General features: G+C 35.9%; 4 protein-coding genes and 1 long non-coding RNA gene across 8 annotated transcripts; 1 reads left to right on the forward strand and 4 right to left on the reverse strand.

The window, feature by feature from the left end:
- Positions 1 to 507: 507 nt before the first annotated feature.
- On the reverse strand, positions 508 to 11,284 carry LOC123544982 (transmembrane protein 179B-like). 3 transcript variants are annotated; one of them, XM_045331177.2, is made up of 6 exons: positions 10,933 to 11,284; positions 8,755 to 8,906; positions 7,291 to 7,484; positions 5,847 to 5,984; positions 5,139 to 5,217; positions 508 to 999 (listed from the first exon to the last, which is right to left on the reverse strand). In XM_045331177.2, the coding sequence occupies exons 2-6, from the start codon at positions 8,842 to 8,844 to the stop codon at positions 892 to 894; spliced, it is 609 nt and encodes a 202-aa protein (XP_045187112.1). In that variant the 5' UTR covers positions 8,845 to 8,906; positions 10,933 to 11,284; the 3' UTR covers positions 508 to 891. The 3 variants fall into 3 exon arrangements, with proteins under 3 accessions (XP_045187112.1, XP_053395765.1, XP_045187113.1); XM_053539790.1 differs by lacking the exon at positions 10,933 to 11,284 and adding an exon at positions 9,328 to 9,459; XM_045331178.2 differs by lacking the exon at positions 10,933 to 11,284 and adding an exon at positions 9,299 to 9,435.
- A 6,423-nt stretch (positions 11,285 to 17,707) lies between these two features.
- Positions 17,708 to 33,397, reverse strand: LOC123545790 (transmembrane protein 179-like). The gene is made up of 5 exons (XM_045332096.2): positions 32,730 to 33,397; positions 28,766 to 28,965; positions 27,180 to 27,314; positions 22,589 to 22,682; positions 17,708 to 18,928 (listed from the first exon to the last, which is right to left on the reverse strand). The coding sequence occupies exons 1-5, from the start codon at positions 32,817 to 32,819 to the stop codon at positions 18,782 to 18,784; spliced, it is 666 nt and encodes a 221-aa protein (XP_045188031.2). The 5' UTR covers positions 32,820 to 33,397; the 3' UTR covers positions 17,708 to 18,781.
- Positions 33,398 to 51,727: 18,330 nt separating this feature from the next.
- On the reverse strand, positions 51,728 to 72,281 carry LOC123544981 (transmembrane protein 179-like). Its single transcript, XM_045331176.2, has 5 exons — positions 72,123 to 72,281; positions 68,740 to 68,939; positions 67,945 to 68,079; positions 66,592 to 66,685; positions 51,728 to 56,280 (listed from the first exon to the last, which is right to left on the reverse strand). The coding sequence occupies exons 1-5, from the start codon at positions 72,210 to 72,212 to the stop codon at positions 56,134 to 56,136; spliced, it is 666 nt and encodes a 221-aa protein (XP_045187111.2). The 5' UTR covers positions 72,213 to 72,281; the 3' UTR covers positions 51,728 to 56,133.
- A 6,259-nt stretch (positions 72,282 to 78,540) lies between these two features.
- Positions 78,541 to 81,629, forward strand: LOC128555954 (uncharacterized). The gene is made up of 3 exons (XR_008370385.1): positions 78,541 to 79,743; positions 79,971 to 80,076; positions 80,612 to 81,629. It is a non-coding gene; the product is annotated as an uncharacterized LOC128555954 (long non-coding RNA).
- Positions 81,630 to 93,621: 11,992 nt separating this feature from the next.
- On the reverse strand, positions 93,622 to 140,746 carry LOC123544980 (transmembrane protein 179-like). 2 transcript variants are annotated; one of them, XM_045331174.2, is made up of 5 exons: positions 140,593 to 140,746; positions 125,099 to 125,298; positions 120,457 to 120,588; positions 112,769 to 112,862; positions 93,622 to 105,530 (listed from the first exon to the last, which is right to left on the reverse strand). In XM_045331174.2, exons 1-5 carry the CDS (start codon positions 140,689 to 140,691, stop codon positions 105,363 to 105,365), a joined length of 693 nt encoding a protein of 230 aa, XP_045187109.1. In that variant the 5' UTR covers positions 140,692 to 140,746; the 3' UTR covers positions 93,622 to 105,362. The 2 variants fall into 2 exon arrangements, with proteins under 2 accessions (XP_045187109.1, XP_045187110.1); XM_045331175.2 differs by lacking the exon at positions 140,593 to 140,746 and adding an exon at positions 127,670 to 127,797.
- Between the last annotated feature and the right edge of the window lie 3,433 nt (positions 140,747 to 144,179).

Consider the following 144,179-nt stretch of genomic DNA (forward strand, 5'->3'; position numbering starts at 1 on the left):
GCTTTGGAACGGTCAGTGGCAAAAATACCATTCGGGAGCTTAAACTGGTTTATGGTGCGCACCCAACCTAACTAACTCGCCATTTCCTACTTACTAATATCTTAAACATTTTAAAATGAAGCCTACAATTAGCCCAGTATCTTACAAATAGCACATAACTACATAGCAAAATTTCATCACAACCAATTTACTGCTACAACCCATTTTTCAAACGTCACAAAATACACGTAAAAGTTGTGTTATTAGAAAGTCAGTGAATGCGGAGGAGCAAATTTGATTTTATTCTAAAATTGGTTAAATGTCACCAATATATTAATCATTCATTTTCGATAGGGCATAACGCTGTTTATTAGTAAAAAATGAGTATTTTAGGGTATTTCTGTGACTTTTCAAAAAAAGGTTGAAGTCGTGAAATGAGTAAATTTGTATGATGAAATAATTTGATTCTGTTGAAAGTAAATTATGTTTTAAACAGCATATTGCTGTTATCAAAAAAATTACTTCGAGTCATTTTATTATATCATTATATATTGTTATATTATTTCAGGTGTTTGATAAATAACAAATGGTGGGTTACCTGTCTAGCTCAATATATCAACATAGTATAACGTTGTACTACAGCTGTTCTGAAAGTTACATATGCCTCAAAACTTTGCTATAACAGGTCGGAATCATGTGCAAGATACATCAATATATACGTCTGTTTTTAACCCTTTAAAATGATATCAAATACAGGCAGTATTATAACTATCAAAATGTTCCGATTATGAAAACAGAATAATGATGTATTCTTACACGTCCGTAAATGTGTGAATCTACAATGTTACATATAGGAATAAAATATACACAAAAAGAGTGCGTTGAAAGGAATGTCATATCAGCGGAGATGATTTAGCTACTCCCTGTACTTTTCTGCTTTAGTTGACGATTTCGAAAAAATCTTAGAACACTGATTCCAGTCTGAATCAGATAGATAAAAAATCCAATCCAGGCACCGGCCTGAAATAGATAAATATGTTTTATATCAAAATTGTATTAAGTAATAGTAAATAATTACGAAATGTAAAGGAATTCAGTGGCGGAAAAAAGACAGAGAAGCTCTTTAATAAAATAGCCAAGGCATAAAAAGATGATTTAACGAAACTGACAACTTATTTTAAATTAACTGACTTTACTTAATGGAAAACACAAAACATTTTATAATCAAATGTTTGCTAAAAACAGCTGAGAAGAAAACTAATTAATAGTCGTACGCCGACTGCATATTGCAAACCAAACAACTTATACTTTTCTAGACTAACACGATCAGTTTACCCTAACACATTGCAAATCTCGTTGTAATATCTAATGAAATAAAAAAAAATCGCAGAAAAGCTTTGTTATAGTTGAATTTGTTTCAAAAAGATAAGTGAAATTTCGGAAACGAAATAAGACAAGAGGGCCATGATGGCCCTATATCGCTCACCCAAGTTTAATTGTTTGCTTGAACAAATTTCTTTGCTAAAGCTTCCAAAAAAAAAAGTGAGGTCATGGTAAATATTCTTCAAGATAAGTACTGAAATCTGTCAAAAATTATACAAATATCTTTGCTGTAGCTTCAAAACAAGAAAGTAGGTCAGTAAAAAACTGTACATGCCATTCAAATCTCAAGGCTGTATCGTAAAAAACAAGAAAGTAAGTAGGTCAAGCTCACAGTCAAGACTTAGTGACCTCTAATTACTTGAGGTCATCAGGTAATTATAATTCAACAATCTAGGAAATATGATCAGACAATGTTTGAAGTATTTTTTCCTATATAATTCATATACAAGTGACCCCCGGGGCGGGGCCTCTTTTCACCCTAGGGGAATAATTTGAACAATCTTGTTAGAGAACCACTAGGCAATGCTACATACCAAATATCAAAGGCTTAAGCCATGAACTTTCAGACAAGAAGATTTTATAATTTCTTTTCCAATATAAGTCTATGTGAAACTTGGGGCCCCCGGGGCAGGGCCTCTTTTCACCAAAGGGGCATAATTTGAACAACTATGGTAGAAGACCATTAGGCAATGCAACATACTAAATATCAAAAGCCTAGACCTTGCAGTTTCAGGCAAGAAATTTTTTAATTTTTCTCCTATTTAAGTCTATGTAAAACTTGGGACCCCCTAGGTGGGGTCTCTTTTCACCTCAGGGACATAATTTGAATAATCTTGGTAAAGGACCACTAGGTAATGCAACATACCAAACATCAAAAGCCTAGGCCTTGTAGTTTCAGAAGAAAAGATTTTTTTTCCTATATAAGTCTATGTAAAACTTGGTACCCCGAGGCCAGGCCTCTTTTCACCCCAGGGACATAATTTGAAGAAAAAAAGTTGAGGACCACAAGGCAATGCTACATACCAAATATCAAAGGCCTAGGTTTTGTGGTTTCAGACAAGAAGACTTTTAAAGGTTTTCCCTATATAAGTCTATGTAAAACTTGGGACCCCCGGGGTGGGGCCTCTTTTCACCCCAGGGTTTAAAATAGAACAATTTTGGTAGAGGACCATACGACAATGCTACATACCAAATATCAAAGGCCTAGGTCTTGTGGTTTCAGACAAGAAGATTTTAAAAGTTTTTTTCCTAAACAAGTCTATGTAAAACTTGAGACACCCGGGGCCAGGCCTCTTTTCACACCAGGGACATAATTTCTACAATTCTTTATAAGTCTATATAAAATTGCGACCGCTGGGGCGGGGCCTCTTTTCACCCCAGTGTAATAATTTGAACAATCTTGGTAGAGGACCACTAGGCAATGCTACATCCCAATTATATAAAGGCCTCTGTCTTATGGTTTAAGAAAAATTAATTAAAAAATTTTCCTATATAAGTCTATGTAAAGCTTGAGACCCCCGGGGCGGGATCACTTTTCATCCAAGAGGAGGAACACTAAATGATGTCACATACCAAATATCAAAGTCCTATGCCCTGTGTTTTTTTACAAGAAGATTTTCAAAGTTTTTTCCCTATATAAGTCGATATATACCATGTGACCCCGGGGCGGGGCCATATTTGACCCTAGGGGAATAATTTGAACAATCTTGGTAGATGACCACTAGATAATGTTACATACAAAATATCAAAGCCCTATCCCCAGTGGTTTTGGATAAGAAGATTTTCAATTTTTTCCCGATATAAATCTATGTATACTATGTGATAAACGCCCCCCCCCCCCCCACACACACCTCCCGCGCCCCCCCCCCCCCCCCCCCACCCCCCGGCGGGGCCATATTTGATCCTAGGGTGATATTTTGAACAAATTTTGTAAAGGACCATTAGATGATGCCACTACCAAGTAACAAAGCCCTAGCTACTGTGGTTTTGGACAAGAAGATTTTTACAGTTTTTCCTTTCGGTTGCCATGGCAACAAGAGTTCTGTATGGAATTCATTTCTTTGACTAATTTTCAATGAGGATCATGCAAGGAACATCCCTGTGAAGTTTCATCAAAATTGGACAGGTGGTTTAGGCTGGGAGGTGACAGACGCCTGACAATCACTGACCACAAAAGCTCACCCTTGAGCACTCCATGCTCAGGTTAGAGTTGCCCAGTTCTAAACTAAGGCGAGCATAAATATAATTCAAACATCAGCATGGACAAATTCTGTTTCGTCAATAGTTGTGTCTGTACCATCTCTCAATTAAAACTTTAGTGAAAAAAAAATGGCACAGAAAATATTTATGACCATTTATTTATATCTATCGCGCTAATATACTTGTGACTCAGAAAAGGAACATGTGTTATATAAGCTGATAAAAATCTTATTAATTAATACTAGTAAAAGGTCAATGGCCTTAATAAAAAGTTCAGAATAAAAGTATCTCATTCATGTGAAGTTTAACTTAGATTCTTCGAGACACGATGTGTTTGAGACGGACGGACGTACGGACGGACGGACGAACGAACTAAAGTACGGACACTATGATTACTATATTTCTCCCGTTACAGGCAAACTTTTCAAGCCCTTTGCCAGAATCAGTACAGTAGAAATTGTTGACAATGCTTGACTGCGCTATAATAATTGCTCAAAAGACAAAGCCGCAAACCTTGCAAAACTAACTAAACATTTAAGCGATCAATTTCAGATATAGATCTGAACTAAATGCGAAAATTAGAGTTGTGAGATACGAGTAAGTTCCAAAAATGAAAGAAAGATTTGAAGTCCTATTACTCAAATGAAGTCACCTGGAACAATGAAATGCACAGCTTCGCCTCAGACAAAAAGACTAATAATGTTATTAAAAGGGAAAAACTGTACAGATCGTTTAAATGGGTCAACCGTGTTGTTGCACTTCTAAAATAGACAGGCCCGGTTTATAGGTTGGCCAGGGCTACGGATATGTATTGTATTTTGCCATCGAAATATTTCTATAAAATGCTTCTTCCCTGGCCATGCAAAGAGCTATAAAATTATTTATACTTATTTGGTCCATGTTTACAAACACGTTTTTTTTTTATTTTATGGACAGTAGTATAAACCTGTGTATGAATTTCCAGTTGAATTGGTATTTATGTTGACAAAATAGTTGAAAATACCAAAGTTATCATGCAATAAGTCCACAACAATTGAATAAAGCAAGAACAAGTAACATATCAACACTTTTACCCGGACTTCATGTGTATAATTATACATTCTAAATGTGCGCATTGTTATTTGAACCTTGGATTTTCGGTAAGCTCAGTATATTTTGGTTCCCCCGACAAATACGTACCTTTTAAGGGGGAGTGGGTGGAGATGGGACCCATCATGGGCCCATGAATAGAAAACAAACATGATATAATTGCAACGTAGGAGAAGTTGCCTAATGTTTATTAAAATGTCGTAATTCTGCTAATGTTGCCTAGAACACCAAACAATCTGATAAAGATCTGATCAAAAGGCCTCTGGTTCATGCCACGTTTACAGAAAATCCGATGTAAACTTGAAGTTGCTTGGAAAGGCAATGTGAGACAGGCAGGTGAAAAACTTGTCTCCTCTCTGTCAGGACTAGAGGTTGTGATTGAAACTCAAGTCTGTCCTCATTACGAAATTCAACTTCTGATGATAGCTTTTGGCAGATGCAATAATAATTCCTACACCAAGAAGTTGAGAAAAAATGTAGTTGTTTACCTGAGAAAGTGAAGAGAGTCCAACAAACCCTCCAGTGTCTGTTTTATTGTTGAAAGTTTGATGTTCTAACAGAGCACAACTGCAATAAAACACATAAAGGTAAGGATAAAAAAACAAATATTGCAGGCTTCTTCATCATAAAAAACTATTTTTTCGCTAATATATGCCTTTAAAATTATTAATGAAGTTGACTATAAATGAAAATAAATAAGTGTTTTATACAAAAGTTGAAAACAATTCAAAAGCATAATAAGAAATGATATACAGTTAATTGACCTTTTACTAAACTTAAGTTTTCGGTTAAGTGATTTGGTTTTATTTGGTCGGCTTATGGTTACATCGCCTACGCCCTATCACATTTGATTTGCATGTTAAAATATATTTTTCTCCATGTAAGAAAAATTAAACAATAACGTCAATTTCTTTACAATAAACAAGTAGTAAATCCTGACTTACATAACGAAGAACGAAGAAAAAAATGTTTTTAATTCATAATTAAGTTATGGCTCATTTTCCAGTTCACTGAGCTTTTGTAGTAGTAGTGCAAAAGTTATGTGTAGGTTCCAGTGGACGTTCCTTATTTGGTATCATGCGGATCCCGGTATCATGGTATGATTATGTGGGACAATTTTTTGCAGTTGGGTTAAGTATGGAATTCAAGCGTCACTTTCAGCAAACCAGTGAAGCCGTTAAGTTCAATCTGCATACCTTTTGATGAGATCTGAAAGATCCTTGACACTTTCACAGAATATGTTAAATCCATGAGAGAGAACACATGCTGTAACCAGCGCGATGATAGTAAGAACTGCATTCAGTGGAATAAAAGGCAATGTCCACATTCTTCTTCTGCAAGTATTGAACAAGATAATACAGAGGTTTATATGTTTCACCATACTAAAAATCCTTCTAGCTGTGATATGAAAACTTTTCTCTTAACGAGCACACGTAAATATTGTTACTTTCTATGTTTTATGACGCCAATATTTTTCGGTGATTAACAACATTACGTATTCCACTCAGATAGGAATGATAACGAAAACTTTCATTTAAAGGCTGAACATAGAATTTAACTGATCTTGGTCGAATATGTTGTCAGTCAGCTTAAATTTGATAATTCAAAGTACTGACAACTATTTTCTTCAATCTCACATGCTTTTATTGACTCAAGTTCCAACTTGGGTTCAAGCCCCACTGGGGTCACAACCATGACTCAGAACTGGATTTTCCAGGAAGCGGACTCGAGAATAGTTCCAATAAGCTTGAGGCTTTCATTACAATCGAGTTAAAATTAGTATAAACTAACTTGGGTCAAATTACGTACATTATCACTAGATGGCAGTGCCCGTTAGGTTATACCATTGTAGCGAGACAAACGTGCTATGTTACAAACATTTTGTAAAAATTGACTCGTAGATGAATCAATGCATTTTAACATGCGAAATAGTCATGTATCAACGTTTCTTTTTACATGGAACGTAGCCTCGTTCTTGAACTTAATAAAAAACAAAGATTTACCAAATATCACAACTATTGTTTCAATATGATCAACTTCCGAAAGTGAACTTTATTATAATAAGACAAACATCCTGCGTGGGTTTCTTGCAGACCTGGTAAGCAATATGGCCTCTGCAGATTTAACAAGTACTTTCCAGTATTTGATTTAGTGGCCTAGTTTTTAACCACAGATGACCAAAGCATGCCTTTGATTTGAAAAAGACAAAACTTCCGAACTGCGTTTCATAAAGCTCATGTAGAGAATAATCTGACCTCTAAAATGTAAACAATTTTTATATGATCTTTTGTCTAAATTTTTTTAACCAATAATGACACAGTTTCGTTCTAGACCAAGACTGCATAAAGACAAACATTCTAACCAAGTCCAAGTTTCATGTTTAAATTAAGGTAGAAAATCTGGCCTCTGGAATGATAACATAGGTATTTCTATTATTTGACCTGTTAACCTAGTTTTTACCAAGTTTGAAGTCTGATATAGAATTTATAAAGACATACAAATGTAATTTTGATTAGTTTTCCTCAATGTAACGTCTGAAGTTTCATCTCAATTAATTTAGATATTTATTACTATGTACTGTGTTCATGAAGTCTGACTAATTTAGAGAGGTAACATCACATTTATTTGTAGTTTACATACCCAACATCTTCGTCACTTCTGGACCGCAGTGCAAAATATCCAAAACAAAGTCCGGCTAATAGTCCAACAATTATCATACCAAACACACTAAAATAGATGGGAAATTCACAGTTGGAAGAAGCACTTCCCGTAATGTAGATTTTCCCTGAATGGTGAACATCTGCATACAAGATGCATTCTCCATCAAAACTGGACTAAAAGAAAAAAGAAAACAAAGGCTATTACTGGAAAAAATGCACATTTCATTGACTCCTTTGAAACCAGTCTGCTATTACATGTATACTCCTAATGACAGTGCTTTAAAGATTTAGGAACACCACAATAATTACAACAAAATGATTTCTTGGTCAATGATCGCCAAAACGGGCGTGGTTTATTTATTTCATTTTTGACAGGAGGAATTCGTGATGATTATCTTATACTTTTATGTTGAAGCGTTAGCAAAACTACAAACAAAATTTCAGATATAAAGGCAGTTAACTCTTATGACACTGGATGGTATGGTATGTAGCCTATGGCATGTGGATACTCAATTGATTTACTCAACATGCGCGGATCCAGCCAATTTTCTCAAATAGGATGGGAGCGGGTGGGGGTGGGGAGAGGAACCGACTAAACCCTTACTATATCAATTAAGTGTCTTTATACACTAAATAATTGGATGTGTTTGATGTGATTTTTGTCGATGTTAGCCATTTACAAGTACAGGGTTGTCAATAAAGTTTTGTTGAACAGGCTGAAATAGAAAAGTAGCCGACCAACTCGAGGGGTGGGAGGCGGGGGGGGGAGGGGTGGAGAGGTGGAGAGGGTGGGAGGTGGGGGGCATAATCTCCCACCCCAAGGAAAGTTTTAAAATTCGGCGCTTCATTTCCTGCATTCTGGGGCATTTTAGGAGCATTTAAAAACACCTTTTCCACTGCAATTGTATATGCAATATACCCTTATTTTCACATTTTTAAGAGCTCACCTGTTAAATTTGGGAAAAATAATAAAATTAAATTTTCTTAAAGGTAAACTTCTTTGTTTCTTTGAGATAATTAACATAAATATGAATTACGTCGGGGTCATATGTAGCAGCAGCCACATACACTTTGAATGCGGTCCTAATGTTGCCTTTTCGAAAAACCATTCTCTTCTTTCCTGATTTTTTTCAGGATTTTCCAGGGGGAGTCAGGACCCCTCTCCTCTCTGGACCCTCGTATGCTCCGATTTTGGAACACCACGATATTTACTACAAAATGAATCACCAATACGGGCATGGTTTATTTATTTTTTGACAGGAGGAATTCGTGAAGATGATCTTATAACTTTCTGATGAAGCGTCAGCAAAACTACAAACAAAACTTCAGATATAAAAGGAAGTTAACTCTTATGACACTGGAATTTTTTATTTAAGTTTAAACATTTTCTTTCAAACCAGAAGCAGATGGTATGGTATGTAGCCTATGACATGTGGATACTCACCCGATTTATTCCAACTGGAATGCACACCAAAAATCCAAGGATGAAAATGCAAAAGTACAGCAACGCTTGCAGAAGTATCAACCAGTTCATTGCTAAGGTTATCGGGAACTTATTCTATTTATGGTTCAACTTTTCACATCAGGCAGGCATTTCTGAAACACGAAATATTCAAAACTTTATAACAGGAACAGAGGATGGTCCTACCAGTACAGTTTCATTATTGCAATTTTCTTATATTTCATCAGCTTCACTAGGACAATCTAATAATGGCACCAAAATTATAAAATATATAAATCTGATATAATATAATATTGTAATAGTCAGTGTAGCTGACACTGGTAAATAAGTGTACAATCACAAAATAACTAGGTGAGGAACTATTTCAGACCAAACCAAACATGTACCATGCATAAATCATCTTAATAGACCAGTAACTAAAGTGTGAATTGGTACACAAATGACAAAGACATGAATTCCGTCAAGATTTGTTATGATCGCGGAAATGCGTTACAATTGCAAATTATGTTTCAACAAACAAACTTACGGCAGCTATTCATAGTCATAGATATTTACCATCATCAACAGAGTTCATGCCAGTAACAATCTCGTTCAATAATGTTGACAAACGTATAAACTCTGGATTGCTTACATTTACTCGTCAAACCACAGGAGCCTGAAATTCTATCTATAATGCTCCAAAATGGCTAAATATAAAAATGACCCCTCCTATATGTATATAAAAAAGATTCTTTTTTATATATAAAGGAGGGGTCATTTTTATATTTAGCCATTTTGGAGCATTATAGATAGAATTTCAGGCTCCTGTGGTCAAACTTTTGACGGAAGCTAGTTCCTTCCATGCCAGACGCTGTGAGAAATTACCAACAAGCAGCATAACTACCGTTAGTAAATAATATGAAATTAGGTGCTACCTAAAGGCAGAGCTCCCTTGAAAAATCACAAGTGCCCCTTAAAAATTAAAGGAGGGTGTTGGAATTGTCTGGAATTATGGATTCGTTTAGGAAGTTTATGTTCTATTTAAATTAGATCTATTAAAATTATAAGTATTGATTAATGATAATTCATGATTTCTGAATGTATGTTTAAGACTGCATCAAATTTAATTCTTGACATGTGAAATACTCGAAAGATATTCTGTATATGATTAAAAGAAAGTTGATATAGATTAACATCTGCACCAAAAGAAAAAAACGTATTTGAATAATTTCTGTTTTAAAACGTACTGCATCAACAATTTTACATAAATTATTATCATACTGGAAACCAGTCACCAATAATAACTCCTTCGAATTGAAAAGTTTCAAACCTAACAGAATCTCATTAGGACAATAGCCTAAAGTTAATAGAAATTAGAATTTACGTAATCCTGGAAATGACTATTGTAATTCTTTTAAATGTCATTATTGTCAAATTTTGGTTCTTTCTGAAAGGAAGTATGATTGTGTCCAGCTTTCAGTCAAAAACACTGCTATAATAGACGCCTGGTATGGGAAATTTACAATCATTTACATGACTATACAAAGCTTGTTTTAAACCCAAAAGACTAGCATTTTTTAAAAATTAATGATCAGAATTTTACCTAGAGAAAAACAGTGTTTGCCGAAATTCAATGCCTGTATATTTTGATCCTAAAGTTGTTTTTTTTTGAAGTTATGTCTACTGACTACTGCACAGGCACTACATTGGAACCTGACATCAAAAGTAAACACTTGCTGAATTTCACAATGACGTAATAATACATAAAAAAATTGAAATAAAAAAGGAATAAAAAAAAAAAATCTGGTCCAGGTGAGGTTCGAACTCACGACCTCTGGTTTACAATGCGAACAAAAAAAAAAGAGACCTACCTACCCTATTTTTGAGCATGTTACCGGAAACAAACAATGCTTTTAGGCCTTAGCAGTTTTTCATTGGCTTACGGTTGAATATTATTTGTAATGCCTTTTAATACATTGATTGAACGGGCGATATATGTATATTATGATGTATATGATGGTTATTGTATGTGTATATATGATATGTGATTTAAATCGAAGATTTTCAAATAAAGATTAAAATCCGAAAATCTAAAGCTGAAATAATTTAAGCTTAGTATTTTAGTTTACACTTGTTAAAAGTTAGCGGTTTAGATGTATTATAAAGGAAGTAATGACCTACCTTAGTTTTCCTTAGACAAAATATTTTCCTATTTAATAAACACCGTCAGTGACATACCTAACTATAAAGTCATTCACATGTGAACATTTACAAACGTAACAATCATTTAGCGCGTATTATTATTGTGACGATTGTCTCAATTTACCATCCTGCCAATTCGGTTCTGACAGTGATTTGACTTTATCCAAATGTAGTAGAAAAATCCGATAATAGATGTATGCTAGTTCCGTGTAAGTTCCGATAGGTACAGCATAAATTCAATAATCTTTGTTCTAAAGCGAATCGTTTACAAAAAAAGAAAGAACAAGAGCTGTCGGAATCTTGACAGATACCACCGTGTCCAACGTATACATCGCATTTACGGCGAGTACGCTAAATACATGGTATATTGTACGTTCCGTTACCGGTATTTCCTGTTGATTTTGTCAACATCCTGCATGATGAGGTAAGAAAATACTTATTTTCATTGAAGTTCAACGTGTTTAAGGAAGCGATATACAGTCAAGCCTGTCTATAAAGACCACCTTGGGAGAGCCAAAATGTGGTCTTTTTTGGGAGGTGGTCTTTATTCACAGGTTAAAATACACTGTAAATGTTAAAATTGGAAACAAAACATATGGTCTTTAGAGCCAGGTGGTCTCTGTTCAGAGGTGGTCTTTAACACAGGTTTGACTGTATTCAGTACGAGCGACAGATCATTCACGCTTCCCGTGGTAACGTGGTTTTGTTCGAACAAACTGACATGTGGAGTCAGTTTCGAACTCGGACATTCACTTTCAAGCTCGCTCTGTGTCTCTCAAAACCATTCTATTGATTTTTCCCCTGTTTAACGAGAGTGTAGTATAACAAATTACTAATATACATACATTTCATGGCATAAATTGATGATATAGGGGCGCTATATGCCAAAGCAAGTGTTGTACGTCCAATCAAACGGGGCGTCTTTAGAAATACGTCATGTAAAAAGACTGTTTCATTTTATAGTTATTGTATTTCATTCGCATATATCTTTTACTTTTTTACGGTTTGAAAGTTAACAACCAGTCACAGAATTACATTATGTAGTAATAGACATATTAAGTATTGCGTTATGTAACATTTACTCGTATTGACTAGGCCATGTTTATTTTTTTTTTATTTTTATTTTTTTGGATAAAATATGAAGAAAAAGTACGTATACTGATATGCAAATATTATATATAAACTTGTATGTATGTAACGACTGAATGTATATCTAGAAGTTACTGAAACAGAATAATGTTCTGTTCTGATCTGTTCTGTTCTGCTGAGATCGGTAAGTCAAGCAACAAAACGGGTATAACCTTCCCTTAAGATTAATAAAAAGGACTTTCGCAACGTCAACACAATATAAAAACCTAAAAGTATCTCTCTTCAAAATTGTTTTAACAAATTAAGAAAAAAGGAAAACCACAGAAAACCATTGTAGACAATTTTCTATATTTAATGTTTATATCTTAAACGAAACTATTTTAGTGATATATTTGATTTCAGGCAAGTAGCTAGGACTTTGTCACAGTATAGTAGACAGAGGCGGTTTGGTTATCCTCCCCGGTAATTTGTTACAGTGATGAGGTTAACTGGTGCAATTAGTGTTAATTTAAAATCGAGGCAGGCAACTACAATCTTGTTTTTTTTTACATAGAGTGTTATCAAACATATTTTATTAGATTTATCATGTAGAATATGTAGGAAATTTACATGTAGGGCAATGTGCCAGTTTTTACAAATGATCTTTTTTTTAGAACTTTCAACGGGACTATGCCTTTACGCTTTCAGCACTGTTTACATGCGCAAGATTTGTACCCCACTCAAATTTTGCTACTACGATACAATAGGGTTATTATAAGAGTAGCTCGATCTAGGATGCTGTATTCGGCTCGAGTGGATTTTTGCCAGATCGGATCTCACAAGGCGCCCAAGCGCCGATTGTGATCCAACTTTGCAAAATCCACGAGAGCCGAATACCAAATCCCAGATCTAGCTACTGTTATAATAACCCGTTTATTATATACCTCCACCTTTTTGTCTGTTTTTTTTTTGTATTGAGCGAAAACAGTCTTATTTCAACCGTCTCTGCGCCACGAAACAAACGATGCTCTATTTGATAGTGACGTCCACTGAACCATGGCGTTATTTTGGAACGAAACAGGATGAACCGGGTCATATACCTATTATCTTAATTTATTGATTTACATATCGATTATCAATATGATGTTAAAATATACCTAAAATTGGATATAACTTGCATGTTGTACCACAGAAAAGTGGTCTCAATTTTTCCTTACAGCCACTAATAAAAAAAGTTACAACATAAGCTATTTATAGTAACAACAAAGGGAAGTAATTCTAAAAACAAGTGTGCCTCATAGTGTCGAACATTGGTGATAAGTTACATCAAAATCCTTCCATGCATGAAGAAGAAATGCTCCGGACAAAGTCATTCTTGAATTTGACCTTTGACCTCTAAGTGTGACCATGACCTTAGAGCTAAGGACCTGGTTCTTGCGCATGACATTCCGTCTCATAGTGGTGAACATTTTTGCCAAGTAATATTAAAATCCCTTTAAGGATTGTTAAGTTAAAGACTGGACAGGAAAAAAGCCCTTTTGGCCTTTTACTTCCAAGTGTGACCTTGACCGTTCAGCTATGGGCCTGGGTATTACGCATGACACGTTGTCTCATCCAGGGAATGTTTGTGTCAGCTGATATTTAAATCCTGTTTTTCATGACAAAGTTATAGACCGGACAAGAAAAAAAAAGACTTTTGTTCTCCAAGTGTGTGACCTTGACCTTTAAGCTAGGGTTCTGGGTGTTGCACACGACACCTCATCTCATCATGCGGAACATTTATGCCAAGTAATATTGTAATCCCTTGATGGATGACAGAGTTATTGACCGGACAGGAAAAAAACTCTGTTGACCTTTGACCTTCAATTGTGACCTTGACCTTTGAGCCAGGGGTCCGGGTCTTGCACATGACAGGTCGTCTCATCATGGGGAACATTTATGCCAAGCAATATCGTAATCCCTTGAGGGATGAAAGAGTTAATGACCGGACAGGGAAAAAACCCTATTGACCTCTGACCTCCAACTGTGACCTTGACCTTTGAACTAGGGGTCCGGATTTTGCGAATGACACGTCGTCTTATCATGGGAAATATTTGTGCCAAGTAATATTAAAATCCCTTAATGAATGACAGAGTTATTGACCGAGCACGAAACAGACCCTGTTCATGCAAATTAAACATTTGACTGCCAAGTGTGATCTTGACTTTGGTATATTTGCGCCAAGTAATATTAAAATCCCTTCATGGATGGCAGAGTTATGGACCGGTCAGGAAAAGAGCCCTGTTGACTTTAGACCTCAAATTGTGACCTTGACCTTTAAGCTAGTGTTTTGCGCATGACACGTCGTCTCATCATGGGGAACATTTATACCAAGTAATATTAAAATCCCTTCATAGATGACAGAGGTATGGACCGGACATGAAATTGCGGACGGACGGAATGACGGACGGAAAAGCGCAATCCAATAGTCCCCGAAACTGGTTTTCAACCAGTAGGGGACTAATAAAAATCAGACATGAAAGTCACAACTATATCGCTTACCTGAGTAGAGTTGCTTACTTGAACAAATTTCTTAGCTAAAGCTTTAAGAACAAGAAAATTAGGAGGGTTGGTCAAGGTAAAATTTATGCAAGATTACTTTAGAAATCTGTAAAAGAGTATTACAGGTGGTCCAAATCCGTTTGCTGTAGCTTAAAAACAAGAAAGTAGGCCAGTAGGTCACATTGATGGTCACTGAAAGTCTGTTTAAAGATCGGCATACAAAACTATACTGTCATCAAAATTTTAAAGCTTTATCTTAACAAAACAAGAAAGTAGGTCAGTAGGTCACATTCAAGGTCGCTGAAAATCAGTTTTAAAATTGGTGTGCAAAACTGTTCATGTCATCCTAATTTCAAGGCTATATTTTAAAACACCAGAAAGTAGGTCATTAGGTCACATGATCAGATAATTTTTGAAGTATTTTTTCCTATATAACTCATATAAAAACTGTGTGACCTTCGGGGCGGAGCCACTTTTCAACCCAGAGGCATAATTTCAACAATCTTGTTAGAGAGCCACTAGGCAATGTAATATACTGAATATCAAAAGCGTAGGCCTTTAACTTTCAGTCAAGAAGATTTTTTTAAAGTTTTTTCCTATGTAAGTCTATGTAAAACTTGGGACCCCGAGGGCAGGGCATCTTTTTACTCCAGAGGCATGATTTGAACAATCTTGGTAAAGAAACAATAGGCAATGCAACATACCAAAAATCAAAAGCTTAGGTCTATCGGTTACAGATAAGAAAATTTTTATTTTTTTTCCTATACAAGTCTATGTAAAATTTGGGACCCCAGGGCGGGGCCTTTTTTCCCCCCAGGGGCATAATTTGAACAATCTTGGTAGAGAACCACAAGGTTATGCTACATACCAAACATCAAAGGCCTAGGTCTTGTGGCTTCAGACAAGAAGATTTTTATTTTTATCCTATTTAAGACTATGTAAAACTTGAGATCCTCGGGGCATAATTTCACTCTTTTCACCCCATGGGCATAATTTGAACAATTTGGTAGGGAAATAAAAGGCAATACTACATATCAAATATCAAAGGCCTAGGTCTTTTGGTTTCAGACAAGAAGACTTTTGAAGTTTTTTCCTTTATAAATCTATGTAAAAACTGGGACCCCCAGGACGGGGCCTTTTTCACCCCAGGGGCATAATCAGAACAATCTTTATGAAGGATCATTAGATGATGTCACATGCCAAATATTGAGGCTTTACGCCTTTAGGTTTTGGACAAGAAGATTTTCAAAGTTTTCCCTATATAAGTCTATGTAAACAATGTGACCGCCAGGGCGGGGCCATATTTGACCAAAGGGGAATAATTTGAACAACATTGGTAGAGTACCACTAGATTATGTTACCAGATATCAGATATAAGAGCCCTATGACCTCCTGTGGTTTTGGACAAAAAGATTTGTAAAGTTTTTCCTTTTGGTTGCCATGGCAACCAGAGTTCTATATGGAATTCAATTCTTTGATTAATTTTTAAAGAAGACCATCCAAGAAACATCGCTGTGAAGTTTCATCGATATTGGCTTGATGGTTACGAGGATATGTTGTTTAAAGGAAAGTGTGGACGGACGGACGAACGGACGCCGGACGGTGAGCGATTACAATAGCACACCCTGAGCCTTTGGCTCAGATAAGCTAAAATGCGACACAGTGCAAAAACAATGTTAACTTTAAGACTTATCAAGTTAATGCAGTTATTAAACATTACCATTACGGGTCCACTATCTTAATATAACAGTTGAAAACGGGTGTTTAAACAAAAATCTCTTACATCTAACTCTCCCTTCCCTCTCCCCACCCTCCCCTCCTGAAAAGCACTTTTTACAATATTACTTTCAGCATTCGTCAGAATGTTTCTTAAACTGCTAAAACCACAAACAAACAAACTGCCATATCGAATAATATTATAGTTTCTATTGTAAGTGTAAACATTACTTCTGTAGCAAAATACACAGACACTTGGGGGTCAGCACCCCCCCCCCCCCCCCCCCCCCCCACCCCGCCAACCTTCAGTCAATATATTTTCGTCTTTTAAAACAAACTAACTGAGCACATGTTTCGATCATACAACAACTTCTGTTACCATTTCAACATGTTTAAAAAATCTACAATATCCTACCATTTATAGAATATTGGAGTTTGTTCTTTTTTAACAGTTTTTCTGAGCATTGATAGAATATGGGAGTTTTCTAGTTTTGTAGTTCATAAAAGGAGATTGCCTACTTTAATATATTTTCTGATATATTCTATTATATATAATGTTTAGAGTAAATATATGGCTATGATTTTGTCTGCATTTGACCGTATTCATATTTAAGGTATTGGACCCTTAATAGTAATATTGAAAAAATAGCATTTGCTTGGCATATTCTTAAAGTTGACTACGTTTCGCAATGTGTTGCAAATTTTAAACAAACTTTTTGTAAATTTTGTATAATTTATGGTATTTCCCCAAGCTCAAGTAGAGACGAATTTCAATGTGATGGCCACTATCTAAAACGTTAGCAGAGAATTCATTACAGCATTAATTTTGATAAAAGAAACATCTAACTATTGTTAAACAATTATTTAACACAAAATTTAACTGTAAATATCATTTTTTTAGGGTGCCTCAAGTAAACAGATTTAATGAGACAGAATTCTAACTCCAACATTGAAAAAGTAAGGTCGAATCCTGTGGGTCTGTTTTGAATTTGCTCGCTTCATTCAAAAATAACCTTGGGGCAGAAGTAAAACCTACCTGCATTTCTTTCACAATATGTAGTCTACAGAATGAAGGCAAAATAGAGAACTTTTACTGTATGTAACTCAGTATTTTTAAAGATGTCTAACGCTACACATCCTGATTCAGAGATAAATTCATTTTGAACAGCAAGAAATCGCTTATAAAATGAAAATTTTCCACTTTTGTACAATGCATCCATAATAAGTCTTGAAAGAAGTAAAAGTTTACTAGGAAAAAGGAAAATATGGAAAAAAGATTTGGTCCCAGTGGGGCTTGAACCTTTGAACCTACGCCCCCCCCCCCCCCCCCCCCTCCCCAACTTCTGAAAATTGCAGTCAAAGTAGGTTTATGGTAGGAATTGAATACTCTTCAAAAAGGAAGTACTCTATTACGGGTCCAATACCTTAGGTAGCAGTTGGTAGTTTCCAGCCACAGATTCGAATTGGCCAGGGTCAAAATCTGTCATTAGAGATAAAACCTTGAAGTGAAGGCTGTTTTGATGTTTGAAATATTTGTTGATGTGAGTTTGTGATTAACAAGTTTAAGAATGGTATGTTGCAGAAATTCTGGCAGATGCGAATGTAAGCTTGATGGCATCATTTTCATATAACTGCTTGAAATGCGTATATACCACTATTAGCATTGAGCGTCTCGTGAACTGTCAAATGTCATATAGGCCTCACACAGTTGAAAATAGTGAAAAAAGTAATCGGTTGAGAGGTATCTTTGTCCAGCTCTGCAAGTAATACTTGAAACTGAGTACAGAATGCAAGTGGCCATTTGGCTCTATCATTTCCCCTAACATTTTAAGGCCATTTGGAGATATGGCCAATTTGGGTTGAAATGTCATGTATTTTCGCGGGCTGAAATTATCTTTCAGGTGGCTTGTGGATTTAAAAATCTATGCTTTGTATGAAGTTTACTATGTATTTTATTTCTTCTTCAAGTAAGATGTAAACCGGTATCTTTTTCTCGATTTCGTAAAAGCTTTAATCGAAATAATTAAATTAATGATATGAAACATTTACAATCACAAAGTAACAGGAGCACAAACAAACTCTATACAAAACATCTATAATTCTTGTTTTATGAAGTACACACTGTAATCACGGCATCTCAGTGAGTTTTAAAGTCGCGAACCTAAAAGCTATGTACGTAGTGTTGGAACAACTATAACCGACACAAAACCAGACCATGTATAGATGGCACTATATGCTCTAAAACCCATTCACAATGTTTAATTCCTCCCGATTTGATACATCTTGTACTGATGTTTTAACATTTCGAAAGTACATCAAATAATGTTACATGTAGCTGATTTCGATTTCGACGTAAAGCATTTTTACATTATAGTGCCTACGGTACTAATTTCAATTATTACAAATCTGATATTTCAGTTAGTCACCAAATGTCAGAATAATTACGCCCATGATAATACAAGACGATCAAATAGATCAAATGTTGTAAAATGAATTGGCTTAATCAAGCCGTTGATTCAGTTTCTGCAATTTTACTCCTATCCGTGCCGACATCTGTACTTTCACTTCTTTGCCGTCTGTTTCTTACAAATCGAAGAATGCTCAGACCCATCTGTGCCAGAAATAGCAGCAAACATGACCAGGATGCAATCTGAAAATAATATCTATATCTGATATTTCAAATAGGAATTATTTAACAAGACAATGTAAGATTCATTGTACAATGATACACGGATCCAAATACGGTACCTTGATTCCCGGCAAACAGTGAAGCGTAAAAATCTTTTCTGGAAAGATGCACTGCGAAACTTTGAGCTTTTGTCAGTTATCATTAATATAGTCTATATGTTGCGTCAACGCTTTGCAGTTGAACAAATATAACAATTTCGAAATCAAGTGTCTAACGCGTCACTCTGCGCGCTCATGAAAGTCAGAGTTGAATGTTAGCAGCGACGCCTATGGCACGCCAATTGTCCAATGATTACGCGAACCCAGGTTCACGGTCGAAAAACTAGGATTTACGATCGATAAACTACGTTTTTCGAATGTAAAACAAGGTTTTCGAATACTAACCTATATTTTCGAGCGAAAACATAAGATAAGGGGCGTAAACCATAGTTTATGCTCGTGAACCCAGGTTTACGTTCGATAACCTAGGTTTCCCGATTTAACTATGGATTTCGGTCGTTATCCTGAGTTCACAAGCGTGAACCTATATTTAAGGGCGTAAACCTGGGTTCATGAACTTTGGTTTATGATCATGAATGTGGTCACGCTCATGAACATAGGATAACGACCGAAAATTATAGTTTTGTTCGGGAAACCTAGTTTATCGAGCGTAGACCTAGGTTCACGTTTGTAAACTGTGGTTCACGGTCGTAAACATAGGTTCTCGCTCGTAAACATAGGTTCACGCCTGTAAACTATGGTCCATGGCAAGCCAGTTATCCAATAATTACGTTTTTGCTCGAAAAACTAGGATTATCGAATACTAACCTATATTTTCGAGAACATAGGATAACGGGCGTAAACTTTAGTTTACGCTCTTGAATCCATGTTTACGTTCGATAAACTAGGTTTTTCGATTGAGCAAGAACCTATGTTTACGGGCGTGAACTTGGAAACTGTGGGGAAATAATAGTTTTCTATTATGAGTAATTTCAAAGGTAGAGCATAAAAAACTATGGCGTTATAATCTATGTAAAAACGGCATACTTTATAAAATATTGCTGCAAGTGTTATTGACCCTGTCATTTGATACGATGGAGACAATGAGTAACTTCAAAGCTAGAACGAATGTTCACGAAATGTTGTCGAAAAAAAAGCAAATTCAGTGAATTATATCCCCCGTCGGATAGGTTGCTTAGTGAATGAGGGGTCTACATTTTTAAAGATACTTAATTTCCAGATATACACAAGTTTATACAAAGGGATCTTGCCACAGTTTGTTCTTTTTGTCCTATTTTTCTTTTTACAAAATCAACAAGAAAACTACCGTACAGTGATCTATATTTGTACTAGGTTTCATGAAGATCCATCAATGGGTTACTTTGTTTTGTGGGAATTGATGAATTTTAGAACAAATAAAGGGCAATAACACTAAATTAGCTGAGGAGATCCTCGTAAAAGATGTGCATGCACCACCGCTCTATTGTGATCTATATTTGTATTAAATTTCATGAAGACTCAAGGGATTACTTTGTTATGTAGGAATTTATAGATTGTTAAATAATGAAAGGGCATAACTCTAAATTTGATGGAGGGATCCAGACGAAACTGCGAATGCAACACCACGCGATAGTGATAACTTTCATGGAGACCCATCAAATGGTTACATAGATAATAAATATGTGAGCAAATGTCATGTGCTAATTAACAATTATTACAGTTTGGTGATTCTAGCTAAAATATATTTTGAATTGTAAGCATTTTCATTTTTTAACAAATTAATTAGAAAATTCTGTTTGTACTGTGTCAAGGGGGGATAATACTATATGTAAACAAAGGTAAAGTGCTAATTAATAATATTATGCGGTTCGGTGATCCTAGCTTAAATACTTTTTGAATTATCAGCATTTTAAATCTCAAACGGACTGAAACACGTTCGCACGGATGGACGAACGAACAGCCAGAAGGACAACGCCAAAACAATATTCCTCCTCCTTCGGCGGGGGATTACGACGTGTTATTCAGTGAAATATTGGACCAAGAGTTACGGACTTGATTAGGGTATTCTTGATGACAAGTTTGACGCAAATACATAAAACAATTTCAAAATGATTGAAACCAAGAGAGGAGACAGGAGTTTGACAATATCGATACTAGATAGTGATACAGGACACACATGTAGGGAAACTAGAACTAAAGTGATTGATACCCCTTGATGCGGATAATGATGTTGTCAAATAGAGACAGATCGAAAGAGCACCGAAAAAATAGAGCATCGTAAAATTAAGTAGAATTTCTATGTATAAAAAGGACATAATTCATGAAATATTTCTGCCAGAGCAATACACATTGTAACATGCTGGTGATGATATTGAACATTTTGTTTCAAGTTTGAATCAAATCCAGTTGATTATAACTGATTTAAAGGGAAAGTGCATCAAAACTTTCACCTTAAAGTCAAACTACAATGAGGGGCAAGATCCATGTAATAATTATTTGAGCCGGAGTTATAAACCTTGTATCATGTGATGTCGGTGATGGTACATGCCAGTATTACGCATGTGTGTTTAAATCAAATCCATAGAGTGCAAGTGCACCAAAATCTCAGTTAAATGGGTCATAATTGGTATTAATAAAATTTTGGGGCAAAAATTATCGAACTTATGTCCGTCGTATGCTGTGGGTGATGATATGGAACAGTTATCAAAGTTTGAATCAAATCCATTCAATTGTAACAGATATATAGAGTGAAAGTGCAGAAAAACTTTAACCATGGTGCAAGCTTAGGGCGTTGCGGACGTAGGGGAAAGTAGGCTAATTTCCGTATGAACCGCGCCATGAGAAAACCGACATAGTGCTTTTGCGACAAACATGGATCCAGACCAGCCTGCGCATCCGCGCAGTCTAGTCAGGATCCATATTATTCGCTAACGGTTTCTCTAATAGGCTTTGAAAACGAACGTGGAGTCTGAGTATATGTAGTCACATATATGCATGTATGTTGAATATGCATAATACTCATTTCTCGTACAGCACATTTTAGCTTAGAAATGCGCGTTTTTTCCCTGTTTATGATTATGTTTATCATAGCACATATAGGGGATGGACATGTACATGTATAATAGTTGGCGCTAATAGACTTGCTATAGAACCTAGTTACTACAGCAGTAGTTAGCAAGGCTGTGTATAGTCCTGCACCTATGAATACTAACTTGGTGTATTTTACCAGGACAATAGATTTGAACTTTGGTATGGTCCTGTACGCCGTAATTTTGTATGTTGCCATGAAATAGGTTTTACAAACCGATGTATGAGATTTTTAACCCTGCAATAGTTATTAAAGACCCTCAAAAGAAGACCTGTATTCTTTTGTGTTTCAATCACTGTATTTATACATGAATTGTATGGGAAAATGGAGAAATACAACTGTCTACTTTGTTTCTATAGTTACAAATTGACAGTGATATTTAGGAGACATAGGCAAGATCTAGTGAATATTTTATTGAAATAATGCGTCAGTATAGGCATAATACTTTAAGATACACTTGAGCTATGTTTTGAAACTTTGAAATATACTAAAAATATTGTCTAAATGCTTCTGCCTACACTTGTTACACCAGTATTAATTAAAGGTGTAATTTACCTGTGCAACAGCTAGTAATGTGGTGTATGGTCCAGCGTTGAATTTCTCACCTGTAGAAGGATTTGACCACTCGTCGTTTGCAAACTGACCGCAGCTGAAATATCAACAGAGTCTGGTATGACCTAAATGTGAATTACTTATACACACGGCGATCTAGTAGAGTAATCACCACTTATTTTATTTCAAATCAACATATATGGGTCTATAAAACACTTTAGCATTCTGTTTAAGCTTGTCAATATTGCTGTTATCAGTAAATATGATCATTCTGACCAGCACAAAATGCCAACAGGAAGTTTGTCTCGGAACGGCTCGAACCTGCATAGTTAAATAAGAGAATACCTTGAAAATGTAAACAAATACTAGTATTTTTATACAGCAATCTATCTTTTAACGGAATAGTGTTAAGTACGCAACAGATTAAAACTATAGTTACACTAGATACTAAAGTATAGCTGAAATCCTCCCTTGGCAGATTACAAACCTTTTCAAAAATTTCTTAACGACGATTGCTTTATTTGTTTTTCAGCCTCTTTTCGTTTTACATGTTATTGCAATTTAGAGACTTAAATTTCAATTTATTTTTATTTTGTTGGTATAACATCGCCCGACACAATTGTACGTCATATGGCGACTTTCCAGCTTTGACAGTGGAGGAAGACCCTAGGTGCCCCTTCGTGCACTATTTCGTCACGAGCGTGCACCTGAATAGAACCACCGACCTTCCGTAAGCCAGCTGGATGGCTTCCTCACGTGAGAAATCCAACGCCCCGAGTGAGGCTCGAACCCACATCGATGAGGGGCAAGCGACCTTAACCACTTGGCCACAGTGATCCCTAAATTTCAAGGAAAGACAGTCATTGTTGAGGAAATAACTCTATAATATTTCAAAGTACAATGTATCAGTTTTGTGCCTGAGGTTTGAAGATATATTTTTAGTGAAAAATCAGTAGTTGCGACACGTTTGTTTCCATATAAATAACTTGGCTTGTAAAATAAATGCAGTAAATGTGTTACATTTTTTTTTTCAAATAGGGCGAAGTTAAAAAAATCTTATGTGTGGCATTGGTCTGCTGATGCGTCAAGTCTGGTGTGCTGTATGTTGTGTGCTTGTCACCTTCCCCTTTCAGCCTCCACCGCTGGCTAGCCTTCTGATGAACAAGCAGCCGAGTGCGTAAGTCTTCCCTGCCTGTACATAGCGTCTCTGCAGGCAAGCCCTTTTGCAGTGCCCCCCAGTTGGCGCCACACGGTAACTGAGCACCTTGCGGCCTCAGGCTAAACTGCAGGGGACTCGGAGGAGGTCTGCCCCTAGACATGTGGCATGCCAGGCCCACCGGTGTGTAGACACGCCCTGATGCCAATGAACACACCCCAGCTATGGGACAAATAGCTCCTGTGTTCCAAAGATAGAGTTTTAACTCGGATCTAAGGGTGAGGTAACCCCGAAAGAAACCTAGAGAGTTGAAGACAGAGGTGCTGGGCCATTGGCACTCTCTTAACGAACCACAGCACCATGCAATATCGCTGACTACACAGCCATCCGGTATTCAACAATGTAGTGCTGAATCTCTGAGGTCCCTCCAGGGGGATTAAGTGCTGGGCTCTGAGCCTCGACAGAGTCCACCCACAGCTACTAGGGGTCCCTCCTTCAATCCACAACATGCAAAGAGAAGAAGGAAGAACATACGAAGGCGAAGGTGAAGAACCAGTCCGCTGATGCATTGGAATGCGGAGGATGTCTTCAACAAGAAAGCTGAACTTGAGCATATCCTCCATGAGAAAGACATCAATGTCTGTTGCATTCAGCAAACTCACCTACAGCCAGAGAAATCCTTCAAAGTCAGAGGATACCAGTGTTTTCGCTGTGCCAGAAATTGGAAGCACAGAGGAAGAGCTGGAGAAACAAAACAGCCTTGCTCAACCTAGAGCGAGATGGCCGAAAGCTATGGAGATTGACGTGACAGCTGAACGATGAAGAAACAGGAAGAGACTCAGTAACTTTGGAAGAGAATGGTGAACTGTTGACGGGTAAACAACTCTAACTACAAAGATGTTTCCAGGGAACGGCAAAGGGAAGCCCGAAGAGAAAAACGGGAAAGGCAGACATGCCAAGTGACACCAGAATGCATGAAGCAGAGTCTTAAACTGCATGAGTTACAGACATCTCTTAGGTAGTTGAAGACAAAGAAGTCTCCTGGACCAGATGGAGTCACAAATGAAATGCTGACCCATCTAGGCACTGCAGCAATTTGCAAACTCCTGGAAATTTTCAACTACAGCTGGACACAAGGACTGCTTCCACAGAAATAGTAAGAGGCAGTCATGATCCCCATCCACAAGAAAGGGAAGGATCCAAAGAAGGCTGCAAGCTTTAGCCCAATCAGACTAACCAGGTGTGTTGGATAGACCATGGAGAGGATTTGAATGCACGCCTGAAGTGGTACATGGAGACTAACAACCTATTTGCAACGCAACAAGCTGGCTTCAGACAATTCCGCTCCACTGAGGACCAGCCCACTTATCTATCGCAAGAGATAGAGGACGCCTTCCAAGAGCAGAAAGTCGTGCTTACAGCATGAATTGATCTGCAGTGAGCGTTTGACAAAGTCTGGACTGATGGACTCCTCGTCAAACTGATGAGGACTGGAGTAGGAGGTCACATGCTGAGGTGGATTAAGTCATACCTCCATAATAGGATAGCAAGAGTCAGTTTAGAACACGCCAGCAGTAGGAAGTTCCTGTTGCGTCATGGTGTCCCACAAGGCGGAGTCTTATCCCCTACACTTTTCTTGCTTTTCATCCATGATCTGGTGTCTGAACTACCGGAAGGAGTTAAGGCTGCACTCTACGCTGACGACCTGGTGTTATAGTGTAAGGAAGAACATGCACTACAGCCAAATACAGGATGTAAGAAGTCATCAACAAGCTTTCAGCTTGGGCTCAAGATTGGTGTGTATCAATTAATACAGAAAAATCGTCCACCACATTTATTCTCCCTGTCGAGAAAGCAGAGGGCGGGTAAAATCAAAATGTGAAATACTTCGCTGATTGAAGCAGACGAGGCAAAATATCTTGGAGTGACCTTTGACAAAAGGCTAACCTGGAAGCCCCACACAAGTCGAGCAGAAGGGAAGGCCCGAAGGAAGCTTGCCATGATGCGCAAACTTGCTGGAACAACGTGGGGAGTAAAAGAGCAAATACTCAAAACAGCGTATCAGGGAACAGTGAGACCCCATGTAGAGTATAGCTCAACTGCCTGGTCCACTACTGCCAAAACTAACCAACAGGCTTTAGACAAGGTTCAGAACCAAGCAGTGCGGATCATAAAAAGGTGCTACAAAGTCTACACCAATCTCCCTCATGGAGAAGCTAACAGGCACATAGCCGTTACAAGACAGGAGACATGCAAAGGTCCTGCTTAAAACTGAGCTGAACATACCAACGACTCCCCTAGGTAGTGAATATATTAAAAACCCACTAGCGAATGGTCTGTCCTCAGTGACTGTTAGACTTGCTGTTCCTCTTCTTGACCGCGGGAAGCAAGAGGATGAAGGCATTCAGAAGAACCTCACACTTGCTATGATCAATGAATAATATCCTCCGGAATCATGGACTCATGTCTATACAGATGGATCAGCCACATGCACCGTCAAAGATGGAGGAGCAGGAGTTTTCATTCAATACCCATCTGGCAAGAGAAAAACACTACATGCAGCCACAGGAAAACCCTGCAGCAATTACAAGGCAGAGACTGAAGCACTCATGAAGGCCGTCTCAATCGTTGGAGACTCCGCAGAAGAAAGCTCCCCAGGCGTCTTTCTCAAAGATGCACTGCCAGCTCTGATCAACAATAATGCTCCGCAGCTAGCCAGGAGAATGCAAAGCCTGAGTATAATCTGCAAAGTAGCACTTGAGTGGATTCCATCCCATTGTGGACTTGCAGGCAATGAAGAGGCAGACAAACTGGCTAAGCTAGGAGCTCAGTCAGAACAACCAACAGAACATGTGAGCTACAAGGAGAAAGTCACCAACATCGAGGCACTAACGAGGCCAAGGATGGAGGAAAATGCTTTTCATCTCCTTGATCGGTCTGAACAAGTGATGATGGTCAGGCTCCGCTCAGGGCACAACAAGCTCAATGCTCACATGTACAAGAAATACAGACTGGCATCATCGCCAACTTGTCCATATGGTGAGGAAGATCAGACTGCGGAGCATATACTTCAGAGATGTAAAAGGAATGACCAGGAGCAAGCTGCGACTTGGCCGATAGATACCCCAATCCGCCAGAAACTGTATGGAGGCAATGAGGATGTACGACAAACCACTAGATTCATCGAGGCTACTGGTCTGACAGTGTAGTCGCGAACGAGAAGAAGAAAAAAATTTATGAGGACTTTATTTGACTTTGATGAAATTCTTAATTGTCAAAAGGGAATGTCAAAATTGAACATAGAAAATGTTAAGTGCTGCATTAAAAGTATCAATTTTGTTAAGTGTAGAGATCGCGGTATCGTACGTCTTTCCTGGCGTTTTATAATTTAATTTTAATGTAAAAAAAATTGTAAGACTTTAGAAAGGGTCAATTTACCTTTTCACCCAGTCCTTTTCTTTGAGGCGGTTACAGAACTGTAGGAAGCCAACAGACAATATACAGGACACTATCAGAGTGACGAAAGCGTGTACACCGTTCAACAGTATGTATGGCATTACCCACATCTGATACCTGTTGCATAACAACGTGGTATGAGTAAATGATGGAACATTATGAAAATGTCTGCAATTTCATACGGGTTTCCGAGAAGACCTAATTGTAAATATAACATTCATTCGGGTTTTTAAGGAAGTCTTATTGTAAATATTTTACCTTGAAACAATTTCAAATGCAACGTAGCAGCAATGTTTACTTTGTAGAATTAATCAGGCAACATTAACTGCCTGTTGTGTTGGAGGAACAAAGTTCGAATCGGAACACGTGCGGGCTGCGATTCCAATACTTCTAATAATATTATGTCCAGAACATATTCTAATTTTATACACTTATGTTTCTTTCTTTTCTCCTCGATCAGATTGTCCGGACTAACACGGAATTTTTATATATCAAAACAGATTCCCTAGCCGATATTTTTAATTTCTCATACTGCTATAAAATCAAATGGCATTAATTCCATCGCCTTTAATGTGTCCGATCCACAATTAAGCAAGTTCTATAAAACTGTGCCATTAAAATTTATCAAATATTAATGCAGGTAAGCTCATACAATTTTGATATCATTTGAAAGTGTATTGTCTACTGAAAATATACATTAAATTACAAAAATATTTACAGAATTTTTGCTTTTACTTTATAATTTTCAATGATAATTCAACAAAAATACAGTAATTTCAGTGTAAATTTTATCATTTCGAAGTCAAAAACATGACTGTAGTGATTCGTGCATATTATTTATGGCCATCTAAATTCTTGTTCTGCAGATACAACTCTTCCCTAAGATACAAAAAAAAAAAAAAAAAAAAAAAAAGCAACAACCCAAAACATGGGGTCGCCAGGCATCCAAATTTTACGTATTTGTCGATAAGACACCTTAAGTAATTTCATCCCTGTTTCTCCAATATACTAGTGTTTCAATGTAGTAAAAACATTTGCAAATTTTAGTATTGCGGATACAGTATAACTTCTTACACTTGTTAATTGCAAATCCGAACTTGTTTTATACTTTAATTCAATCATCTCTTTGTATATTGACGATATTTATTTTCATTTCCAAAATAGAAAAGTCCTATTGTTCGATTTGATAACAGCATTAATAAAGATGCTAAATATAATACTATATACATCAGATATAAAACAAATGTATGTCGGGGTATTTAGAATTTTATGACTTCATTTTTATCTGTAAAAGGTGTAATTTTGAATATTTTAGACAGTCTTATGTCAAAATATGTTTCTTAATTTAATAATTATTAGTTCTTGTTGAATGTGTCATATTTCATAATGATATCTGACTTTTTCAAATGTTTGAAGTCCTTTCAATAATTACGCAAATATTTGACCTGATGTCTAGGCAAGTGTACAGAATCACACCAAACAGTGACATTTCATAAGAATCCGCGACATATCCATAATCCGAATGAACACCCAATTTTGGGTCATTAGAAAATAGTCACGCAACAAACCCTATTTCAGGAGTCCTCATCGACTTAAATGTTGCAAAGGCATAAAAGATTCCTAATCCAAAACCATAGAATATCATCCCAAACACACTGTAGTAGATAGGGAAGTTACAGTTCACAGAATGGCTGCTGTACATCTGAGAGTGGTAGTTGTCTTTCCATTTCACGTCGGCGTATAATATACAACGCCCACGAAAATTCCACTGAAAACAGATAAACATTTGAAATTGGATATATCGTTTAAAGTAAACAAGAACATCGCCAGCGGGTGCAAACGCCCGTCTGTAAGTGCTTGACATAAGGAAATATGAAAGGAAAGAATTATGGTTGATGACATTCTAGCACATCTAGTGATGACACGAATGATGTTGTAATATTCCAAAGCTACAGTATTCAAGAAAAGTGAATCTAAACAAAGAACTACCAGTTTTCTAAGTTAAAAAAATATCCCAAATTCTGACAAAATGCAAACGAAAGTTATGGTTTTTGATCTAGTACTAACGTAGTGATAATAAACAAGTATCCATGGTTTCTTAATTAATTCATGAAAAGTGGACCTAAACAAAGATTTTAATCAACAAATTCTAATTTTCTAAATATATAAAGGGTCATAATTCTAACAAAATGGAAATCAGAGTTATGGTTCTTGACCAACATACTCATCTAATGATAATAACTAACTTTACAAAAGTTCAAAGCTATCTTCTATAGTATTAAGTCAAGTGGACCTAAACTAGAATGTTAACCAAGAAATTCTATTTTCTATGTACAAAGAGGGCCATAATTCTCATAAAATGAAAGCAAAAATTATGACTTTAGGCCTAGTGATGATGAACAAGTCTGCAAGGCTTCAGGGCTGTAGCTCTTATAGCATTAACGAAAAGTGGACTGAAACAAACATTGTTCCGTACAAAATTGGACAGAATTTTGACAAAATGCAAGTGAGAGATATGGTTCTTGGCATACTTACCCAGTTACAAAGTTCTTACAGTGTTCAGAAAAATGGGACCTAAACAAAAATCTTAACCAACACCAGCGCCGACGATCAAGTGACGACAATATCACGTTATCATGTTATTTTTTTTTCTCGAAAAATCAAACGAGCTTTAAAACGCCAATTGAAGATAAGCCTCTCTATAGGTAATCCATCTGGGGACATGATACCACGATAAAAGAAGTTGTTTGCACTTGCAGGTGTGTAACAAGGGTAGTACTTTATGTAAACACGAGAAATGGAAAAAATCGACTTGATGCCGACGAATGTTTCGGCTTTGTACGTTTTGTATGGTTTTAACGGCTGACGTGAGTCTGTCAGTTCGGCAATTTCTATATATTGCGAAGAACATATAAAGACGGTCAGCAACTAGGACATCTAGACCTTAAAAACATTCTTGGTACAGTTGTCCTTGAAAACAAAACGATTTATTGTGTAGCATTATGGATAGAAAATTACAATATAGATAAGGATTTAAAAATGAATAACGAAAATTAGTCGAAAAAAGGGATTTCGTCTTTACATAGTTCAGAAAGACAGACTGAAAACATGCCACATAGTAAAGAAACGAAAATCTCCAGATTCTTGGACTATGAGGAAAACAAACTGCTGGTTTGGATAATGCCTAACATATTATAGAGATCTACTAGTGTAAGACAACCTACTTTGCCAAATTTGAATAAACTATATAGGTCCCAGCCAGCATTCTATATCGGCCCGATATCAAACCGACGCCGTTGTCTATAACGGCCCAATATCGGCTTCAATTTCGGCTGCAAATAGGACTGATGTCAGCCCGACGTCGGCAGACGGTATCGGGCCAACATCATAATGACATTGGTCCGATATTGGCAAACGATATTTGGCCAACATCAAAATGGTATCGGCCCGATATTGACAGATCATATCGTGGTCGCGAAATAATGTGACACGCAGTGCTTTATCAAAGTTTTCTTAAAATATACACTTTATAAATTCTTAGAGTAATTTTCTTGAGAACTGATGTGTCTCGCATCATGTGTATGATGCTTATTAGGTTTTATTGTTATAATAGTTTTCACAACTATATACTGCATGTTTTATATAGGTACGTAAGCTTTCTGTATATTCTTAACACTATTAAAATTGTTCAATTAGAATCTTAAACATATCTATATTTTCAATTTTTTGTAAATATAAATATTTCTATGGCGGCATTTTACATAAAAACAAAAATGCATCTTAATTATTACCTCCCTTTGTTACATATAAAATTATGATAAATACCATCTACATATTTTGTTTGGAACCTAGTTTGATTAAATTCTTGCATACATCATATCTGCTTAATAAATTAGCATATATAAACAATTAGATTACTTTTTCACGTTTACCAATAATATTTTGAAAAAATATAGTTATATTGGAGAATCCAATATCAGCCCGATGTCAATCCGACGTACGAAATAGTTACACTGATTGATGTCGATCTACCGATTTCAATATTTTGCGGCACTACAACTGCCCGACGTCGGCCCTATATCGGCACATTTTGCCGACACTCCGACATTATACCTATATCGGGCCGATAAAGTTATGCTGGCTGGGGTACAATTTCAAGGTCATTTTTACATAGAATGTGTTAAAGAGATATTTTAGGAGTGTGTAGTATCTTAAACCAATACTTTATAATATTATAATGAAAAACTGTACTAATTTAAATGTATACTTATTCACTGGGTTGTAGGTTTACAATTAAGATCCGTTATATCATTAATATGAAAATGATTAGTGGTATAATAAAATGAATTGGTAAACCACAAAATGAATTTGTTATATCCATAAATGATTTAATGTCATGAAATATGCTTATAAGGTTAAAACCGCAAAATGCATTTAAAAATATAACAGTATGATTTTAAAATGTATCTGAATATCATTTTATCAGAGAAATCTTACAATGAACCCTCCCAAACCATATATAGTCCAATGTCTGTTTGCTGAGCGGCCCTTATTTAAGGTATTTCTTTTAATATTAACTCATGTATTGTGGATTATTATTCTCACTACACTAAGGCTAAGACTGTGTACAACATAGATGTTGATGTATATTTCTGACACCAGGACAGCTTAGAACATGATATTATCACTTAAGCTATATTTTAATTATATAAAAACGCAAAAAGAGAATATCCAATTTGTGTTTAAATGTGTGAGGTAATTTGATCCTTCTGTTAGCTAAAACCTTGTAAGCACAAGTATGGTACTCAATTTAAACTTCCCCGGCACCACAATATCAACGACGTACCTTTAGGGTAAGACATATTCTATGTAGCATAACTTGGTTGAGAATTAGCTTTAAGCATTTCATTTAGTACGACCGTGGGTCGGACATATTCTATTAGCTATTTCATATTTAGTACGACTTACAGTCAGACTAATTTGAAAATGTCAGGCCCAGGGTCGTACTAAAATGGCTGCTGTATTTGAGAGTTATACTTATCCGGATATTGTCTTGAAGCTAACTGGAAAATAAACGAACCAGGATCATACTATTTCAAATAGTGTGATCCTAGGGTCGTGCTTATTCGAACTGTCTTAAAGCTAAATGGATATACCTTAATTCAGCCTCGTGCTAATTCGATTTAGTATGGTCCTAGGATCATACTAATGAAAATATGTCTGACCCTGGGTCGTACTAAATGAAATAACTGAAAGCTTATTCCCACCAGGATCAAACTTCATGAAACATATACGACCCTGGGTTGTACTAAATAGAATTCCTAAAGGTACGTCATAGCTAGAGATCTGTTCTTACCTCCTAAAGACAAGGTGATCAATTTCTGGTTAGGTATTTCTGTATACGTCTATAGAAAGAGCATTGAAACTTGAGGGTATTCGATTAAAGTTTGTACAAGGAAATAACAAACTGAGTGCATATTTCTCCATTATTACCATCAAAGTCAAGATTAATAAAAACACAATAGAATTTACCCTGTTCACCCCTACCGGGATTGAGACAATAAATCCAGTGATAGATATACAAAAGTATAAAATAGCCTGAGCTAAAACATGCACGTCCATCTTTAAAGTTCCTGTTTGACTTCTGTAGTGTATATTGTAAATTGTTCAACCGTTAAATCTCATATAAAATCTCAGTCACACTACACCATAGAGCGTTAACGAACGTCCAACGTATATCACAACTTTCAATCCGTTCGTGTCCGTTTGCATGCGTTTCTTTTCCATTTCTCATGCGGTGCCTGCGCTTCTTGTCCGGCGATGTTCGTTCCATCCGGTGGAAGGTTTTGGGCATGTTCAAAATTTGGAACGTACACCAACGTACAAAGTTGTCCGTTAGATGTACGGTAGCAATACGCTGGAATGCGTTTTGATCGTTACTCGTGCGTTCCCTATTCTGTATTTGTCCGGTTCGCATCCGTTCTTGTCCGCTTGACCCGATTCACGGCTGGACTACTACCGGACATGCAACGGATGTAACGTATGTTCAACGGACGATAACTGGCAAGAACGTTTTGTCAGTTTCTCATGCGCTGCGCTTACGTTTTACGCGGTACAAGTCCGTTACTAGTACGGTGATATCCGTGAATTGAATATGTGCGTTAATCTTGCTGTCATTGTGCGTTTTATGCGCCCCATCCACCGATCGCGATAGCACCGAGCAGCAACGGGGAATGCCTTTCGTCACCGGATAACTTTCTGCCGCAATTTTTCTATACGTTTGGCGTCCGTTAACGCTATACGGAGTAGTGTGAGTGACACATAAACCGTAAACATTTTGTTTATGCGTTTACGTTTCGAGGTCACTGTTTTGAACGGTCTGTTATTCAGGTATTCTTTAATTCATTAAAGCAGAAAAAAAATCTGCAACGCCTAAATTAGTTGTATTTTATGGGTGTTAGCTCAATATCCGTCAGAATTGCAGTTTTAGAAGTGTTTAGAACACGTGTGAGCGATTATATAAAATGAAATGATATCGAAAAGATATTGGGCAATAATTTAATATTAGTTTTAGTAATCAATGAACAGAGATAAAATGTAAGTGTATCGTATTAAAGCGACACAACCCATAGAATATATCAGCAAGATTAAATACAACAATTATGTAAGTTTGAATCAAATCCATTTATTAAAGGCACTGGCCTCCAGATCGGCTAAAAATATTTTTTCTCTCCAATGGATGTTTTGTCATATTTTGAACATTAGAATATGAGTTTTTGTGTTTAAAATATCATAAAAATTCCGAATCAAGAAAAAAAGATGTCCGCGTCGGGAATCGAACCCCGGACCACCTCGCCAATAAAACATTTACCCGTAGCGTTATAGCAGAATTAGTGGAATATGACTTCAATATAGATATTTATAATGTAGACAGTTTACCTGGAGTAAAGCGTTACAAACGCTTTTCGATTTTCATCGTAAAAAAGTACTAAAGAACAGCAAACTCTCATGTGTTTCCGTAACATATAGTTTGTCAGTAATTAAATTTAAAGTTTAAAAGCCTTCTTAACAAATATAGCATTTATTTCCAGATATATAAAAAATATTTATGTAACGATCTGGAGGCCAGTCCCTTTAAGCATAGAAATAAAATATAGTTGTGAAATAAAACTGCAAAAAGGGGATATGAATAATGAAATATTTGTGTCAGAGCTACGGACATATGGTGTGGGCGATGATGTTGAAGAACTATATAAGCTTTAATCAAATCCATTTAGTATAGTCCATCTTAATCGACCTGGCGGGTCAGAGTATCGCGACGGTCAACTGCATTATTGTGCATGATATGTAGTATATTCGGCGACCTTATTTCTTATTCACTAGCCATCTAACTTACATCTAACCGCTGTAATTCTGCCTATTTTGCTCGTTTAATGAAATTACCATTATTTGCCTAAGTCATAGATTAACTCCGCTCCGGCAGGTAAAAAAACGCACTATAATAACAAAAAAGTATGTTGAACTGAATGGCATTCTACATAAAAATGGGCATACTTCATTAAATATTGGTGCGAGAGTTAAGACCCTTGTGTCATATAGCGGAATCACGATTATTCAGATTAGTAGTAACAGAGACAGAGTGAAAGTGCATCAAAACTTTGACCTGAAATTTTAAATAAAGAAGCCGGAAAATCCATGACATACAATATTTGTACAAAAATTACAGCTCTTTTGTCATATGATGTTGGTGATGATGTGGAAATATCATTTTTGGTTTGAACTAAATCCATTCTGAATCATGAAAGATATAGTGAAAATTCATCAAATATAAAATAAAATTCTAATTAAAAAGGGGCATAATTTATGAAAAATTGATAAAAAGCTCGGCACGTTTGGATCGATTTTTTTTCTTCAATGTAGAATTTGATTAAACTCTGGTTTTTCAAACCCCCAGATTATACCTAGAAAATTCAGCAAATAAAAAGATAGACTGATCTGAAAAATGTGGACCTCACGCAATATTTCAAAATGAGAGTATATGGGAAAATCATAGCTTTCATAACATTTATGTAAACATAAATTTTTCTGTAATGTAGATTTTGATGAAACTTTTCTCAGTTGTAAATAAACACATGGCCTATTATACGGTGAAATAAAATTCATAGGTCATTGTGCTTACTTTTGAGATTTTTGACTATGATAAAAGTGAACTGGACATTTTACGCTAATATTTAGACATAATTTTAAATTATTTAACGTGTCATATGTTTTAGTATCATATTTTAACTTTTGAAATATAGAAATAGTGCCATTGTAATAAATGTACTCATGGATTGCCATTAATTCATAAAATGATCTCATTTCAGAACGCCGAATCTAGGCTTTATTCTACGTTTTCCGGATAAATGATGTTACGCCATCACTTCCGGTTTATCAAACGTGCAAAACTACCTTAAAACCGTCATTAAATATGGATGATAAAATCCATCACGTAATAAAAAAAGAAACTCTGGAATTTCAGTAAAATTAACCTGAATATTCTAAATAAAAAAGGGGACATAATATATGAAATATTCGTGCGAGAGTTAGCCTAATATGATGCAGATAATGATGTGGAACTATTTTAAATCTGAATTGCACTCGGTTATCAGTAACAGAAATACAGAGAAAGTGGATCAAAACTTCAGTTTGAAATTATAAATAAAAAAGAAGGATAACTCATGAAATAATGGTGCAAAACTTATGGCTATTGTGTTATATAATGTTGATGAGAATACGTTTTGTAATTATTTTAAGTCTGAATCAAATCCTTTCTGTTTTCATCAGGTAGAGACAAAGCATAGTGCAGGTCAGTAAATGCATGCTTGCATCAACAGCTGGCAACACCTAGTGCAGGTCTGTGAATGTATGCTATGCATCAGGATCTAGCAACACCTAACGTATACTATATTCGAGATGCAGGCAACGCACTAGACGTTGCCAGTTCCTGATGCAAGCATACATTCACTGACCTGCATTTGGCGTTGCTTGCACCTGATGTATAGTATACATTAGGCGTTGCCAGCTCCTGGTCCATAGCATATAATCACAGACCTGCACTTGGCGTTGCCTGCACCTGATGTATAGTATACATTAGGCGTTGCCAGCTCCTGGTGCTAGCATACATTCACTGACCTGCACTAGGCGTTAGCTGCACCTGATGTATAGTATACATTAGGCGTTGCCAGCTCCTGATGCATAGAACACATTCACAGAACTACACTAGGCGTTGCCAGTTCCTGATGCAAGCATATATGAACATATTTCAATATTCTATATTACGACTTCCCCTTTTTAATGCTATCATATAATCAATGGAATTATTTGGCTTTTTATCGTGTGACTGGGTATATCAGATGGTTTATATTTTGCTGATACATGATGAAACACAATAAAAATTGATTTGTTTATAATTCAAAGCAACATAAATTCAAAACAAAATTAGGGTACACCATATTATATTCGTCCTTAAAATTTAACACTGTAATATCAGTCTTCAGCCTGTCTGTACATAATAAATAAGTTATGAGTTATTTTCCGGATACTTTTCGAACACCCCTCGTAAACTGTAATTTAAGTTCCTGTATTATTATACCAAATAAAATTGATAATGACTTGTTATACATGATTTTCATAAAAGTTGAACCTATTTAACCATTTCAAAACCTAAACAGTGAACTTTGTGTTTTGTAATTCAGTAATAAATTCGTTCTTTGTTCACATTGATGACATTAAAATCAAATTATATTTGAAGTAAGAAAATTATAACAGTCATTGGGGAATTTGAAAATAACAAATATTTTAAACAGAAACTTTCAGGCTGTTCTTTCGTTATTCTTTTGCGATTATTTTATACACAGATAAAGGTACGCTGCTTTGCTCTTTTCTGCTACTTTGCTGTTCTCTAGAATTTGTATTTCGTGACAAGAACATTTTAACAAGAGGGCCATGATGGCCCTATATCGCTCACCTGTTATCATTGCACTTGCAGACAAGAAGGTCCTCAGAAATAATATCTAAGTCCAAAGGACAGGAACAACAAAGCGAAGAAATTTAACCAAAAAGAATAAAAAAATTCTTACAAGGTATAGGTATGTCAAAATACACCTAAAAATTGGACGTACCATCCATGTTGTACCACAGAAAAGAGTTCTCAGTTTTTCCCTATGGCCAATAATAAAAAAGTTACTAAAAATAAGCTATTTATAGTAACGTAAAAGGGAAGTAATAAAAAAAAATATTGTAAGTGAACAAAAGAAGGATCTGCCAAATAAATCTGTTGACATAAATGAAATTTCAGATCAGTATCTTCATTAGTTATGGAGATATACCCATTTTAATTTGAAATAAAGGGAGGTAATTTGACATAAAATCAGTTCATAGTTATCTACCCTGATTGTCTCAGTCCAACTAATAACAATGATTAAATAAGTCCTGTAAGTACTTACTGATATAAATCCATTTCGATTACAATCAGGGGAGGTTATCAGATATAAAATAACTCTGGAACCTACGATTGGATCTGATTTGTCATGGAATCAAAGATTTATTGTTGTTGAAGATATTTTGGAAGCTTGTATCAAAAAACCATAAATGAAGTCTCTATATGGCTGCAAAAGCCAAAATAGCCAATTTTGGACCTTTAAGGGGCCATAACCCAGGAACCCATGATGGAATCTGGCCAGCTGAAGAAAGGAAGTAAGATCTTGTGGTGATACAAGTTGTGTGCAACTTTGGTTAAAATCAAATCATAAATGAAGCTGCTATTGTGCAGAAAAGGTCAAAATAGCTAGTTTTGGCCCTTTCAGGGGCCATAACTCTGGAACCCATTATGGGATCTGGCCGGTTCAAGAAAGGAACCAAGATCTTATGGTGACACAAGTTTTGTGCAAGTTTGATTAAATTCAAATCATAAATGAAGCTGCTATTGTGCAGACAATGTCAAAATAGCTAATTTTGGCCCTTTCAGGGGCCATCACTCTGGAACCCATAATGGAATCTGGCCAGTTCAAGAAAGAAACCGAGATCTTATGGTGATACAAGTTTTGTGCAAGTTCGGTTAAAATCAAATCATAAATGAAGCTGCTATTGTGCAGACAAGGTCAAAATAGCCAATTCTGGCCTTTTCAGGGGCCATAACTCAAGAATCCATAATGGAATCAGGCCAGTTCAAGAAAGGAACCAAGATCTTATGGTGATACAAGTTGTGTGCCAGTTTGGTAAAAATCAAATCATAAACTCAGCTGCTATTGTGCAGACAAGGTCAAAATAGCTAATTTTGGCCCTTTCAGGGACCATAACTCTGGAACCCATAATGGAATCTGGCCAGTTCAAGAAAGGAACCGAGATCTTATGGTGATACAAGTTGTGTGCAAGTTTGGTTAAAATAAATTCGTAAATGAAACCACTATCGTGCAGACAAGAAATTGTTGACGGACGCACGGACGGACGGACTGGCGACGGACGACGGACGAAGGGTGATCACAAAAGCTCACCTTGTCACTATGTGACAGGTGAGCTAAAAACAACAATCAACGAAATTTAATATTCATGAACCTTTAATATGGGTGATAAGGATATGAAACTACTCGGGTATTGATATACAAAGATCAAAAAGTCGATGAAGAGAATGAAATGGGTACATGTGATCCATAAACAGAAAATGCATTGCAAAAATTCCCAATGTATTGAATACCAATATAAAACACAAATATGCCTGCGGGCAGAATGTCGAGCCCGCCAGCTGTCAAGTAAGTGTGACCTTGACCTTAGACCTAGGGACATGGCTCTTGCGCATGACAATCCGTCTTATAACGGTGAAGATTCATGCCAAGTTACATCAAAATCCCACCATGCATGAAGAAGAAATGCTCCGGACAAACTTCTGTTTGATCTTTGAACTCCAACTGTGACCTTGACATTTGAGATAGGAACATGGGGTTTGCGCATAACAAACCTTCTCATTGAGGTAAACATTCATGCGAAATATAAACAAGATTGGTCCATGCATGTAAAAGTTATGCTCAGGACAAAATCGGACGGATGCATGCAACACGCACATACACTGAACCGCCAGAAAGCAAATAGTGCCATATACATTAACACAGTGTCCTTTCAGGCCTCTAAATTTGATCTTTTGAGCAGATAGGCTCATACATGAAGTATTTATTTTCCTAATTCCTGAATGATACATGACAGAAAAAGGTTTTTTTCTTTCTTCACATATAGACCATCAACTATGTTCTATCAGACCCAAAATACCATCAGGCCATTATCCTATAGACTCCCACTTCAGGGAATCAAGTATCTATAATGAAAACAATACTATATGACCCCCATTCTCAGTCATTCTGTTCTTTGTTTTTTTATGACACTTACCTACCCAGTGTCCCAGGATTTAATTAAGTAGAATTTAGTGATCAGTATTTGGCCTGTCAAGTAATTAACAACTTCTAGACATGGATCACAAGTGGAGGACTGAAACTGAAAAAAACTGAAACTCTTTTATTTGATTAAACGCCTATTTTTACGTAAACATATTCAATGGCGTTTTAGAAACACATGTTACATTACGTCTAAAAATTAAGACATTTTAAAGATGTATGAATTAACTATTTATTAAGTATTAAACAAAAGATATGGCATCAGATAAGATTAATAAAATATTAGAATATTAAAATACAGGACCTAAGACTACAAACAATGGACACACTATGATAAAATGATATTCATCTTCTTTCATCCCTGTTCTGACAAAATATGCAGTAATGCAGATTTCTAGCTGTTCTAATTCTAGCGTAACGACCTGTTTTAATTGCTAATTTATGCGAGGATAGTCTTAACTTAGTTAAAGCACGCCTGTATTTAAACGGTAATTGATCTAAACATTTTTCAAATACAAAACTAGTTTTAAAATTTTTGTACATATCTAATGTTCCACATTCGTTCATACGCTGGCACACATTCTGCTTAAAAGTTCCTAATACATGTTCTTTAAAGGCTAGGTTGAATTTATCTAAGTCAACCAACGTTGGATTATTCCATACGTAGGAAAAGCCAAAATTGTCTAAAAGACATTTCACCTGATAAGCCGAATTCTTTCTATTAGTTTTATTTAAAGGTTAAATTCATACAATTTAACTTATAATATATTTGAAGATGAAACAATTTTACCCAGTACTTGATTATTCGTACATATCTATTTATATATAACGGATATCGCCCTAGTTTTCTATATAAGCCTACATGGCTAGTCCATGTTTTAACATTCAGTAAAGCTTTGCAGAACCTAAGGTGAATACGTTCGATTTTCCAAACTCCCAGATTTCACAACCATAAATTAAGAGTAGAACCAACAAAAACATCAAAATAACTGACATATAACACTGGGTTTTAAACTTAAACCTTTAATATTATTCATTAAAACCTTTAAAGCTTTAAGCCCTTTACCAGCCAAGGTTTATTATTTAATACAAAAGTACCTGTGTAATTAACAAGAGCACCGCCTTGCGGGTGCTGACGCTCATCTGATGTTTTTTGTATAATAGAAATATTGTCCTACCCATGATTTTCTAAGTCTAAAAAGGGTCATCATTCTTGCAAAAAGCAGGATAGAGTTATGTTTCTTGATGTACAGTGTCCGCTTACGATGGTGAAAAACTGCTGCAAGTTTTAAAACGAAAACTTTGATAGTTTATGAGAAAAGCTGACTTAAACATAATACTCAACCAAGAAAACTGATTTTCTAAGTCCAAAAGGGGCCATAAATCTTGCAAAAAGCAGGATGGAGTTATGTTTCTTGCTGTACAGGGTCAACTTATGATGGTGAACAAGTATTGTAAGTTTCAAAGCAATAGCTTTGATAATTTAGGAGAAAAGCTGACCTAAACATAAAACTTAACCAGGCAACGCCGACGCCGACGCCGATCAAGTGATGACAATAACTCATCATTTTTTTGTTCAGAAAATCAGATGAGCTAAAAACTACCCCAAGTTAATTAAAATTATCAACAATATCCAGTTCCTGATTGTTTTAATACCACTTTTTATTACTTTTGACCGGACCTTGCTTTCAGAAAACCATAATCTTTGTCTTAAGACTATTTACTTCAAGTCCCCATTGTTACAGTATATACTTAAAAGATCTAGACTATTTTGTAAATCGACCACAGTATCTCCTAGAATAACCATGTCATCTGCAAACAACATAAGTATAAATATGATACCATCTACGCGTAAGCCATTGTCCAGGTTTAGCCAAAGACCATTTAAATATACAGAGTCAAATGCTCTTTTCATATCTACTATACAGGTTATATAGCAATACTTTGGTCAAAAATGTGCTTCCGTGGTGTAGTCGAAGGAAGTCTCTAATAAACAGATCCTAATTTTTCTATTTTTCGCGCAAATGCGCATAAACCGGGGGCCAAATGGGTATTATTTCACTGGTGGAATGGATTTTACATAAAATAAAACACTTATTTTGGAGTTGTCATACTATTGAACACCCCTTTTTTCGTTTTCTTGAAGCAAATGTATGGATATCTTGTAGAAAATAGGTCTATAACGGAGTAAAAATCTAGAAACCGTATCAAAATTGATCTGAAGTAGCTGAATTTTATATGAATAAAAGAACAATTTCTTTTATTGGTATATAGCCTACAACAATACAAACGATTTTTTTCGTTTAAAATCTTCTGTATAATAGCATTTAACACAAATGCAGTATCAACAGTGGAATGACCCTTGCGAAACCCAAACTGCGCATCGCTTCATTTTCTACCCAGTTGCTTACTAGCTTATTTAAAATTCCAGTGAATATTTTTGATAAACAATTTACAAGCGGTACGCCTCTGTAATTCTAAACATTGCAGGGATCGTTCATTTTAAATATAGGCACAACTATTCCCCTGGACCACTCCACAGGAAAATGTCCAGAATTCAATACAGCATTAATTATATCAATTAAATGCGATGAAAGTATATCAAAACACTCTATGAAGTATTCATTAATTAGATTATCATTACCATGAGCTTTACTTCTTTCCAACCTTTTAATAACATATTGAACTTTAATACAGTAATTTTAATTATCTAATTCCTCAAAGCTACAAGCACTGTCTTCGAAATTATTTTCCGGACGTAAGTGCTCAGCTTCATTATTAACAACATTTTGTATATCATTTTGTAAGCCTGAAAAATATTTATAAAAAATCATCTACAGAGATGGAACTATTTCATTTCTTGTTGTTTTTGCGGAACAGTCTCAAACAAGAGCTGTCTCTAATGGTGACAGATGCCACCGCAGCGCCTTGACCTTTGACTTGGTGACTACAAAGTCAGTGGGGTTCGTGTACTCAATAAGTACTATCGGCATGTGAAGTTTGAAGGTCCTGGGTGCAGTGGTTCGCGAGTAAAGTGCCGAAAGAACGGACGGACAATTGAAAACTAATATGCCTCCCTTCGGGGGCATAAAAATCCTTTGGTTTTGAATGACGTAATTTTTCGAACTTTTTTCTCTCTTGGCTACAGGTTTATAAATCATTTTCAGTCTAAGCATATTTAACCTATTTTCATCTGTTTTGATTCTATTAAATAATGTAAGAGCATCAAAACATACACATTCAGCTTGACGGCAGTCGTTATCAAACCATTCAGCCTTTTTGCTTATTTTATTATCAACCAGTGATTTAGCTGGATCAACAGTAGTTACCTTACAAAATAGTGGCTTTGCAGCATCATTCATTACCTCTGCAAATCGTTCAATACAGCAATTTATGGTTTCACTGATATTATTTCTATTACGTTCATTAACAACATTATTTAAAATCGGCAATCTTCCGATTAGATTTCTCCTACAGGCAGCTTTGTTATCATCTGACCATTTAATAGTCGTTTTTTTCATAAGGCGATTTTTCAGCTTAATTACATAAAATGGTAAATGACAATGCACATTGATCTGACAATTCACATAATGGTTCGACATTGAAGTTATCAATGCAATAAAAGTGTTGATCATTTAATAGCAAATAATCTAAAGTATGCTGTTTTGTTTTTTCTCTCCTGGTGAAGACATAAACAGGACTGGATGAGGTTTCCTGACAACCAGTCAGATTAAGAAAGGGGGAAGCTGAATGTTTTAAACGACAAGACAGTAAAGGAGTTTTGGAACAATATAAAATACTAATTTCTCCCCAATGTTTATCAATTTACAGTATGATATTAGAGAGACACAATGCAACATAGACTTTTAGGCTTTTTGTCTTCATGTCGTTGAGACATATCTTAAGGTCATATGGCGACGCATAAGGCTTTTGATGTTGGTACCAATCCAGGCACTACTTGAGGCATGGACCGGCACCAACCTTCAACTAGCCAACTGGATTCCTTTCTCAAATGATATAATTCTTTAGTATCGAGTGGTAAGAGCTTCACAGTCAAAAATCTACACCATACCGTGGACTTATTTTGTTTCATATGGCTATTGTTATTATAATGTCATGCTGGTAAAACTTGAACAAGATCAGGGATAGAAGCATTAGGAATAAAAACTTCTGTGAATGAATTTTGGGTGAAAATAACATATTAAATGATCAGTGTTTTTAGTTTCTGTATAAACACAGGGAAGCGGAAAAGAACACAGACTTTTTACAGCAAACTTAAATACTCAAAAGCCTTTTGAAGGAAATCAATCCATCCCTTAAGATTAAAAGAAAATTATTAATAGATGAATCATTTAGAATAACTTATCTAATACCAGTTTATAACAATTCATCCGAAATTAGTACTTCAGAGAAAGCAATAGCTTTCAGCCTGACCAGTGACAAACAAATTTTCTATATTTTAGTGTAGCTGACTTAATAAACAAATAAATGTAAGTGTAAGGGTGAACAAAATATTGATACAGTCTAATGAAGCAGACTTTCATTCTGTCACTAATTTGACACAGAGATGAATTTACCACACAAAGAACATATCAAATTAATCATCAGATTTACAAAGGTGAACGTCCTTTAAGTATGATGTTTGGCAAGACATTATATATATATATATTATTTTCTAGATTTACCAGTAGTCTGAAGAAAAAAATATAAATAAGACATGACGGCATCCCTCGTTACAATATATACAACCTTGTCATAAAAGCTTGGACATGATTTTTAAAGGTTTAAAGGGAGAGAATGTTGACAGATGACAGTTACTGAACTTGGCTCATGGAACTCCAGTACAATTTAACTACAAACATAACAGTGTGCAGTAAGATAACAAAACTAAACCAAAAGCTGCCATAACCGACCATGCCTATCTTTGAATTGTCAAACTGAAATATGAAATGTGAGCTTAATATAAGCTATAATAGCTGCTAGATGTAAGAATTATAATGTTCGGACAGAGTAAGAAAAAATCAATCAGTTATATATCAGACAAATCTAAGCAAGATAAGAATTGAAAGTTAACATTGTGGGAATGGCTGCATATGTCGATGTTGAAATAACTTGTAGCCCGACATAATTGTTGTTGTTGTATCTTTTGCGGTTTTTGTTTTGGTTCTTTTGTTGTTTGTTTTGTTTTTGTTATGAGTTTATAAGATATCCTTGTATCATTTTATGTATGAAACAAAGAGCAAGCAGAGGGTTAGCAGTTAATTTTTGAATCGCGGAAGTTAATTGTTATCACTTCCCTACCGTTTATTTTTATTATTATTAGCGTTCATGTTTCGGCGAACCCGGGTTCTTAATTTTTGCGTAAAAGTCTAGAGGCGGCACCGTTCTTTCATATTTAATACTTCGGTTCGTTCATATCACCGGATTTTATTTCAAGCTTAAGTTGAAAATGACAGCGATTTAGTGGCTATTCCGAGTCCGCCACAGTAAGAAGCTATATCTTGCCACCACAGTACGAATCTGTCCCTTTGATCAGTAACCAGCTTGGGATCCGTTGCTTTTTTACAAGTCCATTTTATATGTTTCCAATAATCTGGGTAAAACATATCTCTTAATTCCTAATGCATAAATAACAAGCCTTTCATTATTTGTTTCTTTTATAACGTTTTTCTTCTACATCTGGTTTTATATCCACTCATCTCGTAAACTCTGGTCAGCCAATGACCTCCGGTCCGAAAAACATTCCATTAGACTCTTTGAATTCTGCCTAATATTTATACTCATATACACACCAGACTTATCATCGGAGATAAATTTGCTAGTTTTTTTTTCCATAAAGGCATCACCCTGGAGCCCCTCTAAGACATGTTTTGATATATGCGTACTTCATTGAATGTCAAAGTACTTACTACTAAAATATAATCATGAGTCACCTCGATACACAACATATCAAATCAGACCACATCGTTATTACATAAAAACTGCTGGTAATTTACGACGATTGATGTGTCAGAAAGGTGTTTAAACGCATGTCTTTTTCAATGTTAGTTAGAATATTTTTTACAAATTCCTAGTAAACGAAAACAAATAAACCATTGTTCGCAATCCGGATATTCTACATAAAACCCCCAAAATACAATGTCCTGGTTCACACGATCATCAACGATGAAGATAGTTGCGGTTTTCCACAAAAGGGCAAGACAAGACAAGAAAAAACAATTTTATTGCACATCATTTAGGCTTAAGAGCCCATCATGACATAAATGTTACGTAATACAAGACATACAGCAAACAGTGGTGAACTTCACAATAATTTTAATAGTTACTGCTACAAAATTATATAACATGAAGACAAACGACAGAGTATACAAAATCAGAACCAAAACACACACACACAAACAAACAAACAAACAAACAAACAAACACGGAGAAAGTCATCTTTTTCACAAGTTTACAAGAGTTGTACTACTTGAAATAGATCTATACAAATCAAAAAAAAAGAAACATAATAAATGCTGAAATATGTAGCTTCAAATACAGAAGCAACAAGAGCTCGTCGAATACAAAATGCCCTCCCCCCTTGATGCATTCAGTAACTGCACAAGGAACAGAAGTTATTTGGTCACTGTGCACGGGACTTTTGACGTACTGACCTCAAATCAATAATTATGGGTCATTTACCAATCATAGGTTATTTCTGTATCAAATGTGGTCTTAAACCAAAGCATTCTCTAGTTATTTGGCCAAAAAAAGTTCTACTGTTCTGTGTGACCTTAACCTTTAACCTACTGACCCCGAAATTGATAAGGGTCATCGGCCAGTCATGGTCAACTTCCCTATTAAGTTTCATGATCCTAGGCCAAAGATTTCTCAAGTTATCGGACGGACACGGTTTAACTGTTCTTGGCCACTGTGACCTTGACCTTTGACCTACTGACCTCAAAATCAATACAGGTCATATGCTGGCCATGACCAACCTACTGACCTCAAAATTAATAGAGGTCATCTGCTGGCCATGACCTCTCTATCACGTTTCCAGATCCTCAGCCAAAGCGTTCTTCAGTTATCGTCCAGAAACATTTTAACTGTTTGGGTTACTGTGACCTTGACCTTTGACCTACTGACCTCAAAATTAATAGAGGTCATCTGCTGGCCATGACCTCTCTATCACGTTTCCAGATCCTCAGCCAAAGCGTTCTTAAGTTATCGTCCAGAAACATTTTAACTGTTTGGGTTACTGTGACCTTGACCTTTGTCCTACTGAACGCAAAATCAATAAGGGTCATCTGCTTGTCATGACAAGCCTCCCTATAGCTATTAACCTTCATGATCCTAGACCCAAGCATTCTTGAGTTATCATCTGGAAACCGTGTAACTGTTCCGGGTCACTGGGACCTTGATCTTTGACCTATTTACCTCATAACCAATAGGGGTTATCTGCTGGTCATATACAACATCCTTATAAACTTTCATGATCGTAGGTCCAAGCCTTCTTGAGTTATCATTTGGAAACCATTTCACTGTTCCGGGTCACTGTGACTTGACCTAAGAGCTACTGACCTCAAAATCAGTAGGGGTCATTTGCTGGTCATGATCAATCTCCCTATGAACTTTCATGATCCCAGAATAAAGCGTTCTCGAGTTATCATCCGGAAACGACTGGTCTACGGACCGACCGACCGACATCTGCAAAACAATGTACTCCTCCTTCTTCGGAGGGTGTGTGTGGGTGGGGGGGGGACCTGAAAGAACACGCACATTTCACTACAACCATAACATAAAACATAGGAATATAAAGTATTACAAAGTAGACTGCCTAAGTTTAAATGCATTAAATATAAATATTCCTAAAGGTTGTACTATTTTTTTTTAAATTCAAAAGTTCTATAAATTTAAACATATTTGGTCTAATCCAGTATTTTCTTGGTATATATTGTTTTCTTTAATCGTTATACAAATGATGTATCAGAAAAGTTTTTAAACGCATGTTTTATTTTGTTTTCTTTTCAATGCTAGTTGGAATATTACTTTTTACAAATTCTTAGTAAACAAAAAACCAGTAAATCCAGATATTCTTTATAAAAAAAAAACAAAATACAATGTACTGGTTCACACGACTATCAACGATAAAGATAGTTGCGATTTTCCGGGATTTTCCAAAAAAAAAGGGCAAGGGAACAACCTTTGGCTGGGGCGCTTCAAGTATTTTAGTGACATTCTCCTTTTTCAAAATATCTCGTTGTTGCAAATAAAATGTTTATGAGTCAACCTAAGACAGTGAACGTGACGTGACCATTTTAAAGTGGAGTTTACACTGGTGTGAACAAATGCACATTAGTTACATACACCAGATTTAATTTTGTTTATATTCTACAAACCCTTCTGCAATGTTGTGAATTATGTCGAATTCCTGTACCCCCCGCCCCCCTCCACCTCCTCCTCCTTCCATCAAAAATGGAAAGAAATAGTTAAGATAATACGTTTTAATTTCATATCATATCGGGGGACTGCTTAAAGGTTTGATATGCTTTATCTGCATGTTTATATTTCCTTTTAATTACTTTATAATCGTCAGTCACTGTTTCATTTCTTTGCAGGGAAATTAGACATGAGTTTTTTATCCTTTATTTTCATTTTTTATAATTGAAAATGTGATATGTGATCTCCCCTCTCCCCCGCCCTTAGTGTTATAAAATACATACCGTGAATAAATGAGCCGCACCATGCGAAAACCAACATTTGCGACATGCTGTTCTCTTTCAAAGCCTATTGCAATTAGAGAAACCGTAAGCGAACCGCATAGATCCTGACCAGACTGCACGGATGCGCAGGCTGGTCTGGATCCATGCTGGTCGCAAATGCACTATGTTGGACTTCCCATGGTGCGGCTCAGTCATTTTACTTCGTACTATGACTTTCTGTCTATTATGCAGTTCCGACCATTCTGCAGCTGCTTTAAGTCAATGAAGTGGAAATGAGTAGTGTTCCCGACGGTCCTAAATAAAACCTGGTGCAAAAAGAACAGTCACGATAGAAAACAGGTCTTGGTTTTTTTATCAGCTATGGATATTCTCAATAATGTTTTGTACAAGAGTAGAACAGAATACTTTTTTTATTCCTTTGACAATAAAAGAAAATTACATAAACATAATTACATGACCTTTGAATCACCAACCCAGGCCATGCAATCTGTACATCGTTTGATCGCAATTGACCTAAATACCAAGTTTAAAGTCATTATTAAAATGTTTATATCTCCTTTTTTTTACTTTCACACACTAAAATATATTGAAAGCTAACCTTGGGAGCTTTCATCCATCTACTATGGACTTCATCAGCCAACTGATCTTCTTTTCATTGACTGGGGATTAAGATTAACATCACCCGAGGATGTGAGTAATGTTAATGCTGTGTCCCATATGTGCTGTAATTGAAAACGGCCCCGTCCCTGTTCAGCGCCGGCTTGTATGCTCTGATGAACACCGCCTCCTTGATCCCCCCCACCCCTTTCAAACCACGAGGGTTCCCTGTCAAGAATACGCACGGATTCCAAGAGACAGCGTGACCTGGCTGTCTTGGTGTATGTGGCGTGATAGACTACTAGAACTAGGTCGTCTATGTTTCATGAATCTTGCTCTCAGTGTTCATTCCGTTTCACTTATGTAGTCCTTGTTTCATTGAATCTTTTCATGTCCTTCACATTTTATATGGTAAATTGGGCCACTAATTTCTTGTTTACTTGTTTTATCCTTTGGTTTTACAAGGATTTGCCTAAGAGTAGGCATAGGAAAAAGAGATCAATATAATTGCACCTTTACTAATCCTACCAGGTGTTCTGTATTACAAAAGTGCTTCTATTGTGACATTTTGATACAAGCAAAACTGTATTATTTGCACTATAAAATGCTTACTGGTATTTCATTTTATTATCGGCTTGTTAAAAGTTAATTTTTACCATAAGTAAGTTGACAGAATCATAGAAACCAGTGGTTCAGGGGTAAATCAAACACATATTAATAAATCCTGAAAGATTTTGTTGTGCAAAAATGTATAATATTGTGTTTTAAACCGTTTTCGTTTTTACTCTATTGTGTAATTGCAAGGGAAGTAAACTAATAAATACCTCTGCTTTAAAGTACTAGCCCAAGGCAAGAGTTGACATTCTTTGTAGATCACAACTTTGAATTAAATATTAAAATTTCTGTTATTGATATTAGCAAAACTATCATACATTGCACATTTGTGAAATCATTTTTGTTAATTTCAAGGACTTGGAAATCAATTTATAGACTTTATTTAATGTATTTCTATCAATGAAAATGTTAGGGTCTATCTCTACTAAGAGTGCGCAGTGGTTTAAAACACACATTTATCTTGTGTTTATTGAAAATTCTCCTCGGATGTTAACTCTTTCCTTTCATGTATGGGAGGATGACGCTTCCATTGGAAACTGTGCTATCCGATGCTCTCCTACTTTGGTCTTTCCTCTTCAACCGATCTTTCTTAATTTTGTTAATTGCCCATCTCCGGTAATTGCACACATTTAGGGCTTTGTTCACACGTTTTATTTCAGCCCTTAGATCTCTAGGATCTGAGGTCATCACTTCCTATCTTTGGTGTAAAGTTCTTATAACTCCAAGTTTGTGTTTTTCTGGGTGCACTGAGTTAAAATCCAGATATTGATAACTATGTGTTGGTTTCCGAAATACTGTTGTTGGGCCGTTTCCAGTTACCGCACTTATGGAACACAGCATTAACATTACTCACACCCGAGAGTGGTGTTAATCTTAATCCCCAGTCAATGTAAAGAAAGTCAGCTGGCTGATGAAGTCCATAGTAGATGGGTGGAAGCTCTAAAGGTTAGCTTTCAATACATTTTTATGTGTGGAAGTAAAACGATATAAACATTTTGATAATGACTGAAACCACACAGTTGAATTTTCGTTCAAATAAGTTTAAAGTCAGTTGAATGGTTATTAGGTTATGCTCCTGAAAGTATTTTCCAAACTGGGCGTATGGAAATTGATAAGATGAAAAAAAACACATAAAAGCTGTACTCCTGTAATAAAAAGCTTTAAACTTAAATCATTTATGGGGAACTTACATAACAAAGAAAGATGACGAATTGAAAAGGGCAGATAAAGAAAACGCGGATACTAAATGACTTGCTTTTCATGGAATTACACGCCGCAACACGTGTATCATTGAAAGTTCCATGTGCACCGCCGTTTGAAAACATCTGCGGATATCTCTAAATTGCTTGTTGTACTTTTAGCATGTGTAAGTGTTGAGTTCTGCTCCACCCGGGGCTAAAGGTCGTGGACGGAAGCATGCATTTTTACTACCGTCCATGAATAGGCTCAATTAAACTGAGCTTGCAACATTTTCGTTTTTGTCGTGCTGAGCGACCTGTTTTTGTTGAGTTTCCACTTTTTCTATTTTCTTGCACTTTACGGCAAAGGTTACTTCAGATTTCTCAAATAGTGAAGCAAATTTCGATGAGGAATTCTCTAAAAATAGCACATAATTTTTCCCAATAAAGTCTTAAACCGCTTAGACCATTAAACACTTAAAAGTCTTATGGGCCAGATAATTGCCATCCTTACATTTAGAAGAAGTGTGCAGAGGAAGTTTACAAATATGCGTATAACCCTTTAATTGAAACACTTCGCAAAACTGTAGGTAGTGGCATTGTTCCATCAAACTGGAATCAGGCATATTACTTGTAAGAACGGTATTATTTCTTACCCAGGGAATTACAGATCTGTATCACTGTCAGAATAATTTGTATATCTAATATATTGATAACGTAACACATAAGCACAGATAGTGTTTGACTCCCTTTTCATATTATCTTTGCTATAATTACTGTTGAATTACTGTTAATAATAGACTTTGGGTCATTTCCGACTAATTTGGGTTAATTAGGTTGATAGCTGGATCCCAGCGTCACACATGTCATATACGAAAGTTAAAGGGAACCAGGTATTCGATAGAGCAAGTACTCGTTGTAAAACGTTATGTTTAAATTTGGACCAATCAAAAACGAGTTCTAAAAATAGCACGTCTGCTGGGGCATAAATAGGTAAATGGATGACAGAGAGCTCATTCTTCTCCGAGCTCCCCGGTACGTGCACGTCGTGGAGAGGGCACATATGGCGCTAACTGGGTCATGTATATTGTCTGTATATTGTCGACCTAGATAGCGTCACATGACTAAATCCGGGGAGTGTGGCCGTAAAGAGGGAACAGCAATCATCCGGAATGCATCCTGCCGATGTGTACAACATATTCGTCGATGGTCTACATGGTGAGCCGCGCCACGACTTGAGAACCAGAGGAGTTTGCATCCAACTGGGACTTGACCTCAATACTCGGACTTTGATGATGATTTACGTGATTTTTAACCTTTTTACATGGTGCTGGACACCAAATCTTCAAATCTTCAAAGATGCTGAGGCAGACTGACAATGCTGGCAAATTTGGTTTATACTCTGGTGGCAGTACTTGTACTGTTTAACAAGTCCAGAAGCCTGTCGACTGCACTGGGACTCGAACGTTTCTAAGTCTTCAGCTGGTTCATAGGCGAGGATAGACACCAACACTCCGGGACCTCGGTAGTGGCACATAAAGGGAAGATGGCGGGACATATGGACGATCGCCAGGACATGCTCGACGGGCGTTCATGTACCCCGATCCGCGCCCCGGTCTCGAGGGCTTGGTGAGTTGGAGTCTACCAACTCTATGCCGGATTACCATCTCTGAGGATATGGCACTAAAGACGGCTGATGATGTGGACGACCGAGGCCTACTATAGATCACAACGGCGGGATGCAGACCGGATGACCAGACGTTTTGTATAGCAGCAAATGGAGGGCAGAATTGTAGAAAGAAAATCACACAGACACAAAATAACAACGCAGATTCAACATAACAACGCAGTATCAACATAACAACACAGTTTCAACATAACAACGCAGTTTCAACATAACTACGTAGACACTAACATAAGAAGAAAACATAATTGTAGTCCACATAATTGCGATGATTAATTAACGGGAGCGAAGAAAACACGAAGACGAAGGAGGAGGGAATACTAATTGGAGTACCAGTCGCCCATATGGTATCAACCGGTGGCGACTATAAATAAACTCAACACACACACAGAGAGCTCATTCGGTATCCAGCGGTAGAAGAAGACACATCGAGGATTCAACTAATAATTAACCCCAGTACCTTGAGAAGGAGACTATTGCAGTTACCCTGTCAGGGCGGATAAATTATTAAAAAGAAGACTTTGGAAGTTCTTAGACTAAAGAAGAGTAGCAGAATTTCTATAAGGTTTCGAGCTATAGGGCCAGCGCATAGGAATTTTACCTTTAGGGTAGTTGAATGCTATATACGATAGCATATATAGGCTGAGCATCGGGAAGCTGAGATTGGTAATCTACTAAGATAGTAGGAGAGTTCCAGCTTATAGACGGTTCAGCATTATTGGCGAAGTACAGCCAAGGCATCGGGGATAATACCTACATGGTAGTTGAATGCTTCATGTGATAGCATATAGGCGCTGAGCATCCAGGGGTCAGGGCAATTATATAGAGTTTAAGAGGACAGAGGCCGAGCATCTATGCGATAGGACTCGTATGTTGTTGATTCAAAGACATTGTCTGACGGGAACTTCAACAAAAAGACCAGTCAAGTATAGAGTCTCCAGCCTATAGGAATTTGAGTTGATTGAAAATTGTTAGTTTGAAACATTTAGTGATTTGCCTGATCCCTGAAATTGTCGAGCTTATAATTAAAGTCATTTACGAATCATTGGTACACGAATCATTTAGGCAAGGTAGCCAGAGGAAAATTCTATATACAAGAAATTTGGTCTCACCAGCTGTACGTTTTAACAAAGGACATTCTACATCGTTTGTCAGCTAGTCTAAGACATAGTCACCTTAGCGATTGGACCCAAACCATTGTTCAAGATACTAAAGGCGTAGGCACTTCCCTGAGTCATATAACCAGTATCCTGACAATCACTTACTTCAGTTGTTTAGTAATTGTAAACGTCTTGGGAAGGCATTGCAAATCATTTAAACATGTATAACCTATTATCCAAGTAACATGGTTTTAGAAAAAATTGAAGCACTATTTTATAATTATCTAGAATGCTAGAGGATATGACTGAAGTACTAAAATAATGGGAGAGGTTGATAAATACATCTGGACTTTCATAAAGCCTTTGACAGTGTTCCCTAAAATAGACTTCATTGATTTCAACTCATTTACATTTGAAGATTGAATATGCTAAGGGACATGGCAATGTTGCATTTTCCAATACTGTTCATGAACAGACTCAATTAAGCCGAGTCTGCAATTTTCACTGTTTGCGTTGTTCTCGGTGCTTCCGAGGGATCTACTTTCCAGATTTTAATTTCTTCACTAAGTTGAAAGATACGGATGAGGAATAAATAATTTAAGTTTGAAAGTACTCTGATTCTGTGGCTGAGAAAAGTCTTGAACCAACGGAAACAAGTGATTGTAGTCAATGTAAGTTCTTCTTGGTTTAAACTGTATTTATTTCCACAAATTGTATGTACAAACATGAGTACTATATTTAAAGTAACAAAGTTTGATAAAAAGACATACATCAATCAAAATAGTACAAACAAACAAAGAAATTTTTTATCGAATGGATTGGACAAAAAGCTACTTGAAACTTATATGAATTCCGTTCCATAAGAAAAACAGAGGTTAGATGAAAAATAGGTAAATTCTTCTGAGTGGAATGGTGTTATATGTAGTATATCTCAAGGCTCCATTTTAGGGCTTATTATTTTAACTGTTCATAAATAATCTACTGGGTTCGATAGGCCAGTTATTCGTAGATGACAGCAAACTGTACAAATATAAAGAAACAGATATAAACCAACAGGAACTACAAGATGAACATTTCAAGTCTTCCAATAGAGCAAAGACTGGTTGATAGATTTTAATTTAAAGAAATGTAAAAGTGTTAGCTATGGGAGAAAGCAATTTTATTATGAGAACAAAATGTGTGATGAAAATAATAACTTGCACACTATTTCTTTTGGAAACTGTGAAAACGGCCTAGAAATATAATTCACTGAACATTTACAAATTGATCAGTAGGCACTGTTAATAAGTCAATAGCTTAACTGGCATAGTAAAGTGGAAGATTACATACATGGACAAAAATAATTTTTAACGCCGTACAAGTTTTTAATCAGATCACATCTAGATCACAGAAATTTAGTGTATTATCCGAATATTAAACAAGTTCCTAAAATTGTACAGAGAAGTGTTTCCGGGACTGTGCCTCATCTTAGTGATGTTTCAAACAGTGAAAGTCTGGAAAACTAAACTCACCATTACTTGACTATCGCCATGATTCAAGTTTCTTAGATAGTGCATTAAAATTGATGATGTACACTCACTTTTTCTGAATAAAAATATCTCCGAGGTCACAATTTGAAACAAGTAATACCACGTGCATAAAAATCATTACATACACTTAAATCATTTTCACACAGGTCACTATATGGAACAATCCTGCAGAATGTATGGGTAAATGAGAAAAATGTGTTTGAATCTAAAACAACACTTGATGAATCCTGGAATCATAAACGTTTGGATGTATCAGAAGTTTACTGATCGTTGCAATACATATTAGGCCAGCGGCAATTATATACCTGTAATAGTAGACATGGAGATAAAAGTCTGCAAGAGACCAAGAATCTCCCAAAAAGGACAACAGGTAGACAACAAGGTGGTTACTAGTATGGAACTATGGAGCATAATTTTGGTATTAACGTGTTAGGGCGCAATTTTAATTTAAATAAAAGCGTTGCCCTCATAATTACAAACATTATACAATGGAAAAGATCATTTTTTCAGATGCATTTTCTAGATTTCATAAAAGGTTTAATCAAAAAAATAGATTCATGATATGAAACATTAACAATCACAAAGAAACAGGAGCACAAACAAGTTCAATACAAAACGTTTTATGAAGTACACACTGTAATTACGGCAACTCAGTGAGTCTGAACTTGCACCTAAAAGTCGCAAACCTAACAGTTATGTACGTAGTGTTGGAAAAACTATAAACAACACAACTTCAGACGGTTGGGAGTAGAAAAAAGTATATATATATATATATATATATATATATATATATATATTCACAATGTTTAGTTCCTCCCTATTTGATACATCTTGTACTGATGTATTCACATTTCGAAAGTCCATCAAATAATGTTATGTGCAGCTGTAAAATGGACGATTTCCTCGTAAAGCATTTTTATATTATAGTGCATACGGTACTAATTTCAATTATCACAAATCTGATATTTCAGTTAGTCACCAAATGTCAGGATATTTACACCAATGTATAATACTTTTCAATGAAACGTTTACTGTAATACAAGATGATCAAATAGATCAAAATGCTGTTTTAAATAAAGACACACGATGGAGATGGTAAGTTGGCTTAATCAAGCCGTCGGCTCGATTTCTGCAATTTTACTCTTGTCCGTGCCGACGTCTTTACTTCCACTTCTTTGTCGTCTGTTTCTTACAAATCGAAGAATGCTCAAACCCATCTGTGCAAGAAATAGCACGAAGCATACCCAGGATGCAATCTGAAAATAATATCTTATATTTCAAATAGGATTTATTTATCAAAACATTATAAGAATCAATGATTCACAGACCCAAATACAGTCCCTTGATTCCCGACAAACAGTGTTGAAAGCGTAAAAAGCTTTTCTGGTAAGATGCAATATAGTGTAAGTGTTGCGTCAACGTTTTGCAGATGACCAAAGTTAGCCATTTCGAAATCAAGTATCTGACGCGTCACTCTGCGCGCTCATGAAAGTCAGGGTTGAGTGTTAGCAGCGACATCACGGCGAATGGTAGAGAAATCAAGATTCAAAATGATATTGAACGAGACAACGCACTCGAATATTTCAATGATGGATAGTATACGCGTGACGGACATATAAGGATAATTTATTATCTATCATCTTGAAAACGATCCAAATCGGCAAAACTAGGGACAAGAGCTGTCACAGGAGACAGCGCGCTCGATTATTTCGATGCTGGATAGTGACTCCAATAAGAATGAAGTTTTTGGACAATAGTTTGAGACTGTGTCAAACGTATTAAGTAACTAGAGAGATAAAGATAAAGTGTATCAATACATCAAATAAGTATAATTCTAAGCAAAAAGGGTTATATTTCATGAAATATTGGTGCAAGAGTGACTTTTGCACCTTGTGTCATATGATGTGGGTATAATGATGTGGAATAACAACTTCAAGTTTGAATCAAATCCATTTCGTAATGACTGAGATATAGTGAAAATGCATCAAAATTAACCTGAAATTCTAAGTAAAAGGGGGTAGAATTCATGAAATATTTGTACCAGAGTTATGGATTTTGTGTCATATGATGTGGGTGATAAAGGGGGACAACTATTTTAAGTTTGAATCAAATCCATTTAGTAGTAACTGAGATGTAGAGTGAAAGTGCATCAAAACTTAAACCTAAAATTCTAAGTAAAAAGGGGGGATAATTTATGAAATATTGGTGCAAGAGTTATGGCCCTTGTGTCATATGATGTGAGTGATGACATGGAACAACTATTTTAAGTCTGAATCAAATACATTTAGCAATAACTGAGACAGAGTGAAAGTGCTTCAAAACTTTAACCTGAAATTCTAAGTAAAAGTCGGGGGGGGAGGGGGGGCCTAATTCATGAAATATTGGCACCAGAGTTATGGACCTTGTGTCATACAATATGGGTGATAAGGTGAAACAAATATTTTAAGTTTGAATCAAATCCATTTAATAATAACTGAGATATAGTGTATGTGCATCAAAACTTTAACCTGAAATTCTAAGTAAAAAAGGGGGAATAATTCATGAAATATTGGTGCAAGAGTTATGGCCCTTGTGTCATATGATGTGAGTAATGATGTTGAACAACTATTTTAAGTCTGAATCAAATCCATTTAGTAATAACTAGGATAGAGTGAAAGTGCATCAAAACTTTAACCTGAAAGGGGCATAAATCATGAAATATTGTTACCAGAGTTGTGGACCGTGTGTCATATGATGTGGGTGATAAGATGGAACAATATTTTAAGTTTGAATCAAATCCAGTTAGTAATAACTGCGGTAGAGTGAAAGTACATCAAAACTTTAACCTGAAACTAATAAGGGGGATAATTCATAAAATAGTGGTGTGAGAGTTATGACCCTTGTGTCATATGGTGTGGGTGATGATGAGGAATTACTAATTTAAGTTTGAAACAAATCCATCAAATAATAACAGAGGTAAAGAGAAAGTACATCAAAACTTTAACCAAAGTGCGGACGCAATAGGACGCCGACGCCGGGTCGAGTAGGACAGTTCTCCATACTTCGTATAGTCGAGCTAAAAATAGTATTTCTATTATGAGTAATTTCAAAGGTAGAGCATAAAAAACTATGACGTTATAATCTATGTAAAAATGGCATACTTAAAGATACTAATAGATTTATAAGGCAAAAAAATTTCATATGGAAATTTGCTTTTGCTGGGTCAACGGGGATAATACAATATGCGAGTAAAAGCCAAGTGCTAATTAACAATTATTGCGGTTTGTTGATTCCAGCTAAAATATTTTTTGAATTATAAACAGTTTCAGTTTTTTTTTTAACAAATCAATGGGTAAATTCTGCTTGTACTGTGTCAAGGGAGATAATTATATGTGTGAACAAAGGTAATGTGCTAACTAATAATGTTGTGAGGTTTGGCGATCCTAGCTTAAATACTTTTTGAATTATAGGCATTTAAAATTTCGTACGAACTGACGCACGTACGCACGGATGGAGGAACAAACAGCCGGACGGACAACGCCAAAATAATATTCCTCCACCTTCGGCGGGAGATTATGAGGTGTTATTCAGTGAAATATTGGACCAAGAGTTACGGACTTAATTAGGGTATTCATCATGATAAGTTTGACGCAAATACATAAAGCAATTTCAAAAGTTTGATAATTATTGAAACCAAGAGCTGCCAGAGGAGACATGGGTCTGACAATATCGATACCAGATAGTGATATAGGGCACATGTAGGGAAACTAGAACTGAAGTGATTGATACCTCTTGATGAGGATAATGATGTTGTCAAATAGAAACAGATCGAAAGTGCATCGAAGAATTAAGTAAAATTTCTATGTATAAAAGGGACATAATTCAAGAAATATTTCTGCCAGAGTAAAGCACCTAGTATCCTATGATGCGGGTGATGACATTGAACATTTTATTTCAAGTTTCAAGGAAAAGTGCAACAAAACTTTCCCTTAAATTCAAACTACAATGAGGGGCAAGATCCATGTAATAATTATTTGAGCCGGAGTTATAAAACTTGTATCATGTGATGTCGGTTATGATATATGCCACTTTTATATGTTTAAATCGAATCCACGGAGCGAAAGTGCATCAAAACTTTAACCAGGAACTATAAGTCAAAAGGGGACATAATCATATCAATAAAGGATTGGGGCTAAAATAATCGACCTTATATCATATGATGTGGGTGATGATATAGAACAGTTATTTAAGTTTAAATTACATTCTTTTAATTATAACAAAGAGTGAAAGTGCAGAAAATCTTTACCCATGGTTGCGCAAGCTGAGGCCGTTGCTGGCGTCGGGGCAAGTAGGATAACTCTCCATATATTTCATATCCTTTCGGCTACCATAGCAGACTAATACGTACCATAAAAACGGGGGTCGCTATTACCGCTATCATACACCGACTGACTACCGCAGACGCCTAAAACGTACCATCAAAATGAGGGTCCAGATTACCGACATCGTACAGCGTAGGACTACCGGAATATTTTAATTTTTCTTTGTATCTGGGGGGAATTTGAATGCTTTTTATTTATTGCAGAATTTGATCTGAAGTGTAAACTTTCATTTATGTTATTAACAAAACGGTATAGAATCAATTAAACTAATAAGTTAAATCATTCATATGACATACTAAATAATATTACGCAACAAATTACAGGTCTCCATTTAATTTAAAAACAAAACCAAACGTCTCGTGCGCAATAATGTTCTAAAATCATTTTTATCGCAATTTGTTGATAAGAAAATCCTTTTCAGGCAATTAAGGGATCATTACTCTTCAAAAATACCCATTAGTTTTGATGGTTGCTCGTCGCGGTAATTACAGAACTCAGTTTTTAAAACTTAATTAATTACTCATTTCTACGCTACGGTATTTAAAGCTATTTTACTACGTCTGCATTATGCGGCTCTGGCATTCTAGAAGTCTGAAAACCACGGGTCTGCCACTGATGCGTTTTGTAGACTCACCAGTTACTTTCACCATGGCACTACGGTAGTTCTGAACTTTTTCCATGAAATACAAAATTTCACTGTGGTAATCAGAAATAGTGTACATTTATACACTACGGCAATAATATTTTAAATTGTTATTGCACTTGGAACATACATATATACACTGTGGTAATTCTCTACGGAACGCTTCATCGTTTTTACGCCGCAACGGTAATACATATGCACACATCGCTTCTTCCAGTTGCATACTAGTAGTGTGTAAATTTATCCACTATGGAAGTATTGTACTTTTCAAATTTAAAACTCAAAACTTTAGGTAAGAATGCATTTAATTATCCCAAAGTACACAATGGTAATTTTGACTTTGAGCTCCATGCATTATGTATTATAATGCATGGATACTCTGGAATGTTTTATAAATGGTACAGTATTCAGTATTTCACATGTGCCTTTGTATACTCATTATATTACTTTATAGTCCGGGTCCGTAATGTAGGAGATACATTCGTGCACTTGTAATCCCTGAATCCTCTCACTGACGGAGGGTCGCAGGTTCGAGCTGTGCTACCGACTAGGATTTTTTATGTGAGAAAGTAGGTAGTTGCTTACGGACTTTGGCGTCTAGTATTGGTCTTTCCCAGGAACGATGGTTAGTTGAACTGGCTGCCTAATATAACAGGAATAATGTTGAAAATGACCGTAAATTCAAACAAAAACAGACTCTAAAATGATCTGTTTCCAAAACCGTACATGAATGTGCTTCCGGTGAAATAAGATCTTACAATTCTTCATTATATGATTAAACAATTGATACCTTAATTGGGACTTTAAAGAAAAGTATCAACGGAATACAGTTCGCAACTGGGATACGCTCTAATTTAGATATAATGCTATTAATAAATTCAGTTATTTTAAAATCTGTTTGAAAGTCAGTAAGGCATAACAAACTAAGAAAAAGACACTTTTAGCTACTATTATAAGTTTTACCACGAAGTGTCATTCGACATTTTTGAGTTTTGTTTTGGCACTTGCATCGTATACACCACAAAAACAGATTATGAATATGAATAAATTTAAATGAACCTTAATAACGTATAGTTGACGCGTTTACATGGTCCGCTGACATAACTGGTAGATGACTAAGAGTAAAATGCAAAAAAGAACATTTTTATAACAGAAAATAATAAGATAAAACAATAAAATTAACAACTGAATGAAAACACTAGAGTACAGACAATCTCCTATGAACGGGTATTAGTAAGAAGAATCATATATCAAATGCTACACAACCTGAGCAACGTACTTTGGACTAAATTTCATGATACATGTAGACAGTCTACTTATAGTCCGATCCGGAGAAACAGGTAGGAGACTAAAAGTAAAACATTAAAAGCAAACAAAAACATTTGACAGAAAATAAAAATATATATATATTTAAACGAAAGCAATTTGTGAAAGCTATAACAGATGAAGATCATTCATTACTTACAAATCATCGCAAAAGGTAACATAGAGCATATGTAATGTTACACAAAATGTTCACTGAAAGTCGTGAAATAATTACTGTTTTTTGTTGAATTTGTACTGTAGTCCGTTTAAACTGAGTAAGAATGTAACAATTTTGTCAACAACTTACGACAATAACCGTTCATTTATATATACATGTACTTTTTTAATAGCCGTCTGAATGCAAGGGGGTGGGGGTAGGGTAATTAGCACTGTTAATGACGCATATAAAGATAAAATGTCCAAAATTCATGTGATAAACATGTCATCGGTAGAACTGTTTATTATAATAATAAGTTAGTTATGTGTCTATATTTAATATGCCCGGTTGTATGATTATTATTTCAATACCATATTACAATGTATCAAAATTCACAAGAAGCCAAACTTTATGAAACATGTTTTTTTTTTTTTTTAATATCAAAACTTTAACTCTAAACACCTTTTCCCTTGAGACAGCTCATATTAGAAAAGTATATTGCATGTGAAAATTAATTATCAAAAGATGAATCAATCAAACTTTCTCATTCATACTAAAAGCATAACGTACATATACACACGAAACATAGTAAAAATGTGTACACCATGTAATGTTGTCACTAATCTTAGACGCTGTCTGTTTCTTTCTCCAGTTTGTGTTTAGTGTCCGCTAGTCAGACAGTCATTTCTTCTTTGTCGATTTCCAAGATAATTTTGTTGGCATTTTACGGGTTGTTTCTATTTTGATATGTACCTTCCTGGGTTTTTTTGCAACCGTTATGTAGCTAAATTGAAGGAAGGGATTTCTTATTAAAATGTAGTACTAATGAGCAATAATAAAACGTATCAAATTATAACATTTAGTGATTTGCAATGGTTATATATACTAAAATTGAATTTCTGGAGTTTCCAGTTTTCCTCTTCTGACATGCTTAAATATTTCGAGAAATTTGACCCAGAGCGATAATTTGAGTACATTTTTGGATTTGAGCGACTTCTTGACTCAGTCCCAATTTATATACATGGAGTAAAAAAAGTACGTTCACGTAACATAGCAATGACTCAATAATACCATGAAATCTTTAAAACTACTCATTAGATCAGTATAACTTTTTAATAAGAAGAGTATTGTTATACATGTGTAAATTGTCTTTATACTGCTTAGAACCAAATGATGACGTTGGTGTTCGGAGACCACCGGCGGTCTTTAGTTTCTTCATACTGCAAAACTGACAAGCATTTGTTCGCCCTGACATTGAGATAATTTCATGTGAGTCTTCAAACTCTCGGTCAATGGTATTAACTACCTGCGTTTGTTTGGGTTTCCTAATTCCTGAACGGTAACCTTCCATACTCTAGCTACCATGTTTCCATCTTTGCTTTGACGTGTCATATGCTGCATGTCCTTTGTTCATTGTACTAGCCGAAACCAGGAATTATAATGTATTACATGTATTACATTATTCCTGCCGAAACATCCTTCTGTCGGTCTAATTTCTGTGGTTTCAAATCATATGGCAAAAATTTTCGCCCTTATCAAAAGACCCACAAAGATGGGTTGAGCTGGCAAGGAACGCCTGTGCCAAAGGGATGTGTCTAGAAGCACTATACGGTTCAAACAGATGTTCAACAACCTTCCTCGTTAGTTCTACTTCTTTTTTTCCTCTAATATAAACTTTAAACTTCCAAAGATATGCAGAAACTGTATCTGCTAAAACGAATATTTTAAAGCCTCTCTTTAATACATACTATTAACTAAACGTTTATCTATTTATCTTTTTATACTGCATCACTCCACTTTACGAGTATTACGTGCAGCTGCGCGCCTGTACAAGAAATTTAAAAGTAGAATGAATAGGAGAATAAAAGTAATACACGATGTGTATTGCAAGCACGAATACAGTTGATAGTGTTAAAAACAAGAAGGACTTACAGATAAAAGCAGTTTAAAGAAACAGGTCTATCATGTTAAGCATTGTGTGCAAGTTTGGTTACACCCTGCCTAAACTGGTTCAGGGTTGGGGCTTGCACAAGTTGTACGGAAGGGAATTCCAAAGCACTATGGTGCCTGGAAAAAAGAGTACTTATAGTAATTACAGGGAGTGAGGATCTGGGTATAGGTATGGGGATGCATATGTCTTGTTACACGGGATTAGGGAGGGGGAGGGGCTGACATAGGGAGAAGTGGTACAGCAACCAAACCACTCAAATAATTACCACAGTAGACGTTTGCAGGAAGAACGAATTTCAGTGTAGTACCGCAGTGTAGTTTTACTCGTCCTGTTACTAAGAACTATAGTAGACTTTTGTGAGAAACTTGAATTTTAAGGCAGTGCTATAGTGTAGTTATACATATTAAATGAAATTAAGTGCACTTCCACAGTGTTGAGAAAGTTACCCTGCGAAAGGATTATACTAGTAATCAAAACTTATCCTGTAGGCATTATTTATTCCCCGATTACCACAGTAGTTTAATGCAAGGCATGCGAAACCAAAGAGAGTGCCGCAGCGTATTAATACATATTCACACAAAATAGCATGTACTGCCGCAGTGATGCAGTAGCCGTTTAAATACGTGACTTTTAATAAATAACATTAACTGTTTGTTTTATCTGCATATAAATACCATAGTAGACTATTGCAGGAAACAAGAAACTATAAGTTGTGCCACAGTGTAGTTATACCAATAACCACACAATGGGCATAACTACCATAGTGTAGCAACCGTTTTACATAAAAATTACCGCAGCATAAAAAATGTAGTATATTTTTGTTAATTCCTTCTATTTTCAATTGTGAAAATATACAATTTTTACCCAAATACTGCATTATACGCTATGGAAATGAGAACCCCCATTTTTCTGGTACGTATTAGTCGTCTGCGGTAGCCCGTCTGCAAAACAGTAGCGGTAATGGAGAAACCCAAAAATATAGTCTGCATTTGGCGTCTCAGGTAGTGCGTCGGTGTACGATAGCGGTAGTCGAAAGGATATAGTGGATCCTCAATCCAAGCATAATTAATGAAAACTTGGTGTCTCAGTTATATAGTCACATATGAAAATAACTGAATTAGGAACTGATGTAATCATCAAAGATACTTTTAAAAAGAAAATATGTGAATTTAAACCTGTGTAAATTAACACAAGCGATCTTTGTTAGCCCAGTTCCGATGTGGTATGTAGAAACAGGACGATGAATTGGCGAGCCACAAGAGCAAAGGCTATGTTCATCTCGCAAAAATCAGCAAATCGAAGATGAGGTGCACTTCCTAATTTAGTGCCCATCTTATTATAATATCTGAGTAGGCACTTTCCATGACCAATTGTCTGATATACAGTTTACAAACATGAACGATACTGATAAACTCATTGACTAAATACTTGTTCATATTCAAACCTTATAGAATATACCTCTTGGCCTATATTTATAGATTGATGTTTTCAAACTTGAGCAGATCTAAATTTGAATATAAAACATGTGATATAATATTCTTAATATTTGTATACACTGTGACTTATAGGTCCAGTGGGACGGATGTTTTGGTAATTCGATCATTACTTATATGATTTGTGAAACGTTTAACGCATGTCACTATAATATAAAGATATATTTACTTCCTTACTCCCTTACTTACTTATGTATATAGGCCCACTTAAGAAAAACTGTATTCTTTTTTGTTTCCATGACAGTAATTATAAAAAATTTGTATGGGAAAAATAGAGAAATACAAGATCCTTACTGTATAACCATTTCATTGAATTAATACATCAGTATGCACAATACTTGATGTGTCCACTAGTAGTCAAGGTTTATCTCTATAGGTCTAGGTCATCCTTCTTCCTCTATATAAATAACGTCATCAGACCCGGTGGCGGGAAAAATCGATATTCTCGGTAGCAGACGATTACCGAACAATAAGGAGCGACACCCTGAAGTGAGTCATCGAGAAACAATAGAGAAGCCTAAACGTGTTCCAACACGCTCATGGGTAACAATAGAGTGTAGGTCAACACAGTCGGATTGTGGCAGTTATGAGTCAGATGGGCAGTTCTGGACACGTAAAACTGGTGAATTAGGGTCAATTTTGACGTTCTGGCTAGGCCCGAGTGGTTTCATGTGAATTATTTCACTTAAAATCCCAATATTTGGGATTAAAACGAAAACGATCATGAATGATTTCGTTTTCGATATCTAGAAAATCATGCGTGATAGACTAATAAAAGTACATTTTCTTAATCTTCTCAACAAGACCTTTCCAATGATGCCGGTCCCGAGCCTCTAAGATGACTTTGTATGTTGATGACGTAATTTCAGGTCGGGAATCAGATTTTCCAAATGTACACCACTCGGGCTTACCAAAAATGTTAAATACACAGAACGTCAAAACTTACTCTAATTCACCAACTTTACGTGTCCAGACCTGACTCATTATTGCCCCGACCTAAATGTATTGACCTACACTCTATTGTTCTCCATGAGAATAGGCTCCCCCTATTGTTTCTCGATGACTCACCCCAGGGTGAGGCTTTCTATTGTTAGGTAATGATAGAAAGTAAAATATTCACTAGTTTAAATATATATCTGCAAAATCTGTTTCAAAATATGTACTTTTCTAGCTGAAACGTCGCCATGTTCCTCATATTGTTGCCGTGTGATGTGATATGACAATATCATTGGTGTTTCAAAATATGGCGTTGTGGAAATTACCTTTAGTGTTTTCAGCGACTTAGGGCTTTGTGGAAATATGATTTACTCTAGTTATATACGTTCCACAAGTAAACAATCAGGATATTATGATAGAGCTCGGCGAGACGAAAAAAATATACCAAACACTCCAAACTGACCAAAACTGACATATGGCGTTGTGGAAATCAAGCGACGGATCGTCTGCTACCGAGAATTTTCGATTTTACCCTCCACCGGGTCTGATGACGTCATTTATATAGAGAAAGAAGGATGACCTAGATATATAGAGATGACCCTAAGTACTTCCACTGTAAAATACGCTTGAGCTGTTTTAAACTTTGAAATATACTGAAGAATATTGTCTAAATGTTCCGCCAACACTTGTTACACCAGTATCAATTAAAAGTATAATATACCTGTGCAACTGCTAGTAATGTTGTGTACGGTCCAGCGTTGAATTTCTCACCTGTGGAAGGGCGTGACCACTCGACGTTTGCAAAATGACCGCAGCTAAAATATCAACAGAGTCTGGTATGACTTAAATGTGAATTACTTATATACACGGCGATCTAGTGGCAAAATCACCATTTATTTTATATCAGCTCTCATATACATTGGTCTATAACACTAGCATTCTGTAGTCAGTTTTGTGCTCTTTTTGATGATTTATCTTTAACAACGATTTGACTTTCTCTTTCGGTGTAAAGCTTATCAATATTGCTGTTATCAGTAAATATGAGCATTCTGACCAGCAGAAAATGCCTACAGTGTAGTGTGAAAGTTTTGACGGCATTTTATAAAGCACATTTGATAAACCTTGTTAAAGGTTTAAAATTTGTCTCGGAACCGCTCGAAACTGCATTGGTAAATAGGAGAATACCTTGAAACTGTAAACAAATCATTTTAAACAGCAATCTTTTAAGGGTATGTTGTTAACTACGAAACAGATCAAAACTATAGATATACTAGATACTAAAGTATAGCTGAAATCCTCCCTTGGCAAAGATTACAATCCTTTTCAGAAATTTCTTAACGACGATATCATATTGCTTTATTTGTATTCTTCATAATTTATTACATGTCAATGCCATTTAGCGACGTAAATTTCTTTTTTTATTTTGTTTGGTTTAACGTCGCACCGATATAATTATGTCATATGGCGACTTTCCAGCTTTGCTGGTGGAGGAAGGCACCAGGTGCCCCTCCATGCACTATTTCATCACGAGCGGGCACCTGGGTACAACCACCGACCTTCCGTAGGCCAGCTGGATGGCTTCTTCACATGAAGAATTTAACGCCCCGAGTGAGGCTCAAAACCACATCGATGAGGGGCAAGTGATTTGAAGTCAGCGACCTTAACCACTCGGCCACAGAGGCCCCTAAATTTCAAGGAAAGACAGTCATTGTTGAGGAAAATAACTGTATAAAATTTCAAAATACCAGTTTTGTGTCTGACATTTGAAGATATGTTTTAGTGAAAATAACTTGGCTTGTTATACGTGTTACATTTTTTTCAAAAAGGTCGAAGCTAAAAAATCTTATAAGGACTTTATTTGACTTTGTTGAAATTTTAAAATGTCAAAAGCAGAAAAGTTTTATTCCAAAATATAACGTATTCAAATAAATATTAGGTGTTGCATAAAAGTATTAATTTTGTTAAGTGCAAAGATCGCGGTATCGTACGTCGTAACTGGAGTTTTATAATGCTATGAATCACTTTTGATTTTCATGTCAAAAAATTGTTAAGACTTTAGAAAGGGTCAACTTACCTTTTCACCCAGTCCTTTTCTTTGACGCCGTTACAGAACTGTAGGAAGCCAACAGACAATATACAGGACACTATCAAAGTGACGAAAGCGTGCACACCGTTCAACAGTATGTATGGCATTACCCACATCTGATACCTGTTGCATAACAACGTGGTATGAGTAAATGGAATGTTTCAATTTCATACAGGCCGAGAAGGCCTAATTGTAAATATAACATTTATTCGGGATTTTAAGAAGGTCTAGTTGTAAAACTTTTACCTTGAAACAATTTCAAATGCAACGTAACAGCAGTTTTTACTTTGTAGAATTAATCAGGTAACATAAACTGCCTATTGTGTTGGAGGAACAAAGTTCGAACCGGAACACGTGCGGGCTGTGATTCCATTACTTCTAGTATGTCCCAATGAGATAACTCCAGAACATATTAAAATTTTATACACTTATGTTTCTCTCTTTTCTCCTCAATCAGATTGTCCCGACAAACACGGATAACAAAAAGTATGTCGGGGTAATAAGAATTTTATGACTTCATTTTTCTTTATCTGTAAAAGTTGTAATTTTGAATAGTTTTAATAGTCTTGTGTCAAAATATGTTTCTTCATTTAATACTTATGTTCTTGTTGAATGTGTCATATTTCCTTTTTCAAAAGTTTGAAGTCCTTTCAATAATTACGCATATATTTGACCTGCAAGTGTACAGAATCACGCCAAAACATTTCATAAAAATCCGCGACATATCCAAAATTCTATTGAACACCCAATTTTGGGTCATTAGAAAATAGTCAAGCAACAAACCCTATTGTAGGAGTCCTCATTGACTTAAATGTTGCAAAGGCATAAAAGATTCCTAATCCAAAACCATAGAATATCATCCCAAACACACTGTAGTAGATTGGAAAGTTACAGTTCGCAGAATTGCTGCTGTACATCTGAAAGTGGCGGTTGTCTTTCCATTTCACGTCGGCGTATAATATACAATCTCCTTGAAAATTCCACTGAAAATAGATAAACATTTGAAATTGGATATATCGTTTAAAGTAAACAAGAACATCGCCAGCGGGTGAAAACGCTCGTCTGTAAGTGCTTGGCATAAGGAAATATGCAAGGAAAGAGTTATGGTTCATGTCCTTCTTACACATCTAGTGATGACACGAATGATGTATAATGTTCAAAAGCTATAGCATTCAAGAAAATGAATCTAAACAAAGAATTACCAGTTTTCTAAGTCAAAAAATGGCCCAAATTCTGACAAAATGCAAACGAAAGTTATGGTTTTTGATCAAGTATTAACGTAGTGATTATAAAAAAAGTATTCATGGTTTCAAAACTATAACTCTTAATGTAGGCCCCTATTCGTAAAAAGTGGACTTAAACAGATTTTAACAAACAAATTCCAATTTTCTAAGTACATAAAGGGCCATAATTCTAACAAAATGCAAATCAGAGTTATGTTCCTTAACCAACGTACTCGTCCAATGATGATAACTAACTTTCCATCTTTTATAGTCAAGTAGACCTAAACAAAATGTTAACCAAGAAATTCTAATTTTCTAAGTACAAAAAGGCCATAATTCTCACAAAATGAAAAGAATTAGAGCTTTAGGTCTAGTGATGATGAGCAAGTCTGCAAAAGCTTCAGTGCTGTAACTCTTATAGTATTAAAGAAAAGTGGACTGAAACAAACATTTTAACAAAGAAATCCATTTTACGTACAAAATTGGCTATAATTATGACAAAATGCAAGTGAGAGTTATGGTTCTTGACATACTTACTCAATCAATGATAATAAACAAGATACTATAGCTCTTACAGTGTTCAGAAAAATGGGACCTTAACAAAAATCTTAACCAACACCAGCGCCGACGATCAAGTGATGACAATATCATGTTATTTTTTTAAATATTTTTTTTTTTGAAAATCAAACGAGCCTTTCTATATGTAATCCAACTGGGGACATGATACCACGATAAAGAAATGTTATGAAGTGTGTTATGCTACATTGGCACAGAGGGTGCTGATACAATGTACTTTATGGTAGTGGTCGGCAATCACGAAGAAATGGAAAGAATCGGACTTGGATGTCGCACGACATGATTTTCGGCTTTGTAGCGCTACCAGTTTTAACGGGCCGGGTGAGCGTGAGTCATGTTCAGATTTCGGGGCTTCAATCTCTAGCGCTTATATTGATTGTGGAGAACATATGTAAAGACGGTCATCAACTAGAACATCTAGACCTTAAAAGCGGCATTCTTGGTACAGCTGTCCTTTGGAAAAAAAACACGATTTATTGTGAAGCATTATGGATAGAAAAATGTAATCTAGTTAAGGATTTAAAAATGAATACAAAAAAAATGAATAAAAAAACCCAATAAAAATAGGAGGTCGTCTTTACATAGTCCAGGAGGACAGACTGAAAACATGCCACATGGTAAAGAAACGAAAATGTTCATCTCCAGATTCTTGGACTATGAGGAAAACAAACTGCTGGTCTGGATAACGCCTACCATAATATAGAGATCTACTAGTGTAAGATAGCCTACTTGCCAAATTTGAATAAACTAAATAGGTGCAATTTCTTGGTCATTTTAACATAGAATATTTTTAGTGTGTAGTATCTTAAACCAATACTTTATAATATTACAATAAAATAAACTATACTGATTTAAACGTGTACTTAATTATTCACAGGTTTGTAGGTTTACACTTTAGATACGTTATATCATTAATATGTAATAAAAATAATTAGCGGTATAATAAAATGAATTTGTAAATCACAAAATGAATTTGTTATATCCATAAATGATTTAACATCATAAAATATGTTTATAAACCGCAAAATATGATTTTAAAACGTATTTGAATATTATTTTATCAGAGAAATTCTTGCAATGAATCCCATAAAACCACATACAGTCCATTGTCTGTTTGCTGAGCAGCCCTTATTTAAGGTATCTCTTTTAATATTAGCTCATCTCTTGTGGAATTTTATTCAAGCTGCACTTAAGGCTAAGACTTCAAGTATGACTGTGTACAGTATCACATGTTGATGTATATTTCTGACTATAAGGATATTATTAGTTACACTGCTTGTTAGTGACAGGATACGAGATATACGCTGTCGAGGAAATCCATTATCAGGCGAGAGCGAATCCGACTACTCTTTACTCACATGCTATAGTCAAGTATTTTGCATTTTGTTTTAATCAAAATTCATATCCAAAATGTACAAGCAGGATATGGAATATATTCTGTCTCCACGTGATGTCTATTAACCAATAGAAATGCAAGACACTTGTAGGAGGCAAGATGATATCGCTTACGCTATATTTCATTATATAAAAACGCAAAAAGAGAATATCTAATTTGCGATTAAATGTGTTAGAGAATTTGATATTTCTGTAAGCTTAAACCTTTGTTAGCGACGGTACGGTACTAAAATTTAAACATCTCCCCCGCCAACATGATATCGATGACGTTCCTTTATGGTCGAAAATGACGATTTTACTTTAGGGTCAGACGTATTTTATGTAGTATGACCCTGGTTGAGAATAAGCTTTAAGCATTTCATTTAGTACAACCGTGGGTCGGACATATTCTATTTAGCACAACTCACGCTCATTTGAAAATGTCAGGCCCAGGGTCGTACTAAAAATGGCTGCTGTATTTGAGAGTCATACTTATCCGAAATTGTCTTGAAGCTAACTGGAAAATGTACGAACCAGGGTCATACTATTTCAAAAAGTGTGACCCTAGGATCGTGCTAATTCAAACAGTTTTAAAGCTAAAGGGATTTACCTTAATTCAGGCTCGTGCTAATTCGATTATGGTCCTGGGATTCTACTAATAAAATATGTCTGACCCTGGGTTGTATTTCACGAAATAACCTAAAGCTAATTCCCAACAGGGTCAAACTACATGAAACATATACGACCCTGGGTTGTACAAAATTTAATTGTCTTAAAACTAAATCGGCATTTTCGACCTAACGGTACGCCAAAGATAAAGATCTGTTTCTACCTCCTAAAGACAAGGTGATCAATTTCTGGTTAGGTATTTCTGTATATGACTATATCAAGAGCATTAAAACTTGAGGGTATGCGATTTCTAAGAGGGAATAACAAATTGAGTGCATATTTTCTCCATTATTACCATGAAAGTCAAGATCAATAAAAACTTACCCTGTTCACCCCTACCGGGATTGAGACAATAAATCCAGCGATAGATATACAAAAGTATAAAATAGCCTGAGCTAAAACATGTACGTCCATCTTTAAAGTTCCTGTTTGTTTGCGTATATTGTAAATTGTTCAACCGTTACATGTCAAATAAAGCGTAAACATTTTGGTTATTATGCGTTTAAATTTCAAGGCCAGCGATGTTTATAGTATACATATTAATGGTATGATAGTACTAGACAGAGTAGTAACAGACTATGTTTTTGTACCGCTTTGAATGGTCTGTTATTCAGGTAATCTTTAAACTCATTAAATTACAGAGACGTCTCTAAAAAGATGTATTTTATATATTATGGATGTCAGCTCAATATCCGACAGAATCGCTATGTTTTAATAGTATAGTATACGTGTTAGCGATTATATAAAATGAAACAACATTGAAAACTTGTTACATGTTGTCTTTCAAATAAGTATAAAATATTAAAAAAGGAATACCCATGTGCAAATACAATTGGAATGGAATCTATTTGTTTATGGCGAAAACAAGATCCGTCCCAGGAGAGAGCGCGCTCGGCGACTCTTTCAATGCTAGATAGTGAAATAGGGCACAGCTGAGGAAACTGGAGCTCTCACTGGAGTTCGTTATGATTCCAATGAGAGTGACGATATTGGGCAATAATTTAATATTAGTTTTAGTATAGTCCGTTTTATTGGACCTGGCGGGCGGAGTTAATCTCTGACATATGCAAATAATGGTAATCTCAAAAAACGAGCAAAATAGGTAGAGCAATATAATTGTTTCATTCCTTAATCTTCGGTAACCAATGACTAAAACGCTACATTGGTTACATGTACTACATAACCTGCACAAAAAATAGTGCACCGTCGCGAAACTACGCCCCGCCAGGTCAAATAAAATGCACAGAGATAGTTCGTATAAAAGGGACACAACCCATTGAATATATCGGCAAGATTAAATGCCCAAGTATTCAGTAATACTTAAATGTAGCAAAACTGCCAACAACTTTAACCTGAAATTCTGAGCATGTCTCTGACCCGTGAAGCCCACTTTGTCATATTTTGGATAGACATCAACATGTTACTGAAATATATTTTCTTTCACGTGTGTTTACAACTTTTCATTATATGATGCGGGTGGTGATGTGGGACAATCATTTAAGTTTGAATCAAATCCAGTTATTAAAGGCACTGACGTCCAGATTTGGCTACAAATATTTTTCTCTCAAATGGAAGTTTGGTCATATAATGAACATTAGAAGATGAGTTTTTGTTTTTGAAATATTATAAAAAATCCAAATCAAGAAAAACAGATGTCCGCGTTGGGAATCGAACCCCGGACCACCGCGCCAATAAAACATTTTCTCGTAGCGTTATAGCAGAATTAGTGGAATATGACTTCAAATATAGATATTTATAATCAGGACAGTTTACTTGGAGTAAGGCGTTACAAACGCTTTTCGATTTTCATCGTAAAAAAGTAGTAAATAACAACAAACTCTCATGAGTTTCCGTAACATATACTTTGTCTTGTTCAGTAATTAAATTTAAAAGCCTTTTTAACAAATATTGCAATTATTTCCAGATATCTAAAAAAATATATATATTATTTTTTTTGTTGTCGAACGATCTGGAGGCCAGTCCCTTTAACAATAAAAATAAAATAAAACTGCAAAAAGGGGATATGAATAACGAAATATTTGTGTCAGAACTAAAGACATATGGTGTGGGCGATGATGTGGAAGAACTATATAAACTTTAATCAAATCCATTTAGTATAGTCCATTTCAATCGACCTGGCGGGGCGGGGTATCGCGACAGTCAACTGTATTATTTTGCAGGATATGTAGTATATTCGGCGACCTGATATCTTATTCACTGACTATCTACCTTACACTGTAACCACTGTAGTTCTACCTATTTTGCTCGTTTTACGAGATTACCATTATTTGCAGAAATCAGAGATTAACTCCGCCCCGCCAGGTCAAATAAAACGCACTATGATAACAAAAAAGTACGGTGAACTAAATGGTATTCTACGTAAAAATGGGCATAATTTATTAAACATTGGTGCAAGAGTTAAGCCCCTTGTGTCATTTAGCGGAATCACGGTTATTCAAATTTGTAATAACAGAGACACTGAGTGAAAGAGCATCAAACCTTTGACCTGAAATTTTAAATAATTTTTATTTATTTATTTGGGTTTACGGCGCACCAACACAGTATATGTTATATGGCGCCAAACAGGACTACAAATTTTGGTTCCACATCTCATTTACATCGAAATAAAAACATGAGGTATGGAATCAACATTATAAATACCTGCTGGAATCACAGAGTTATTGCAAAACCAAATGATAAGACCCTATTAGTCGCCTTTTACGATCATGCAAGGGAAATGCAGTTGTTCCAATTCTTTTCATACACAGATCGTCCCAGAACCACATGGGGCAAATTTTAAATAAAAAGCCGGAAAATTCATGACATATTTGTACAAAAGTTACAGCCCTTTTGTCATACGATGTTGGTGATGATGTGGGAATATTATTTTAGTTTGAATTAAATCCATTCTGAATCATGAAAGACATAGTGAAAATGCATCAAAATAACATAAAATTCTAACTAAAAAGGGGCATAATTTATGTAAAATTGATAAAAGGCTCTGCACATTTGGATCTAATATTTTTTCTACAAAACAGAATTTGATTCAACTCTGATTTTTCAAAACTTCAGATTATACCTTGAAAATTCAGCAAATAAAAAGATAGGGCCGTGTGCTTGATCTTTTTTCTAGGCTGATCTGAAAAATGTGGACCTCGCGCAATATTTCATAATGGGAGTCTATAGGAAAATCATAAGTTTCATAACATTTTAGTGGACATAATTTTTTCTACAATGTAGATTTTGATGAAACTTCTCTGTTGTAAATAAACACATGGCCTATAATATGGTAAATAAACTGTATAGGTCTTTGTGCTTATTTTTGAGATATTTGACCATGATTAAAGTGAACTGGACATTTCACGCTAATATTTAGACATAATTTTAAATTATTTAACGTGTCATATGTTTTAATATCATATTTTAACTTTAGAAATTTAGAAATAGTGTCATTGTAATAAATGTACTCATGGTTGCCATTAATTCATGAAGTGATTTTCATTTCTGTACGCCGAATCCAGGCTTTATTCTACGTTTTCCGGATAAATGACGTTACGCCGTCACTCCCGGTTTATCAAACGTGCAGAACTACCATAAAACCTTGTATCATTTTACATGGGAGATGGCGTAGAGTCTGAATCAAACCCATTACGTAATAACAAAGATACACTGAAATTTTAGTAAAATTAACCTGAATATTCTAAATAAAATGGGGACATAATATATGAAGTTATGACCTTTGTGTAGCCTAATATGATGTGGATAACATTCTATACATAGAGCGTGACGTCACACATTCCGTCTAACCTCTAGGTTAAAGGTCAGTAATTCAAATCCTTCTTTGTTTCATATAAAAAACGACAACTTCAGGTCGTCTTTACGTATCTTTAGAGAACATCACTTTTTCCTACACCTATTTTGCATGAAAGTTCTATCACAAATTAACGAAAAAATGAAAAGAAAATAGGGGGTTATGTAGTTCCTAGTGAAATGCCAGTCAGTTGTGGTCTGCTACCCTAAAAATGGCGCATATTTACTCTCGTCCGGGCAATAAACACCTACTTCCGGTTTCGTTCTGCAAAACTTGCCATGTGGGGTGTATGAACATGAAAACCGTCTCATTTCATGCAGAATGTCTTCTAGTAGTGAAAAACGGTGATTAAAGCACTCGTTCTACACGAATTTGCGCAAAAATGGGGAAATTAGGATCTATTTATTATGGACTTCTTTCGACTGACCTTATTCCTATAATCTATACTAGGAACTGATAACTAGCCGATTTTGGATGATTGTACATACACTAAAACATAGTCCCGCGGAGGACGGTAAATTTTCAGAATCTACTTATTTTTTGCATGTTATTACAAGAAATATGCGTAATTCTGATTAGTTAAACATTTTAAACCGTTATCTTTCTCTGACTCGTGTCATAGAATTATTTTTTGACAAAAAGGAAAATCTACTTTCACTTTCCTATACTGTAGTATTGCAACGCAATTATGGTATATTAAATATGGATCGGGAGACTTAGATATCATAAGATCAATGTCCTAAACGTCTAAATGATGCACAAATAGAGTGCTTAAGTCACGTCATTAAGAAGGAATACTGTTTGGCCTGATATACCAGCTGGCACTCCATGTCAAAGTACAATATATTCTGTTCAAAGTGTTAATTTAATAACCAAACACTTACTCTAAGTTTACATATTGCAATTCTGATAGTCTAGTCCCTCCCTAGGTGCACCACTGACAGTTAGACCAAAGAGAGAATAATTTTTCTGCTATTATTAACTGGAAATGCTAAAAAGTACTTGTTGTTTGTATGAATCATGGACAATGTAATACTGACAGGATTTCAGTTTTCAACACCACTATCATAAGTGACAAAAACAACCACCTTTGTAAATTCCAGTTTTATTTGTACATATATTAAAGTTCATACACACTATTTTGCAGTCTATTTTTTATTAATTAACAGGCCTACTAAACATGGGGAACATATCAAACAAATACACTTCAGGTAAACATATAAAATCCTAAGCACAGACAACTTCAATACAATATAATTATTAATGGAAGTATTTGCTGGTCAACAGTAAAAAAAAAGGCTACGTCATGACTGGCAAGCCATTCAATAAGTGGTATATAACATGACTTTAGACATTAATATTAACTATTATTCTCAAATATTAGACATGTCATAAAACACAAACTATGGACCAGATATTTATGTAAGAAGTCCTGCAATATTACTAATGATTATTAATATTATTTCTGGTACACACATTAAAACATTTTATCAGATCAGTAAAAGGTTAAAGGGTAATACACTCGTAACTTAAATGAAAATAATAACTAGAATGTTAACAATGTGTATATATATACAGTCAATAAAAGATGTTTAAAATGTTTCTAGATTCTGTTCAATGTTTTAATCTGATAGTATTTCACACAAAAATTCTATTTCCCAGGCTAGTTGTAAAATATTTGTAAAATATTTAGTTCATTCTTCTCTCAGAAAGTAGGTTTAATTTCCAATATTTGACCAAAAATTCTCTCCATCTTTTTTACATCTTCCAACCAAATTTTTCAGTAAATATTATGTCAACCATACCATTTAAAACACAAAGCAGTATGTTAAATCAAGTCCTTTTCTTCTGAAATGGATTTTATTCATAATTCATTCTGATACAAAAATAACAATGTGACTTAGTTTCAAAAGATTCCATTATTTCTATCACTACAACTTCCTGACAGCTCATGCAGCAGATTGAGAGAAATATACAAGGATTATGTATAGTGACCTTTACAAATATGTAATGTAATATACTGTTACTAGTATCTTGGTCTGCAGTATTCATCTAAAGTCAACTTTTACTAAATAAAACAAAAATGTCCTAGTTTGTATTACCTATATTGACCTGCAGTTATAAAACATGGGACATGCCTGATTCTCAGTTGAAAAAATCTAAATGTTACATTAGTATATACCTACCATTTCATCTAAACTGTAACATTATATGAAAGTTAATAGGATATTGTGCCCAACAACAAAATTTATGACAATAAATTAAAGCATCAATCTCTTAAGTTTTCCATGGCAAAATGCTTTAAACACTTTCTAAATGTGCTGTGGTATGAAAAATATTATCAGATCAAATGTACATACATGAAGAATTGAAGATTTATGTGTTAAAATTTGGAAGTGTAAATTGACATAATTGGAGGTAAAAAGGTGGACAAGTGCCAGGTCAGGATTCGAACATGAGACCTCCCCATGACATTGTACTTCTATGTCTGGGGTGCTCTAACCAACTGAGCTACCCGTCACCTGGAACAACTGATACGTATTAGACCTTCCTGCTGTCACCGACTGTCCTCACCGAGAAATAAATTCTGATATTTTTTTACAATTTTGAAGCAAGCTGAGAAATCTTATTGAATATGAGTTTTACTATTCCGATATCATATAAACTCGTACTAATTATCAACTGTTTATTCAAGAAAAAATATCAATTAACAAAACAAGAATACAATACAAGAAAACAAAGTGTGCATTTGGCCGTTTCGGTCTTGTATTTAGCCTTTTAGGTCTGGACCATTTCTGACTGTACATTTAGCCTTACTGGACTACATCAAACTGATACTTTGGAAATTAGTCCTGCCAAAAATAAAAAAAATGTATGACTGATATTATTTCAATTTATAGTTATACTGAATTTGAAAATGGTGCATTCAACAGGTCCCAGAAAAGTCACAAATTAGCTATATAGCTAAATCTAGCTATATATAGCTAGAATTAGCTATAAAAGCAATAACAATGATGCACATTTTAACGATCTCACAAAGAAACAGGTTGTTACCCCACCCATTTGGTATACGAGCCAAAACACGATCACATAAAACATGTATCTGTGCAATCACCTTCTCGATGCATGTTGCAGATTATTGCGATAATTCATTTGAAAATACCTTTAACTTCTTAATCACCATATACATGAGCATATAATTGGTATAATGCAATGGCAACACATCAAGGAAACAATTACATCTTCTACACTACTGTTCCGCCATGTTTGTTATGGGGTTTTGAGTCGCTTGAGACATGTATAAATCAAAAATAACTATTACATCAGCAGATTCAGCATCTGATGTACAGACCTGCCCAAAAGTTTTATGCAGAAATTGTGTTAATTTATTTTCTCCGTCACTTATTTTCATATGTTCACAATCATATATGATAACCGAATAAAGTTTAAATTAGTAATCGTTTTCTTCTTTACACTACATATTTATTTTGTTTTAACAAAATAATTCTATAACATACTAACTTCGTAAGATTTTGGATGGTAAAGATTTTTTGGAGTCCATTATAAAGTTTTCATAAGGTCGGCGATTTACTCGATTTTTTCGTGCCAGTTAATGCAACGTGAAAATTTTACAATACCATATATATTTCGTGCAAATAGAGACGGTCAATAAACAGTGTCTACAGTTTTTAACATTCAATATGGGGGTAAGTGTATAGGCTATTTTTCTACACTTTATTTCTCTACTCACTGGAAGTCTTTGCAATTGTTAATATTTATAATAGGTCTTGCATTGCAAATATTCATGTTTTATTACTTCCATCTTCTTCGTCATCGTCATCATCATCACCTGCATAAATAGAGAAAAATACCAGGTAATAGTTTAATATTGGGCCAATGTTGGGCATGTATGTTTTGATTAAACTATTTATATAATGTTAAAAATAATGAAGTAGTATTTAAACTAAATTGTCTTTTGCATTGTAGCGTGTAAAAAATCCAGGAAAAAATGTTAAAAAACAACCATCAAGAGCTCAAAAGCACAGGAGCGGTAAAACCGACTGCACATACACAGAAGACAGTCTTTCAAGGGCCCAGAAACTTTACAGACGAGGGCAAAGTATCAAGAATAAAGTAAGCATACTGTTGTCGTTTCTGTCAGTAGCATTTTCCATTGCAATTGCAACATCTTGATAAAACCTGATCATCTCATCCTTTTTAGAAACTGAAATTAATATTTTGAAATGTGTTAAAACATAAACTTTATTTTTATGGTTTGAAATTTCTTAAAATCTATACATTATAATTATATAAAATATAATAGCCTGCTTATGTAAACAAAACAAAAAATCTATTTACAGCTAGAAGAGTTACACAACATCACGGGAACTCATATTTTTTATGAGTATTTGACAGAGAGTGGGACACATGAAGTGTGGAAAAGTAAAGGCTGTCCTCTAAGACCTGGTAAGCAAGTAAATTTATAATATGATATATTTAAAATTTATAACATATTAAATAAAATGTGGAAAGTAGATCCTTCTGAAGTACCGAAAACAAGGCAAACAGTGAAAATTGCATACTCGGTTTGATGAGCATGTTCATGAGCAGTAATAGAAAATACAACACTGTCAACACCCCTAGCACCGGCTTAAGCAGCATTCAATCTTCAAATGTAAATGACTTGAAATCAATGATGATAAATGCAAATCTACTTAAAATAAAACTTTATTAATCATATTAAAATCAAATTTCTTGCTCAAGTTCAGGGTGGATACAAGTTTAAAGTTATAAAATATAGATCTATTATAGACTTTTGGACCAGATGATTATATACACCTGAAACTGATTAAGCGAAAACATTTATTATACGGCACTTTCCTCCAGTAGCAACATATACGTAATATTTTACTTTACTTTTTTGAAGTCATTATAACTTTTGTTTGAAACGTAGACGTTTCAACATTTTAATGGATGCTGAGTAGTGTTTTTTTAATTTTAGATGAACAAGCTAGAACTGAATACATTGCAAAAAACCCTACTGAAGGTGAAGCAGGACCATCAGGTAGTAATGTACAACCGTTAGAAAGTCATCCAGAGTCAGACGAGGAGGTTTTATTTCCAGCCCCTGTCTTAGAAAACCCTGACACAGAATCAGAGAAAGAAAACAATTCGTCAGATGTAGAAGAAAATGAAGAAAACTGTAAAGTTTGTGGAAAGCCTGACACTAAAAAAAAATTTATTTGGATAGGTTGTTCTGCAAGGAAATGCAATTACTGGGTGCATTCGTCTTGTACTGGCTTTGTTCATAAAAATCAAAGGGCATTTGATGAGTTAAAATATTTTTGTCCGAAACATCGTTAAAATAATAAAGTTATGATGAATTATTGAAATAAATATGTATACCTTTCACCTCTTTATTCCATTTTTCAAAATACTTGTCAGATTCATTTTCTCTATCATATTCACGTAAATCCCTTAGTAATGCTAAAATCATATCCGAAAGTTGTGCTTTGGTTTTCTTGGTTATGTCATGGAATATGGAGCGGTTTTCGGGTATTACGAAAAGTGGTTCCAGTTGTATTCCTTTGCCTGGTTTACTTCCCTGTTCTATAGCAGTGAAATATTGGTCCCTATTCCTTTGGCATTTAGTTTCAAAACATCTTAGTTCTTTATCCAATTCCTTTCCACTGATAGATTTATGTGGTCTGTTTGATAAAATGACGGGTTAAATTCAAAACAAAAAAGGGAAAACATACGGTGTATATCATTTAAAGTATAGTTAATTTTATGAAATAAAATATAAATATAACAAATGTGGAAACTATATATTGTACTTTTAATAAAAAATATGAATGGTTTTTTAAATATTGATAATTCATTATATAATCACTGTATACCTTTTGTCATTAATATCTTGTAGATATTTACTATTTCTCAAAATTTCCCTCCAGCCCGACACTTCCTTTTCAGTGTTTCTTCTATATATATTGTGATGAATATTGTCCTCCAATTGTAGTTCTGACTCTAGGTTTTGTCTTATCTGATAATAATTGTAAAAATTTTAATTGCTATTGAAACCTTTTTATACTTTTGATTAAGTTATATGATTTTTAATTAATTTAAATTGCTTTTTACTTTTTCTAAATATTGATAAATTTGTATAAACATTTCAAATACATATACCATAATAAATTTAAGACTGACATTATCATAATATACATGTTTATTTCTAGGCGTATGTAATATTTAAATTCAATTTACTTAAAAGTAAATTAAAACATATTGCAAAATTATATGATGAACATTCCCAGATATCTTGCCTATATTGGGCCATGTAATATACATACAGATAATTTATATAGCATGGTATACTTAAGAATATTACACATTAACGTTTAAATATTTGTTGAGATTACGTATTTATAATTATTTTAATTACCTTTTCAAGCTTATCTAAGTTTTTACAAACTTTTAGCCAATCTTGTTCAGATGGAAATCCTTTCGGTAACCACTTTTTTGTTTTTTTGTTTATACCTTCCAAAATAAAATCTCCTCCTTCGCCTTTACTTTCATTTCCAGAAATAGTAAATGATTCTGTGCAGTTGCCAGAAGTATTCAATTGATGAGGGCAGAGGACTCTCCTTTTTAAATCTCGATATTCAATTTCTTGATACATGGTTTGATTTAATCCGTAAAATAATTCAGATAATTTGCATCGTCCTGCTAAAATGTATCTAACATTATGTCGGCGAATGCCAGCTCTGTACACTTCTAAAGCAACTAAGTAGGTAAACACTATGTCAAATATAAATCTGAAATTCGGGTTTTTGCATGCAGAAACATATTTGTAAAATGTTTTAAGAGAAGGAGTACCTTTTACGTTGTTACAATGAGAAAAAAAATCGTTTAAAATTTCTTCCATGCATCCTTTCATGAATATCTGTATTATCATCCATGCTTTGTGATGGTCTGTGCATTTTTCACAGCATGTAAGGGCCCTGATACTTCGGTAGCCTAGCATTTTTGCAATATCTTCTAGGCAAACATTCCACAATAATTTGAACAGTCCCTTAACAATATTTATTTCATAATGACCATGGCCTGGTATTAACATTATGTTTTGAAGTTTTTTATCATTTTCAATAAGTCTGGAACCTAAAACAAAGGGAAGACCATCACATCCCATTACAGTCCATTTCTTGGCCTCTCCAACTCCAGTTTGTTGAAGGATATGCTATAATATTAATAAAATGTGTGAAAATATATTTTTATTACACATTTAATAATTTCAAAACTGTTTATATTGTACCGCTATTTATATTGATTCATCATTTTTTATCCTATATTTATATAGTACAGGTTTCTTTGTGAATAAACCTTGTTAAGATGCCATAGTTATAAATGATACTTGTAACTAAATGATATTTATAAATGATACTTCAAAATAAATGTATTTGCATTTAAAATTTTAACTATGATACTTGATTATCTTTTAAAAGTTAAAAAATGTGTTACTTTAATAATGACAAATATACATAAAATGTGGTAATGAAATGTTAAAATATATTTTTTTTTATTATTTAACAAAATACTTACATGCATAACTTTTTTAACTGAATCATACGAACAAGGATTATAAAAACAAGGTTCTCCAGTAGTGAGTTTTGGGCTACCATCATGTCCGCTTGGTACGAAGCTGTATGGGTCTTTGCTTTCGTTTTCAATATTTCTTTGGTTATTTTTTTCAATAATATCATTTATAGTTTTACTAATATAATCATTTCTTATTTGGATGAAGTCGTCATTGCTTTTTGAAATGAATTTATTTATCAACTGCAACACATTACTTTTGTTAGAAACACCATACAACCACCTTGCTGGTGACATTGATTCATCTTTTTGTAAATTTGAGCCAACGCTTGGTTCTATGTGCACTGTTGTTGTGACAACACTTGCCTTGCATTTGTAATTGAAATTGACACGCCAGTTCCTTGCAATGACTTGGTTGTTGTCGAAGTATGTTATAATGTCATTTTCTTTATTTACTTGAACAGTTGATGTACATTGTTCTGTAATGAAACAGAACAAACATATATATATTTTTTTTTTCAATATCTTTCATTGATTTATTTAAAATATTTAATACTTTGTCAGTAAAAGTCCTTAATAATGGTATAAATCATGCCAGATTAAAAATACAATACAATACAAGTATACACCAACATAGGTCCAATACTCTTCTGCTATCAGGTAACGTATTACTTTTTGCTTTCATAAGTAAAAAGAATTTCTAATTCAAGTAAATATATTTACCTCTTAACCAATTTTTTAGGCAAGTGTAACTTCCTGCAGGCGAGTGGCTGTTATTTATGTTTGTAGTAAGTCGGCTGCCAGAAATGTAGTAGGAAACCAGGTTCATTTTAAAAGCCATCGGGCAGACCAAAGGCTGGTACCTAGCCTTGTATATACAATCTATTGCTTGTGCTAATGACGCTCTCTTGCTATTTTCAGTTTTATTTATTTGTTCTGTAGATGGGGTAACTTCTGCTACAGTTACACCAGTAGCTCCACTCAAAAATGATAATAAAATAGGATGTCTCTCCGAAATCCAGGAAGTAATAGAAAAATAATCAGTACTCTCTTTATACTGTTGGGATATTTTTTGAGCATCACACAATATATCACCATGAATAGATGTGCCAATAGCATGTGACAATTTGATAATTTCACTTTGAGGTAGTAGACCATTTTTCAATAATTCAATGGTTTTGTCAGCAATTGTTCCATGATCTAACTTTAATTTCTTAGCATCTGGTTCATCGACAAGTTCAGACAAGCAATAATTTGCACATTCTGTGCATATGGCAGAAGTATAAATTGTTATTAGACCCTTTTTGATCAGTGTACTTTGCACAATTTTCGGGTATTTCTTATGTGTAAACTTAAACACCTGCGGATCATTGTCTTTGCAAATTATATGATGCTTATTACACCCACATGAAGCCATATTTGTATTCTGCAAACAATAAAATACAACATAAATATACACCAATGCGGGTCCAATACTGTCCTACTATCAGGGAAAAATTAATTTCAATTTATATTGCTTATATAAGACAGCTTTAATATTATTTTGATATTTGATAAAATGAACAAATAGAGAATTATAGTCCTCTCAAATTAGAAAAGCGCAAATACTATGGGAATTCTATTTTAAATACATGGGTGGGGTGGGGGGCTTACCAAACACCAGCATTTAAAATCATCTGTCACCACTGAATGCTTGAAAACGTCTGCATAAGAAATAACTGCACAAGCAAGAAAATGAAGAAATCCGTGCAAAATCGTTAGGTAATCATTATTTAATTACCAAGTATATCATTTTCTTATTTGTTTCTTGTACAAGATATTTTGAAAACGTGTGTAGGCCGGTCATTTATATATAATACAGCTTTTCATCATGTCCTACATACATAATTTTATATTTGTTTATGACTTTGTAACAAGAATTAATCATCATATTTGTTTGTAAGAACAAGAAACGAATAGAATGGTATGTGGTTATTATTTATTCATAACATTATTCACCAGAACCTAGCACAATAATTTGTCCTGCCTTATCCACTGTCTATGTTATAATACAAGCTATATGTATTATCAAGTTTGAAACTACTATAATTTAATAGGAAATATCATGTCTATTATTATTATTATTATTCATTTCCCGATGAAACTGTTATTTATACGACAGTTTCAATATTTTGCAACAGTCTATACACAAAGATGCTGAAGTTGCAAATTAATTATATTTTCTTTGCTAGAAGCGGCCAGTTTCCGGTTGACTTTCCAAGCGTGTAAGAGATTGTTCAATTTGGAACACAGTTCCGCATTTAAAGAAGTGTGCATTTTTCTAAATGCAACAGTTTCACTCCTTTGTACATGGTAATTAAGAAGTTAAAGGTATTTTCAAATGAATTATCGCAATAATCTGCAACATGCATCGAGAAGGTGATTGCACAGATACATGTTTTATGTGATCGTGTTTTGGCTCGTATACCAAATGGGTGGGGTAACAACCTGTTTCTTTGTGAGATCGTTAAAATGTGCATCATTGTTATTGCTTTTATAGCTAATTCTAGCTATATATAGCTAGATTTAGCTATATAGCTAATTTGTGACTTTTCTGGGACCTGTTCAATACTTTTGTACATTCGTTTAATGAAATGATGTACATGTACAGCTCAGGTAGCGCGTAGATCTACGGATCTAGAGTTCGATCAGGGGCTAATGTTCTTTGCGACTATTTGATAAACAATATCTGTTTCTGAAATAATTAGTCCTCCACCTCTGATTCATGTGGGGAATTTTGCAGTTACTTGTGGAGAACAGGTTTGTACTGGTACAGAAATCAGAAACACTGGTTAGGTTAACTGCCCGCCGTAACATGACTGAAATACTGTTGAAAAACGGCGTTAAACCCAAAACAAACAAACAAAAAACTGTACAGAAATATACATGTACAATTTTGCAGGTAAACAAGATAAACGATGCCGTTTTTCATGTATGAATCGATTTGAACAACTGCAGATAACTTAAAGGCAGTGGCTACGTAGCCGGTTCCGGCTACCTAGGCTAAAGGTCTAGGTAGCCGGTTTTATACATATACATGTCCTATAGAAGTGCGAAAGTGATGATTACTTAAAATTTTCACTTATAAAAGGGCATAAGGAACGATCAAACGCGTTATGTTCAGTAGAGCCGCATTATTTAATGTACGATGATGCTCTTTGTTTTATCTTTTCTTAACTGTTTGTTTTGTTTTCTTTTAACATTGAATCACTGTATCTCGAATATGTATTGAGTACAGTCTAACATAACAAAATGTCCGCCGATATGATATGAGTGCGTAAGTACGGCAAAATAAATGGGTATTTGACACAAATAATAAATTATAAATCACAAGAAAAAATGTACTCCATTTAACTAATACAATGATCCTTATAACCCTCTATAGAAACAGTTTATTAAAGCGGGCTACCTTTACTTACATGTTCATATACGATATGTTTATATAGAGCCGGCTACCTAGACCTTTAGTCTAGGTAGCCGGAAACGGCTACGTAGACTAAAGGGCTAGGTAGCCGGAACCGGCTACCTAGCCACTGCCTAACTTAAATTCATCATTTCAAATGATACTAGAATGGATACACTAGAATTAATCATACTCTGGAAACAACAATGGTGAATATTCAACTAAAAATGCAAAGCACACTTTCATTTCCTTGTTTACGACTCCATGTTGAAAATAGTTCTTACCCATAATGCCCCGAGCGAAAGTACACAGGTCAGTGCGACAGTAGCGCTACCGTAGTGTACAAAATGATGTGGATAATGATGTGGAACAACTATTTTAAGTCTGAATCAAATACAGTTATTAATAACAGAGATACCGAGAAAGTGAATCAAAACTTCAGTTTGAAATTATAAATAAAAAGGGGGATCATTTATGAAATAATGGTGCAAAACTTATGGCTATAGTGTTATATAATGTTGATGTAGAATACATTATGATTTTGTAATTATTTTAAGTTTGAATCAAATCCTTTCTGTTTGCATCAGGTACAGACAAAGCATAGTGCAGGTCAGTGAATGCATGCTAGCATCAGGTGCAGACAACGCCTAGTGCAGGTCAGCGAATGTATGCTATACATCAGGAGCTGGCAACGCCTAATGTATACTATATATCAGGTGTAGGCAACGCGTAGTACAGGTCAGTGAATGTATCCTTGCACCAGGAACTGGGAACGCCTAGTGCAAGTCTGTGAATGTATGCTATGCATCAGGAGCTGGCAACGCCTAATGTATACTATACTTTAGGTGCAGGCAACGCCTAGTGCAGGTCAGTGAATGTATGCTTGCATCAGGAATTGGCAACGTCTAGTGCAGGTCTGTGAATGTATGCTATACATCAGGAGCTGGCAACGCCTAATGTATACTATACATCAGGTGTAGGCAACGCATAGTGCAGGTCAGTGAATGTATGCTTGCACCAGGAAATGGGAACGCCTAGTGCAAGTCTGTGAATGTATGCTATGCATCAGGAGCTGGCAACGCCTAATGTATACAATACATTAGGTGCAGGCAACGCCTAGTGCAGGTCAGTGAATGTATGCTTGCATCAGGAACTGGCAACTTCTAGTGCAGGTCTGTGAATGTATGCTATACATCAGGAGCTGGCAACGCCTAGTGAAGGTCTGTGAATGTATGCTATACATCAGGAGCTGGCAACGCCTAGTGCAGGTCAGTGAATGTATGCTTGCATCAGGAACTGGCAACGCCTAGTGAAGGTCTGTGAATGTATATGCTATACATCAGAAGCTGGCAACGCCTAGTGCAGGTCTGTGAATGTATGCTATACATCAGGAGCTGGCAACGCCTAGTGAAGGTCTGTGAATGTATGCTTGCATCAGGAACTGGCAACGCCTAGTGCAGGTCTGTGAATGTATGCATACATCAGGAGCTGGCAACGCCTAGTGAAGGTCTGTAAATGTATGCTATGCATCAGCAGCTGGCAACGCTTAATGTATACTATACATCAGGTGCAGACAACGTCTAGCGCAGGTCTGTGAATGTATACTATGCACCAAGAGCTGGCAACGCCTAGTGTAGGTCTGTGAATGTATGCTTGCATCAAGAACTGGCAACGCCTAGTGCAGGTCTGTGAATGTATACTAAGCATCAAGAGCTGGCAACGCCTAGTGCAGGTCTGTGAATGTATACTATGCACCAAGAGCTGACAACGCCTAGTGCAGGTCTGTGAATGTATGCTTGCATCAAGAACTGGCAACGCCTAGTGCAGGACTATAAATGTATACTATGCACCAAGAGCTGGCAACGCCTAGTGCAGGTCTGTGAATGTATACCATACATCAAGAGCTGGCAACGCCTAGTGAAGGTCTGTGAATGTATGCTTTACATCAGGAGCTGGCAACGCCTAGAATAGGTTAGTGAATGTATGCTTACATTAGGTGCAGACACCGCCTGGTGCAGGTTAGTAAATGTATGCTAGCAACAGATCTAGACAACGCCTAGTGAAGGTCAGTAAATAATTGATTGCATCAGGTTCAGACAACGCCTAAAGCACACCTAGTGCTGGTCAGTGAATGTATGATTGCATCAGATACAGACAACACCTTAAGAAGGTCAGTGAAAGTATGCTTGCATCAGGTAAAGACAACATCTAGTGCAGGTCAATGAATGAACATGCATCAGGTACAGTGTTCACCTAGTGCAGGTCAGTGAATGTATGCTTGAATCAGGTACAGAGTACACCTAGTGCAGATCAGTGGGTGTATGCTTGTATTAGGTACAGAGTACACCTAGTGCAGGTCAGTAAATGAATGCTTTTATCAGGTAAACTCAGCGCCTAGTGAAAGTCAGTGAATATATTCTTGCATCAGGTACAGACAACACCTAGTGCAGGTCAATAAATGCATGCTTTTATCAGGTACACTAAGCGCCTGGCGCAGGTCAGTGAATGTATGCTTGCATTAGGAGCAGACAACGCCTACAGGTCAGTGAATGCATGTTTGCATCAGGTACACTCTAGGCCTAGAACAAGTCAGTGAATACATGCTTTTATCAGGTACACTCAACGCCTACTGCAGGTCGTTGAATGCATGCCTTTATCGGTTACACTGTACGCCTAATGCAGGTCATTGAATGCATGTTTGCATCAGTAATATACAACGCCTAGTGCAGGTCAGTGAGTGCATATTTTGTCAGGTTCGCTCAACGCCTAGTGCAGGTCATTGAATGCATGCATGCATCAGGAACAGACAACGGCTAGTGTAGGTCAGTGAATGCATAGAGAATAATAGGTTAGTGCCGTAGATGGAGGAAGTTTATCTGGCGAGTTGGAGGAGGTTATCGGGTGAGCCGAAGGCGAACACGATAACGTCCGGAGCCGAGCCAGATAAATTTTCTCCATCTAAGTAGGCACTAACCTATTATTCTATAAAAAATTATCTTGTCATTACTTCATTGTCCGATATTTGGCAATTTATTTTACCAAAATTAGTGCGCGATAACTGTTTTAATGACGTCATTGAATGCAATACGTCAGTAAATGCATGCTTTTATCAGGTTACTCTACGCCTAGTGCATGTCAGTGAATGTATGTTTTTATTAGGTACATTTTGTGCACTCATTGTGCCAAGTGCAGGTCATTGAATGCATGCTTTTATCAGGTACACTCAAAGCCTAGTGCAGTCAGTCAATGCAAGTTTCTATCAGGTACACTCAACACCTAGTGCAGGTCACTGAATGCAAGGTTTTATCGGGTACAATCTACGCCTAGTGCAGGTCGTTGAATGCATGCTTGCACCAGGAACAGACAACGCCTAGTGCAGGTCAGTGAACGCATGCTTTTATCAGGTACACTCAACGCCAAGTGCATGTCATTGAATGCATGCTTGCATAATGAACGGAAAACGCCTTATGCAGGTCAGTGAATGCATGCTTTTATCAGGTACGTTCAACGCCTAGTGCATGTCATTGAATGCATGCATGCATCAGGAACAGACAACGCTTAGTGCAGGTCAGTGAATGCATGGGTTCATCAGGTACAGACAACGCCTAGTGCAAGTCAGTGAATGTATGTATTCATCAGGAACAGACAATGCCTAGTGCACGTCAGTGAATACATGGTTGCATCAGGTACAGACAACGCCTAGTGCTGGTGAATGGATGCTTGCATCAGGTACAGATAGATCTAATACCTAATGCAGGTCAGTGAATGCATGCTTGCATCAGGAAAAGACAACGCTTAGTGCAGGTCAGTGAATGCATGCTTTTATCAGGTACACTCAGCGCCTAGTACTGTCATTGACTGCATGCATGCATTAGGAACAGATAACGCTTGGTCAGGTCAGTGAATTCATGGTTGCATCAGGTATAGACAAGTGCAGATTATTGAATGGATGCTTTTATCAGGTTCGCGCAACGCCTAGTGCACGTCATTGAAAGCATGCAAGCATCAGGAACAGACGTCTTGTGCAGGTACATTCAGCGCCTACTGCAGGTGAGTGAATGCATGCCTGCCTCAGATACAATCAACGCACAGTTAAGGTCATTGAATGGATGCTTGCATCTGGTACACCTACGACTAGTGCAGGTCAGTGAATGCATGCTTGTATCAGGAACAGACGACGCCCAGTGAAGGTCAGTGAATGGATGCTTGCATCAAGAACAGACAACGTTTAGTGCAGGTCAGTAAATACATGCTTTTATCAGATACACTCAACGCCTAGTGCAGGTCAGCGAATGCATGCTTGCATCAAGAACTGACAACGCCTAGTGCAGGTCAGTAAATGCATGCTTTTATCAGATACATTCAACGCCTGGTGCAGGTCAGTGAATGTATGCTTGCATCAGGAACAGCCAACGCCTAGTGCAAGTCAATGTATGGAATCTTGCATCAGGTACAGACAGTACAGACAATGCCTAATGCAGGTCAGTGAATACATGGTTGCATCCGGTGCAGACAACGCCTAGCGAAGATCGGTGGATGGATTCTTGCATCAGGTACAGACATCGTCTAGTGCAGGTCAGTGAATGTATGGTTGCATCAGGTACATACAACACCTTTTGCAAGCCAGTGAATTGATACTTGCATAGTGAATGGATGCTCTACCACCAGGATACGGAGGAAGTAGGTCAGGGAATGTACGCTATGATTGCATCACGTAAAGGCTACACCTATTAAACGTCAGTGAGTATGTGCTTGCATCAGATACAGGCAACACCTAGTGCAGGGCAGTGAATTTATCCTTGTATCCGGTACGAACAATGCCTTGTGCTGGTAAGTGAATGTATTCTTGCATCGTTTACAGACTACGCCTAATGAAGCCTGGTGTATGTTTGCTTGCATCACGAAACGAAGATGCATAATGCAGCTCAGTAAATGTATGTTTGGACCTGTTCAGTGAATGTATGCTTGCATCATGTACAGGTGACGTTTAATGCCGGCAAGTGAACGCATGCTTGCATCATGTGCAAGTGACGCCTAATGCCGGTCAGTGAATGTATGCTTGCATCATATACAAGTGACACCTAATGCTGTTCAGTGAATGTATGCTTGCATCATGTACAGTTGACGTTTAATGCCGGAAAGTGAACGCATGCTTGCATCATATGCAAGTGACGCCTAATGCCAGTCAGTGAATGCATGCTTGCATCATGCACTGGTGAAGCCTAATGCCGGTCAGTAAATGCATGCTTGCATCACGTACAGATAACGCCTTAAATGCCTGTCAGTGAATGCATGCTTGCATCACATACCTGTAGTTAGCGCCTAATGCCAGTCAGTGAATGCATGCCTGCATCATGTACAGGTGACGCCTAATGCCAGTCAGTGAATGCATGCCTGCACCATGTATAGATAGCGCCTAATGCCAGTCAGTGAATGCATGCTTGCATCACGTACAGATAGCACCTAATGCCAGTCAGTGAATGCATGCCTGCATCATGTACAGGTGACACCTAATGCCAGTCAATGAATGCATGCCTGCACCATGTATAGATAGCGCCTAATGCCAGTCAGTGAATGCATGCTTGCATCACGTACAGATAGCACCTAATGCCAGTCAGTGAATGCATGCCTGCATCATGTACAGGCGACGCCTAATGCCAGTCAGTGAATGCATGCCTGCACCATGTATAGATAGCGCCTAATGCCAGTCAGTGAATGCATGCCTGCATCATGTACAGGTGACACCTAATGCCAGTCAGTGAATGCATGCTTGCACCATGTACAGATAGCGCCTAATGCCAGTCAGTGAATGCATGCCTCCATCATGTAAAGGTGACGCCTAATGCTAGTCAGTAAATGCATGCTTGCACCACATACGGTTAGCGCCTAATGCCAGTCAGTGAATGCATGCTTGCACCACGTACAGTTAGCGTCTAATGCCAGTCAGTGAATGCATGCCTGCATCATGTACAGGTGACGCCTAGTGCCAGTCAGTGAATGCATGCTTGCACCACGTACAGGTGGCGCCTAATGCCAGTCAGTGAATGCAGGCTTGCACCATGTACAGGTGATGCCTAATGCCGGTCAGTGAATGCATGCTTGCATCACGTATAGTTATCGCCTAATGCCAGTCAGTGAAAGCATGCCTGCATCATGTACAGGTGACGCCTAATGCCTGTCAGTGAATGCATGCTTGCATCACATACGGTTAGCGCCTAATGCCTGTCAGTGAATGCATGCTTGCATCACGTACAGTTAGTGCTTAATGCCAGTCAGTGAATGCATGCTTGCATCATGTACAGGTGACGCCTAATGCCAGTCAGTGAATGCATGCTTGCATCACGTACAGTGAGTGCCTAATGCCAGTCAGTGAATGCATGTCTGCATCATGTACAGGTGACACCTAATGCCAGTCAGTGAATGCATGCTTGCATCACATACAGATAACGCCTTCAATGCCAGTCAGTGAATGCATGCTTGCATCACGTACAGATAACGCCTTAAATGCCAGTCAGTGAATGCATGCTTGCATCACGTACAGATAGCACCTAATGCCAGTCAGTGAATGCATGCTTGCATCACGTACAGATAACGCCTTAAATGCCAGTCAGTGAATGCATGCTTGCATCACGTACAGTGAGCGCCTAATGCCAGTCAGTGAATGCATGTCTGCATCACGTACAGGTGACACCAAATGCCAGTCAGTGAATGCATGCTTGCATCACGTACAGTGAGTGCCTAATGCCAGTCAGTGAATGCATGTCTGCATCATGTACAGGTGACACCTAATGCCAGTCATGAATGCATGCTTGCATCACGTACAGATAATGCCTTAAATGCCAGTCAGCGAATGTATGCCTGCATCACATACACATAACGCCTCATGTCAGTCATTGGATGTATGCCTGCATCACGTACTGAAGATGCCTACTGCTGCTGTAAGCATTTGAAAAATTGTAATAAACAGATAAAGTCAATCAAAGTATATCCTTTATTTGTTGAAACAGTAATATGCAATGTCAAAACTATAACAAAGTATGCAACAAGAACAACATGTACCAAAATACAAAAATAACATACATCTGTGAATTAACCTAAACTTCTAACGCAGCTTAGTGTTCCTGAATGACGTGAAATATCACTAACCTCTGAATGCTACATAGAGGCCCTTAAGCAATCGGTCAATAATCTCTGAATGCTACATAGTGGCCCTTTAGCAATCAATCAATAATCTTTGAAGGCTACATAGAGACCCTTTAGCAATCAATCAATAATCTTTGAGGGCTACATAGAGGCCCTTTAGCAATCAATCAATAATCTCTGAAGGCTACATAGAGGCCCTGTAACAATCACTCACTAATCTGTGAAGGCTACATAGAGGCCTTGTAGCAATCAATCACTTATCTTTGAAGGCTACATAGAGGCCCTGCAGCAATCAGTAAAACTGCAGATTGAAAACCAATTATCTGTAAGACAAACAGGTAAAGCAAAACAAAATCACCATTGTTCATTATCATCTACTACAAGTCAAAATTTAAACTATGAGTAGAAACCATTTTGTTCAAGACAGTGACTGATATCTAATAGTAGCCTCCAATTAAGTTTTGTCAACATATATCATGAAATTTCACAGACCAGTACAAGCTGGCTAATACAAACAAAGTAAATGCTGTATCATAGCTGCCAGTGACAACAGCTGACAACGAGAACACCTAACGAAGAGAAAACCAACTTATGTGTTTATCATTCACAAATATTCGATGTAGATGAAAACTAAAATAAAACATTCATAAAATCTGGCATGGGCATGTCATACAATATAAACATATACATTTTATATATATATCATATAAATATTTAATTTAATATTTATATATGTAATGTAATGAGAGGTATATATTATACTGAATTTATAAAATAATTTAATGTTTATAGTCTTAACTGTGTACACATATACTGATTATTCTCCTTATAACTATAATAATATTTCAGGCAGTTGATAAAAACATCCACATTTTAGTACTGGGACAGGATGTAACTTGATAATATTGCAAACAGGACAACACATAAGATCATATAAGATCATGAAGTAATCAAATAAATGAACCCAAATGGCAAAATCTATGTAGGAAATCACAGAACAAGAAGCTCTAAATATGAATCTGAATGGTCCTTCTTTCCCTTTGGAAATTGTTTTTATATCTTATAATCAGGAAATGGCAATGTGCTAGCACAAATATTTGATATTCATGTATCTATCAACATAATGCAGTACCTAAGGTAGTTCTGCACGTTTGGATCCAAATTTTTTCTACAAATTTGATTAAACTCTGATTTTTCAAAACTTCAGAATATACCTAGAAAATTCAGCAAATAAAAAAGATAGGGTTGTGTGCTTGATCTTTTGCTAGACTAATTTGAAAAATACTGACCTCATGCAATATATCATAAAATTTTAACTTTCATAACATTTTTCGCGAATGGAAATTTTTCTACAATATAGATTTTGATGAAACTTTTCACAGTTTTCAATAAAAACATGGCCTATAACTTGATGAAATAAAATGTACAGATCCATGTGCTTATTTTTAAGACATTTGACCATGGTTAAAGTGAAACAATTCCATGCTAATTCTAAGACATTATTTTGAATTATTTATTAACATGTCATATGTTACAACACCGTATTTTGACTTTAGAAATCATTGCAATAAATTTATTCACAGGCTACGATTAATAAAATGATTTTCATTTCCTTATGCAAATCCAGGCTTTATTCTACGTTTTCCAGATAAATTATGTAACATCATCACTTCCAGTTTATCAAAAATGCAGAACTACCTAAATGGAATGATTTCAGTGTAGGTACTTCCTGATAGTATGATCATAAAAACAGTAACTGTACAGTAAGTAATTTACAAGATCTGCTGTTATTTCATTGGGAGTCCACTTTACTACTTTTTATCCCAAACTAACTATGAAATTGCTAATTTTTGTGGAGTTCATGCAAAATGACTCACACAATAGGACTGGCAAATCCACGAATTTCACATAAACTAAAAAAGAAAAATTATAATTCCATTCCATTTGTCAACAAGAATTTTTCTTTAAATTGCACATATCTTACTTTACATTAGAACCAGCTTCCCGGTCAGTTCAACAGAGAAAACAACTATGTCATCAAAGGAATATACTCCCTGACTAAATGCAGGTGTGATGTTATCACTAAGCCATTTTATTGTAATTTCAGAGCCTTTCCTTTCACAGTTTAGGCAAAATGAATGTCAGCATTTTCGATGGAATGAATAGGGAGAATGTAAATATTAATGTACTAAAAAAACAAGAGTGCCAGACTGTCACAAAATAAGCCCGTCATGGAACTTGGCCTTATTTAAGGGGCATAATCCAAAAGCGCCTGGGGTGATTTGGCTGGTTATCTTACTTGGCCAAGATATTATGCCCACAAACATTGTCAGCAAGTTTGGTAAATATCCGATGAAAACTGTTCCACTTAGAGTGCAGACAAGGCTAAATTCAGTTTTTTGAACATTTCAATGGCCATAATTCAAACGTGCCTGAGGCAATTTGGCTAATTATCAAACTTAGCTGAGCTATTATGCCCACAAACATTGTCAGCAAGTTTGGTGAAGATCGGATGAAAACTATTCGAGCAGACAAGGCTAAATTCAGTTTTTCGAGTAATTCAATGGCCATAATCCAAGAGTGCCTAAAGCGATTTTGCTGGTTATCGAACTTGGCCAAAATATTATGCCCAAAAACATTGTCAGCAAGTTTTGTGAAGATCGAATGAGAACTGTTTGACTTAGAGAGACCAGGTAAAATTTGCTGTTTTTCGAGTAATTCAACGGCCATAATCCAAGAGTGTCTGGGACGATTTGGCTGGTTTTCAAACTTGGCTGAGATATTATGCCCACAAACTTTGTCAGCAAGTCTGGTGAAGATCCGATGAAAACCTTTTGACTTAAGAGAGTGGACATGCTTTGGACGCCGCCCGCCGCCCAAGTGTTCACATTATACGCCCCGCTCTTTCAGAGACGGGCGTATAAAAATGCACTGCAGCGATTATACTTGAAATCTGTCATTAAGATAAAGGCAGTAAGGCTAAAACAATGAAAAACTAGAGCTATCACTAAAGGTGATGAATGTAACCCCCGCATGCACTGACACAGTACATTGCAATTGAAGCACACAAGACTGCATAATTATGTGGACTTTATGTATATAGACTGTATGTATACAGTATAGTAACAAAAAACAAAGTGCCATAACTATGCAGAATATTTATCTAAAAGAACATAACATGCACCATGCACAACTAGGTTTGGCACTGATCACTTGTGTGAAGTTTCATTAAGTTGTGTGCAAGGGTTTGAAAGATTAGGCGCGCACAAGATTGCATATGTAGACTGTATGTACATACTATGTTAACAAGAAACAAAGTCCCAAAACTCTGCAATTTTTGTTGTTGAAAGAGCGTGACATGCCCGATGCACAACTAATGTTGTTACTGATCACTTGTGTGAAATTTCATTAAATTATGTCAAGGGGATGAGGAGAGATGGTGCACACAAAATTGTGTCTATGTATATAGTATAGTAACAAAAAAACAAAGTCCCGTAACTCTGCAAAAAAAGAATTCTGAAAGAACCAAACATGCCCCATGCACAACTACTGTTGTTACTGATCACTTGTGTGAAGTTTCATTAAACTGTGTCAAGGGGATCAGGAGAGATGGTGCGCATACGATTGTGTCTTTTATAGTATAGTAACAAAAAACAAAGTCCCGTAACTCTGCAATTATTTTTTCTGAAAGAAACTAACATGCCCGATGCACAACTACTATTGTTACTAATCACTTGTGTGAAGTTTCATTAAACTGTGTCAAGGGGATGAGGAGAGATGGTGCGCACAAGATTGTGTCTATGTATATAGTATAGTAAAAAAAAAACAAAGTCCCGTAACTCTGCAAAAAAAAATTCTGAAAGAACCAAACATGCCCCATGCACAACTACTATTGTTACTGATCACTTGTTTGAAGTTTCATTAAATTGTGTCAAGGGGATCAGGAGAGATGGTGTGCACAACATTGTGTCTATGTATATAGTATAGTAACAAAAAACAAAGTCCCATAACTCTGCAATTATTTTTTCGGAAAGAACCTAACATGCCCCATGCACAAATACTGTTGTTACTGATCACTTGTGTGAAGTTTTATTAAATTGTGTCAAGGGGATGAGGAGAGATGGTGCGCACAAAGTTGTGTCTACGAACAGACGGACAGACAGACAACCTGAAACCAGTATACACCCCCTTACAACTTTGTTTGTGGGGGGGGGGGGGGGGTACAAAGAGTGAAATACAAGAGGGCCATTATGGTCCTATATCGCTCACCTGTTATCATTGCACTTGAGGACAAGAAGGTCCTCAGAAAAAAATATCCAAGTTCAAAGGACAGGAACAACAAAGGGAAGAAATTAAACCAAAAAGAAAGAAAAAAATTCTTACAAGGTACAGATATGTCAAAATACACCTAAAAATTGGAGGTACCATCCATGTTGTACCACAGAAAAGTGGTCTCGGTTTTTCCCCACGGCCAATAATAAAAAAGTTACTAAAAACAAGCTATTAATAGTAACATAAATTGGAAGTCATTAAAAAAAAAAAATGATTGTAAGTTAACAAGAGAAGGATCTGCCAAATAAATCTGTTGACATAAATGAAATTTCAGATCAGTATCTTCATTAGTTACGGAGATATACCCATTTTTAATTCGAAATAAAGGGAGGTAATTTGACATAAAATGAGTCTATAGTTATCTACCCCCATTGGCTCAGTCCAACTAATGACAATAATGAAATTTCAAATAAGTCCTATAAGTACTTACTGATATAAATCCATTTTGATTACAATCAGGGGAGGTAATCAGATATAAAATAACTCTGGAACATACGAATGGATCTGATTTGTCATGGAATCCAAGAGTTACTGTTGTTGAAGATATTTTGGAAGTTTGTATCAAATAAAACCATAAATGAAGTCTCTATATGGCTGCAAAAGCCAAAATAGCCAATTTTGGACCTTTAAGGAGCCATAACTCTGGAACCCATGAAGGAATCTGGCCAGTTCAAGAAAGGAACCAAGATCTTGTGGTGATACAAGTTTTGTGCAAGTTTGGTTAAAATCAAAAAATAAATGAAGCTGCTATTGTGCAGACAATGTCAAAATAGCTAATTTTGGCCCTTTTAGGGGCCATAACTCTGGAATCCATTAAGGGATCTGGCCGTTTCAAGAAAGGAACCGAGATCTTATGGTGAGACAAGTTTTGTGCAAGTTTGATTAAATTCAAATCATAAATGAAGCTGCTATTGTGCAGACAAGGTCAAAATAGCTAATTCTGGCCCTTTCAGGGGCCATCACTCGGGAACCCATTAAGGAATCTGGCCAGTTCAAGAAAGGAACCAAGATCTTGTGGTGATACAAGTTGTGTGCAAGTTTGGTTAAAATAAAATCATAAATGAAGCTGCTATTGTGCAGACAAGGTCAAAATAGCTAATTCATGCCCTTTCAGGGGCCTTAACTCTGGAACCCATGACGGAATCTGACCAGTTCAAGAAAGGAACCAAGATCTTATGGTGATACAAGTTGTGTGCCAGTTTGGTAAAAATCAAATTATAAATAAAGCTGCTATTGTGCAGACAAGGTCAAAACAGCTAATTTTGGCCCTTTCAGGGGCCATAACTCTGGAACCTGTAATGGGATCTGGCCAGTTCAAGAAAGGAACCGAGATCTTATGGTGATATAAGTTGTGTGCAAGTTTGGTTAAAATCAAATCATAAATGAAACCACTATCGTGCAGACAAGAAATTGTTGACACACGGACGCACGAGACGGACGGACGAAGGGTGATCACAAAAGCTCACCTTGTCACTATGTGACAGGTGAGCTAAAAAAGAGTACCATCACTCTAAATTACCGCAGTGCCATATGTAATAGTCATGTCTCTTCTATCAATTGAGAAATTTCCAAAACAATCACTGTGATACTGAGTCTGTTTCTTCACATCACACTTATACCCTCTGTTTAAACTGACTTTTGTCTTGCTATTACAAACAATTCAATAACATAATGAGTATTCAAAGCCCCTAAATAAATATGAGCAACACCATAAGAAAACCAACATAGTGCATCTGCAACCAGCATAGATCCAGACAGGCCTGCGCATCCGCGCAGACTGGTCAGGATCCATGCTGTTCACTAACGGTTTCTCTAATTGCAATAGATTTTGAAAGCGAACAGATGTATCCACGCAGTCTGGTCTGGATCCATACTGGTCGCAAATGCACTACGTTGGTTTTCTCATGGTGCGGCTCAATTATATCAAATTATATCTATCAAAATGTGTGACAGGTGCAAACCTCTTTTATGATATTGTTCTTATAAATCCAAACAATAACTGTTTGTCCTGGCTAAACTACAGTAATAAAATGTCACCAAATATTTTCAACACTACAATAGTGATACTTAAATGTATAAAATAATTTAAAGAATAAAAACATATATTGTCATCTGTATTATAAAAATATTCAGTGGTACTTCGTCCTAGGATGTTTATTATAAACCTAGAACACAACCATATATATAGAACAGTGCTAGTCATGTTGCTTCATAATTAACCCTTACCCTGCTAAATTTCCATATTAAACTTGTCCATTTTCAATTTGGACAGAACCATTAACTGTTAAAAGGGGTGCTTACCAAAAAAAGATAGTGACTGAATGGCAAACAGTGCAGACCACAATCAGCTTGCACGGATGTGCAGGCTAATCTTGGTCTGCACTGGTTGCAAAGGCAGAATCACTGGCTGCCAGCAGGCTAATCTTGGTCTGCACTGGATGCAAAGGCAGAATCACTGGCTGCCAGCAGGCTAATCTTGGTCTGCACTGGATGCAAAGGCAGAATCACTGGCTGCCAGCAGGCTAAGGGTTAAGCAACATCAATAAATAAGGCTACAATAATTAATTAGACATAAATATAAGATTTCAAAAGACTAGAATCATGTACTGTTGAAGTTTTGAGGTATTATAAGTTATGAACAATTTGAGAGTATTATTTTAATTTTCTCACAAATGCAGGTGAGAGCCATACAAAAAAGATGGTGGGATCTGCAGCATAAAATCACAAAATCCCCTTTGAAGATTTTGTGAAAGGGAACAGTACAACAGTTGTACTTAAAAAGGTCAACCATAACTGGTTTGATTTCTGCCAGCAAACAAAATAAATCTTATCAGTATCCTTACCATTTCCTGAAAAACTACTTGAGCCGCGTCTTGAGAAAACCAACATAGTGGCTTTGTGACCAGCATGGATCCAGACCAGCCTGCGCTTCCGCGCAGTCTGGTCAGGATCCATGCTGTTCGCTATCAATATCTATTGCAATTACAGAAACCGTCAGCGAACAGCATGGATCCTGAACAGACTGCGCGAATGCGCAGGCTGGTCTGGATCCATGCTGGTAGCAAAGCCACTATGTTGGTTTTCCCATGTTATTTCACTAGAATTTCACTGCTCAAGCAGATATGAAAACATATACGAATCACCAAAGGAACAACTGTGTGCATTTATTTCCAAGTTAAGCCATCTATTTAACAGTTGAGTTTCAAATGTTTCCAAAGAGCCTTAACAAGGAATTAGCACCCCTTCCTCTTCTTGGGAAAGGGTTTCGTAAAATAACTTAAATATGTAGTAGCTGTTTATATAAACAAGAAAATGTATCAAGTTTCCACCATATACATATATACATATAGGTTAAGTGACCCTCTGCCAACTAAGTTTTTTTGTTGTTTTTTTTTTTTTGAGGACTCATTAATCTGAATAATCTTGCCCGAGGGTTAGAAAGAAACGTGTGTCATATCAAGCAAGCAGTTTCCGACAAGTTTTTTTTTACATTTCCACAATATACATATTGTGAGTAAATGACCAAGCCCTCTGTCAAACAGGTGAAGTTTCTAGAAGAGATGCTCTTAGAAGAGACTGGTTCACAAGAATGGGTGAACAAGAAACTGATGGGCGTATAACATATGGATGGACAGTGAGTGATCACACAGCTGTGCCTGAGCTCACTATACCGAGTTGAGCTAATAAAAATATGAACATTATCTGGTGCGCTTATAGAAATATGAACATATCTTGTACGCTAGTAGAAATATGCACATACGTTTAAAAAAGAACTATATGTAGCACAGTTAAACCAATAAATTACAAGTATGTTGAAAACACTGTCAAGTAATTTCATTTCAGGGCCATGATTTGTTGCCTGTATTTAACTAAGTACATTTGACATTTGACCTTATATCACAGAATATAATGTACTGGCAACAAGAATTATATTATAATTTAATATATATATTTCAAATCTGGCAATTAAACAGCAAAAACAATGAAATCTTTCCACAACTATATATCTGTAACAATATACATGTATATAACACATTACACATAACAAAAATAATAAAAAAACTTTAATATATATTGTGATAATGGGTGTGTACAATGAAATATTTATAGACATATTGTCTAGTGAGATATCAAAACTATTTTGATTTTTTCATATAAAATATGCCAGCTGTTCCTTGCAAAATTATGCATAAAAAGTCTTTTCTCTATGTAAACTAGAAACTGCTATCAATAGAAGCAGTGTCATGTCTCCCCATACTGTTTCATTTTAAAGGAAATATGAATTGATAATAGGTATGGCATCGAGAACCAATTTTAGTACTTGAGTACTCGCTGATTTTTTCGATCGAGTACTCAGTTACTTGTTAAAAGTGGTTTCAGTAACTGGAATAGGCGAAAATCGGCTGTATATAGCATTTGTTCACTATTAAAGGGAGATAATTCAAAATCATTATTTGTTTCACCATGGCTCCTGTAAGCAGTGATATCATGTTTAAAAAAAAAACCATTTTTTGTTGTTGAATACAGTTGTAAATGATTACTTTGTGCTAAAGGGAAAACAAGAATGTAAAACCAGGAGCATATATATATCGGCGACTAATAAAATGCTGAGCAAACAGCTAAGTCGCCATAAAATTGGACTGGTTTACTTTTTAGATTGTAGAGGATATGTTCTTTATCATGTATCGCTAATTTTAACATTTGCACACTGGTGTGGTGTGATTTTCTAATTGTTAATGATATAAGTGGTACTGCAATAAGCGGCATAATTACAATTTACAGCAATCATGCTTTTGCAAACACATGTTACCTGTCAAAGATCATTACTGACCATTGTGCATCAATTCACACCTTCATGTTTGAATAATCTGGGTAACTGATCAAAAAGATGACATTGGTGTCGTTTAAACAGCCGCATTAAAATTGAGTGTTTCTGGTCTTTTTTTCTTATTTTTTCTATATATTTTTTTTCGAGTACTTGATTACTAAATTTCATAATCAATACTTAGAACACCGAGCGAGTACTCGGTTAACCGTTGCCATCACTAATTGATATGCAATATCTAGCCATATCACAAAGACATGTCTGGAGACAGACAAAAAGAAACTTTAATGTATCATTACAAAAAAGAAATATTTCGCTAAGCCTAAAATTATTTCAAGCATTGAAACATAAATTTCAAAGTAAAATATTTTCTTCTTTTATCCTGATGATAAATACAAACAAGAGGGCCAAGATGGCCCTAGGTCGCTCACACCATAATACACCATAACAGTGTAAACATGTTTGACCTAGTGATTTCATAGAAAAAAATATTCTGACCAATTATCATTAAAATTGGAGCAAAAACAAGTATTTTCTTTCATTTGACCTAGTGACCTAGTTTTTGACCCTAGATGACCCATATTCGAACTTGATCTAGACTTTATCAAGGCTATCATTCTGACAAAATTTCATGAAGGTCAGATGAAAAATACAGCCTCTATCACATACACGAGGTTTTTCTTTGATTACACCTAGTGACCTACTTTTTGATTACAGATGACCCATTTTCGAACTTGGCCTAAATTTCATCAAGGTAATCATTCTGACCAAATTTCATGAAGATCAGTTGAAAAATATAGCCTCTATCGCATACACAAGGTTTTTCTTTGATTTGACCTCGTGACCTAATTTTTGACCCCAGATTACCCATATTCAAATTTGACCTAGATTTCATCAAGGCAATCATTCTGACTTAATTTCATGAAGATCAATTGAAAATTATAGCCTCTATCGCCTACACGAAGTTTTTCTTTGATTTGACCTAATGACCTACTTTTGACCCCAGATGACCCATATTCGAACTTGACCTAGATTTCATCAAGGTAATCATTCTGACCAAAATTCATGAAGATTAATTGAAAAATACAGCCTCTATCGCATACACAAGGTTTTTCTTTGATTTGACCTAGTGACCTAGTTTTTGACCCCAGATGACCCATTTTTGAACTCGGCCTAGATTTTATCAAGGTAATCATTCTGACCGAAATTCATGAAGATTAATTGAAAAATACAGCCTCTATCGCATACACAAGGTTTTTCTTTGATTTGACCTCGTGACCTAGTTTTTGACCCCAGAGATCCCATTTTCAAACTCGGCCTAGATTTCATCAAGGCAATCATTCTGACCAAATTTCATGAAGATCAGTTGAAAAATACAGCCTCTATCGCATACACAAGGTTTTTCTTTGATTTGACCTAGTGACCTAGTTTTTGACCCCAGATTACCCATTTTCGAACTCGGCCTAGATTTCATCAAGGTAATCATTCTGACCAAATTTCATGAAGATCAGTTGAAAAATACAGCCTCTATCGCACACACAAGCTAAATGATGACGGACAGACGACAGACAGACAGACGCCGGACATGGAGTGATCAGAAAAACTCACCTGAGCATTGCTCAGGTGAGCTAAAAATGTTTCATTTAATATATACTTGAACAGGAATGAGTACAAATCTAAAAACTGATATGGAAGTAGTATAGCTTGTGTCCTTTTAGACATAACAAGAGCTCTCTAATGACAGCACATAGTAATTAAGTCGATCCACAAATTAAGTCCAACAAATTTAAAATATTCCAAATTCATCTTATTAAAAATTGGGAATCCATCAATTCAAATCCACACAAAACAGCGTGTGTGGCTAAAAACAGGAAATCCCATGCCTACAAATTTAAATGATTTCATGACTTAATAAATGAGGTTATTATGTAGAAATTCTTTCTTAATGTGTATTTAACAATGCATGTATAAAACTGATCAACTTTTTTAAGTGAACAGCTAAAAATGTTTATGAACAATAAATCTGAATTTCTTGCCTTGAGTAAAATCTTTTCAGAATTACAGTATAAAGGCACAAAAGCCCTTTAAAAATTGAGCCGTGTCATGAGAAAACCAACAAAGTGCGTTTGTGACCAGCATGGATCCAGACCATCCTGCGCATCCACGCAGTCTGGTCAGGATCCATGCTGTTCACTTTCAAAGCCTATTGCAATCAGACAAACTGTTAGCAAAAAGTATGGATCCTGACCAGACTGCACGGATGCGCAGGCTGTTCTGGATCCATGCTGGTCGCAAAGCCACTATGTTGGTTTTCTCATGGCGCGGCACAAATGAACATGAAAAGGACACTAACATATACAGGAGTTTGCATCAAAATGCTTTCAAAGATCTGAGAATGTGTTTATTCTGACTGTTGCTTCAAGCTGTTGGCTCCAATTCAGCAATCTTGGTTGTGTCAGAACTTGTCTGAGCCTTCTGTGCACTGTCAAACATCTGGGCAGACCTTCGACGTCGGTTACGAATAAATCTTAGAACGCTAAGCACTATCTGTAGGATGAACACAAGAACACAGCCCCATGCTGCAACCTGAACAAAAGTGAAAAAACACTAAAAGTCTTACATTTAAGATGAATTTCAGCTTTAAAGTCTCAGCTCTTTTGAAAATGACAGAACATAATGATTAAAAGAATTGAATTTGCAGTATAAGAAAAGTTGTCCAAAACACTGTGTGTTAGACTTTTCAACAACTTCAAAGTTTGACAAGGTCCATAACTTAGCAAGACATAGGTATCAGAGTTATTTTATAACAATTTATTACAATGTGGTTATTAACTTTAAAGCACAGTGTTAAGTTTCAATCCAATATATAAACTAAGAAACAGTGCATGCAAAACTTTTACCAAATTTTCCACGTTTAAAAACAACAACATAACTTGATTAAATTCAACCAAGAGTTATCTGCTTTCGTTATTTCAGTAGGTCTGATGACTGGGAAGCCTTGTGTAAAGTTTCACCTCAAGATTCAGAGGAGATGTGGTTTTAAAACAAGGCAGTCTGAAAGACAGCTATATCCCCCACCACTGTTATGGATAGTGAAAGGGTTGATGGTATTGGGCGGACGCATTGGGGTTGTTAAGTATATTTTATAGTCCAAGTATGATGACATCAATGAATCTGAAAATCCTTAAAGGTGTTTAACAGATACAGACTGGAATCAAAATGAACGGCTCAAACCTTTGACCATGAGTGATGACCTTAACCTTGAGCCAACATGGCTGACCCATGAGTTCTGCACATTGTCTTGATGATGTGATCATTTGACCCTAGTTTCATGAAAATCCTTCAAGGGGTTAAGGAGATACAGAGCGGACACAAAATGGAAGGCTCAAACCTTTTATATAGAGTTGTGACCTTGTCCTTAAATAGCTGACACATGGGTTGTACACATTGTCTTGAGGAGGTGATTATTTGACTCAAGTTTCAAGAAATTCCTTCCAATGGTTTAGGAGAGCGGACACAATGTGTTATGAATGGATGGAGACCATTCCTATAACTCCCACCACTCGTGGCGGGGGATTATAAAGTGTGGACAGATGGACATGCGGATAAGGGACAGACAACAGACACTGAATTATCACAAGAGCTCACCCCAAGCACTTTGTGCTCAGTTGAGCTAAAATAACCAGATATAAAAGTCCCTAAAATATGCCCATATCCCCTTCATTTTGATGATGTATACAAAGTTCAATTTTCCTGAATGAAAACCTTAGGATGCGCTGAGTACAATGTACAGAAGTGTAACTGCAATGTTTCAATGTCAGAAAAAAGGGCCTAAACTCCAGAAAGAAATAGGGTATAAAAGTCATAAAAACAGTATATCCATGTCCACTTCAAATCAATGAAATACTGTGAACCAAGTTTCATTTCAGCTTGATGTAAACTGTAGAAGGTCAGTACACAGTTGCAATCTTTCAAAGTTCAAGAAAAGGCCATACCTCTAGAAAAAAGCAAAGTTAGTGAAGGGGTATCCTCTCCACATGGAATAAAGGATTTACCATTGAAAAAGCATTCTTTGTCTACAAATAGTACTTAAAACAGATTGGTCCCAATGTCTCATTCTTTATGCAAGTTAATTTATTAAGCTAAAACAGCCTGCATATTTTTAATAAAAGTGCCTCATTTCTAACAGAAGTCAACAAATAAAAAACGTTTTATACTTCAAATACATGTGAAACTATGACAATTGGACCCAAGCAAACCAAAATACTTTGATTTCTGTGCCAGATACCTAAGTACCAAGTTTTATGTAAAGTTTTATATCTCATTCCTAATTGAAGTTACTAACCAAAATTTTTGTAACACTTCATTGACCTTGACCCAAGCTACCAAGAATGCAACAAATACATGAAAGCTACCAGGTATTTACCAGGTTTGGTCTACATCATTCTTTTTACTATGGGTAAACTAATTTTCCATATCTAGCAACAATGATTTTGACCTTGACTTGAGCAACCAAATTTAAAATAAATCCCTGGCACAATTGCACTTTTTAACAAAAAGTTGCAAAACTGCATTTTTTATGCTTTAAGCATGGCCAGTGATGTAAGTAATCAATTTACTGATGCTCTAAAGGCATAACCTACTTATATGTATTCATTTTTTCCGAAAAATCTCCCTTAATAAAACAAGAGGACCATGATGGTCCTGAATCGCTCACCTCTTCCCACATGACCCAGTTTTGAGTATGACGTCATTATTTGACAAAGTGACCTAGTTTTTGAGCTCATGTGACCCAGTTTTGAACTTGACCTAGATATTATCAAGATAAAAATTCTGACCAATTTTCATGAAGATCCATTGAAAAATATGGTCTCTAGAGAGGTCACAAGGTTTTTCTATTATTTGACCTATTGACCTAGTTTTAGAAGGTACGTGACCCTGTTTTGAATTTTACCTAGATATCATCAAGGTGAACATTCTCACTAATTTTTATGAAGATCTCATGAAAAATATGGCCTCCAGAGAGGTCACAAGGTTTTTCTATTTTTATACCTACTGGCCTAGTTTTTGACCGCACGTGACCCAGTTTCGATACTGACCTAGATATCATCAAGGTGAACGTTCAGATCAATTTTCATGAAGATCCATTGAAAAATATGGCCTCTAGAGAGGTCAAAAGATTTTAATAATTTTAGACCTATGACCTAGTTTTTGACCGCAGTTGACCCAGTTGACCTAGATATCATCAAGATGAACATTCAGACCAACTTTCATACAGATCCCATGAAAAGTATGGCCTCTAGAGAGGTCACAAGGTTTTTTTATTATTTGACCTACTGACCTAGTTTTTTAAGGCACGTGACCCAGTTTCAAACTTGACCTAGATATCATCAAGGTGAACATTCTGACCAATTTTAATGGAGATCCATTCACAAGTATGGCCTCTAGAGAGGTCACAAGGTTTTTCTATTTTTAGACCTGCTGACCTAGTTTTTGTCCGCACATGACCCTGTTTCGAACTTGACCTAGATATCATCAAGATGAACATTCGGACCAATTTTCATACAGATCCCATGAAAAATATGGCCTTTAGAGAGGTCACAAGGTTTTTCTATTATTTGACCTACTGCCCTAGTTTTTGATGGCACGTGATCCACTTTCGAACTTGACCTAGATATCATCAAGATGAACATTCAGACCAACTTTCATACAGATCCCATGAAAAATATGGCCTCTAGAGAGGTCAAAAGGTTTTTCTATTATCTGACCTACTGACCTAGTTTTTGAAGGCACGTGACCCACTTTCGAACTTGACCTAGATATCATCAAGGTGAACATTCTGACCAATTTTCATGAAGATCTCATGAAATATATGGCCTCTAGAGAGGTCAAAAGGTTTTTCTATTTTTAGACCTACTGACCTAGTTTTTGAAGGCACGTGACCCAGTTCGAACTTGACCTAGATATCATCAAGATGAACATTCAGACCAACTTTCATACAGATTCCATGAAAAATATGGCCTTTAGAGAGGTCACAAGGTTTTTCTATTATTTGACCTACTGACCTAGTTTTTGACGGCACGTGACCCAGTTTCGAACTTGACCTAGAAATCATCAAGTTGAACGTTCTGACCAATTTTCATGAAGATCTTGTGAAATATATGGCCTCTAGAGAGGTCACAAGGTTTTTCTATTTTTAGACCTACTGACCTAGTTTTTGATGGCACGTGACCCAGTTTCGAACTTGACCTAGATATCATCAAGGTGAACATTCTGACCAATTTTCATGAAGATCTTTGAAATATATGGCCTCTAGAGAGGTCACAAGGTTTTTCTATTTTTAGACCTACTGACCTAGTTTTTGAAGGCACGTGACCCAGTTTCGAACTTGACCTAGATATCATCAAGATGAACATTCTGACCAACTTTCATAAAGATCCAATGAAAAATGTGGCCTCTAGAGTGGTCACAAGCAAAGTTTACGGACGCACGCACGCACGGACGACGGACACTGCGCGATCACAAAAGCTCACCTTGTCACTTTGTGACAGGTGAGCTAAAAAAACAAGTGGGCCATGAAGGCCCTGTATTGCTCACCTGACCTATTGACCTAAAGATCATCAAGATTAACATTCTGACCAAGTTTCATTAAGATATGGTCATAAATGTGGCCTCTGAAGTGTTAACTAGCTTTTCCTTTGATTTGACCTGGTGACCTAGTTTTTGACCCAACATGACCCAGATTCGTACCTGACCTAAAGATCATCAAGATTAACATTCTGACTAAGTTTCATGAAGATACAGTTATAAATGTGGCCTCTAAGAGTGTTTACAAGCTTTTCCTTTGTACTGACCTAGTGACCTAGTTTTTTACCCCACCGGACCCAGATTTGATCTTGACCTATAGACCAACAAGATTAATATTCTGACTAAGTTTCATTAAGATATGGTCATAAATGTGGCTTCTAGAGTGTTAACTAGCTTTTCCTTTGATCTGACCTGGTGACCTAGTTTTTGACTATACATGACCCAGATTCAAACTGGACCTTGAGATTATCAAGATTAATATTCTGACCAAGTTTCACTGATTGGACCCAAATTGTGACCTCTAGAGTGTTAACAAGCTTTTCCTCTGATCTGACCTGGTGACCTAGTTTTCGACCCCAGATGACCCAATATCGAACTCTTCCAAGATTGTATTGAGGGTAACATTCTGACCAAGTTTCATTCAGACTGGGCCAAAATTGTGACCTCAAGAGTGTTGACAAGCTTTTCCTATGATCTGACCTGGTGACCTAGTTTTTGGCCCCAGATGACCCAATATCGAAACTCGTCCAAGATTTTATTGTGGGTAACACTCTGACCAAGTTTCATTAAGATTAGGCCAAAATTGTGACCTTTAAGAGTGTTAACAGTCAAATTGTTGACGATGGACATGGGGCGACCACAAAAGCTCTGTCTGTGACCTTGAGCATTTCGTGCTCAGGTGAGCTAAAAATCAAAAAAAAAAAAATTTTCGACCTAACTACCCTAATTTTTTTTAGCATGTTCCTGGCAACAAAAAAATTTTTTTAGGCCTAAAGATTTAATACATAATGTTATAAGGAAAAGTTACCATGCCCTCTTCTGGCAATGTTTTTTGACGAATCAAAATAATTTGAATAATCTTGGTACTGGGTCACACATGGACAATTTGTGTAAAATTATTATACAAGAGGGTTATTGACCCTAAAGTGCTCACCTGTGTATAAGGCTTTAAGTGTGTTTGTATAACAATGGTACAGGTATTGTTAGGTTTCTTCTATGTTAGCCGTCACAAACATTCTTTAACCTAGGACAATAGTAAGACAGTACAACTCTGATATCATATGCCAAAATCAAGGCTCTAGCTATTACTGATTCAGAGAAGAAGATTTTCAAAGTTTCTTATATAAAAGAGTATACTATGTACATGTCACATACAGGGGTGTGGCCATTTTTGACATTTGGGCAATAATTTGGTCAATTATGGTAGAGAGTTAAACCCTTATATCACATGCCAAATATCAAAGCTCAAGAGAAAAAGATTTTTAAAGTGTGATAGCTGAAAACCTATTTTTAACCAAAAAGATCCATATATTCAATGAACCAGAACCACCTGAATAAATTTGAAAGAAGGGTACCCAGAGATCGTTTGTGTAAAGTTTCATCAAAATCCATTCAGTAGTTTTGGAGATGTTGTTTAAAGAAATTGTTCATGAAAAGTGACCATGCCCTCTCGCGGCCATGTTTTTCAACAAATCGGAATAATTTGAACAACATTGGCAGAGGGTCACACAAGGACCATTTGTGCAAAATTATTTTAAAATTGAGCCAGCAGTTTCAAACAGTCAAGAAGATTTTTTAAGTTTCCTATATATACATATAGAGAAAAGTGACCATGCCCCCTGGCAGCAATGTTTTTTGATGAATCGAAATGATCTGAACAATCTTGGTAGAAGGTCACATAAGGACCATTTGTGTAAAATTATTTTGAAATTGGGCCAGCAGTTTCACAGAAGAAGATTTTTAAAGTTTCCACTATATACATGTAGTGAAAAGTGGCCACACCCTCTGGCAGCCATATTTTTTGATGAATCAGTATAATTTGAACAATCTTGGTAGAGGGTGACAGAAGGACCATTTGTGTAAAATTATTTCAAAATCAGACCATTAGTTTAGGAGGAGATGTGGTTTAAAGATATTTTCTATTTTTAGCTCTGGCAGCCCCTATGTGCAACCAAGCGGAACCCTTTGAACAACTTTGGAAGAGGACCACTCAATACAGGTATGAAATGGTGACCTCTGGTGTGTTTCTGCATCTAGTTTGAGAAAAAATTGTTCCTTTGTCAAAATAGTAGTGTGCAGCTTTGATAACTATAGGTCACTTCCCAGCCTCCTTGACCTGGCCCTGGACCGGGGCCTGTACAATGGTAACCAAATGATGACCCCCAGATGTCTTGACTGTAGGAAAAGTAGGAGGCATTTAAAAAAGTAGGAAAATGTAGGAAAATATAGGAAAAAGTAGGAACACCAGAAGGCCTGTTTATGTGAAATTATTTCAAAATCAGACCTTCGGTTTAGGAGGAGATGTTGTGAAGATTTTTCTATTTTTAGCTCTGGCGGCCCCTATGCCCCTATGTGTAACCAACCCTTTGAACAATTCTGGTAGAGGACCATCCAAGTAACATCTAGGCCAAGTTTCATCAAAATCCGTTCATTGGTTTTGGAGGAGATGTCTTTTAAACATAATTGTTGACGACAGGTGGACGGACAGTCGCACGACAGACGCAGCGTGATCACAACTGCTCACCATCAGCATTGCTCAGGTGAGCTAAAAAATGGACCTATGCCATTTGCAAAGAAATACCCTATATAAATACGGAGGGCCATAACATTTCACCGAAACCAGTAGGGCCACATTTCTCAATAACAGTTAATAAGTACTATTACCCTGTTTTATCAAAATCCTTCAAACCATGTCTGAGATCAGGCCAGACAGAAAAATACACTATATATGTATTATATATACAATTACAAATGGTCAATGGATGGATGGACAGATGGATGGGACATAAAAAAGAACACAAAAGTCTTGTGCATCACTAACACAATAACAGAGATACAAGTATACCTGTTTATTTTAAAATCTACCTGAAAGTTTTTCAGACAAAAAAGCAGAACAACTTTGCAAAAGAACAAAGCAGCGCTATAGAACACTTAACGAAATCTGGATGCAGATGCTGACACATGAATGACATCAATATCTATACTTCTTGTTTAAACAGTTGAGACAAAAACCTTACCTGTGCAACAGTAAGCAACTTAAAGTATGGTCCCGAGTTAAACGGCTTGTCTTTTGCTAAGTTCTTCCAAGTTTTATTTTCTAGAGCTCGGCAGCTGTAAAAATGTAAATATCTTAGTATTTATACCATCTATCTGTATTTTTGCGGTGCTTGACATTCGACTGAATGACATTAAACAAGAAACAACAGAGTATTTCTTGTCTTTATCACAATATTTTTTGTCATATGCATCAGTATCTGTGTGAAAATGAATCAGATATCATTCAAGAAACAACCATGTGTACTTCGAACAACAACAGTCAGCCATTGTCATCATGTGGCTTCAGATCACTAATTTCATGGTATAAGTCAACAACTGTGGCAATCAATCTATCACAGGTAAAAGAATACTAAATATGATTCAAACACTGAAAAGCTATCTAAGCCAAACTAACAGGAACACTCAAAAGTCATTAAACGCCAGTTTAAACGTTTTATATGAACTGTTTACATTGGCACTATCACAAAGATACTCCTCTGGCCAGTGGATACACCAGATATTTTGCAAGTAAACCACAAGGTTGCTAGCATGATTATAATGTACTGGAGCCTTAATACTGTACTATAACTGAATATTTTCTACCTGATACTTATCTAACGTGTTCCAATTCACTGTTAAGTATTGTGGGTGTATCTAAAGGAGATGGTCATGGGGCCCCCATCCCCACCTTCCCCTTAAAATTTGTCACGTTTAGACGTTTTGATAGCCTAATATTGATATTTCATTCATCTTTCTCTAGCTGGAGGATGTTACGTAAAATTTGGCGTTCTCTAACCTTAATTTGCATAATTATGAGGTCAAATGCAAGTGGGTGGTAGACAAACTTGTAAACATTGCAAATATTTGCTTCATAATTAGATTCTTTTTTTGATTTCTGCAACAGATATGTGAAAAATACGATTTTAATATATATTGACTGATATTTAGCAAGATAACTGCAGGTAAAAATGTTTTTTGCTAGCATGCATAAAATAGGTCACAAACTTTGACCACACAATCAGATGAAGTATCACATCAGATAGTGCCACACATAAAGTTGAATATACTGCACATACTGATCATGATGACAGCACCACATTTAAGTTGAATATACTGCACATACTGATGACAGCACCACATAAACAGTTGAATATACCACACATACTGATGACAGCACCACAAATAAATTAAAGTTGAATATACTGCACATACTGATGACAGCACCACATATAAATTAAAGTTGAATATATTACACATACTGATGACAGCACTACATAAACAGTTGAATATACCGCACATACTGATGACAGCACCACATATAAAGTTGAATATACCGCACATACTGATGACAGCACCACATATAAAGTTGAATATACCACACATACTGATGACAGCACCACATATAAAGTTGAATATACCACACATATTAAAGACAGCATCACATATAAAGTTGAATATATTGCACATACTGATGACAGCACCCCATATGTAGTGTTAAGCCTATCATGTACAAGCATTACCCATGAAAGTACACTTATATACTGATAGAAGTACAGCATAAACTGCTATATCAACATCAGAGACTGCTTGCATATAATAAAGTCTAACCTGCTTTAGTGTTCATGGAAGGGACTTACTGAAAATGGCCACTACAGACAGATTACCACAATATCCAGGTTTTCAAAGCAGGCTATCAACAATAGTATAATGCAAAAATTTAACCAGGATTTTCTAAAATCCAGAAGTGGCATAATTTGGCCAAAGAACATGTCAGAGACAGAGTTATTGGACTTGACCCAGTGAGGTTGGCAACTGACATAGAAAACGAAAAATATGTTTTAAAGCTATATGCCTTTAAATAATAGCTATACGTACTTGCATGCAAAACTTTAATGAACGTGTGATGCCAAAGCCAGGGTGAGTAGAACAGCACTGACTTTTTTTCAAATAGTCTATTACAAATATGTAAAACTGGACAAATCAAATCAATGTAAAAGACAGAGATACAAAACTGTAAATATAAGGAATAATTTGTGGTTATGTAGATACCATAAAGGCATAACATACATATGGCTGTGAAGGTCTTTAGCCTTAACACACTATAAACTGTCCAATGTATCTCATACTAGTATCTAAATGGTATCTAGATAATTTATTTCATAAATGGCGCTCATTAAAGGGACTTCATTTTATGAAGTTTTACTTATGTCAAAATACTTTACCTTCAAAGTCAATATTTATATTGAAAGAGCGCTTGACTATTCAAAGAACTGATATAAGTACGGGGTCAAAATATTACCAGAGATTTTCAGACAAAAGAATGAAAATAGATCAAACAATGTACCTGTATTTGTCGAACTTGACAAGTCTTGCACTATATGGCAAATCGCCCGTCCCTAGATTTGCCACCTAATGCCACTCTTTGCCACTTATTTCCATGAAAAAAGGGTGGCAGTTGGTGGAATTAGGTGGCATTAGTTGGCGTTTGGTGTAATTCAGCTCTTTTTTCACCTAAGTGGTAAATTTGCCACCAAAAGCCACTTTATTTTGGTGGCATTTAGGTGGCATTAGGTGTAAATTTGAACATAGTTTTTCTTTATGGTGGTAGAAAGGTGTAAATTGGTGGAAAGTAGAACATAGTTTTTTTTCATGAAGGAAATCGAGTGGCGCTTAGTGGAAAATAGGGACTTAGCAAATTTTCTTGGTGGCGAATAGGTGGAAAAAGAAATTTTTGTGATGTTTGATTTAAAACAGAACTGTAAGACATTGGATTACCCTGTACAAAAATCTTCACATGGACTCAGGTTGGAATCAAGGTGTAATGGACAACTTCAGGCCTAATTGACACGGAACCCGACTTTGCTAAAACTGCACATTGACAACAGCTCGTAGAACACAAAATGCTCCCCGCCCCCACTTGATGCATTCAGTAACTGTACAAGAAATAGAAATCATTTGGTCACTGTGCACTGGACGTTTGATGTACTACCTTTAAATCAATAATTATGGGCCATTTACCAGTTATAAGTGACTTCTGTATCAAATGTGATCTTAGACCAAAGCATTCTCTAGTTATTGGACAAAAAAGTTCTAGTGTTCTGGGTCAATGTGACCTAGACCTTTGACCATTGACTGACCTCAAAATCAGTAGGGGTCCTCTGCTGGTCATGACCAACCTCCCTATGTAGTTTCATGATCCTAGGTCAAAGAATTCTCAAATTAACATCCGGAAACAGCTTAACTGTTCCAGCTCACTGTGACCTTGACCTTTGACCTACTGAACTAAAAATCTATAGGATTTATCTGCTAGCTATGTTCAACCTTCCGATACACTTTCATGATCCTAGGCTCAAGAGTATTAGAGTTATCATCTGGAAACTGTTTAACTGTTCCAGGTCGCTGTGATTTTGACCTTTGACCTACTGGCCTCCAAGTCAATATGGGTCACTGCTGGTCATGACCAACCTACATATAAAGTTTCATGATCTTAGGCCCAAGCATTCTTGAGTTATCATCCGGAAACCAATTGGTCAACATACCAAATGACCGACAGACTGACCAACATCTGCAAAACAGTATACCCAGGTTCCTTCTTCAAAGGGTTTCATTAAAATGAGAATAAGTCTATGCTGACTCTAGCTGGACAAAAATAATATTCAGAATGGTATACAGAAAATTTGAATTTTCATTCTTTTGTAAGACAGAATATTTATTGCTTATTATAGCTTTGCATTATATTCAATGAAAGACAGAAAAGGTGGAAAATAGGTGGCAACTAGTGGAAATTGGCTGTACTAGCTGAATCTGAAAAGATCATTTTTAAATGTGTCTGCAGTGTATTATTTCTGCATGAGTGAAAGTTGGTTAAAGATAAGATTAATGATAGATCAAGTTACAAGCTCCCACACAAATGTATAGAAACAACCCCAGGTGGAATTTGGGTCAGTTAAGATTTATATATGCAGGCAAACATCAGGTCAGATGCAAAGAAATAGTTCTTGCCTATTCTCTTCATTCATTGAAAAAAAAAAGAAGTGTTTATAAAAAGGATGTTTTTACAATAGCTTTTCAACATAAGGATTTGACACCTTCTTTAGCTGACCAAGAAAGTGAATGTGTGGAATCAATTTATCTGTGTAGTAATACCAAATTTTGAAATCTGGCATTTGATGAGTCAGCCTGGGAGAAACTGGAAACACATTGTGAGAGGTAACAATATTATACTGTTTATTTTTTTTTAATTATTACTGTCTTTAACATTGTCTTAATTACTTACTCTTAACAAATACTTGAATTTGAAACAACATTTACCAAACTGCTTTGAATTAAAGTCAACAAATCTCCTTTTATGTCTTAGGAAGATTGGCAGATGGATAAATCCCAGATATATTTTCTGGAATATAGCTCAATCATGTTTATAACACTGTTTGTAAAAATTGTATCATTTTGTAATTATTTACATTATTGATTAGCACTTAGGATACAATATGTACTTTAAACTGTTCATACCAGGAACCTTCTGTGAAAAAAGTGCAACTTTGTGACATGATCTGCCTGCCTGACTGTATACCTGAGCAGCATACAGCTTATTACTGCATAAAAGAAAGATATCAAGATAATTTTGAATCAGGTAAATATATGTTTTTATAAAAGCTAATGTTTAAATAACCCTTAATTTTTAAAGAAATACACCAATTAATAGAAATTCCTGGCATATTATATGATAAATATTAATTATAAATGTGATGAAAAACCCAAGTGCTATTATTACCTTTTGCCAAAGGTGGAGGGATATTATTTTTGACGTTGTCCTTTCTTTTTTATCTGTCCGTCGGATTAACTGAAAATGCTTGTAATTGGAAAAATATTTTTATAGCTTTGTCTATAGAATCACTAAACCTCATGTAATTATTATAAGCTCATTAACATTGCTTAACACTTCTCAATTATTTACCTAGTAAAAGAAGTATTTCCCCTTGATTTGGTAAAAAATAGGGATTTTTCCTGCATCTATTGATGGATCTTCATGAAACTTTACAAAAATGTAGATCACTACAGGACAGCATTGCATGTGCAATTTCCATCAGGATCACTTCAGTAACCAAAGTTATTGCCCTTTAATTGTTTTTCAATCCATAAATTCCTACATAACAAGTAATCCATTGATAAATATTCATGAAATTTGACACAAGGTGTAAATCACCTTAGAGCAATGGTGCTTCCACATCTTTCGTCAGTTCTCAAGTTCTTATTATTGATTCAAGATGCATATTTTCCACAAAACAATGTAACAGTTTGAGTGAATAGAATTTTTTCTACAATGTAGATTTTGATGAAACTTCTCACAGTTATAATAAAGATGTTGCATATTACTGTGAAATCATTTTTATTCACGTAGGACGAATTTTCGCGTATTTCGCGCTAGAACCGATGCGTGAATTTAAGACCGCGCTGTTACTATTTTTTAATTTATTTTTTCATTTATAAATCGAAAATGTGCGAATTAAAGCCCGCGCGAAACAGTCCTTTTTATGTTTGCTTGAAATTTCATGCCAGCGAATTTAAATGATTTCACAGTATTTGACATAGATTAAGTTTGTAGAGTTCTTTGTTATGTCAGTGAGTTGCAGTTTAGTCTTTCGATTTCATATATTTTCTAGAGGAAATTTACAATTTTCTGCAAAATTATTCAGAATGTTAGAAAAATATATCTATTAATAGATGACATTGTATGGTTTGCTGTTACAGGTTGTGTGCTGGAAAAATGGCCTTACATCCAAAGGAGTGAAATTTAGAGTGTCATTCGCCATCTACTTAAGCCATCCTGGAATATGAAAAAATAAGACTGCATTGACAACATCCTGATCCTCGTGTTCAGATCTTTTGTGATTTCTTGTGAAGAGTCTTTGATTTTTCATAAAAATAAAAAATATATTGATATAATTTGATTTTTGCTTACTACTGAGTTTTTTCAGATTCAGCAGGTGAAGCCGATTTCCACTAGTTGCCACATATTTTCCTACTATTGCCAGCTATTTGGTGGCATTTAGTGGAAAATAGGACTGCCACCATAGTGGCGTTTTGGTGAAATTTTGTCTGCTTACTGCCACCTGTTAGGTGGCAATTGGTGGAAGTAAGTGGCGTTTAGTGGAAAATATTTTTACACCATAATGGTGGCATTTTAGTGGTAATTTGTCTAAATACTCCACTTACTGCCACCATGAAGGTGGCTATTGGTGGAATTATTTGGCAAACAAATTTTCTACCATAATGGTGGCATATTGGTGTAAAACTGTCTAAATACTCCACTTATTGCCACCTAAAGGTGTACACAAGTGGAAAGAGGTGGAATTTAGTGGAAAACAGGTTTGCCACTGTCCTGTTCATTTTTTCACCATTTTGGTGGCATTTTAGGTGGCATTTTGGTGGAAAATTGTCTAAATACTCCACCATTGAAAAAAGGTGGCATTATAGTGGCAAATCTAGGGACGGGTGTGTAATGATATCATAGTTCAAGTTCAAAAAGGGCCATAATTCATCCAAAATACTTGACTTATGAACCCTTGCCTACAGCTAGTGATTGATATAATAAATAAGTAATAAATGTTTCAAAGCCATATGTCAAACAGTTTACACAAAATATGAATGGTAAGAAAATCTTAACCAAGATTTTGAATTTAAAAGGGGCCATAATTCAGACAAAATCCTTGATGGAGTTATGTACTCTTGCCTAACACTGGACATGGTGATGGTACACAAGTGTTGAAAATTTCAAAACTATATGTCAAAACATGGACTGGTACAAAAAACTTAACCAAGGTGAGATGCAGACGCATGCCGAAGCCAACATGGATGACATGGTGAGTACAATAGCACTCCATATTCTTTGAAAAGTCGAGCTATAAATTATATCAATGAAATACTTTAGACTGTATAAATATGTGTTTTTAACAACTCTGTAAATTCACTCGAGACTGCAAAGCTAAACAAACCTAGGTATGCTGTATATTTTTGTGAAGTTTTACGAAGTGCACACCTTGGCTGTGTTGTTTATATGATACCTTACAAAGCCAGACATACCGTAACACAGTTGCTCGCATCACAAATGATACAAGAGCAACGCAATGCGGAGCAACATACGCCTGAAGGTATGACCTCTGATCCCTCAGTGTGACCTTGACCTTGTAGCTAGCTATCAAGAACATGCGCTCTGCACATGGTCTCGATGGGGTGAATGTTTGTGTCAAGTGTCTCTGAAATCCTTCAAGGGGTTCAAGAGTTACAGAGCAATGACTTTTGACCCTAAGTGTGACCTTGATCTTCAAGCAAGACATCCAAAACATGTGCTCTGCATGTCGTCTGGATGTGGTCAACATTTTTGCCAAGTTTCTTATCAATCCTTCAAGTAGTTCAAGAGTTACAGAGCTGACATGAAACACATTCATATGACTATTGATCCCCAAGTGTGACCTTGACCTTGAAGCGAGCCATCCAGAACATGCGCTCTCATTGTCACGATCTGGTGAACATTTGTGTCAAGTTTCTTTGAAACCTTCAAGGGGTTAAAGTGTTATAGAGTGGACACGTAACTGCTAACAGACCAACGCACGGACAGATGGACACCAGGGGTATAACATAATACGCCCCTTCGGGCGTATAAAAATCTTACCTGGGTACAGTTGTTTTTGTTAAACCATTACAAAACTGCAGAAATCCAACAGAGAGAACACATCCAACAATCAGTGTGGTGAATGCAAGGAGAGTGTTGACAAGAATAAATGGCATTACCCACATTTGAGATCTACAATGTGAAAACAAACAGATACGTTAAAATGTCCCTTCTCATACAGAATTTACTTCCTGTTCTCAGGAAATTCCAGGATTATCCTGGGATGTTCTGAGATTCTTTTACCAAGACTGCAAACAAGTCCTGAAGACAGCACTTTTACACTAAAAGACAGAACTTTTTCACATTCTGATGTCGACGTTATACAAATGTACTCGTAACAGTTGTACATTCCTCTACACATGGTGTCTATTCATTCATTTTTATAGAGTTTACAAAAAATATTAAAATCTTCTCAAGCCTTATATGAGTTATTGTCTGGAACAGGGCTTCGGAAATTTGCCGGTTTGTCGGTTTTGGACCGATTTTTGACTTTTCAGACCGATTCGTGAAGTGAAAAAACGAAAAAAATCGGTCCCGTAAAAATGGAGAAAAGTATAAATTTCGGTCTTATATCTCAATACACGATCACCTGCCAAGTAGGAAATTGTTGGTCGCACCTTCAGATAATCAGTAAACGTGTCAATCGGTCTGATTGTCACTTTGATAATCGGTCCGTAATTAGCGCGTGACGCAATCAGTGCTCGCGCGGCACATCCTTTAATGTTTGCAGACAGCCGACTGCGGTGTATTAAACATTTTTGACTGGTTTCCTAACGTTTCTGACTGGATCCAAATCATTTCGACGGGGATCCACTTCTTTTATTTAGAATCCGACGGATGGTTTATTTTCAAAAGGCTATGTTTGATCACGGTAACAAACAAATGGTCGCTGCATTTAAATAATCAAAGAGCTATAATTGTACATTATAGGTCTTTGATTTAATGAGACATCATACGGAAAACCGATAAAAATAATTTTTATAATTACTTGATTTGAAAAAATTACATGATTCACTTGTTGGGGCTCCAGTTGAATCGTCTTTGCAACCCGACTGTACAAAAAAGAAAAAAATGGACGGGCAACCACGAATGATAAAGAAAACCGGAGTGGCACTGTTTATCAAATCGGTCTTTTAAAAAACGTTTCAAAATGAAATTTTGTTTACATCAGAAGAGAACATATAACTTTATAAAATGTAGTTGCTTATTGAAGTACAACGTAAGTGAAATGAAATATCCGTGGCCAACCCGCGTGACGTTTTGGTACTATACATGCGGGAAATTCGATCTCAGCGTTCAAATAACGTACACATACGGTCCGCGGCAGAGTATTCTTTAAATACTGCGGCTGTTTAGCAGAGAATATGTGTCGTGTAACTCACTTTGACGCATTGTATTTTATAGAATTCTGTCAAAGAATGAGGAAACATCACAAAGTATCTGCCGTGTATACAGTATTGAAGTCACGTGCGTTGGCTTTTAGACTAGTTACGCACACGGTGTCAATGCCTCGTATTATCTCGGAAAAACATCGAAATTTAAACAAAGTAACGATCACACATAACACTGAATAACTGTCTTCATTGTATGGTAACGCGCGGTGACTGGTAACTCAGTTTTAATGCATGACATGCTTATTTCTTTACCCTATCACGTTTTACAAAATATGTAATATTGGGAATGCGGTGGGTGGGGTAGCGCCGATGTCAGGATTTTCGTTTCGGACCGATTGAGTTATCAAAATTTGCGGAGCCCTGGTCTGGAAACCATGAGTTTGGCAAATTTTAAGTTGGAAAGGGGCCATAACTATGTAAAAATCAAACTTGACCTGTATTTTATGATGTTACACCTGTGTACCAAAATTTATTTAAATCTGTTAAGCCTTTCAGGAGTTATTGTCCGGAAACCATGAAAACCAATGGACGGACAGACAGATAAGCTCACTCCTATAAAACCCACAAACTTCGTTTGTGGGGTATAATAATATGAAACAAAATCTTTTAATAATTGCATGCAGGTGTTGCTCCAGTCTGTAGAATGTCCATGGACAAGCAAGGTTTTCCATGGAAAGTGCATGGAATTTCATGGAAAGTATGCTATTGACACTGGAAAGTGTAAATCCCTGCAAGTGTTCCATGGAAAAGTGTCCTGTATTCCAGGGAAACACTGGAAAGTTTCCGGACATACATAAATATGCATGGAAAATGTCCCTTAACTAAAAATATGTATGGAAAAATTCCCTGGACACTGTAGCATTTGCAAATATACATGTATATAGCTGATAACACCTGGACATTCCAATAAAGATAAAGAACCAATAAAAATGCAGGCTACTTGTGACCTAACAAAAATAATCCCAATTTTTCTGTTCGTTTTCCTGTGATCTTTGCAAATTCTGTGAGCTAAAAGATGGTCAAATTCACTCTTGTATTGTATATATATCTGTTTTCATAACATTCTGGATATTCACATCAGTAACTAATTGTACTTAAGAAATTGCTCATGAATACTAAAAATTTGAATGTAAACAGGAAGTGCTTTGTTCTTGTTGTTAGAGGCACATGGAATGGAGCTAAATATTGTCTAACTGGAAACTCTAAAATGCTTTTAGAGGGTCACCTGAATTAAAAACATTATACTTTCTAATTTCAAATGTAATTTAAACCTATAATATGTCACAGTACTAGGAAGTTAGAGATTGAAGCAGGAACTCTATTTATCTCAATGGCATAAACTTTCATCTGGTTACAGGTAATTTCTGTTCAGGTATGTGTGAATGATAGATAAAAAAAAAACTTCTCTAGCAACAGTTTATCTAATACTTGATGATATATTCAGTAAATAATTTAGGTAATTAGTACTTTAATCACTTTGAACCACTGACTTAATTGCATTTTAAATGTTAAAATTATACCTTTCAAATAAAAATGTGTGTATATAAAGTTTTAAAAGAAGTATGTCCTCAACACATATATATGAATTTATATGGTCAGAGAAATTTGAGTGCTTCAATGAACATGCTATAGGATGAAAAGATATCACAGACTGACCTGAGACTCAATACAAATTGTGCACATGTCAAAGTTTGAACCCAGAAATTAATCATTAGAAATCTTTTGTTTCTGATTGAGCTACTAACATGATTTTTCAGTAAGAAACTTGGTGTATCCGGGAATATTTCCATGTGTACCATGGAATATTTCCAGGGATACCAGGGAATATTTCCAGGTGTACCAGGGAATATTTCCTGGGATACTATGTAATACTTCTAGGTGTATCAGGGAATATTTCCAGGGATACTATGGAATATTTCCAGGTGTACCAGGGAATATTTCCAGGGATACTAGGGAATAATTCCAGGTGTACCAGGGAATATTTCCAGGTGTACCAGGGAATATTTCCAGGGATACTATGGAATATATCCAGGAACATTAACAGACTAAACCTTTCAAATTTTCCATGGAAATCTGTTCCAATACTCCATGGAATAATTCCTCCATGTACTTTTCCATGGAAATCCCTGGACATTCTACAGACGAGTGAAAGTGAACCATATTTTGTGGTATTGTCTAAGTAACAAGAATATATTCTGTATTTGTGGTAAAAAGGCAGTCTGAAAGAAAACTATATCCCCTGCTACTGATATGGATAGTGAAAGGGTTGATGGTATTGGGTGGAAGCACTGACATTGTTAAGTATATTTTATAGTCCATGTATGACAACAACAATGAGTCTGAAAATCTTTCAAGGGGTCGGAAGACTCAAACCCTTAACCTCGAGTTGTGACCTTGACAATGAGCCAACATGGCTGACTCATGAGTTCTACACATCATCTTGATGAGGTGATCAGCTGAACCAAGTTTCATGAAAATCCTTCAAGGGGTTTAGGAGATACAGAGCTCAAACCTTTGACCTTGAGTTGTGACCTTGAACTTGAGCCGACTTGGCTGAGTCATGAGTTCTGCACATCATCTTGATAAGGTGATCATTTGACCAAAGTTTCATGAAAATCCTTCAAGGGATTTAGGAGATACAAAGCGGACACAAAATGGAAGGCTCAAACTTTTCACCTTGAGCTGTGACCTTGACCTTGAGCCGACGTGGCTGAAACATAAGTTCTGCACATCGTCTTGTTGAGGTGATCATTTGACCCAAGTTCCATGAAAATCCTTCAAGGGGTTTAGAAGATACAAAGCAGACACAAAGTATTACGGACAACCAGAGACCATTCCTATAACTCCCCCCCACCACACCACCACTAGTAGTGGAGGATTAAGGATTATTTCTGTATAAACCTTTAGAAATAATACTGAATACACTCCTCTATAAACATTAAAGATTTTATGATTTTAGAAAACAAATAATTATCTACATCAGAATTTTAAGATTAGTTGGAGTGCTTAAAAGTCAAATGTATTATTAGTGTTTTGGGCTATAAGTACATGTCTGATAGGAAAGACAGTTTCATTTAATTAATCGAGCAGATCTTAAGGAATGAAATATACTGGCAGATAGAATTGTAAGATACTACTAACCAAACATCTTTTTGTATCAAGTAAACATAAATCAAAAAAATTTTTTAATGTAACTCAACATAAAACTCTGCATTCAGCAAACCAAAGTAAACGTAAAATTGACAGACCCTATATCTGGATCCTTCATCGACCTGATCACTGCATATGAGTTGTATAATCCTGTTGCAAGCCCATAGAATATGAGGCCGAACACACTGAAGTAGATGGGAAAATTACAGTTGGTGGCACTACTCCCTGTCATCACAAAATTTGTTGCATTTTTCCAGTTGAAATCAGCATACAGTACGCACTGCCCATTGAAATTTATCTGCAAAGTAAAACAAGAGAGTGCGAAACTGTCATAAAATACACCCTTCACAGCAAATTACATTTGAATTTTAAAATACTGTACATATTGAGCAGACTTGTCAATTTTCTGACTTCTGACTAGTTCAAGGTCCATAACTCCAGAGCAACTAAGACTAACCTGCTAGATATTGAACTTGGCCAATAATCATTCTGATATTATATAGTTTGTGGTACATTGGATAAGAAGTGCTTAAGTTATTAAAAAGACACAGTCAATTTTCACAATTTTTCGTAATTCAGGGACCATAACTCAAGACTGACTGGGACTATTTAGCTGGTTACTGAACTTGTCAGAGAAATTATGTCTATTATCGTTGTGCCTAAGCTCAGTGAACATTGGATAAGAACTACTCAAGTGAGTGAGAGAGCAGACACTGTCAATTTTTGCAATTTTGAGTAATACAACGGTCATAACTCTGGAGATACTGATATGAATTGCCTTTTTATCAAACTGGGACTAGGTTTTATAGAGATAAACATTCTATATAAGTTAAGTTTAGTTCTGGGAAAAACTACTCTGATTATCGAGCAGACAAGTTCAATTTTGGCAATTTTGACCAATTAAATGGCCATAACTGGAGATTTTGGTCCAAACAAGCTGGTTATTGAACCTGGGTCTAGATTTTAAAAAAGATACATCTTCTGTATAAGTATAGTTGATATCAATGGAGAATTACTCTAGTTATCAAGTGGCCACAGTCAATTTTGGCTATCTTGACCAATTTAACAGCCATATCTCTGGAAATACTGGTCCAAAGTTAAGTTAGTTAACAATCTTGGCCTAGATTTTATAGTGATACATGTATTTTCTGTGTAAGTATGGTTGACATCAAAGAAGAATCACTCTAGATATCAAACGGCTGGTTATCGCACTTGGCCTTGATTTTATGGAGATACAGTACACACTTTGTATAACTTTCGTTTAGGTCCAAAACAAATACTGTACTTATTGAAAGGTCAGTGATTTTTTATGCCCACCACATCACCCACCTGCTGACCCACCCGTTAAGGGTGAAAAGATAACAAAGTCATGTCCAATTTTTCAAACAGGTGTATAAGAGCTGTCTGTCGACAAAATGTGGACTTGTACAAAAACTGAACCAGTCTCTTAGTCCAAACAAGGCCATAATAGTTGACAGAGTTATGTACTATTGCCTACAGATAGCAACTGTTACAATAAACTAGTGTTACAAGTTTCAAAGCCATATGTCAAACAATTCACACAAAATATGAACTGGTATGAAAAACTTAACCAAGATTTGTAAATTAAAAGGGGCCATTATTCAGACAAATTCCTTGATGGAGTTATGTTCTCTTTGTCTTGCCTAAAACTGGACATGGTAATGGTATACAAGTGTTGAAAGTTTTAAAGCTATTTTCAGAAGGTTTTGTCATAATGTGGACTGGTATGAAAAAGCCATTTTGAGTAGACAGCTTTCCTTATTCTTCGAAAAGTTAAGCTAAATATCAAATGTCTGGACAGTACTTACAACTTACTGCTTTTTTTTTGTTTTTGTTGGGTTTAATTTCATACAGTCACAATCATATGTCATATGCCGGTGTATGCCTTTCATCTTGAAACACAGGAACAACTGTAGTCTGTTAGCATTTTTTACAGCTATAATGTCCTGATATCCCAATGTACATGTTCAATGTTGGTAAAATTTTGATCATGTTAGGTATATTTACCACTTAAAGAATTACAACACTACCTATAAGTGTTTAATGTCACACTGTCACAACCATATGTCATATATGATTCACATCTTGAAACAAAGGAACAACTGTCAGCATTTTCTTTACAGCTAATTTAAACTGATGCCCCAATATTAAAGTCTATGTGTACATGCTGGCAAAATTTTGATCATATTATGTAAAATGACCACTTAAACCTTACCATGCTGGACACGATTGGTTCTGCCTTTGCAACCAGTGTAGATCATGATCTGCACTGATCACTATTCAGTCAGTATCTTTTTGGTAAGCACCGCTTTTAACAGTTAATGGTACTGTCCAAATTGGAAGATGGATAAGTTCATTATAGAAATTTAGCATATAATAGTAAGGATTAAACAATTACAGCAAGTAACCTACAAGAATGTATTTACATCCTTGTTAATCTTGTATTTTTGTGCAGCCGACATAGTTTGTGGGAAAATTTGACATGAGCACTTCATGATTAAATGTACATTGTGCAGAAATAAATAGTAATTGTCTGACTTTTAATATTCAGCACTTATAAACAGAAAGGCTCCCACATTTACAGAGACCATTTCCTGTTTGACTGGAAGGACTTCATAAAACTTCTACCCGTTAAACAAAACAATTACCTGTCTAACCATCAAAGACTATCTTTGCTCATAAAATTGAACGAAACAAGTGTTTTTCTGCCTGTCAACAATATTAGATGTCTCTTTTTCTGCAAAGTTAGCCGCCATTTTTGCGCATGTTTACATTATACTAATTCAGTTCCTTCTTTATTTCATATAAACAATTAAATCTTGAGACCTCATTATCAGTACTTTAGAGCATTTCAATGATATGAAAACCATACATAGCCACTTAGTATAACATGTCTTCTTACCAAAAATAAGAAAAAATGTTGGCATGTTATCAAACATAATTATAAAAAAAAATAATATGTTTTGAAAAGTAATACTCTCAGACCCTGAACTTGCCCTAATGAAATTTGCTGTTGAACATTCAATTATTACATGTATGTAAAACTCAAGCCTAGAAATTCAAAATGGAAGTGGTCTAGACCTTTTCTCAAGACAATAAGCTATAAAACAAAGTCGAAAACAAGAGGATTATGATGACCCTGGATCGCTCACCTGAGTAATTGGGCCTACAGCCTCTAGAGTGTTAACAGGCTTTTCCTTTGATTTGACCGGGTGACCTAGTTATTGACCCCACATGACCCAGATTTGAACATGGCATAGAGATCATCAAGATAAACATTCTGACCAAGTTTCATGAAGATAGGATCATAAATGTGGCCTCTACAGTAAACTTTTCATGTGATTTGAGCATGTTACCTACTTTTTAACTCCACATGACCTAGTTTCAAATATGGCCTAGGGAACATCAAGATAAACATTCTGACCGAGTTTCATGAAGATAGGGTCATAAATGTGGCCTCTAGAATGTTAACAAGCTTTTCCATTGGTTTGACCGGGTGACCTAGTTTTTGACCCCACATGATCCAGATTCAAACTTGACCTAGAGGTCATCAAGACAAACATTCTGACCAATTCTCATGAGTTTCAAGTTTAAACAGTGGACTCCAGAGTGTTAACAAGTTTTTCCTTTGATCTAGCCTACTGACCTTGTTTTTAACCCCACATGACCCAGTTTCGAGCTTGACTAGAGATCATCAAGACAAACATTCTGACCAAGATTCATAAAGATAGGGTCACAACTGTGGCCTCTAGAGTGTTAACAAGTTTTTCCTTTGATTTGACAGGGTGACCTAGTTTTTGATCCCACATGACCCAGATTCGAAGCTGACCTAGAGGTCATCAAGACAAATAATCTGACCAATTTTCATGAGTTTCAAACTTAAAACCGTGGATTCTAGAGTGTTAACAAGATTTTCCTTTGATCTAGCCTACTGCAGACATAGTTTTTTATCCCACATGACCCAGTTTCAAAACTGACCTAGAGATCATGAAGACAAACATTCTGACCAAGTTTCATAAAGATTGGGTCACAACTGTGGACTCTACAGAGCTCACAAGCTTTTCATTTGATTTGACCAGGTGACTTAGTTTTTGACCCCACATGACGTAGATTCGAACCTGACCTAGAGGTCATCAAGACAAACATTCTGACCAAGTTTCATGGGTGAGTCCAATAGCTCTACTATTCTTTGAATAGTCGAGCTAAAAAAAGAAGTATCTGCCAAATAAAAACAAGAGCAACGCAATGCAGAGCAATATACACACGAAACAAAGTAATATGACCTTTGACCTTGAAGCAAGCCATACGAAACATGCGCTCTGCATGTCATCTTGATAAGGTGAACATTTATGCCAAGTTTCTTTGAAATCCTTCAAACAGTTCAAGAGTTACAGAGCGGACAAGAAACAAACTGATATGACAGTTGACCCCTAAGTGTGACCTTGACCTTGAAGCGAGCCATCCAAAACATGCGCTCTACACATCGTGTCAATGTGGTGAATATTTGTGTCAAGTTTCTTCGAAATCCTTCAAGGGGTTCAAGAGTTACAGAGCGGACACGAAATTGCTAGCGGACAGACGGACGGTCCACTACTTTCATTTAGTGGGCCAACAGCCAAAGAGCCATTTTTTAAGGGGCCAAGAAAGGTCAACAATGGCCCCCAATAATCTGCTGATCAACCAAAATGGCCCCTTAAGGGTCTCCCCTCCTAGTTTCGGACACATTGTGTAATGGGCCATTTCTTGAAAACACAATTTACCTCCCCTGAGGCCCTGTGACTCATTTACAGCAAAAAACAAAGGGCCACGGCCCCTTGTTTATAAACGGCCCCCTAGTCACCTCTGGGCTACTAAAATGGCCTGTTTTTCCAGTTTAGAGGCACGGACGGACAGATGGACACCGGAGGTATAACATAATATGTCCCTTTGGGCATATAAAAAATGCTAAAACTGAAGAAACCATTCCTCAGAACTTTTTTAACTAGAGCGCCGCCAAGCGGAGCAATATACGCCCGAAGGGTTACATCACAGGATGGGAGCAAAATTTAAAGAACATGACTGTTGAAGCCCAAAGGACAGGAACAACAAAAAGAAGAAATTCCAAAAAAAAAAATTTCTGAGTCCACAAAAAAATTCTTACCAGGTAAAGTTATGTCAAAATACATCTAAAAATTGGATGTACCATCCAAGTTGTACCACAGAAAAGTGGTCTCGGTTTTTCCCTACAGCCAATAATAAAAAAGTTTCTAAATAAGCTATATATAGTAACAAACAAGAGTGCCAGAATGTCACAATCACAGGCAATCGGCGTGTGACTTTGACCCCTTATGACTCCCCACCCTGTTCTCTACAACCCAGATCCCAAACATAATAACAGAAAAACACATTTCCAAAAAAAAAAAGGTATGGTACTTTACGGCCAAACATTAAGGAAAAAATGGAATGGCCTCAGTAACGATCTCACTGCGTACACAATTTTCGGTCGATTTTTGACTTTGACCCCTTATGAAGAAATGCTCCGGACAATGTCATTCTTGTATCTGACCTTTGGCCTCTAAGTGTGACCTTGACCTTAGACCTAGAGACCTGGTTCTTACGCATGACACTCCATCTTGTGCTTGTGAGCATTTGTGCCAAGTTGTATCAAAATCCCTCAATGCATGAAGAAGAAATGCTCCGGACAAAGTTTTCATTCTTGTATCCTTGACCTCTAAGTGTGACCTTGACCTAACCCCTAGGGACCTGGTTCTTGTGCATGACACTCCGTCTCATGATGGTGAACAATTGTGCCAAGCTACATCAAAGTCCTTTGATGCATGAAGAAGATATGCTCCGGACAAAGTTTTCATTCTTGTATCCTTTGACCTCTAAGTGTGACCTTGACCTTAGACCTAGGGACCTGGTTCTTGCGCATGACACTCCCTCTCATTATGGTGAACAACTGTGCCAAGCTACATCAAAATCCTTCCATGCATGAAGAAGATATGCTCCGGACAAAGTCATTCTTGAATTTTTCATTCTTGTATCCTTTGACCTCTAAGTGTGACCTTGACCTTAGACCTAGGGACCTGGTTTTTGCGCATGGCACTCTGTCTCATGATGATGAACAATTGTGCCAACTTTCATCAAAAACCCTCCATGCATGAAGAAGATATGCTCCGGACAAAGTCATTCTTGAATTTGACATTTAACCTCTTAGTGTGACCTTGACCTTAGACCTAGGGACCTGGTTCTTGCGCATGACACTCCGTCTCATGATGGTGAACAACTGTGCCAAGTTTCATCAAAATCCCTCCATGCATGTAGAAGATATGCTCCGGACAAGGTCTGTGGACGCCGCCCGCCCGCCCATCCCGCCAGGGGCGTTCCCATAATACGTCCCGTTTTTCAAACGGGCGTATAAAAAGGGAAGTAATTAAAATAAAAAATATTGTAAGAGAACAAGAAGGGATCTGCCAAATAAAAACAAGAGCACTGCAATGCATAGCAATATATACAAAGCAAAGTCGTGTATGACCTTTGACCCCTAAGTGTGACCTTGATCTTGAAGCCAGTCATCCAAAACTTGCACTCTGCACGTCTCCTCAGTGTGGTGAACATTTGTGCAAAGTTTCTTTGAAATCCTTCAAGCAGTTCAAGAGTTACAGAGTGGACACGAAACACACCAGGGTTTTCCCTCGGGTTTTTTATTTGGGAGTCCATGGACTCCCATGGCTGCTAATTTAAGGGTCCCTAATAATTTTTGGGGGTCCACAAATTATTGATCTTGAAAATGGACATTATTACTAAAAAAAATATCCTAAAACCGAATGAACTTGTATCATTTTAATTTAGATAGCAGCTGATTCAATATTTCGGAATGGTATCTTTCAAAATGGCATGAGCTTCTCAATCCAGACCGATAACAAAAGGTGTGACAGTCTTCTTGTTATGATCAAATAGCCAGTAATTACCGGCAATTAAGTGTCACCTCGTGTCAGTTATGTTGTTCACAGTTTGATCTCGGTTAAAGATAATATTCGATCCTTAATTAGTATAATAATTTTTGTGATTTATTAAGATTTTTTCATCAAAATACTTTAAATTTATATTTTGTTTAATAGAAAAATAAACCATTCGATCTTTTACAGAACGTAACAGCAATCTTAGATTTTAGCGGTGTCAGTTAGCGTGGAGAGTAGTTTCCCTTTACCAAAATGGCGAACATCGGTAACAAAACTTGTTTTGAAGTTGGAAAATCGTCTATACCTGTGTATAATGAGCACCCACGATTCGGGGATGGTCCCGGTGGTAAAAAACTGCGCATTTTACGTGGGTAAAGGAGGCTTCAGTGCAAAGGAGTTTTGTGACCGATTTTGCGGGTCCAGTGGACGCAGAGGCACTACAAAATGCGAGTTCAAAGCAGTCAAAGCGCGTCAGGGACGCAGAAAACCTGCGTCCGGGAAAACCCTGCACACTCATATAACCTTTGACCCCTAACTTTGACCTTGACCTTGACATGAGACATCCAAAACATGCGCTCTGCATGTCGTTTCAGTGTGGTGATCATTTGTGCCAATTTTCTTTGAAATCCTTCAAGCAACTCAAGAGTTACAGAGCGGACACAGCAAAGTCATATATGACCTTAAACTCCTAAGTGTGACCTTGACCTTGAAGTTAGTCATCCGAAACAAGCACTCTGCATGTCATCTCAGTGTAGTGAACATTTGTGCCAAGTTTCTTTGAAATCCTTCAAGCAGTTCAAGAGTTACAGAGCGGACACGAAACACACTCATATGACCTTTGACCCCTAAGTGTGACCTTGACCTTGAAATGAGACATCCAAAACATACGCTCTGTACATCGTCTCAGTGTGGTGATCAATTGTTTCAAGTTTCTTTGAAATCCTTCAAGGGGTTCAAGAGTTACAGAACGGACACGAAATTGCTAACTGACGGACAGACAGACGGACGGACGGACGGAGAGACGGACACCGGGACCGTAACATAATACGTCCCTTTGGGCGTATAATAACTTTGTTCTGATAGCTGAAGTTGATATGATTTAGGAAGTGGCTAAGGGTCTAGTAACTGAACCTCTAGACCTGGAAGTTAGAGGTCCAGTAATCAATATACTTGTACTGTTATGTACTGTGTTACACATGCTTATGATAATTGCGGAAGAAAAGTTATAATTACATAGTTCAATATATAAAATTATATACTTTGATATTTACCAGATAAATATTGACATTCCCTGCGAATCGTAAATAGTTTTTGATTTTTAGCGGGACTTGACTGACGTTTAACAATGTTACGTCAGTTCCGGCTTTGTATTTCAATTGTTGTTGTATTGAAAGAATGCCATGATGTTGAGAATTACTCGAAATTTGTCATTATGATAAAGGCCTTAAGGCTGAAACGTTAATGGAATAAAACAGAGTGACTGAACATTTGAAACCCCTTAGGGTAAAAACCCTGTTATAATAACACAGTTGTCATAAAGTTGCCGTTATAAAGTAGCTTTTTGTAAATATTTTTTTATGATATCTCACTCGGATTGAAGACATATTTTATCAGCAATTTCCTTCAGTAACTGAGCCGTGCCATGCGAAAACCAACATAGTGGGTTTGCGACCAGCATGGATCCAGACCAGCCTGCGCATCTGCGCAGTCTGGTCAGGATCCATGCTGTTCGCTAACAGTTTCTATAATTGCAATAGGCTTTGAAAGCGAACAGTATGGATCCTGACCAGACTGCGCGGATGCGCAGGCTGGTCTGGATCCATGCTGGTCGCAAAGCCACTATGTTGGTTTTCTCATGGCGTGGCTCAACTGTTATTTCAAAGTTGGCAAAGTATTTCCCAGGGTGGTATTTCCCCCAAAAAAACAGCAAAAGTGGGAAATACTGGCTAAAATATAGAATAACACATTAATTTGCACTGACAATAGATAAACAGTCCTTGCATTTGGCCTTCCGTTCAGTCAAATCAAAGTGAAGTCAAATAGCATCTTTGGGTTTCATTTTCAAAACTGAATATCACCACAACAAAAGACTACAGTCCACTATGAAAAATGTACATGATATGAAATGCACCTCATTATTACAGAAGTTAACTACCCATATCGAACAGATCTCACTACCATTCTCAGTCAAAATATCTACTGATTAATGGCTATTAAATTTAAGAGTTTTGATACAAAAGGTTGACAATTCTGTACATTGTACAGCATGGTCAAATCACTAAACAAGGCTAGATTATAGTTATACAGCTAGCTAAAAAATAGCTGAGATATTAATTTGACAACAATTGATTTTGGGTTGCAAACTTAAACACACTGAATCTGTCTGATCATTATGACATCTTTTGTTATATTTTAGCACCTTGTTACTTATTGCCCATTGTTACAAAAACAATACATTGTATAATCATTGTAAACCACTATGTGGCTAGGCTTAATTATACATTTAACATGTAAAAGCACAGAAATGCAGTGGGCTGAGTGCTGCAATTTACTATTTTCTCGTAATTTCATCTTCAAAATACTCGATGAAAAAAAGTGGTTTTTTTTAATTTATAACTTTTGTCAGTGTATCAATTACTGTTTAAAATGTAAAAGATTCAATGAACAAAGATAAAAACAAGGAGCTGCATTCAATAAACGCTTGATGCCCCAAGTGGCATCCTTGTCGATAGATTTTGCACCTAAGTCAACCAAGAGATGGCCCATATAAAGCAACCTAAGTCCAAAATGAGGTCAAGGTCAAACTGAGGTCAGGTGATGTCTGAAGATGAGGAATGGTCACAGGTTACATCTGCATTAGCATCAAGTCATTCTAGTTAGGGGTATTGATGCTAGACGAAACGGTCCCATTTGGTTAACCTCGTACGGACGCACACCCATACAACTTATGTATTAGGTGGTCATTCCATTGTTTGAAAACATTAGAATGACCACTTAAGGAACAAAAGAATTAAGTGGTTACCGAATGAGTACAAAGGATTTCTATTGTCCTAGGCCACACCTCCTACCACCTAAGGTACCGATCGTGTGCTCAGACGAACGAACGGACGGACAGGACAATCACCATATGCCTCTCGCATCAGTAGATGCTGGGGGCATAAAAATGTTTTTATTATGTTTATAAAACCTTTTTATTGCAAGGTACTAAATATCACTGAGTATTTCCCAGTAAAAGACAGTATTTCCCGGGAAATCCCAGTATTTCCCACTGTCCTGTCTTTTATAATGAGTATTTCCCACTTTTTTGCCAACCTTGTGTTATTTACTTTAGCAGTAAAATGAATTCAGCAATTCATGAACACAATCCCATTCTAAATTACTAAAGACTAAAAGCATAAGTAAAGTTTATTGTTTTCATCTTTCAGTCATGCAAAAACACGTAACTGATAAAAGATTCCATTAATTACTATGCATAATATTATGCATAGTAATTAATGGAATCTTATATATATATATATATATATATAAAAGTTCAATTTGTAAGGAATAAACAGCAGCAGACTTCTGTGTTTTACAATTATTTTAATTCTTCACTGCAAGCGCTTTCAATACATATATCTTCAGGCAGTTTACATTTTGAAATAATGTACAATGACGTCACGTCATAACAAAAATTACGGCAAACGTCGTAAACAAACGTTGCGGCAAACTTCAAGAAAAATGTATTATACACTCAAGAATACCCTGTGTATGTATGCACAAAAATATTGTACCATTTAAAAGGGAGTTAATAACTGTGCTTAAAACATATTTATGCTCGATATATGGGTGGTTTTCAAAATAATGAAGCTTTTTCTTCTCTCTCACCTTACTTTAATTCAGTTCAGTTTTAGAATGTGTTTTGGAGCAAAATATATCCAAATCAATGTACTCAATAAATGTGTGCAATTTTATCTTGATGGCTCAAGCAGTTTTAAAGTTATATTAAATTATATAGCTAATTTTGTCCCCTGTGCACCCAAAAAAGTGTGACATTTTACATGAAGTATAGTTTTCAACTGAGGTTTACTTTTTAAAACCATGATTTATTGTTACAGCTTTGGCTTTTTAATGTAACTTAAACTCTGCACATTTAAATAAAATACTTCTTTTCATTACCTATATCTTATTGTTACCAATATTTCACATCTTGTGATGGCACCCTTTTCACGAAAAATAGTGAAAAAAATACTAAATTTAAATGTTGAACACTACAATTTCATAACCCTATTACTTTTCTAAAGTCTTAATGTTTTTCTAAGATCTTTTATCCTTTCAGCTGTGAAGACACAGTATGATTTTTTCTTTAATAAATGGACTTTCTCAGATACTTGATGAATGTCTATACACCTAAAAATGTCCCCTGTGCACCTTTTCAGTTGTTAAGTGTCAGATTTCTTTTATTCTTTAAATAAAATGGGATTTTACTTTATTTTCCTTGAAAGGGAGTTACAACAGATACAAAAGCAGCCTTCAACTTCACATATTACTGACTGTTAAACATTCACAAGGCCAAAAGTGATGTCCCCTGTGCACCCTTTTTTTTGACATATATCAATTATCATAGCAGTACTGTAATTTGTGGTGGCATTTCTATATTCTTAGCAGTGTGTATGCAAAATTTAGGCATTACTTGATAATTTAGCATTATATAAGAAACCCTGGACAATTAAAAATTCATTGTTTGCATTTTTTTTTCCGAAGTTGCCAATTTTCAAGTTTAAAAGTGGAAATATCAATTTTATTGCTTCTTAAGCTCTTAAGTTTACCTAAATATGTAAATGTTCACTAGTAAATATTATGTAGTTAAAAGAATTTTACTTACCATGAACATATTCTATGAATAAATATTTTGATACAATTTGTCCCCTGTGCACCCTTTTTAGTAACATTATAAAGTATGTATGAATTTTACTATTCCATTTTATCATGCATGGTATTTTGTCATTTTTCTAATATGAATAAGCAGTTCATGTAAATTAAATGATTTCAATTTGTTAGTTATGTATAAAGTCACTTATTTTTCATTTAAAGCATTACATTTTGTTGAATTTTCATGTTTTTGAAGTTAAAATTTTCAATTTTGTAGTTATTTTGTGGAATAAACTATTTTTTGATAGTATTTGTCTAAAGTTTATTACCAGCAGTCTTTTTATGAATAGAAAACTAATAATGGGAGAATATTACACTGATCTTCAGTATGTGTCCCCTGTGCATCTTTAAAATAACTCAATTTTGAGTAGACAATTCTAGAAATTAGAATTACTGGACATTCTTGAAATTTGGCATGTGGTTTATAAACATGCAACATGTCAGAAAAAAGTTGGTTTTATAATTATATGATAGTTATTTTGCATTCAGCAACAACTTTTCTAGGTAAAGTTTTATTTTCATGTCAAATTTGTGCAGAAAGGGTGATTTAAAACCAATGTCCACAAACATATGATTAAATAAGTTTCAAAACCATACACATACACCCATTACTTATCATTTATGTTGAAAAAATTACTGTAATACATATTTCCTCGTCATAAAACCATGCAACATTTATCACCCACCTTACTGGAAATTCACTGAACTTTCGAATTAAAGGCTGAAATATTTTCTGATTGGCATTTCTCAACACTTTCCCAAAGATATTTCCTTCAAATTTGAAGTATTTGCTATAATAAAAAATAGGTGACCACCATAAGAAATAAGTTTGAATTTTCAACCCCTATGTCACACTTTTGCTTCATTATTTTGAAAACCACCCATATCAGTTTAACAAATAATATCAAGACGATAACTTAAAAAGTAATAATAGCTTAAAAATCAATTATGGATACAGTAAAGAGAAAGAATTGCTCAAATTACCCTCACGTTCTTTATGACGAAAGTGGTATATAGCCAATGATAGATATAGCATCAAAAATTAAAGGGAGGTAATAAAATTTAAAGCTAAAACTGTATTTCAGGAAAGAAAAGAGATAAAAATTTAAAAACAAAGCAATATAGTATGTTAAATGTACACAGTTGACGATATTAATTTCTAAACAATTATGATCAATTCTTGAGTGTATAATACATTTTTCTTGAAGTTTGCCGCAACGTCTGTTTACGACATTTCCCGTAATTTTTGTTATGACGTGACGTCATTGTACATTATTTCAAAATGTAAACTGCCTGAAGATATACCGTATTTTCCCGTATTAACGCCCCCGGGGGCGTTACATTTTCCAAAGAGGGGGAGTTTATTTGAGGTAAAAAAATAAAAAATGAAAATTTTTACAAAACTTAAAAACATCGTTCAAACTAGCTGTAAAGTGTTTCTGTGTTGTTTAATCCCCCCAAAACGTAATTATTTGGCATCCAATTTAATGCAGTGTGTCCTTTATGCATTTAAATACGGTACCTCGTGTATTCCATGTCTGGCTTTTTGACACGCTCGCGACACTACACATTACGTCATGACCCAAACAGCTGTGTACTCCGATAACATTTTCCTTAGTACATGCGGGTAGCTAACTGCGCAATACACAATGTCAATGGTTTGACACGCTGCTGTGCCTGCTTTTAAATTAAAAGTTCTTAAAACTGCCGAAGAAAAGGGTATATCGTCAACACATTGCTGCAAGTTTGTTTAAAGTCGGCAGGAAGCGTGTGCGCGAGTGGTATAAAAACAAATCAAAAATGTATTTACCGTTTAATTTTCTGTTACGTACCGTACTTAGTACAAATGTTTTGGACTTACGGTACATGGACTGTTTAAAAGTGTGTTAAATTTTTAATACATTGGACTTTAGTACTGTAAATTACTTATTATGTGGACTTATAAAAATGAGGTAGGTGATTTTTTCCCGTTCTTGTTGACTTTTTCCCCCTCCAAAATGGGTGGGGGGCGTTAATTAGAGGGGGGGCCTTAATTCGGGAAAATACGGTATGTATTGAAAGCGCTTGCAGTGAAGAATTAAAATAATTGTAAAACACAGAAGTCTGCTGCTGTTTATTCCTTACAAATTGAACTTTATATATTTTATACCTGCACAAGGATTTTACTGACTTTTTTTAATATATATATACAGATTATAGATAACACCAGTGATTTTTTTACTTTTTTTGGCAACAGCCCATGCCTTTTCAATTGGGAATTTTTAGCGCGATAAACTTCAAAATTGGCAAAAATTAACAAACCTTAATAAAGAAATCATTTTGAAAAGTTTTGTTTTAAGGTAAATTTATTTCATTCAAATATGCACTAAGGTTGAACAGACGGGTTATTTTCTGATGTCACAGGATCTGATGGCTCAGATAGCTTAGGGTCACCATGCCTTTTCAATTGGGAATTTTTAGCGCGATAAACTTCAAAATTGGCAAAAATTAACAAACCTTAATAAAGAAATCATTTTGAAAAGTTTTGTTTTAAGGTAAATTTATTTCATTCAAATATGCACTAAGGTTGAACAGACGGGTTATTTTCTGATGTCACAGGATCTGATGGCTCAGATAGCTTAGGGTCACCATGAGCTTCTGTTGATTTCTGAGGGTCATTTTGAGGGGACTCAGATTTCTTGGACAGATCACTCTGCTTTTCTGACGTTTGATTTGAATTTAATTTCTCTTTAATTTTACCAAAAGATGTTCGAATGTCCGGAGTACCGATGGCGTGTATTTTCTTATTATAATATTTGGAATTATGCGACATTTTTCGATAATTTAGGTAATTTTCTAACAATTTTTTTTCCGACTCATTTTGGCGCAAGAAAAAGCGTTTAACGACCGTGATGAAAGTCATACTAAATGCCGTACTATGCCGTGACCCATTTTATGTAAACAACGTGCTTCGAGTTGGCAACAAAATTCTGCGAATAAACCATAATTAGAGTCGGAATTTTTATGATTATTTGCATCGTTTTAGTTCAACTTTCACAAGAAATCAATCTAATTGGGAAAAATCATCTCGTTTTGGGGAATTTTTAAGGATTTTTGGGGAATTTTAACCATTTTTATCAATTGGAAAGACGCCGAATTTCGGAGTCAAATCGGCGCAAAAAAAAATCACTGAACACACCAATTTGCGATGATCTCTGACCTGGTGATGACACCACAGACACTTCACTTGGGAGGTTTTACACTCTTGTATCTGACAGTGCAGTTATCGATCATGTCACACGAAGCAGAGCAGTGTAAAATGTGCATGTGTAAACTTTAGGGTGCGTTGTTTAAACCAATATATAGTATAGTGACAAACTCGTGTTTTGACGTTTATTCACATAAACATCAATCGTAATTGAATTAGTTGGACTAGAGGAAGAGATCAAAGGATAACATTACAGTGATTCACTACAGATTACACTTTAAACTGTATTTGCACATCAAGGGCACCATCACGAAAACTCTCTCTGAGAAGTTAGGACCGCTAAGATATAGACTTTCAATGCAATGTTGTGCAAAACTAAAATAATTAATCATAGTCGGTTAAAAAGCTCAGTGAGAGCTTATGTTGTATTGTTATATGTCTTCTTGCCGACTAAAAATAAAACATCTTAAATTAGAATCACTTTATTATATCCGGCTTCTATTACAGTAAACAAAACAACCAAACTTACTCTGTTAACTCCAACCGGTATAGAGATTGCAAACCCTGCAATGAACGCACAAAAATACAAAATTGCTTGACATAAAATGTGAAAGTCAAGGACTGCCATCGCTGTAGAAAACCTAGTTTGTTTTTATTTACAATCCTCCCCTGCTTCCCTTCTATTTCCGGTAAATATTATGGTATTTCATACCTTCAATTGGAGAGTTCGAAAGGCGGTAAAAGTTGAATACACTAAATCCAGCTGTTCATTTTCTAGATCTAAAATAGATATTCTTTCGACATTTTCTTGAACTTTGAATTTTCAGAGACTTATATTCCCATAAAGATCTAGAGTAGCGTAGACCGGGGCAAATCGGAACAGAAAATAAACGGTTTTAACAAAGAGCTAATAAAAATAGCCTATAAAAATACTTACTTATATATATGCATTTTTTCTCGCTCGCTAGGATCGCATACATAATTTATCTCTTGTTCTGGGTGAAAAATGTAATATGCATTTTTTTCTCGCTCGCTACGCTCGTATAGGTAATTTATCTTTTGTTCTGGGTGAAAAAATATGCATTTTTCTCGCTCGCTACAACAAAAATCCGACAAAGTTTGCATGAGCTCCTATAACGCTCTTTACCATTTCTATGATAGAGCTATTAAATAACCCTTGGTAAACTCTCCCCATAAAATTCCTCAGAAATCGGGCAAAGGGATTCCATTCCGAGATACTTACGCAAGAATAACCTGTCCTTTTTCAATACCAAATAAATTTAAGTACCTCACAATGCACCAGATGGATCCATTGTTTTCAAAATTTTCCGGACCCCCTAGTTGCTCTACTACAAACATTTTACGCCCCCTAACGCCAAATCCTGTATCCGCCCCTGTTGACTATTAATATTTTGATCAGACATCGCATCTGCTCCAAGAATGTTGACTTATTTTAAATTCTGAGCGAATGGGTAACAAAATATGTTGGTTCAAAGTGACAAGGATGCCCGTCGATTGGGCAAATTGGAACACGTGCTGAGGTAAAATGGAACAAACTTTAAAAAAAAACTACTTGAGATAACTGCATTGTATGCATAAACTGCAGCGAACAGCTTTAAACAGCTTGTCGGAGGCAGCCTCATTACCAAAAACATACATTATGGACACGAACGCCTCCCATTTTATTCGTTAAGTTCGTATTAACCTCCTAGAAAACCAGTTATCCCCGTTGCGGTAAGTTGGAACGTTCAAACATGCCCCAAGTACGCTGTTCCATTTAACCCCAACCACGTGATACCTTTCACCTTCATCTACTGAAAACATTCTGATGACAATAAATCAAATCTTATATGTTTCAATAACATCTTTTAAATTATCTGTGGTCGTAAACAACATCTCTATAAACAGGCTGAAGTGGCGCGACGCGGCCCCAATAATTGCCAAATACATTTTTTTTGTAAATTCTAAGTGGAGTCGCAGTCCGCGACCAAATGTTTTGTTTAGTATATTAGTATATAATTTTGCTTCGCGTTAAACAATACACGCTGTCCAGATTAGTGTGTTACCGTGGTGACGTGACACGATCGGGTGTTAATTGGAGTCATACACACGTGTCCGTGATTGGACTTAATTACGCACGAACAAATCAGCATGTTTTTAATTGGCATGTCTTTAGTCAACGGAACGTTTAAGCTATACCCAGCCGCAAAGATCTAAGGTATTAACTTATAAAATTCAGAAAAATAATTAACATGTTTTTATTTAATGAAAGGAGTAAGTGTTAAGATTTATCACACCGCTAAGATGTAAGGAATTAATTACATAAATTGTTTTTACTAAAAAAATGATATTTCAAACAAAAATAAGAAATGAATGTAACATGAATGATTATTGTTCAATACATTAAATACAAAAAAAAACATACATGCATTCTTTGTATTGCGTTATACATTATTAATTCTGATAAGAGTTTATTAAACTTTATTTTGCTTATAGTCATGTAAATAGTAAGAAAATACTGGAGACTTGAGATGCGATTCAGTACCCTTAAAATGCACCAGAACTCGCCATTTATGATCCTGTTTTTAAAAAAATTCAGGGGGGTCCCCCTTACCCCCCTTACGGGAGGGGGATGCCCCCTCCCGTACCTACCCCCACCCCTCGCGGCCCCAATATCAAACACCTTCCGACGCCCCTGATAAACAAATTATAAACAAAATGAAATTTCTCTTCATCGTGGTCTCATATCTCAGCTGGCGTTCCTCGAGGCTCTATACTAGGTCCTTTGCTCTTTCTTGTATATATTAACGACATTGTTCAGGAAATCGATTTTAAAGGTTAGAGACCACCAATTGTTTTCCTATAGACTTACATTGTAACATTATGGCGTGTACGGCCTTCCATACATCGAAACATGTATATCTAATTACAAGTCTTTCAAGAACTATCTTAGTTCTACCAAAATATCGCACGAAAAACATATAAATAGTGATACTTTAATCAAGTAATTTTCTTGTGAATGAGATCACCCCCTGTTTACATCATTGACATGGCGGGAGAAATTCGTTTGATAAAACTTTTTTTCAATACACATAAAATGTAGCAAATTTTGTCAAAATTTATAATAAAATACTGTAAATGCAGTGAAAAAATATCAATTTTGAAAAAATAATCACTTCCTGGGTTTGTTTACATGACTGACCAATCAGAACGCACAGACGTTACCTTATTCCCAGGTATACACTTACCTCATTCCCAGTAAATTCCCTGTACTTTTTTGAATTGGTTGTCTCTGACCTATAATTAAGCTTTTCGCTGATGGTTAGAGACCACCAATTGTTTTTCCATAGACTTACATTGTAACATTATGGCCTGTACGGCCTTCCATACATCGAAACATGTATATCTAATTACAAGTTTTTCAAGAACTATCTTAGTTCTACCAAAATATCGGACGAAAAACATATGAATAGTGATACTTTATTTATTATATAATAAGAAATTTTCGTGTGAATGAGATGACCACCTGTTTACATCATTGACATGGCGGGAAAAATTCGTTTGATAAAACTTTTTTTCAATACATAAAATGTAGCAAATTTTGTCAAAATGTATAATAAAATACGTAAATGCAGTGAAAATAATCAATTTTGCAAAAAATATCACTTCCGGTTGTTTACATCGACTGACCAATCAGAACGCACAGACGTTACCTTATTCCCAGGTATACAAATTACCTCATTCCCAGTAATTCCCTGTTTTTTTTTGAATGGTGGTCTCTGAACTATAGATGAATGTTTCGTATCCGTTTTGCCAATTTTACAAGATATTGTGAAACATGATCCATACCAATGTCTTACAAAGTTCATCAAGAAATGTTCAGTTTTAAGAAAGATATGGACGATTTATATGCCCAGATTCAGTCCCTGTCGTCGTCAGATTGCACATTTTCGTGAAAATTTCAGTTATCTGCATTTGATTTGACTTTGAAGCTGAAATACGATTCATTCCGTAAAAAACAGAAATAAGGTCTTAATATTTTGATCATTACTCTAACATTACAGAGTAAAATAATCGTTTTATGAGCCAAAATGCTCAGATAAAAATGTGACACCT

Source organism: Mercenaria mercenaria, chromosome 1, assembly GCF_021730395.1.
Source record: "Mercenaria mercenaria strain notata chromosome 1, MADL_Memer_1, whole genome shotgun sequence".
Taxonomy (NCBI): domain Eukaryota; kingdom Metazoa; phylum Mollusca; class Bivalvia; order Venerida; family Veneridae; genus Mercenaria; species Mercenaria mercenaria.

Bases quoted from the DNA above. Each gene is read 5' to 3' on its own strand.
- LOC123544980 (XM_045331174.2), bottom strand. From the start codon at position 140,691: ATGGCAGTCCTTGACTTTCACATTTTATGTCAAGCAATTTTGTATTTT. The intron at 125,299-140,592 runs GTAAGTTTGGTT...TTTACTTTGCAG, and splicing joins TACCGGTTGGAGTTAACAGA to ATAAATTTCAATGGGCAGTG. The intron at 105,531-112,768 runs GTAAGGTTTTTG...ACTTTTGTTCAG, and splicing joins AGTTGCTTACTGTTGCACAG to GTTGCAGCATGGGGCTGTGT.
- LOC123545790 (XM_045332096.2), bottom strand. From the start codon at position 32,819: ATGGACGTGCATGTTTTAGCTCAGGCTATTTTATACTTTTGTATATCT. The intron at 27,315-28,765 runs GTTTGTTGCGTG...GTTATGCAACAG, and splicing joins ATGAGGACTCCTGAAATAGG to GTATCAGATGTGGGTAATGC. The intron at 18,929-22,588 runs GTAAATTACACC...TATTATTTTCAG, and splicing joins CATTACTAGCTGTTGCACAG to ATTGCATCCTGGTCATGTTT.
- LOC123544982 (XM_045331177.2), bottom strand. From the start codon at position 8,844: ATGAACTGGTTGATACTTCTGCAAGCGTTGCTGTACTTTTGCATTTTC. The intron at 7,485-8,754 runs GTGAGTATCCAC...TTTTTCTTTTAG, and splicing joins TTCCAGTTGGAATAAATCGG to TCCAGTTTTGATGGAGAATG. The intron at 5,985-7,290 runs GTATGTAAACTA...CAATACTTGCAG, and splicing joins AGAAGTGACGAAGATGTTGG to AAGAAGAATGTGGACATTGC.
- LOC123544981 (XM_045331176.2), bottom strand. From the start codon at position 72,212: ATGGACGTACATGTTTTAGCTCAGGCTATTTTATACTTTTGTATATCT. The intron at 68,080-68,739 runs GTTTGTTGCTTG...GTTATGCAACAG, and splicing joins ATGAGGACTCCTACAATAGG to GTATCAGATGTGGGTAATGC. The intron at 66,686-67,944 runs GTAAGTTGACCC...TTGATATTTTAG, and splicing joins GAAAAGGACTGGGTGAAAAG to CTGCGGTCATTTTGCAAACG.